The sequence below is a fragment of the Anolis sagrei genome, chromosome 2, assembly GCF_037176765.1.
Source record: "Anolis sagrei isolate rAnoSag1 chromosome 2, rAnoSag1.mat, whole genome shotgun sequence".
In the NCBI taxonomy this organism is placed as follows: Eukaryota; Metazoa; Chordata; class Lepidosauria; order Squamata; family Dactyloidae; genus Anolis; species Anolis sagrei.
The window spans coordinates 201271567-201415745 of record NC_090022.1 but is presented as its reverse complement, the minus strand read 5'-3'; positions in this window follow the sequence as shown (position 1 = coordinate 201415745).

Here is a 144179-nt window from a genome sequence, read left to right as displayed (position 1 = left end):
AAAGAGATTCCATCAAAATATTTGGAAGAGCTTTGTGTTGTTAAAAGGTATTTGACAGTGGAATACACTGCCTTGGTGTCTCCTTCCCTGGAGGTTTTTAAACAGAGGCTGGGCAGCCATTTGCCATGAGAGCTTTGATTGTTTATTCCTTCATGGTAGGAGGTTGGACTGGATGACCTTTGTGATCTCTTCCCACTTAAATGAATGACACTTTGCTGCAGCATGCTGGTAGCAATTTCCAGGCACAGTCAATTACACAAAGTCTATGGAAGAGGTACAGATACTGTAAATCAGACCCGTATCCAGAATAACTAGTGTAGAAAGTCAATTTTCTCATCCAGCACTGTAAGATTTGTCATGAATGTGTGTGTGTGGGGGGGGGGGGTATCACGAACTACCACACACATTAACAGACCAATGGATTTGCCTGAGGGAAGTTGGTTGACAGAATGACAACTCTGATTAGGCTAACCTTCTAAGAAATCTATGACTTCAGGCATGTAACCAACTTTATGGCTTGAGGCATGTGCTCCATTCTATTATGCCCAATTATTACATTCCTTTGAACTTCATGTAAATATTCCTACAGCATTTACTCTGCCTCAGGGTGCTAAGGGATCATGAACAAGAATAGCTAAGCTCTTTACTTTGTGCCACTATGAAAGTTAGAATACTGAATCCATAAGAAAAATAGTGGAGTTCTCAACCAGAACTTGAAATCAGCAAATTCATTTCTCGCAGCAGGTTACTTTTTAGTGAAGGCAATAAAACAGCACAGCAGTCCTGAATTAGACCAGAATATAATTCTTTCCAAACATAGAATAAGTATTGTTTTAAAAATTGACATGTAATTGAGAAAAGTAAGTCTAAAATGCTACCAACCTTTTATTTATTAACAACAAAAGACGACCCTAAGAGAAAGATATCAGGAAAAGATGGAGATCCAAATTAGAGCAATTTCCAAAGTAGAGCAAATGGATGAAGTGCAATACATTTACATGTTTACATCTAGCCTGAGATTGGCCATTTTTTGTTGATGAGATCTACCGGATTTACACACATTTCACATCCTATAGTTTTAAGAAGATGAGATCTATACCAGTTCCTGAGGTTGTTCCACAAACCAGCTCCTAGAGTCTGTGACTAAAGGGGGTTGCTGGAAGAATACTTCACCAAAATGCCCTTCAAAGGTCATCAGCAAGGAACAGATCCTTTCCACACCACTTTCTGAGTCATATGAACAAGTAGTTAAAACAAAGCCAAACTCTCTCATTTGCTTTTTATACATATATAAAAGGATGTCATGCTAGTTAGATTAATCTAGTGGCTTTGCCAACTCTTCAGAGAGAATATTTGTGTGGAGATGCAATGTTGTATCACCATGTAGCCAACACACGTAACCCAACAACAGCTTGCTGTTGAACTGTAGATGAAACCTGTGCTGCCACGCACTGGGCCTGTAATAATTGATTATTTAAACAGGATGTGCTCTTTGTGCCCAGCGGAGAGCCGTGGTGCCATGGGTGAGAGCCCTTCAAGGATTTTCCCATACACAGTCTTTGGAAGGCTTGAAATGTTTAACAAAGTTCTTTATTATTGCTTAAGTCTTCCATAAAACAACAAACACTTCTTGGATCTTCAACAGATTAAACAAATGCTTCTTAACTTGCCCCAAAATGGACAGGCACCTTGCTTGGAGAACTATTTCTTTCTTTAACAAGGAAAACCCTTTATTAACCCCTCCCAGGCAATCTACTGTCTAAGCTTTGCTGATGTGGGTTCTACTACCGATTCCAATCTGTGTCTTGGGTCCCAAGTAGACCTACCAGTCAAGGTTATGTAGATTCTCCAGCTGGAGTTCTTTGGGTCTGTAAAACTGTTTTCTTCTGAAACTTTAGGACTGTTTCCTTCAGATGCTGTAAAGCGGAGAGGTTGTAAGCTCCTAGCCAGAGCTTTGGTACTGTTTTTCCCTGGAATTTCTGCCCCGGATGCTGTAGGAAATGAAGCTTTTCTACAGATGGAGCTAATCCACATCCTGTAGCTTAGCTTTCCACTATAAGACTGAACTAAAAATGGCTCCCTCTCTTCCCATGGCCCTGGGGAAAGGGGCGAAACCAAAACTTAAGAATGATAGACAGGTGGCTAGCCCTATGATTACAAACCAAGGGAAGCCACCTTGTTGCAAATGCATGGAACCTTGGAATATATGCAAACACTTAATAGAAAGAAAATGAAGCTGAAGCTCCTGGTACAGCTGTACCAGCACAAAACCTCTGCCAGTTAGATAAGTGGATGCTCACCTGAAGACTGAGGTTTTTGTCCCCAGTCTTCAGATGAGCATCCACTTAAGCTTTGTAGGACACCTGGAGAAAATGAGAATGTGTGGCTGTATTTAAAACAATTAGTCATATGGATCAAATGTGGGTCATATACACACATTACTTTCCACATCCACCTGGTCACATTCTACTTTCTGCAAGACAGCATGCCAGATCTATAGCAAAATCAGTATATTATTTTCCAAGCACTCTGCAAGTAAGGAAGAAGATTGAGGAGAGAAAATGTATGTTTGTACAAGAAAGAGAGGAGGAGGAAGAGGTATCCTTGTCCACGTTTAGCCCTGTCCCCTAATAGTAAGATTCCCAACAGATTATTCCTGAGAAGCTGTGTCTCTACAAACAGAAACATGTTCCCCACAACTAACTTACAACTCATTAACTTAAATCAAATTGTGTCCTTCAAATTGTGTCCTTCAAATAATTAGAGGTGAGGAGCAAACAGGTTTTCTGAATACATGTGATGAATTTATGGCAAACTTCACAGTGCTCAGCTCATACCCTTAGCTGCCTTATAGTAATTGTATAGATCAATAACAGCAACTACAAACTAGCTTACAATGCTTGGTGGGTGTAAATCGATGTTTTTATGTCCAGAAGGTAAATTATAAAACTAACAGGAAAATGAAATAGTGCAAAGAGAGAGAGAAAGGAAGGAGAAATAAGTACAATTTATTTCTTAGTCAAATTCTGCTTCTTTACACATTGCTCATTAGGTTCTTAATTAACCATATCTCATAATGAAATAATTATAACAAATAATTATACCAACATACCAAATAGAAGAAATATTGTGGCCTTATTGAAACAATACAATTGTTCCCTCTCTATCTGCAGTTTCTGTTTTGTTTTTACAAGTCTATTTGTGTTCCTTCTACTAATGATACAAACATCATTCCCAAGTCAGTTACAAGCTTGTTAGTGTTGCCCTCCCTTTAGAAAGACAAATCTTTGATTGTTATAATAAGCATATTGCACTGGGAGCAATAACTTCATCTAAGTCTGTTAAATTCTTCATAAAGCTCAAATTCTCATAAAGCTTACTGAAAACACTGATTGAAGCAAGTCACACAGGAGCACGGTGAGAAATGTCACCTAATTATTTAGAGTCTCTTAAGTAACGACATAAGATGCACAAATGCCTTTGTTCCCTGAAGAAAACAAACCAGTTTTATTATTAGTTTCAGCTTTGTACATATAGTATCTGTCCAAGAACAGCCATTGTAAAGATTATTTTAGGATGTATTTGTATTGCCAGGCAGACCCAATATACTTTGAAGGCACCAGATCCTTTCTGTTCCTGGAAGTTAAGCAGAGTCAATCCTAGTTTATATATGAAGGGCATCACTAGGATTGGTGTACTCCTGTCCGTTGAGCAATTGTTTCAACCCCAGTCAGCCAACCTTCCAACAGTTCCAGTGAATGAGAACCACCACCGAAGGGAGGGATCCAGTCTTGGGGCCCTTCAATACAGCTGAATAAAATCCCCCATTATCTGCTTTGAACTGGAATATATGGCAGAATGGACTCAGAGAACCCAGTTCAATGCAGATATTGTGGGATTTACTACCTTGATATTCTGGGTTATATGGCTGTGTAGAAGGGCCCTTAGTTGCCTCCCAATCTGCCTCCAAAACAAAATCAATAGCAGGAGGAGGCCAAACCAGACCCTCCCAAGCAGGCCCATAGCCAGGATTTTGATTCGGGGGGGGGGGGGGTGAGTCTGAGTGAAAGAGGGTCTACCCTAGCAAAACATTTGTATCGTTACCCCAATACCCCCATGCATATGAGATACATTGAGCATGGTGATCAGATCACAGACCACCATGAGTGGTCTACATGCCTGCTCCCAAGGGATCTTTATGACCTGAAGAAGTAGGGAAAGGAAGAGCATTGAGGAGGAAGAGGAAGATGCTGTCAAATCCCTCCTCTCAAAACAGGTAGTGCCACATACTGAGTGTTCCCTACCTTCCATATTTATGATGTACATCCCGGAGTGAGAGCAAGAGTGTGAAGAGTGGCAGAAGGAGAAGCAGCATGTGGGGAGGAGCACTTGCCCTTCCCTTCCCACTCCTCCTCATTGGTATGGCACACCACTGTTTGCCTTCCTTTCTTTTGACTGTACTGGGATGCATTGTTTTTCTCCCCAGTGCCAAAGCCTTCCTTTCTTTGCTAGGCAATCAAACTTGGTAGATTTAGAATGGGCCTCCAGGAGATGATATCCTTCCAAGATCAGACATAGTGGATTGATGCCAGAGACAACCTGACTGACAGATGGGAGCAGCCAGGGATTCTTGAGATGTATGGTAAGCAACTGCCTAATCAGGTGTAAACCAGTTTACATTATACAAATACCTAGTGCTTGTATCTGTGGGACTCACTGCTTTGCCAGCTTGAATACGCTGCTTGAAAGATTCTCTACTGACACTCAAAATTCTAAATGGACACTAGTTCTTTTTCCCCTTTTATAGAAAAGGGACATAGAAGCAGCCAGCATATAAGCAGTAGCTGATTGATAAACAAAAATACAACGAATTATCTGATGCTTCTGATTTTTACAATGCCATATGACAAGGCAGAAGATATTCTGGTTTTGGAGAATGTATGCATCCTTGGTCTACTTTCTCACAGGTATATTCCAATGTATTCAGCACTGCTTATTCTCAATGATAGAATCACAGTATTTTTTGTTGCAAGAGATAGAAATGTTTATGGAATGTTATTTATTTTGATTTCATATTCATCTTAGTGTGACAACTTACAGAAGTCAAGCACCTGCTGCAGGGTGTCCCATCATCACATTTACCAGTCTGTTCTCTTTTAAGTCTTGCTGATTATGTTTTGATCCCTGATGTATATATTAATTTGCAGTGTTACACCTGTTGGTTTGAATTGCACCTGTTATTGTGTTTAATGTGACTAATACTTAATTACCATATTGCTGACTCAAACAAACCAAGGGGCATCTGGTAGGGTGCTTCCTCAGACTTATTCAGGCCTCTAGAAAACCTCTTTATAATTGCAAAAACCATTCAAGTCAATTTTAAGTCAAGCTTATTCCCACAAATGAACTCATTTGGTTGATGTTTTCATATTTAGATTTTTTTAAAATTTCCTATATTTATACCCCGCCCTTCTTACTCCCGGGGGGGACGGGACTCAGGGCACCCTCACAGACACACCATACGATGCCAGCATCATAAAATGTTCAACAATACATTAAAAATATTAAAACAATAATTAAAACAATAGATTAAAACACACCTATTAAAATCAGAATCCAAATTCCAAGTCCAGGTTAATTCATTGTCACAAGTTGCTTAAGTCTTCTTTCACTTGCTGCCATTCACTGGTCGAACGCTTGGTCCCAGAGCCAAGCCTTAAGTTTCCTTCTAAAGGACAGGATGTAGGTGGTCAGTCTGATGTCCCTGGGGAAAGCATTCCACAGACAAGGGGTCACTGCTGAGGAGGTCCTGTCCTTTCTCCCCACCAATCGTGTATGCGATGGCAGTGGAATCGAGAGCAGGGTCTCTCCAGATTATCTTAAATTTTGTGATGGTTTGTAACAGGACATATGTTCAGACAGGTAGTCTGGGCCAGAACTGTTTAGGGCTTTAAAGGTTACAGCCAGAACATCGAATTGTGCTCGGAAGCTGATTGGCAGCCAGTGGAGCTGGACTAACAGAGAGGTTGTGTGTAGGGCTGTCCAACCACGGAAAAATTTGTTTCTAAACTCGATTCGTTTTTAGGGGGTTTTTGCGTTTCGTTATTTAAAAGAATTCCGAAATTTTTCTTTAAAAAAATTCGATATTTACGAAATTTCGGAAATTACGAAACAATTTCGAAACAATAACGAATTGATTCATTAATGGCGGACGCGATTGCGCAATACGCTAAAAAACCCTCCAAATGGGACAGGGGGAACTTCTGAAGCTTCCCTCTCCCTCTGTTGTTGACTGTTGGTGTGATAATGTTTTTTATCACTAATAAAACAAACAACAACTATAAAACTTGCACCAGACATACGGAAATAATAACGAAATAATAACGAAACAATTTCGAAACAATTACAAAATGAATTGGAAAAAAATGTTTCGTTTTTTAGTTGCTCCTGAATGGTTCAATATCGCTTCGTTATAAAAAAAATAACGAATTAATAACGAATTACGAAATTAACGAATGAAACCACCCAGCCCTAGTTGTGTGCTCCCTGTACGCCACTCCGGTGAGCAACCTGGCTGCTGACCGTTGGACTAGTTCAGGGGTCCTCAAACTATGGCCCGAGGGCCGAATGTGGACCTCCAAGGTCATTTACCCGGCCCTTGCTCAGGGTCAACCTAAGTCTGAAATGACTTGAAAACACACAACAACAACAACAACAACAATCTTATCTCATCAGCCAAAAGCAGGCCCATGCTTCCCACTGAAATACTAATAAGTTTATATTTGTTAAAATTGTTCTTCATTTTAATTATTGTATTGTTTCAAGTGTTTTTTGCATTACAAATAAGATATGTGCAGTGTGCATAGGAATTCATTCTTTTCTTTTTTTTCAAATTATAATCCGGCCCTCTAACAGTTTGAGGGACTGTGACCTGGCCCTCTGTTTAAAAAGTTTGAGGACCCCTGGACTAGTTGAAGCTTCCGGGCAGTCTTCAAAGGCAGCCCCACATAGAGTGTGTTGCAGTAGTCTATTTGGGACCTGGGTTTCCAGGCTCAGCAATGAATCCAGGATCACTCCCAAGCTGCAAACCTGCGTCTTCAGGGGGAGTGTAACCCTGTCCAACACAGGCTGTAACCCTATGCCCTGTTCGGTATTTCGACTGACCAGGAGTACCTCTGTCTTGTCTAGATTCAGTTTCAGTTTGTTTACCCTAATCCAGACTGGCACAGCAGCCAAGCACCGGTTCAGGACCTGCACAGCCTCCTAAGTAACATGTGGAAAGGAGTGATAGAGCTGAACACCATCCGCGTACAGATTATATCTAATTTCAAAACTCCTGATGATCTCTCTCAGCAGCTTCATGTAAATGTTAAACAGCAATGGGGGACAGTACTGATCCCTACGGGGCCCCACAAGTCAATGGTTGTGAGGTTGTATTACAGGCTGTTAAGTCATATGACAGACTCACAAATGTAAATTTCAACTAAAGATTCAGCAACCCTGAACAAGCCCAATGGATGCATGGTGGCAGCATGAACAAGTAGAGGCAAGACCAGTTCACTGCTGCTTGCCTACCACCCAATTCTTGGTCCCCTCTAACGTACTTTATTGGTACCCAATGGGCACCAAAATTGCGCCAGACACTCCTCGATACATGGAATGGTAATATCCAGTGTTGGAGAGATGGGGGAGAGGAGGAATCACTCTTCCTCTTCTGAATCCCCCTGATCTTAATAAATCAAGAGATGTATTAGGAATAGAATAAACACAACACATAGTTCAATACTTTAGGCAAATCTGGAAAACGATACTGGAGTAGAAGGGAGGTTATGAGTGAGTACAAAGAAAAGAAAAAAATCATTAGCCCAACAGAAATTAAAGAATAAAAAGTGTGAGTTTTGAAATAGAACAATTCTGTGGAAGATTGATTTAATTTAATCTAACATCTCAATGCAACTAGGACCTTTTTAAGTCCCAGCTTGGGCTTGTATTAAAGAGAAGTGTTTAAAATTTCTGAGAGTAAGGGTGTCTATTGTGACTCTCTTCAGCAACTTCTCCATTAATCGTAATCAGAATGGGTTCCTCTTGTATATAATTGAGTAGAAATCTTATTGTTACTCATAAAGTGCTATGCCCTTGAATAATTCAGTGAAAAGTATTCATCAGCCTTCTTTCTCTCTTGTCCTTTCTTCTCTCTTTCTCCTCCTCCTTTTCATTGTTTGTTTTTGAGGTTTGTCTCTGTTGATCTTTATTCTTTTTTCACCCATTTCTCTGCACAACTTTTCACAGTGCCCTTGAAGATAAGAAATGTTGCATTTCTTACTTTAAGTAATCCCAGTCCATGGTAAAAATGTTGTCTTGTAAAACAAGCTGTTATTATTGGGTTACCCAGATGGAATAAAAAGAAGTATGATAGGATTGCTTCTGTCAAAGATATATATGGTGACCATTTTTAATCTTTTAAGGAATGCCATTCTGGGGAGGCATTACAAAATAAGACTATTCCATTGCTGGGTAAAAACAGGATTTGAATGAATTCTAGTTCCCTTCTGGGATAATAGTAATAATAATAAAACCTGCTTCATGGCTCACACCGCTATTGCTGTAAAGAGAAAGCAATAATTCATTTCCAGAAAAAGAAATGTTCAGTAAAATGGGAGGTGACAGTATCTGACCAAATATTAGAAAGTTGGTGAACAGACTAAATTACAAACCCCAGAAATTTGCAGGAGACAGAAACCAGATTTAAAGTTGATTCATTCTTTAATGTGATGAGGTCCTTAGAGCAGGAACCTTGTAGGTTCAAGTATACTGAATATTTCTTTACAAAACAGACAATAAATAGGAGGGTGGCATAAACACATGCAACATAGAAATGGGAGATAGTTATTTGGTTTTGATTTCTGTCATTCAAAGATGCATAATTTCAAAGGTTTTCTCCTTCTTAGGCTAGATCTACACTACAATTTCCCCCTGAATTATTTTAACTCAAGAGTACAGCTGCATTAAGCTGCTTTCCCTAGGTTCATAGGAATCAACCTGTGTGTGTTTTGTGACTACCCACAAATTTATCTGATCCCTCACTGGCATAAATGGTCACTGTAGATGGGATCCTGAGTCTACAGGTTCAAAGCCGAATCTAGGAGTACCTTTAAACTGCAAGCCTGCATTTTCAGGAGGTGTGTCACCTCCATCTAGCACAGATTGAATTACTTTACTTTGTCTTTTGACTAAATGCCATGATATTCTGGGTTATATGGCTGTATGGAAGGGCCCTAAAGCCCCTTCCAAACAGCTGAATAAAATCTGCTTTGAATATATGGCAGTGTGGACTCAGATAACCCAGTTCAAAGCAGATATTGAGGGATTTTCTGCCTTGATATTTTTGGTTATATGAGTGTGTGGAAGGACCCTAAGAAGGATAACATGACTAAGGTATTGAAAGCCACTGAAAGATCTAGCAAAACCAAAAGGAACATACTTTCCTGTCTAGTTCTCTGTGAAGGTCATCCACCAAGTTGATCAAAGTTGTTTCTGTCCTCTAGCCAGGTCTGAAAACAAACTGAAATGAATCTAGGTAACCCTGCCTCATTCAGGAACTCCTGAAGGTGAGAATACACCACACTTTCTAGGCCCTTACTCAGAACGGGTAGATTGGAGACTGGCCTATAGTACAGTAGGATCCAAGGGAAGTCTAATCACAGCCTCCTTCAGGCATCCTGGGATCTTTCAGTGATGCAAGGAGGCCTTATTCACTTGTTTGGATCCAATTCCTATCATCTCTCATATTTGGGAAGGCTACCAGAGGCAGTTTAGGGTGGTAGTAGTAAAGCAGAGAAAGAAAGATCTATGTTCTGCATTTACCCAGTCAAGAATGTTTATCCATTCAGCTATATGGGAAACACAGGTGGCTGAATCAATATATACAAAATACTATACGCATATTTTCCACTTTCAATTTAAAATAATGACTAGTAATAAAAGGTGACTGCTCACAGAAGAGAGCAGAAAGAATCATATGCCTCTGTTTTGAGAACCTTATAGTTGAGCTTTGAGTGTGAAAAAAGATAAAAAAAGGAATTAGAAATTGTCATGAGACATTCAAGGACTGTGTGGGAGAAGTAAGAGCATGGAATAGAATCAAGAAATCATTGAGTCATCTGAGACACCAGAGAAATTTATTAATAAGTTAAAAGAATGTGGAAAATATGAACAATTCAATGGGGTGCAAGCCCTGCATTAAATGGTGTCTAAAAATAATGACCTGTGATTAAAATCTCTGGTGTCTGAGAGGTTTTAAACACTGAAAAGGGCTTCACCTGATTCTCCCAACATCCTTTATTGTTTTGGCCAACTGGTCCTAGAGTAGATAAATAAAAATGAATGCCTACTGAGCTGATCGCAGTACCCAGATATAATTTGATCAGTAAAACTGGCTGGAGTTGTGATATTGTTCTCTGCCTTGTCCTTCTTGAACTTGTTTGCAAAGGAATGGAATTAGGTAGGTAGGTAACTAGGTGGTAGTAGTTTTCTGTGAATGAGACTTCTCTTTTTATTTGCTGGGATTACTATTAATAATTATGATATTTTAGAAGTATTTTCTGAAGGAGAGGAAGGGGAGGACAAAAAGAAGCTAAAAGAGTGACTCTCCAAGCCCCCAAACTTAAGCATGCACCCCGCCCACCCATCCTGCACATTCCTAACTCCCAGTCAGTCCAACTAAAAATTAAGAATCAAGAAAATAACGGAAAATAAAGGAAAAAGATTTAAGAGAGAGGCCAAGCCAAAAAATAAAGCTGAGAGTGAGTGAGCAGAAAGGCAATTGGACTGAAGCCAGGATGCAACTGTGATGCCAAATAGGAGAGGAGGATCCATGATCGGCTGCCATGTGATCACGTTATGGATGAAAAAATGGCAATCCAACCTAGCTGAACAAGCTGGATTGGCTGAAGGAAACAGACCACTCTGAATCTATGCACAAGCCTAGTAATTAGGAATTGTATTGGAAGCTTACATGAGCAGAACAGACTGTGAGATGAGGCTGCAGGAATAGTTTAATGTACAGGTAGAATTATCAAGCTAGTGGATTCCTGTTCTCCTCCTCAGCCAAAAGTATTGTATTTTCCAGCGTATAAGATGACTGGGCATATAAGATGACCCCAACTTTTCCAGTTAAAATATAAAGTTTGGGATATACCCACTGTATAAGACTACCCCTCTTCCAACGCACCCCAATTAAAAATTAAAAAAAAACATCTCTTTTCAATATGGTAATTTTCCTATTATTGTATCTCCTTCTCTGCCTCTCAGATCTCACACATGTGCACCTGCTCCGCTTCACTGCAGCCCTCAGGAGTGAGATCTGAGAGGCAGAGAAGGAGGTATGGTAATAGGATACAAGGGTGGGCCAGACAGGTGTAAGAGGCTGCTCTATTTCTTTTTTCCATACCCTGGGCATCCCAGACACCTGCAGCTATCTCTGCCCTTCACTTACACCTTCCTGGCGCCTCCTCACTTTGTCATTGGGACCGCATTAAGTCACTTATTTCCATGAATCCTGGTGAGTGGATTTTCTTCTACCGTACATGTACACTGCCACCCTTGCTGTTTTCATAGGATCAATGCATAAGGCAGGGACATGGATGTTTTTGAGCTCCCGCACCATATGTAGCTAGCTACCGTAGATTCTCCAGTCCTGCTTGGAAGTTTTAGCACCTGCCCTACAAGACGACACTCGGCATATAAGATGACCCGACTTTTGAGAAGATTTTCCTGAGTTAAAAAGTAGTCTCATACACAAGAAAATACAGTTATTATGTATGTGTGTGAAGCATAGAGGAAGGGGTGAATAACTGGAGAGAAGTCTAACTTTTAAAATAAATTCAGTTCTCCAATATGGTGCACAGATTCATACTTACAAAATCCATACAGTAATGTGAAATGCAAGACATAATTTTAAGTTAGCAAAATAGTCCTTGGTAGTGAAAGTTTCTGTATATTTAAAAGTTACCGTAGCTTCATTTCCTTAATTGCTTCACCCATGGGAGCTACAGTTATCCTGAAGGCTCCTGGGAATGGCACAGGATGGCTTATTTTAGAATTCTCCTCATCAAACATTTCTCAGGGGGAAACTAAGAAAAAGAAAAGAAAACAAGAAAGAAATGAAAAAAAGAAAATAAGGGGTGGGGAGAGGAGATACCAATACTTATGGCTCCCAGAGGCAAATGATTTAGTCAGTAAAAAATCCCATAAATTAGCTGAAAGGTTAGTGCCTTGAGTAAGGCTACATGCCAAAGCATAGAGATTATTAAATCTTTTGCATTTAATTTATGTTGGTATAACTGAATAAATGTGTGACTCTTGGGAATCATAAAACAGCATTTGACATTTTTCTCTTTCTCGCTAAAGAACTGAGTTGCCACAGGGCACTTGTCCTGGCTTAAAATAACTAAAATGAATAATTAAAATGAATTCAATTCTGCAAAAAATACATACTGTTATGTGTCCAAAGACTACTGGTCTGATGGTATAACATACAATATTTTCACCTTTTATTTTTCAATCATAAGTAAAATATTGTTAACTCAAGGTGGAGAACTAGTTTACAGTATACCCTTAGAGCATGCAAATAAACATGGCAGGTCAGTTATACAAGCCCATCCACATGGAGGAAAATACTAAGTAATAACAAATAAAATCTATTAAATTAAATTAAACAGTGATCCTGTTCCCAACCACTAATGTGATAAGAGTTTGTCCAATTCTCCCTTTTCTGTAGTTTTACGTATTCCCTAACCTATTTCAGGGTTTCCCCCCAGCTCTCTAGAGCAAGTTCTATCAATGCACAGAAGGGCCTTCAAAGGGTGGGATGATAGCCATCACTCCCCTCTAGAAGGAGCCTATGGTATCTCAACCATTGGAAGCAATTTTCCATGTGATTATGCCAATACAACCAAAACCACAATGACTTTCAGAATTGAATGTTGTGTAGCGGTTTGAGCTTAGACTATGGGCACTTCCAGACAGTGCCAGAATCTGTTCCAAAGCAGGTTTGAAAAAATCTGCTTTGGTGTGAATTCCTGTCTCCACTCCCTTCAAAAAACCCGGGCTTTCCTGGGGATGGCTACATGCTATCCTGATTAAAATTGGGATGGAATGTAGCCACCTAGAAGCCCCCCCCCCCCCAATTTACCCATAAAAATTAAGGAATACTTAACTGGCCACCATAACTTTCCTCTTCACACCTTCCTTGTGCGAGGAAATAATGTCCACTGGGCAGGGAGGAAAGCTATGGCGATCAGATACGTTTCCCTTAATTTTTAGGTGTAAATGGGGGGGGGGGGGTGAGGGGTGTGCTATCCTGGACCTTTGGCCTCAGGAGCCCAAAAGGTTAGGTATGACAATGGGAACTCACCACCGGGCAGTCCCAGAACTATCAGGAAGTGAGTCCCCACAGGCCCAATACCTCATTGGCCTTTCAGGAAGGCCCGGATCTAATGGGGTATCAAATTAATTCAGAATAACTTGGTTTATTATGAATTAATTCATTTTTACCAGAGGCATCATTTTTTTATTTTTAAAACCATTTTTTATAATAAAAAACCCCCCCAAAAGTGGTATTTTTAATTTTTCCCACAGTGACAGAGGCAGACTTTCTGATGCAGCACATATGGCTGTGTTTAGCCTCATCACCCCAATGGAGAGATAATATTAATCATCATCATCATTATTTATATGCCGCTTTTCTCCCTCATGGGATCCAAAGCAGTTACTATGGATAATGTTGCTTCAACTATGGAAAAAATGGTCAGAATATAAATAATTAACTTTTTTTTTTTTTTTTTGGAAATAGAGGGGAAGCAGAACCAAAACCAGAATGTTTTATTCTGTTTTGGTTCTGTTTTGGCCTTCCGGCATTTTGTTTAGTATCTACAAATTGCCAAATTTCACTGAATTTGGCAAAATTCTGAACTGACTGCAGGAATTTTGCACACCCTTCTGTCTGGTGCTCATCACAATTGTAGTGCAAAATAAGTGGAGGGCACTGTGTTGCTTAACCTACCTAATTGCTTTTATTTTATTTGCATGTTTTCTGCCTCTACTTGACTAGTTCTATAGTTTTTAATTATCTATTTTCTTTCTGCACACGCTATTTTGTTTGTCAAAGCCTTGAATTTCTCAGCTTGAAAGCCAAAATAGACCAGCAACCTGGTCTAGATAGACCACTCCTGCACTGCTCCTTTAATCACACTTTCAAAAGATATTTACTTGTGACTACCTATCTGCAAGTGGATGTGCATTAGAACACATCTGAGAAAAATGCAGTATGGAAAGACCACATCTTCCAGCTGTATGCATCACAGCATGGATTTGGATGCAGATATGTTCGTGCTTAGGGTAACTGATTAAACAAGTGATATGTGCATGTACCTTCTTCTCTGGATTTTGTGTGCACAGGGCTTTCTTGGTTCTATTATATGCATTTTTATGTTACACTTAATTCCTAATGCAACTCCCCAGGCAAGTATTCTTTAGCTGCCCCTGTTGACTACCATTTAGAAGATTGATTCTACTGACTGAACAGAAAACCAAGCCATTTATAGCCCCATTTGCTCCAGGAAGCTTTTTACACCACTATAAATGGTATTCGGCTCTCCCACCCATGGGAGCAAGCTTTAAAAACTCCTGCTGCACTTTACCTTCCTCTGTAGCCTTTCCAGATTTGGTTTATGCATTGGGCCATTTAATTAGCATTAATAAAGTGGAGCTTTCTCTGGATAAAACAAGTGCATTATATTTGGCATTTAAAAGCAGAATAAGTGCTTCAGATTCAGATATGCCCCTTCTGCATCTTATCTTGATTCACAGCCAAAAGCATCTAGGACATTCATTAATAATTAAGGCTGGGATAGGGGGAATGGAGAATAATGCATCTGTTTGAATATTGTACAACAATAGGTTTTGGATTAGTGCATAAAAGTTGATCAATCTTGCTCACCAAGCACTTCACAAATGGTTTAATCTACTGTTTGCTTACTCCTGGGAAGATCTTGTCCTGTGATGGTCTTATTCTAGTAGAAAAGGCCTTGATCCTCTTCTAGTCATTAACTATTATATGACTTTAATGGCTACATTAATTGTAAACTTCTTTCTTTCTTTTCTCCATCAGTGGTTGTATATACAATCAAATCAATTCCAGCTAATGGCAATGCTATTGTAGGGTTTTCTTGGCAAGAGTAATTTACAGGAGGTTTGCAAAACCCCTAATCCAACATTCAAATCATTATTCCACACTGATTGCCGATGCAAGGATGATCAGCTTCCCTCAAGAATACATAAAAAATGTTGACTTCTGAGGACTTCCTGTTGCATAAAAATCTTTACCTGGGACTAGAAAGGAGTTGTGATGTTGTAGGTATCTTTGCCCATCGAAAAAATGGCAACTAAAAATGGGGCGTTTCATGGTGGTTAAATTCTAGTATGTTCCCACAGACACTGGAAGTTGTCCACCCCTGACCGGGAGCATTAATGCTAATTTTCAGGAGACCAACAGCTGGCTATCTTATACCAACAATTCCTTTCTTTTTGACAAAGTTTGATAGTGAACCACAGATGAATGGGGAGCTTCTGAATTACTGCTAAGAAACAATCAATTATCAAGTGAGAGGGTTTACCATGGGACTAGACTAGACTTAATGTCGAGAGAAAACCTATACCTTTGCCTTTTATAGTAATTAATCTTGGCTTCCTGAGGACAGCTTTTATATTTTAGATTGGTCCTGACAAATGTTATCTAAACAATTGCCTGCACTCTTGTTTTGTGGGTGCAGAGAAGGATCAGATGTATTTCTTAGAAAAGAAGAAAAGAAGCTCATTATTTAGCAACTATCACAGTACTGACAGTCAACTCAACAATAACCCCCACAGAAGAGGTGACATATTTATGAAATGATACTGCATGATGTGTCCAGGTTTCATGAGTCACTTTTTCAGGCATAACAGAGTATAATCCTTTTCAGTCCTGACAGTAGAAGGATGTTTATCTCTTTTTCTTGCTGTCTCTCAGGTGTGACAGTCAAACCACTCGGTTCATCCTCCATTCACAAATCGTTTCATAGATCTTGTCTGAAGAAACCACCCATGAGTCAATGCTGCTTTAAGGTCGGAAAATATAGTATATTCTAAGTAAGATTCTGATGATGATGATGATGATGATGATGATAGCCTTAGCTCTAGTGTGATCAGTTCTGTGTAGCAGACTAACCAGCAATCTCACTAATAGATTGTTTTCTCTATGGATGCCCATTTGACCTTATTTCACATTCTGTCATTATATACACTAATCATGCCCTTAATTTTATTTAATCTCTGAGTGCACATTTCATAATGGTCTTCAAGACAAGCTCCTGCTGTTTGTGCTGGCTGTGAACTGGTATATTGCCCCAATTTAGCAGGTAAAGTTATTTTTCTGTGCATGCCTATGCTATTTTAAGTCACTTCGTGTTTTGCTTTTACACTGTATTTGTATTTAGTTCATGAGTTAATTCAAGGAGGATTATATAAATCAGTGCTGTGTCCAGGATCGGGGCAGAACATCTTTGAATATTGGTTACATAGTGGAAAGAGTAACAGAATAATGCATGTGGGTTTCATCTAGGCACTGGTTATTGTGGAAGTACTTCAAGGGGAGAGGAAGGGGAGGAGGGGGCTTTCCTCTTCTCACCTGTCCCTCCCCTCTTGGTGCACAGGAAAGAAGGTAAGCAGGCCCATAGCCAGGATTTCGATTCGGGGGGGGGGGGGGCTGAATTTGTTTCGGGGGGGGGCTGAGTCTTAGTGAAAGAGGGTCTACGCTAGCAAACATTTGTATCGTTACCCTAATACCCCCATGAATATGGGATATATTGAGCATGGTGATCAGATCATGATATGAATAAACATAACAGTTTAAATAATGCACCAGTAAGGCCTTTTTGTGAACCACCATGAGAATTTTTTGGAGGGGGGCTCAAGCCCCCTCCCCCTGGCTACATGCCTGAAGGTAAGTGTTGTATTATGGCTGGGGACTGCTGGGACACCTGGGGGTGGCTGACCAGTGGTGGTGAATCATGTTCAGCATGGCTGTGCAGTCGAACCCCCTCTCAAATTTGAGGTGGCTGGGGTAGTCTCTGTGTGGACTCCATTTGGGCCCAATCTGGATTGGATCTGCATTTTGTGTCTGTGTAGAAGGGTCCTTAGTTTGGCCTTGTAATAGCAATTAGTAAATGTTCTCAGCTTTACTGTGCTATAAGTAGAATAAAATGAAACACATGTACCAGCATAAGCTCTTTGAAAGACCAACAGATACATAAGGCATAATTAAGCTGTGCCACAGTTTGCCATCTACCCTGTAGTTGTCTCTACCAGCATATTAAAAAAAATGCCAAATCAATTTGAAATGACTTTGGAGATAAAAAACATAGAACTCTTTCCTCATTGTCAGAAAGATTATTCTGTCATTTTCATTACCCACACAAAATGTATGGATCCAACTGTTAGCCTTATTTATGTGTTGATTCCAATTTCATAGCAGTAGCCATACACCCCAGGGTTTCAGATATCCAAATAATTTTCATCACCCATCTTGGATGATTAATTCACGGCCTTCAGCCTTGTGTGCTTTTAATACCCCTCAAGTCTCTAGATAATCATCCAGCTTGGTTCAATTACCTCTAATTTCTTCAGACTTGTAGAGAGATTATGCATATCTTTCCAATGTAATAGCATTTTAGTTCATTTCCCTCAATCTGCTTGATAGACACATAAAAACCCTGCTATTCAATATAACCATCCTGAAATGATACTTGCCTATAAACAAATATGAAATGATTGTGAAGTAAAATTAAAACTTATTATACGTTCTATATGTAGTTCAGTGTAGTAAGCATTAGTGTAGTAAGAAATGTAACATTAATATCTGTCATTCAATGTCTGAGAATGAGTTCTGTTGAGCACAGTAAAATTATAGGTAACTAACTACTTTTAAGGCTTTTCTACACTAACCCAGAATCATCCCCAGTTTATTGCTGGCTCTCTCCATTGTGCATCAGGACCTCCAGTGAGCATCTCAAATGTTCTGGCTTCACTCTGGCTTTGCTCTGTATTAGACAAAGTCAGGAGGTACCCTGAAATATCCTGCAAACTCTGAAGTACCCTGGGGCTTCACAGTCATCTGGACACTTTTGTTTTGATATGATCCCCTTTCAAAAAAAGACACTACCATTTCTCTGTAGTTATCAACCCAGACAGCTTCACTAGAACCTAACCAAATGGTACAGGCTTCTATAGGATGCAATAACACCAGAGTGGATTATAGTGCTATAACTGTATTGTGTGAAAAGGAGCCAGAATTGAAGCAAATTATTCTTCTGAAAAGCTAATTTTATTCTGACCCTAACTCATCAGTGACTTGATGATGTTCAGCACAATAGACTCCAGTCTTTTTCAGTGTTTTCAGTGATTTCCCCGTTAATATATCCCTAAGGGTGGTTTTCTGAACCATGCAAAACTTTATCACGGACCCACTATTTCCAAAGCAGACTGGAAACATTTTTATTTTCCATTTGCTGGATCTTCAAATGTCAAGGAAACTAGCAAGGCTTGAAAAGTTTCTTTTACAAAGAAATTGTTCCAGCTGTATTTACAAACCCCACCAACACCAAAGTAACCAGCTGCCATTATTGTTACAATTGCAAAAGTGATTTTCCTTTTCCATTTTCAAAAGTGACAAAATAATTAGTAATGGTTGAGTTTTCTTAAAGCCACTTGTATGCTTTTTGTGACTGGTGTTACAAAACATGCTATCCTTTCTCCTCTGTATCACTGTCTCAGTGCAAAGACAGATCTTTTGTCATGAGTGCTGGACACAGCTTGAAGCCTCTCTTATTTCATAGAAAATTCTTCTCTCTCCATTTATTGAAGCTACAGCTCTATAACTAAAACCAATTTTGTAAGTGACTTTTACATCAGAAGATGAGTTTATAATCCTTGTTAGACTGTAGTTATAAAGTATCTTGTTCATATATTTCCTATTGCAAAAAGTAATTAATTATAAGAAATTTGTTGTTAACTATAGTCATGTCATCTTCAATTCATGGTGATTCCATGAATGAGACACCTCCAAAGTTGTATCTACATGAGCAAAATAATGTTCAACTTAGTTGCTGAAGTGAATTCATATGATGTCCTGGCTGAAATCTCAGTACAGTGTTCCCTTGCTATTTCACGGTTCACTTTATGTGGACTCACTGTTTCGCATTTTTAATAAATATTAATATAATATATTAACATACAACAATGGGCCTCGGAGGCTAGTGTGTAGGCCAGGACTCCCTCTGCCCTCCCTTGCCTCCACAGACCCCGGAAGTGTGGAGGCCAGATGCATGGCGGGAAAGGCCTGCCTCCCTGGCCTCCGAAGACCCTGTAAGTGAGGAGTCCAGAGGCTTGGCAGGGAAGACCCACCTTCCTGACCTCTGCGGACCCCGGAAGTGCGGAGGCCAGAGGCATGGTGGGGAAGGCCTGCCCCCCTGGCCTGCTGCTGCCTGCATGGCGAGTAAGGAAGTGCAGGTAAAAAAAGTCTACAAAGTAGGGATGCTATATTAATGTTAACATTTATACATTATGCTAAAATAAAGTATAAATATTAAAATTAATATAGCATCCTTACTTCATGGATTTTCACTTATCATGGGTAGTCCTGGAATGGAACACCTGCGATAAGTGAGGGAACATTGTACACCCATTACATGCAGCCATTATTCAGGATATACTTTGGAACTTCCACTGCTGTGTCACCACCAGGAAGTAGCTCTCTCCCAGAGGCTTCCTGGAAATGTCACATTTCTGATGATATCATGCCAGATGTTGATCCACTTGATCGGAAATGTAACATTGCCAGAAAGTATCTGGGAGAGGGATGCTTGTTGATAGTGATTCAGTGGCAGTGACAATGTCACACTTGGCCAACTAGTCATGTAAATAGTCCAAGGTCTACTGGGCTGCATTGGGTCCACTTCAGAATCATTTAAACTATTTTTCTGGTAAGTGTAGAGACACAGCCCATGTCTCTCTATCATCATAATCTTGCTAAAGTAAAGCAGATTCTGTTCCCGACTTCCTTGACTGAGCCAATCCATCTGCCTTCTACTATACTCTCGAGCAATGGTTCACTATCCATGGGTCATGACAGCAAATTGACTTGTGAATGGTTTTCTGTGGGGTCACCAGGCAGTGGTGAGCTATGAACAATTTAAAAAGGTAAAACAAAAAATCATGTCATCATATCCTGTACAGAGATTTGTTTGTGCAACATGTAATGATGTTTTGTTCGCCAGGTTAGCTTGTTGTGAGGTCCACGTTCATGTTCAGTTTGGTGATCATTACATGAAATCTATTGCAAGTTAGCATTATTTGAATTATATTATACTGAAAATGTATGTTCAATGTGTTTTCATTTACCCTATGAAAAAGCATATTTTAATGAATCAGGGTTGTGAGGTACTTTGCCTTTATAAAATGTGGTCACAACTTGAAAAAGATTGGGAACCACTGCTCTAGAGAGTCAAATCTTCTCATAATAGGGCCAAGGTAAAGCAGTCTCAGTTTAGTTATTTTGGAGAATTTTGTGAATCTATTTCCCCTGTGGGGTTTATGAAACATGATAGTCTCCCTTATCAAATTACCAAAAGATGAAATATGAATCACATAGGTGTCTAAGGCCCCATCAACACAGCCATATGAAATCTAGATTACCTGCTTTGAACTAGATTATAAGGCAGTGAACTCACATAATTTGGATTCTCTTATTTGAAAATCTGGATTATATGGCAGTGTAGATCAAGTCTAAATATGTTGATAAGCATGTTCTAAATCCACAGAAAGCCTGAAATCTGTTTGAATTCTGCCTTCCTGTAGATGATAAATACTGTATAAAACCTGATTTCAGGCAAAAAATATGAATTTTTGTATGACTATATCCCTTCAATCAAGGAAAACACATAACTTAGTTCGTATACCGTGGTGTGGACTGCTCCAGTGCATTTCTATGTTTTAAAATCTCGAAACAGCAAATCAAAGCTGTCAAAAATAAAGGAGCCATGGACACATTGGTTACTAAATAGAAGCAGAATAAGAAAGCAATTACAGAAACTCTCTGTAACCATTCCTTTGTTCTGATCCTCATGAAATTAAACACAGCTTGAATTTACAGTAGGATGAGGAGAGATAATAAGAAATCTGCTTGTGTGGGCATTTAGATATCCGCATGAGTGTATGTGAGGTTCAGCACATCTCAGAAAGTCAATTTTTTTTTAAAAAAAGGAAACTTCCACTAGATGTCCCCCATCCATCTTGTGGATTCCTAAAATCCACTGAAAACAAAGGTGTCAGGATGGTAGGGGACCATTTACCAGGCTTGACAAATATGTGTGGACTTGCTCTCAGGTCCGGTGATTTTTTTGCCTCACTTATTTGTCCCACATTTTGACACTGACTGGAAGCACTCCCAGAGAGTGGCTAACTGATTTATAGTACATGGTTTGTTTCTTATGATTTCTGAACAACCAATTCTTAAATGGGGATTTCTTGTTGGAAGCCAGAGAATAAAACCTTAGAACAAACTGTGGACTCCATTTTCGGCTTCAAAAGAAAGGAAGGGAGAGAGGGAGATGGTTTCTGTTGTGTTTGGTATAAAACTGTGTTCATTGAGTGTGACCAGTTGGGAACATGTGATCCAGGATTTTGATGTGCCCAAATTGTACAGAATGCCAGTCTGAATTGATATGTGAACCCAGCCATTGTTTGAATACCACCATGGGGTATTCAAGTAATCTCAGGAAACGTTTCCATCCAACATTATCATGTAAAATATCTAGGCCAATAAAATTTCTCTTGCTCAGCAACTATCTGGAGGATCGCCAGTAAGAACTTCACACTTCGCAGTCACATAGTGCTGAGTAATGTAACTGCCTGTCAGCATTATGTTCACACTCCTGTCGACTAATGTATTAACTAAACCTCAGTTCTGGCAAAAGCTACATCTTTCTTGGCCAGAACTCAAAAGTGAAGGTAAACCGATGAGGCTCAATTTGGAGACATTAAATTATCCCAGATCCAAAGAACTTTCTGTGAACTCAGGTCACTGCTATCTAAAGAAAATATCCTGTTAGACACTATTTGCACTGGTTTCTGTGAAACTAATTTTAATAGTTAGAGCAGTAGAGTGAAGCTACTGAAATTCTTACCTTGCCTTGCAGAGAAGTGACAGAAGTATTAAATGAAGCAGTGCTCTGCTGTTGGCAGAAAAAACGAAATGCAAAGATACAGAATGGGGGACAATGCCTGGCTCGAGAGCAGCACGTGTGAAAAAGATCTTGGAGTCCTCATGGACAACAAGTTAAACATGAGCCAACAATGTGATGTAGTGGCAAAAAAAGCCAATGGGATTTTGGCCTGCATCAATAGGAGCATAATGTCTAGATCTAGAGAAGTAATGCTACCCTTCTATTCTGCTTTGGTTAGACCACACCTGGAATACTGTGTCCAATTCTGGGCACCATAATTCAAGAGAGATATTGACAAGCTGGAATGTGTCCAGAGGAGGGCAACTAAAATGATCAAGGGTCTGGAGAACAAGCCCTATGAGGAGTGGCTTAAGGAGCTGGGCATGTTTAGCCTGAAGAAGAGAAGGCTGAGAGGAGAGATGTTAGCCATGTATAAATATGTGGGAGGAAGCCACATGGAGGAGGGAGCAAGCTTGTTTTCTGCTTCCCTGGAGACTAGGACGCGGAACAATGGCTTCAAACTACAAGAAAGGAGATTCCATCTGAACATGAGGAAGAACTTCCTGACTGTGAGAGCCGTTCAGCAGTGGAACTCTCTGCTCCAGAGTGTGGTGGAGGCTCCTTCTTTGGAAGCTTTTAAACAGAGGCTGGATGGCCATCTGTCAGGGGTGATTTGAATGCAATATTCCTGCTTCTTGGCAGGGGATTGGACTGGATGGCCCATGAGGTCTCTTCCAACTCTTTGATTCTATGATTCTATGTTGCTTCCACTGGATGTGAACGCTCTTTCTTTCTCCCTCTCTCTCAGACTTGCATAAGCAAATACCACTAAATATTGACTTGTCCAACATATTGTGTGAAGCCGTTCCTCTGCCTGCCATCAAAGAGACCCTTCACAACCCTTCCATCTTATCAAGGTTCACATGTTAACAACTAAAACTGCAACATTTGATTATTTGTCTATAACCCAACACCCATACCTGAAAGGAAAGACTATCTCTGTGTACACTAGCATTGGGAATAATATTTACCATTACTAGTTTCTTGAACAAAAAAAAAATGGGGTTCTAGACTCATTTCCTGGTGGTGAAGAGTAATACAGTGGGTATTATGTGCTGTTTTATTTTTTGCTATGAGAACTGTGAGGCATAGCACACAAAAATTGTGGCCAGCTAAATACTTAACTAAGAAACATCTTCTAGGCCAAATTGTCCCCAAATCTGATGGGAATGCCATTCTTCCATCACCAGCAGAGTGGTCCTTGTTCTCTCCATGCAGCTGAACCCCAGCACAGAAAGTTGGGGTGGGGGGGTGTGGAGTAGATTAATGATCATTATAATAGTACACCAGTTGTGACTAGAGAGTGATTATGAGTACAAAAGTTACCTAGACTCCTGTATCTGTCACAGGACAAAGTCAATATGATGTCTGAATGCTAAGAGAATATTTATACACAATGGGAAATTAAACTGATAAAATTTCATTCACATTTTTGGAACAACATTTAAAAATAAAGAGATATTATTTTAATCTGTGAGCAATGATAAAAACAATCATATGCCTTCTTATTTAGAAATTAGCTCTATTATGTTCAACAGACTGGTGTTTATTATCAGTGTAGAAAAGTAATTAGATATGATTGTGGATCTAAAAGCTCCCCCCACCCCCCTCACCTCTCAATGTTCCAACATAGTGAAAATAATTGTGTTTTGTTAACTTAAGTAAGATTTTAATTAGCACTATGAGGCAAAATACACTCTTGTTATTTGTAATTTGCACTTTTGAGGTTTGACACAGGAATACTTCCAACCTTTTTTTCCCCCATGATATGGCTATTCCAATTTCACATCTTAATGTTTAGATCTTCATTTTCTTTTACTTATTCATTGTATACTTTCCTTATTCTCTATTCACCTATCTTTAACTTAGTTCCTAGACTGCCTTCTATTTCTGATGCCTAGGGTCACTCAGAAACTTAGGCTGGACATGAAAAGAAGCAAAACTTTTAGGTAACTGAATTTAGTGAATTTAAGAGTGGCCCCAGGCTCTATGAGATGGACATATCCCAGATTGCCTGGGGCAAGGAAGCCCCTACAGCTATTGTCATTGTTTCAATGCAAGAGAATTCATGCTATACATTCTTAACAAAGCAAGGTCAGGATAATGCATGGGTAATGCTTTATCCATCTCCCACATCTTGGAGTTTGTAATATTCACAGTTCTTTTCCTGACCTTGAAAATCCATCCATTACTAAGTATAAAGAGAGTATTTTGCCACAGTTCCTGGATGTTTCTTGTTCTCTGCAAAAGGTTTAATGGAGAGTGAAAATTCTTCTATATCAGCCTCTGAGCTTCTTTCCTAAACTGGGTTGTTGACCAAGGGCGGCAACTATCACAGGTGGCAGATGTTGGAGATAGCACTGGTAGCTCCTCTGGGGTGGGAAGGGTGGGGACAAGTGTATGAAAGAAATTCCAGCCCACCTCAACCATCCATTTACCCACCTTCCTCTTAGCATGGGAACAAGCTCCTGGTCCATTTGACTATGTCTGCTTTTTCTAGGTCTCATGGCTTGGGGCAGTAATATCACATGAACCCATATTTGCACTTATATGATGGAATTCAACTGAGACACACATTAGTAATGGAGCTGCCAATTCATCCAGTGATGACCTACTGGAGATCTAACATTGTTCTGACAAAGGAGAAAGTAGTACCATTGGATGTAACTTCATTCTGCCCATCACCCTTTATACACAACTCCAGTTTCTGACGCCATGGTGTCCCTAACACCCATTTAGCTGTAGTCAAACAGTATCCATTTGTGTTTCTGAGGCGAAACTATGATGCCACCCTACTGGCATAACAGTAGCATATGTGCCAGGAAGGCCCCTCTCTCCTGGCATGCACACCATTAGCAGTCCCCTACTCGATCACCTTCTTGCTCGCTCACCCCTTACTAACCTGCACACTGCTTGCCTACTCCCTCTTGCTTGCTTGCCCGCTCCTCCACTTTCCCACTCCCTTGCTTGCCTGCTCGTTCACCCACTCACTCCTCACTCACCTGCTTGCCCTGCCCACTCCCCCTCACTACCTCCCACTGCCACCCCCAAGTGCCCAAGCCCCCAAAACCTTTCCCTCTGATTTGGGTACTCAGACAAAGAGTCATACTTTGCTATCTAACTTCAGAAACATTGCCTGCACCAAACTTTCCTAGACATTAAGTAGTCTTCAGGGACGTCCTGATTGAACAGTGCAGGTATTATTGTTCAAAGGAAGGAGCAGATGCACTCTTCCACAAAACACATTAAAGGACATAACATAAGCATATTGTGACATTATGTCTGATATGTCACTAACAGGATTTTGACTACAGAATATCAAAATCATTTGTGCATTCCTGCTGTTCCACAATATTTTTATATTTCAGAGCAATTTTAGAATTCTAGTTATGAAAATATGGCAAAAATATAGCAAGTGGGGAGTGGGGTGGACTTTAAATGTGATGGTCCAGCTTCAATGCCAGTTTTTCTGCTTTGTGGGATCAAGTCTTAAGAATTGCATTAACATTTCAGAAAGGTCCCATTGGAGTTGCCTAATGATGTTTCATTTTATATTACTGTTATTTATATTATATTATAAAAATACTGGATAAGATCAGTTTATTCACTGAAACCCACAATCAAACATGAAGAAAACCAAAAGATGTAAAAAAATGTGCATATACCAGTCTCATTTGTATTGATTTGGGGAGGTTTTAACGTTTAGTTATTGTTATGCTCATAAAAATGATTGCCACTCTATCAAAAAACCCTCAAAGGTTTCCTTAAGCATTCTGATCAATGGGGTGGGGGATGGTTCCTAACGATGTAATTCATGCTCCTGCCAATGTATTCATGGTATCATTGCTAGCAGAACAAAATAAATATTATTTCAAATTGCAAGGCTTTTTATTTGGATATAAAATATAATGAAAAGGAATATTTTACAATGAAAGAAAAGCAGATCCTAAAAAGCTGTCTTGGGAACAATCTTATCTTTGCTGAGTGCATACTTTGGAAAGCAGGACATTAAAAAAACTTTGCTAGAACTTTGCAATTATAACTGGTAGCTGTTCAAACTGACAGTTACCCATTATAGAGTGTAAAATATCCTTCCTTCTTCACAGTAATTTGACAAGAGGCAATATAATAATGAAAGTATGAGCAATATTCATATGCGATAGCAGTGAACAGTACTTGTCCAACCATCTTGCATTTCTTTGAGATGATTCTTCATTTTCAGTTCAATGAATGTTCCAGCCATGCTATTAAGCTCCATATGGCTGATTTCAATCTAAAAAATGTATCTCACCTATATTTCAGCACAATCGTTCTCTTATAATGTTAAAGTTAAAAATAATAATAAAAATGATGGATTTGCAGAACATAAAACACACAGTCCAAAAACTGTGGTTCTCCAGATTTTTTTTATCAGTCTTCGCCATTGTCTATGGGGGTTATCAGAGGCTATGGAAGCCTATAGCTGCCTCCTCCTGATGTAAAAGCTTTAAAATGCCATTGCATATTCGATATTAGGCTTGAGCCTGAATCAGTTTTAACAAAAAAGATTTGCAGTATTTGGTGGTCCATTCTATATAAAATCAGAAAACAGAATGGGGAGGAGGGAGTTGAAAAGCCTGGCAAAACAGATTGAGGGAGCAGGATTTTACCCAGTTCTTGCCTAGGAAGGAGTTAAGTCTGCAATATACTTGAGGCAGGGGATCTGCTGTGTCTTTTCTCCCTCCCTAGCAATTCCCTTGGCTTCTCCTCCAGAGAGGGCCATGCCGGGAACTCACAGAGTGGCATTGAAAAGTCTCCTCTTGGAGCATGATAGGAATTGAAGTTTTTTTTCCCTCTGTGTGTTTCTCAGCCAATTAAAACCTTGGTTGTGTCCATGCTCTGATTGGCTGAGAATGGACACAACCAGTGACCACAATTCACAGAAATCTCTCTTGCAGTTTGTCTTTTTTTTAAAAAAAATGTTATGGTTAAAATTTAAAATAATTCTAAAAAAATCAGGAGATTGGTGAATTATTTTGAAACTTGGCAAGCCTGCATTTTTAAATGGGTCTAAAACTGAAGTAAGTTTTATGCAGATAGGCTTTAAAATGACTGAAGATTGAGCCTTTAAAATTTCCCATTGTAGCCAATGGGCTGAATCTTTGCTAAATGAAAACAGCAACTTACTTACGTACTTACTTAGGCAATCCCTCGTTGTCCAAATAAGATTGTCCTCCAAGTGTGATGTCCAGGTGGTGGGTACGCAGGTGACTGTGAAGCCCTATTTTTGATCCGCATGTTCTCCCGCAGTAAGGGCATCGGTTTCCAGGTGGATGGCTTTGAGCCCATCTTTAAATCTCTTTTCCTGTCCCCCACCATTCCATTTTCCATTCTTGAGTTTGAAGTAGAGCAACTGCTTTGGGAAACGGTGATCGGGCATTCAGACAACGTGACCGGTCCAGCGGAGTTGATGGTGGAGGGCCATAGCTTCAATGCTGGTGGTCTTTGCCTCTTTCAGTCCACTGACATTGGTCCACCTGTCTTCCTAAGAGATTTGCAGGATTTTTTGGAGACAACGCTGATGGAATTGTTGCAGGAGTTGAGTGTGCCATCTGTAGACAGTCCACGCTTCACAGGCATATAACAGGGTTGCGAGGACAATAGCTTTATAAGCAAGCACCTTGGTCTTCCTACAGATGTCCAGATCCTCAAACACTCTCTGCTTCATTTGTAAAAATGCTGCACTTGCAGAGCCTAGGCAGTGTTGTATTTCAGTGTCTATGTTGATTTTGGTGGAGAGGTGGCTGCCAAGGTAGCGGAAATGGTTGACATTTTCTAATGTTGCACAATTAAGCTATTTTTTTGGCATTGCAGAGGGATTAGATGGTGACTGCTGGAAGAGCACTTTGGTTTTCTCAATGTTCAACATCTCTCCCCTTTCAAGTAACTTCCCGGTAAATTGAATGAGAGGTCAGCTGACAATGGGCCTCGAAATGGAATGCTTTTTAGTCAAACTGCACACCTCTATTCTATGCAAAGCTTCTGTTAATCCTGGGAAAACAGATGTTTTTTGCCAAGTTCAAAATATTAAGCCAAAATGTGCCAACTTAATGTAACTCTGTAATCTCTGAAATAGGAGTGAGACAACTGTGATTACCAAAAGTATGTGTTCATTGAGCATAGGAAACTGCCTTATACTGAGTCAAATCAATGTCAGACTCAGCAGCCTTCCTAGAGTGTATCCTGCATAGTTTGATACTACTTTTAACTGCCATGGCCCCACCTTTTGAAATACTAGGATGTGTTGGTGATTTATTTACTTACTCCATAAACTATATTTCTCCAAGCATGGGACCCTAGGTTTAACTTTAGTTAGGTAGGTAACTAGAATTCTACAGCACACACAACCCTGAATTACAGCAGCAGAACTCTTTATCAGAAAAGTCTAAGTACTCTACCAATCTACAAATCCCGGGCTTCCATAATATCACAGTTATGGTACTGAAAGAGGCATCAAAGGACTATATGTGTGTAGAAAGAGCAAATCCCTGAGATACACACAAGAATGCTTTCCAATCATACTTATAGATGTCAGAATGCAGAATTAGAAATGAATTAAACTGTCTATTTTAATTCATTTTCATTTTTGAATAACTGCAAGTTCTTAACAACTCATTTGAATAAAGAAAGGAGCAAATTTTAGAAAAATCTTATTGTAACAAATGAACCAAATTAAAATCTCATCCACCCACACCTGCCAAATCCAATAGGTATTACTATTTCCAGCTAGGGGAGAGCCATAATACCCCTGTCTGTCATATAACTACTAAAAATTGAGAAGCATGTCAGGGAAATAAATAGGGGTTGGCAACCCTAATTTATTTTCCAGAACTGTGGCTGAAGTATAGAACTAAACTCTGGATTGAAGTGTGATTGAAGACTACAACTAAACTCTGAAGAGCCAGGCACTCAAAACTTTCTACCTGGATGTGCAAATTGATCAGTTGCACTTTCTTTTATATTTACATTTTTCATATTTAAGCATCTTCTGTCCTGTTCATGATGAGATTGTGAATCCTGTTCCGTGGTTATAAGATGAACTGTATACACCACCCAGTGTCTTCCACATCATAATCTTGGTCTGCAAACGTTTCTAGCAGACATGAGCAAGGTACAATGATCACATATAAAACCTAAAACAATCCATTTTGTTTAACAAGCCTTTTCCTCCCCTTCAGAGAAGACAGGAAAAGATTTGGACGCCTTTCAAAACTTCTGAACTGATTAATGAGAATGTATTAATATGCTTTGAAAGGGCCAATAATTTCAAACAGCTGGCATAAACTGCAATCATGTTCTTGTTCCATCATGGAATGTCATCAAATTTTAATGGGAAGCATCAAATCTAGAGTCAGACAGACTGATTATGAAAGAATAACTTGAATGCAGGTTTTGTTCATTAAAATGAAGAAATATTATGGTTTGGATCTGGTAATTTGGCATATTTGTGGGGAGGGAAAGAGGAACGGTATATATGGACAGATGAAATGAGAATAGAAAATGAGATGTGCAATGCTGTGTTGATGAGGAGATGATGATAGAATAGCATTTAGGTGCTCAAATGCCTGTGCCAACTTTAAATCTTTTGTTGTCAGAATTATCTGTTAACCCATCTTGTCAATTAAATATTTTCCATGGTTCTGGAGAGTCTGCTTAAGTGAAGCTAGACTTATAATGGAAATTAGAAACTCATCAAATTACTTTTTACTATATGTGACTGACATATTGCAAAGCAAAACAATATTGGAGACTAAAACGAAATTTGCTACAAGAAATTTTTAAAATCAAAATACAGCTAGATCCAGCTAAAATCAGCAACCAAACATCAGAATATGAGGTGGGCAGGTGGGGCATCTGGAGATCAGCAGTAATGGGACATGTGGCGGCCGGTCTTCAGTTGTAATCGGCTGCTGTGAAAGAAGAGCAGCTGTGTGTGAGTTTTTCCTCTCCTCCTCTTTAGCTTTGCCAGTCAATCAGAAAAAGAAAGAACCAACATGTCTTTTTGCAAAGTTGGTGTTTGAGGGGGAAAGATGTACTAGCTCCATGTGTCTCAGTGCCGCTGATTAGTGTTTAGAGAATGGATTGCTTTTTGAGAATTCCTTTTTCTTCTCCATTAAATTTTCTTAGTTGACTATTTTTTCAGTCCTTTTATTTTACAAGTAAAATAAAAGTGGGTCACTCCTCCCTAGCAAAATTACTAGTAAAATAAAAGGACTGAAAGATATTTAACTAACCCCCCCCCCCTTCTCCTCTTTGACTCTCAGTCAAACCCTCCCTGGCCCTACCTTCTGGCTTGTGTGTGCCTGCACCAGTCCAGCAGCCTTCCCCTCTTCCATCAAGCCCTTCTTGTTGGTTCATTTCTTTAAATCTCTCTCTCCTTTTAATAAAGTGCTAAAATCAGTGGATGATCCAAATGTTCTGAAGCGTAGGGGGCTTGCAGTGGCAAATATGCCATCCAAGTTTGCCTATTTTCATCCTGATAGCTACAAATGAGGGAAAGACAAGCCTCACTATTGCCCCCATTGAAACCAATGGCCAGATCTTCCAAAGCAAAAATGAAGCTTCGGGATGTGAATCTGAGAAATGGCATTTGCCCCCTCCTGATTTTGGGAACTTCCCAAAAAACAGAACTGGAGCCCAGACAAAAAGGGACCAAAAACAAGACCGAAAATGGGACTGAAAACGAGATGTGTTTTCCACGAATTGCACCTCCTATTCAAAATGCTATCCATGTGATTAGAAATATCGAAATGTAAAGGGGAAATAAATTCCAGGCACTGTCAGGAATTATCCTGGAATTTGTTATGAGGTAGGCAAACTTGAATTTTTTGATACCCACCCAATCCTGGTTCTAAGCAGGGAGGGAGGGGATTATGTGCAATGGGCAAATTGGAGCTCTGTCATTCAACAGACATTATCTTCTCTTCCATCACTGGAATGGCTTCATTTTAATAAAACCCTAGAATTAAATAAATTCTTCATGTTTTCAGAAAAGAACATCTGAATCCTTACCAATTATAGTACATCGATGCAGTATTCTAGATGGTCATGTCCCAACTTTAAAAAATAAAAACAAAATGGTCATTTGGACTGAAGATTAGAGAAGGACACAAATGCACAGAAATTGGTGGATATTATCCCTTGTACACTAGAGCCTTATAAAGGTGGCATGAGCTTTGGATTTCTGCAGAATTTGTCTTTAGGCATGAAAGAAAAAGAAGATCCAAAACTCTTCCCTGGAGAATTGGGTAGTGTGTGTTTCTGCAGCTGCCAGCTTTCAGTTCCCTGATGTGCCAAAGTAATACTTTATTTCCATCCCTACAGACTGCAGAGGTGGTTGATATCTGAGAATTTCTCATTGCTTTTTTTGCAATTGGTTGAAAGCAGGAATATGGAATGCCATGGCAGCTTATTCATATACAAAGTCTGCTATTAAGCTGAGCAAGAAATCACTGATTTTTCTACCCATGCATTCTAAACAAAATAAAATTGCTGAGTGTTGCTATTACATTGTTTCTGATTTACCATGTATGCAAAAGCTGGAGTTAAAACAAATACTAATGTGCCATGGATTTAAAAATTGTTTCATTTGATCGTGTCATCAAATCACTTTGCTGCTTCATTCCTTCAGGGAACTTCAAGTCACCTGTTGATTTATAAGACCCATTATTTTTATCAGATTTTCTTATACAAGGAACACTCAAATGTGATTTTGCACATCCCTTCCTCTGAAATACAGGCTACTTTACCTGAATTTCATTGGTAGTCTCCCACGCAAGTACTAACCAGAGCAGAGCTGCTTAGTTTCCAAGATCAGATGGGATTTAGTTGGATATTTGTGCATAATTTATTTATCAGTTTGGTGCTGTAAAAATCTTACAAGCCTCCTCTGCCTTTCTGGTTTGTTTTGACTGCCATCAGACTAGCATATAGTCAGTTCAAAAATATTGCTCCAACTCTGCAATTGTCTATTTGGCTTGCCTATTTCTCTCTTTTTTGTTTACCTCTCTTTCATAATAACCACCCTCTAATCTACCCTGTTGGTAACATGCCAGGTTTGATACCACATATGGTTTCTGACTGTGACTGCAAAATGTATAGAAATAATCCATCTCTCTATTGCTGAATTAGGTTCCTTCATTATTTCCCCATGTTCTTTTTCTGTGTGAGTCCAGCATGCCGAAACAGCACCCTGCAGATCTTGAATAAACAGTCTGCTGGACCATGAAAACCCATAAGAACTAGGAGCCCTGCCTTATGAGCCTGAAATCCCTCTTGCATTCCATGTACTGAATAGCAAGTGTATGAGATTCATGTTCTTTTTTAAAAAGAAAAATATCTAGATAAATAGACCATCATATTACATGAAGTAAGACAGCAGAAAAATATACACTGCAGCTTTTCCCAATCCATTGCCTTCCAGCTGTTTCAGACTATAATTTCCACAATCCTTAGCCATATGGGCACTGTGGATTCATGCATGAAAAGGACTCTAGGTTGTGAAAAGATGAAACATGATTTTACAATTTTTGATCTTTTTTTTCAATTCAGCCCGTTTCTTTATAACCCAAACATCTCTAAAGATGGCCTAAAAATAAAATAGAATACATATCCCTATAGATTAAAAAAGCTGCCCTGTCTAGTCAACATGGAAAATGGAAATTCAGTATATATGTTATGTTTACTGCTCATCAGTATGTTCTGGGGAAAATCACAATACTGCCTCCTGCTGTAAAATTTCCTGAAGTACCATGTAAATCAGAATGATTTGGTTTCATGCTCTGATCTCTGCTATTGAAAACTCCTTTTAGGAATGCCAGTTGTGACGACAAACATGGCATGTGGGCAGAGGTTGAATAATTGTGTGAATATTCGATATCTTCCAGTTCAGGCTAAACTCTGAAAGAATAATTAAAAACCATTTCAAAAGAGATCCTGGCTATGAAACTGCCATGTACTTTTGAGGAAATCTGTGTGAAGTCAGAATGTAACTGTTCCACTTGCTGAGATATATATTGTAGAGGAGGTCAGAAATTTTCAAAGAGTATACGACTGCCACAGTGTTATCACTTTAGATTTCAACTCACAAAATTCATGACAACCAGGCTGGATATACACTACCATATAATACAGTATCTATTCCATATTATCTGCTTTGAACTGGATTATATGAGTCTACAGCAGGAGCAGGTGAAGTGAGTGTAATGGAGAAAAAGGTATAAAAGGCATGTCACAATACCATCTCCTTACCATGCATTTAACATAAATACAAATTGATACTTTGCCTGTGGCCCTGTCTCATACAATTGTCTCACATATTTCCACTTTAACAGCCAGGGCTGCATCCTACAACCTCATCTCATTTATTCAATCATGTGAGGTGATTCACCCCTGCCTCACCTGCAGCAACATTTCCCCATCACACATGGGGAAGCGTAACCACACGGCTTCCCCCTGCACTGGCCGCATTGTTCCTTATGGAACATGGGAAGCCTCCCGTGTTCTGAGCAGAGTGTTGAAGGATGCTTGTGCCCAAGTTGATCTATGGAGCCGTGCCAGATGTCTCTGTGCATCATGTGATGGGTGGCATGGGGCTTCGTGGATCAACTGGGGTGCAAGCATTCTATGACACTTGCAACCCCCTGAGTGATTAAGTCCTTGCAGAGTCCTGGGTTTGTAGTTTCCTCAGTCTCTAGAATTATCTGACCGAGACTCCTAAACACCTGCTCCTAAACTGCAAATCCCAGGATTCCATAGGATAGGGGTCATGGCAGTTAAAGTAGAATCACAGTATTATAACTGTGTGGTGTGAAAGGGCCCCAGGTTATGATACAATGCATTTTATTCTATTTATTGAATTTATATCATTCCTTTCTCCAAGTGAGATCCAAAGTGGCTGGCTGGATGAATGAAGTACTATTGCTAAAAATATCTCATTAACAGATAATATTCTAATTATATAAAACAACATTTAAGCCATACAGAAAAAGTGACAGAAGAAAAATAATATTAGATTGGGGAGAGGAGGAATGAGAAGGCTCTAAATCTGTTAGGTTGTTATAAAATTTAAGAATCGGCACATGTTGCACATGTTCTATATGTATGAACTGTAAATCTCTGCCTCCTTTCCTCTGTGGCAACAGGAGTGCAACACAATACACAGCTCAGACCAAAATACACTTATGTGTATGTATAAATTCCTGTAAGTCACTTGTTGACTTATGACAACAACACACCTTTGAGTTTTGTTAGTCAAGGGATATTTGGAGATGGTTTTGTCTGTTTTTTCCTCTATTTAGCCTACAACACTTGGTATTAATTGGCAACCTCCCATCCAACTATTAACCAGGGATGATGCTTCTTTGCTTCTCAAATCAGACATAATCTCATACCTTTAAGTTTTTAGGCTTAAGTAGGCATGTTGAACAGATGCAGGAAATGGGTAACTCTCTAGACCAGTGGTTCTCAACTTGGGGTCTCCAGATGTTTTTGGCCTACAACTCCCAGAAATCCCAGCCAGTTTACCAGCTGTTAGGATTTATGGGAGTTGAAGGCCAAAAACATCTGAGGACCCCAGGTTGAGAACCACTGCTCTAGACATTGCTGTACTGTTAATACTCGCCACCTCTATGGCCAGTATAGTAGCTGATGGCAATTGTAGTCTAGCAACATCCAGAGGGATACATGTTCCCATCCCTAATGTATAAATCCATTTGGTAGCTCTTGTTTCTGTTCCTCTACTTCTGGACAAAGGCAAATAAGGAATAAAGTTTTTGCTTCTCACAATACACACTTGACTGACGTAACTAATACTGTTATTATATTGTATTTCCCAGGTGCTTTCTACATTTGTTTGCTTTCCATATTTATTTATTTATTTTGAAAATACCAGATTTCTGACCTATATTTGCTACAATTGAGATTGCATTTTTTGTAACAATGACCAAAGCAAACAAACAAATCCAAACAAAACAAAAAAAGACTGTTTCCTATCTTCCTATATTGAGAATTCTTCCAGGACAAATGTGTGTTTACTAAATAAAAGAAAAGGACTCAGGATTTCATAAATGACATTTCAAAGTGTAAAATAGGAAGTACATTGAAAGTTGATTGTAAGCTAATTAGGCAATTAGCTCCCTTAATTGAATTACTGGATCAGCTTTCAAATTGAGAATTGAAATTAAAATGAAATTACTTATTTTACAGATTTCTGATTGAAAAAGGTTGAAACTATGGGGGAAAAGAAATTATTGAATAAATGGTAATGATTACACATGCAATGGATCAAAAATATGAGTGAGTGGTCCAACTCTGAGGGCCCGTGCTACTAATTGCTGCATGTGCGTAGATATTTTCAGTCATACAATTCAACAACTATGTTGAACTGCTTATCTGCTATGTCTTGAAGATCATTTGTGTGGAATGATACCATTTGGAAATGATGTTCTATCGTGCCATCATATGAATATCTGCAATGTGAGTCAGTAATCCATTGTAATCCAAGCTGTAGAAGTTTCACCTCCCTCCATTCCTTGCAAGTATCTCTTTTCTCTTATTCACCAACTCTTACTTCTACCTGTCTCAGATGTCTAGCAATATAAAAAAGAGGCTCAAAAGTAACTTTCTGTTTATCAGTCTTTCAGGGAGGCAGATTAAACAGATCTCATTACTTAGTTGGCAAGTGGAAATGCCGATGGAACAAATAAATCAGGAGTGGGCTAAGGGTAGTTGTTATGCCTCTCAGTACCTCATCACATGGGGCCAGGGCTTCACCCTATGATGCTTCCAGGTTGGAGCCAGGATGGAGCTTGATGGAGCCCATCACATGACACAGGGCTACTTCCTGTGGGGCTCTGTCCTGGCTCCACCCTGAAAGCTACCCATGTTCTCTCTGAGGAAGAGAAGAGGAGCCAGGAATAACTTTATTATGTCTTATCCCAACAGCTGGCGAGAACCCCGTTCCTTTGGTCTCTTCTTTTAGTTGCAAGCCTAAGGGCAGGAAACAAATTAAGAAAAAAATTATGCCCAAAGTTTAAAGGAAGAAAGGAAAGGAAAAATGAAGGAAGGAAAATGTAGTTGATTTGTGTGTTCTAGGTTTTTACGATGGAAAGTTTTAATCAGCCAGTTTGAGTGTATATTTGTTTTTTGCCCCACTTTCTTATGTCCTCCTTGCCCTCACACCTGTACCAATAGATTCTGTCTGCATTTTTGACAACCTATTTCTTAGAGGTGAGGTGACGCTCAGGGGTACAGCTAAAGATCCCACTACTGTCAACTTGTTCATCCTGATGCAGCCACAACGATCTGCCCATCACTGCAGATTTGTCACCTTATATTTTATTCAACTTGTCATTGCTTTGTCCTTGCCCTCTTCACTTCAAGAAACAATAGGCTTCAGTCTGAGAGAAAAGTTCTTTCTATATTAATAAACAGAAAATTGCAAAATCATGGTCCAGCATGGTCAATCTAGCTGTCAGGTTAAATACGTCAAACTTTCAAAGCTGTGACTATCTATCAAGAGTGCTTTGATTGTTTATTCCTACATGGCACAGGGCTTGGATGGGGTGATCTCTTCCAACTCAGAATCTATGATTCTATGAATTCTTCAAGGAATCCTGATGTTGTATTTGTGGGTTAATGAAGTGCATGCCATGAATGAAAACTTGCTCAAACATTTTCATAAAGAAATCAGATGCAACCATATGGTGGTTGTTAGAGTGATCCATCGTTTATGTGGACAAGTCTATATAGGGACCACCTATATAGCATTGCCCAAACATAAATCAAGGAACATGAAAGGTGCTGCAGATTATTTCAGCCTGAGAAGTCAGCCATAGCAGAGCACCTGATGAACCAACCTAGACACAGCACATTATTTGAGAACATAATAATGCTGGACCATTCTGACAACCATCATTTCAGACAACACAGAGAAGCCATTGAAATCCACAAGCATGTGGACAATTTTAACAAAAAAGAAGAAACCATAATAATGAGCAAAATCTGGCTACCAGTATTAAAAAAACTCTAAAACAGTAAATAAAGAGCAAAACTCAAAAGGCAGAGGTATTCCAGACAAGAATCAATCAGGGCCAGCTAACACCTCCCAACAAAGGATTCCCCTAGACAGAATCCAGCCAGGTTTTGAAGATGCAAGGCCATTAAATGCTAATCAGTTACAACAGTCACACCTGTCTCAAGTAAACAAGAGGTCTTTCTTCCACCCTGGACATTCCACAGATATATAAACCCCACTTGCCTAGTTTCCAACAGACCCCTCATCCTCTGAGGATGCCTGCCATAGATGTGGGTGAAACATCAGGAGAGAATGCTTCTGGAACATGGTCATACAGCCCAGAAAACTCACAGCAACCCAGTGATTCTGGCTATGAAAATCTTTGACAACACATAGAACCATAGAGTTGGAAGAGACCTTGTGGGCCATCCAATAACCCCCACCAAGAATCAGGAAAATCACAATTAGAATTCAAAGCACCCCCCAACAGATGGCCATCCAGCCTCTGCTTAAAAGCCTCCAAAAAAGGGAACCTCCACCACATTTACCTCATTTTTAAAACAAACTAGGACAGAACTGTCACCGTTGTGCAGCTGCAAGAGAAAAAAAGACTGGATTTTGAAAGCAGTTAATGTAGGGGAAGCATCATGATCTTTACTGGGAACAGATTTAAAGCTCCAGAACACCAAAATGCTTGGGGCCAGTGCCAAGAATGCCTTGCTAAAAGTAAATAATAATCTAAAGCAGACAAATGTGTTCTGAACCTTTTTTCTCTTTTGCACACCCTCTAGAATGTAGGCAGGTAGATAGATATATAGTTGGGTGAATGGATGGATTATACAAGATAGACAGGATTCAAATAAATATTCTAATCATTAAATATTTACTCACTGGATGATGGTGAGCATGGATTTTAATTACACATTGCATACTATTTCAAACTGATGGGTATTGCATTACACAAGTACATTTGGTTGTGCATTTCAGTTGGACATTTGGTGTCTTGGTTCAGTTGTACAACATTACCACTCAGCACCAATGGTTGCACAGTATAATTGAGATGTCATTTCCCATATGGAGATTTATGCTGTGCAAGTCCAATGCAAGTTCTAGCCATCCCACTAGGAATTCCAATGACAAACACCAAAGAACGGGTTAAGACTGGCTAAAATGTATTCAACAACAGTTCTGCAAAACCTAAGTACATTACAGGTTATTATGATGTGTATGGCTGACTTGTATTGTTTTAAAATGTTATGAGCCAGTTTGTGTCTCGTTTAGGGTGAAAAGTGGGATACAAATAAAGTTTTATTATTTTATTTATTACATGGGAAATGTAGGCACTAAATCCAGGATGCCCTGTCTGGTCAAGCCTTCCTGGGATAGCAACCTTCTGGCTTAGAACCTCAAAAGGAGTCTTCACGGTTTATCATTGTCTAGTTGTCTTGCAGTGGTTCTCAACCTGTGGGTCCCCAGATGTTTTGTCCTTCAATGCCCAGAAATCCTAACAGCTGGTCAAGTGGCTGGGATTTCTGGGAGTTGTAGGCCAAACCACCTGGGGATCTGCAGGTTGAGAACCACTGTAAAGAGACGGAAAGATAGTTTGGTGAGGAAAGTATGAACGAATGAAATTAAAATTCAGGGTGAACAGATTTCTCCTTTACCTCTATGTTTGAGTAGACATGAGATTGCATTCTCCTTGGTGTTTTTCCTTGCAATACATAAACAAGACTAATCCGCTGAAATTTGTTTTATAAATCCACTATTTGAAGAAGCACTTGGGAAAACCTCTGAACTTCAGAAGCTCTAATTTAGATGGGCTTTAGGGCGAGAAACACTTTTCTTTCAAAAGCATTGTGTTTCATAAGGAATGATGCAGGGGAAATTGTATTGTAGGCTTCAATCAAAAGCCACCTGAAATTTCAAATGTTGTAAATGTTGCTATAAAAAACTTCTCAGCCACCATGAATTAACACAGCTTTATAATTGTTTCTGCAACTGGAAGTTTAGTAAATCTATCACATTTTACGGTGCTGAGGAAAGGAAATATTTTCCCAATACTGTCTGTCTTTATCTACTTCCCTGCCTCCCATAGTATTGTTTTAGTACAGAAATGTTTCCAATTTCACATAATGGAAGAAAACAAATTTAGACTAAGAAATAAATAGCTGTTCAGAAGTAAAAACTAGATGTTATTTGCATTGCTGCTTGCATAATTTGCAACATTTAGTGCAGCTGCTATATTAAGCCATACATTTAATTGTTTTGGGTGACTAGGGCATGTGGAGTTTCTGGGCTAGTCCAGTGAAATGGTTGTTGTTGTGTGTTTGAGTAGTTTCCAATTTATGGTAACTCTTAATGCAAGCCTATCACTGGGTTTTCTGGGGCTGAGTTTGTGACTCACCCAAAGTTATCCTGTGTGTTTCTATGACTGAGCAGAGAACTCAAATCTAGTCTTCAGAGGTGTAGTTCAATGCTCAAACTCCTACATCACGCTAGTTCCTAGTGGAATATTATGCTTCCTTCTATTCACAAAACACACATACATGCTACATAGTATCCCAGCATGAAATATTCAATTAAAGGCTGGCATCCTGTTAGGGAAATATGCATACTTTGCTTTCTCTTATGCATATACAGGGTTAGTCAAAATGAATAGGCCAATTCGGCTACAATTAATTTTCTTATTGGCCTATTCATTTTGACTAACCCTGTATATTTACTTTTTTTGGGTGCTGCATGGCTGGTATTGCTTTCCTCCCTCTGCAATGTCAAAAGGGCCCACCCTCAGTTCACTGAATAACCTTTGCCATTCCATACATTCCATGTAGAATGTCCAAGATTGCAAACATGTTTCTTCACAGCCAGATAGCAAATGGTGACAACAGTACTGAAATCCTTTGGGGGATTGCAATCATCATTTCATATATGGCTATAAGGATGTTGCCTGTGATCCAGTTTTTGTCTCAAATATGTCAGAAACTAAACATCATTAGTGGCACTTATAATTTTGGTAACTGAATAAAAATCACATGCTTTAACTATGGTATAAGGCTTTTGATTTTTAAGGTTCCAAACACCAATCATGCAAATAGGCACTGATATATTCATCTTCTATGAATGAGTTCACTCCCAAGCAAGTCTTCATTTTCTTCCCATAATTGCTAACAAAAGTCAAGTTTATTTATTTGTTGGTTTAATTTATATTCCACCTTTTTTCCTGAATAAGATCCAGGCTGTTTTCCCCAAGCATACCATGCATCCTGCCCTTTAAATATCTATCAAATCTGTGATTAGTCTCTCCTAAGATCTCCATTTGCACAACTTCATTTGAAATTTGATGTGTAATCCTAATTGAAATAGCTGAAGAAATGCAAATAAAGCCAAATGAGTTTTGAGTAAGGCAGATTCTGCAATGCAGGCAGACCCCAAGTTACGAACAAGATGGGTTCTGTAGGTTTATTCTTAAGTTGAATTTGTTTGTAAGTGGAAACAGGTACATATACTTTGAATAGCATAGGAAATGATTAACACCCCTGTGCTGTTTATTTTGATGTTTGTTTCTCTGTTCAGAATATTTCACCATACTTTCTGTCCCTGTGATAATTGGATTGCTTCAGTGGAGACACCTTTTCCACATGATAACTCTTTCAGGAGTGAATTTCACTTATGAGTTGTTTGTAAGGTGGGGGCTTTACAGGTAGTCCCCATGTTTGCAACTTGGGGACTACCTGTATATGCCATTCTATAAAGCCCAGTCTGGAAAAATAAAATATTTTATACTGGAACAATTGGATTGACCACTGTGGAGCTTTTGGGGCATGAGGCTTCATTCCTCTAAGACCCTGCCCAAGTATATCTGGCCTCAGTACCCCTTGTCTGAATGACTCAGGGCCCTTCCAGACATGCCCAAACTGCAAGAATTTTCTTGCTGTTTTCTGAGGCATCCAAATGATACCTCAGGTAAAGGCAAATTTATCTGGAGAAAACTGGGACCTTAAGTTAATGCCTGGATCATTCCAGGTGAAGGCCTTGTGGGGATGCCAATCCCCTCCCCCCTCAACCCTCCATCCCCCCCCCCAAATAATTACCCAGAGACTTGCTGTCAGTGCAGGCCCCTCTGCAGAGTAGGCCTGATATGAGAAAATGACACCTCCTGAAATGTCATTTTCACGGGTCAGGAGTACTCTGTAGAGGGGCCTGTGTTGCCGGCAGGCCCCTTGGTTAAGTTTTTTTGGGGGGAATGGGGGACTGGGGGAATGGGGGGGCATCCAGCCATCCACAAGGGAAAGCCCAGGGTTTGGGCTGGGAGGGGCACAAACCCAGGAGGGTTAAAATAACCCACTTCTTCCAGGGTTTCTGTCCTGTTTAGGAAGGCCCTCAGGTCAGGCAGGATAGGGGGAATTCCTGTTTAGCTTTCTAATGGAAAAGTGAGCAGGGAAGAACAGGATCCCTTTGTTATGTCTAATGATGGACTGAGAGTAACACATAGATTTTCTACTCACATCCTCACTAGCTTTCCAAACTGGACATCTTTAAATGAATGAAGTAAATTTTTATAATTTTCCCAAATTAGACACCTTTCTTTTCTTCTAAATTGTAAAGGGATGGATGATGAGGGGGTTATTTGGACCATCTGTGGTCTGAAAGTGAGACAAATGTGCAAAATCCTATCAGGGAACTTAGTTTTTAAAACACATCTTTTAAAAAGTTAAAAATAACTGAACTAAGAGTAGCTGCACTTATTAGCTTGTTTTGCCCATCTTTACTTAAATCTTGGACCCACTGGGGATTTTCCTACATTTCAGTGCTCTCTAAATCCTTGCCCATTCCCAAAACAATCCTGCAACAATAATTTAAAAATAAAAAGGCTGCTTTCCTCCCTTTGTAACATTTATATGGAAATAGCCTGCTTAGATCATATTTTGCATACTCTTATTAGCTACCACAAAGTACACTAAGTGGCTGCTTAAATCAAATATAATCCTCCATGGACCACTAATAAAGTAGCAGGAAAAACACTGCTGGTGAAGATACACATGCTAATTACAATGTATAAATAGTCACTTTCATAAAGAAATCTTGTCATATAATTAAATGCTTGTAGGTGGGAATATACCCCAAGTGGCCATATAAGCAGGCACATCATAAATCTGGATTATTCTAAAAACATATATATTATAGCAAAAAATGCATTTTAAAGCAACTTGATTAGTGGAACACTGAAAACATCTGTCATTTCTTTTTTCTTGTGTGGTAAACTGGGTAATTCTGAATGAAATGTTTATGCAGATGCAGGGCAAAGGAATGCAGCAGAATATCAAGTGAAGGCCTATAACTGACTGCTGTAGTGTATGTGAGTGCTGTATGTGAGTGGTAGCAGATGACAATGGCTTACTTGGCACCTGAATGAATACAAAGAATCTACTCATCTACATGAGTCCAAACACCTGATATGACTTGACTAAGAAGTCACTCTTGCTGGTCTATACAACATCCAGGAACTTCCAGTCCTTTTCACATAGTGAGTCAGTTTAGCCTTGTGCTAAGGAAAATGAGGAATGCTTCAGAGTTTGGACAAAACTCTGGAGAAGCCCCACATTTTGGGAACAGTATGGACCACACAGTCAGATCCAATGCAGACTGGTCTGGTGTTCCATGGGCCACTTCCACCCCCCCCCCTTTTCCTCTGCACTCATCAGTGCATCGAAAAGGGGATCAATTGGTGCCCATGTCACTTCTCTTACCTCTGCTGAATGACTGCAGAGCTCCAGGAGAGACCCTGGCCACTACAGGCACCATGTGCAGAGACACGTATGGAATTAAAAATAGGAATGTGTGACTTGGCAAATATGTGCCATTTTTAGTGCCATTTTCAGCTGCCTCCCATTCCATTTACTAGGAAAATCCCAAAATTGGGAGGGGGTGCTATCTTTGGTACGGTAAGATTTGGTCCCATTGGCACCAATGGAGAAATCTTAGAGGCTTGTTTCTCCATCATTTTTTGGCCTGTCATGATGAAACTTGCTTCTCTTATAGGCCACATGTATGACTGTAAGTCTGCCAAATTTCAGAACATTTCACCAATCCACTGATTTTGGATATTTATTTATTTATTTATTTACTGTACTTCTACCCTGCCCTTCTCACCCCGAAGGGGGAATCAGAGTGGCTTACAAACTATGGCAACAATTCAATGCCAGATTCAGATAATGACAATATCAATAGAACACAATATTATAAAACTATGAAAAAAACATACATATCAATTAAAATATTTTTTCAAATGATTAAACTATATTAAAATTTTTCAAACATATCAAACTTACATTGGATTGAAGTATGATGACAGATCTTACAGTCCAGTGGCTTAAATGGCCAAAACCTTGATAAATAACAGCTCAACACCCTCAAAACATTGCCACATACCACCCACCCACCCAACCTAAAATTAGTCAAATCCATCCCACACACAAATGTCCTCAAGGAATCTTTTTACAATAACATTTTTTTAAAAAAAACTGCACAAGAAGGAGTTCTGGAGATTGAAGTCCCTACCAGCATGTGACATAAGATGGGAGGAAAATGCATATAGTCGACCAGGCCACTGATTGGCTGAGAATGAAACATGAGAAACACACAGAGAAACACTGCAAATCCCATCATGCCTCAGGAGGGGGTGCAGAGTTTCCTTAAATGCCCGTACCATCCAAAGGGCTGCTGGAAAGTGAGTTCTCGGCAAGGCACTCTCTGGAGGAAAGGCGTAGGGAAGCCTTTCCCATCTGATTTGCCTCAAGCAGGTGTTTTTCTTGGGGGTGGGGGGGGGGTGGGAAGGCATGGAGGAGATTGCTGGGGAAGAAAGAAGTGGAGGTACCTGCACTTGCCTAATTTGCAAGTCTGCTGACATGTCTCAGGTTGAGTGCCATTTCCTCCATTAGTTGAAAGATCTGGTTGCTCATAATCCATTAAGTCTGAGCCTTTGGCTGCCCCCCGCCCAGTCTGTTTTCGGCTATCTGGCAGCTGAATCACCAAATTTCCCCAAATCTGGTATTGCTAAACAAAATCATGCACACACACCCTAATTAAAAGTGCTTTGTTAAGGCTAACAGAATGTATCTGGGAAGTTACAAACATGATTAGAATGTATCACAAAGTACATTCAACATGAAGCTGAAAGTTCCTTTTGGAAACATAAGTCTGAGGATTTTGATGGAGGGAAAATTGTTCCAAGAAATGTAGCAAACTTTTCTAAGGGAACTTGTACATCTATTTTAGGTTTTGGAGCAGATTTTTCTACTTGAAACTTTGCAATTCTTCAAGTTAGAAATGTATGTGGAAACACAAATGAGAAAATCAGCAGATATGAGCACACAGGCAGTTACTCTGGATCAGAGTGTGGATTATAGAAATTTGGATCACTCCAAAATGCCTACACAAAAACTCGCTTCAAGTTGCAAGAGACCAGACAGATCCTCCAGATATCTATAATCCAAATTCTGATCTGCATTAATTGGCTCAATTAAAATGTAGGATTTTTTCTTAACTCTTGGCAGACACAAACAGCTTCCCCACCACTTGTTTCACAACAAGGCAAGGCTGTAAAATCTAGTATTTCCATGGGAAGCTGTGATTTAATTGCAGTGGGAGGCATATTTTTAACTTCTAGCTGGGCTGTGCAGCTGTTTTTTGTTTTTGTTTTTTGGTTTTTTTTACTCCAAATGCTCCAGTTTTATCCCTGTTTACATGATTGCTCTGTATTTGGCATTTGGCTCCTTCCTGTGCCTTGTTTATATGCAGGACAGATGCAGTGGATTGTATGGCTTGAATTGGATTTCTGATTAGGCTTTTTCACACTATTTCCGGCTGGATTCACTTTGTAGGCACATGAGGTGAGAACATTTTATGGACAAATTTTATTTCCTATGTATATGGGGGCCATTGTTTTTGAAACATCTGTAGTAAAATTATGTTTTCAGTATGTGCTATAGCTTGATTTGCGCGTCCCTGCTCCAAGGCAATTTGACTTTTTGTAGTCAATGTGCAGTATACTGGTAAAGTTCAGCAGGATGCTACTTTGAAGCCTCTTCTTAAATTAACTCTAGTATCTCAAATTTGATAAATATATTGTGGGAAAATACTTTGTCAGATAAGCAGTTTTATGTCGATTTCAGTATTTGAGCTAAGTTCTACAGCCAAGACACTGCAGTATCAGCAGCATCAACAAAACCAAGTACAACAAGGACAACAGTGACAACAACATACTATGGGGTCCACTTCTGATCTTGGCTGTGGATTTGTTTCCTACCTTACAAGAAACATCCTACTTTTGGAGATGAAGGTGAGAGTGAATGAGTGATGAAATTGTTGTAAAACATTATTTTATTTATGTAACAGATAGAAAAGCATCAGAAATTAATGTCCGTCTGTCATGTCTCAAAGGATGAGAACTTACATGGAAGCTTGTTATCCTGTGATGTAATATTTACAATATAATGTCCCATGTATTGTTGAAGGCTTTCATGGTTGGAATCACTGAGTTGTTGTAGGTTTTTCGGGCTATAAGGCCATGTTCTAGAAGCATTCTCTCCTGATGTTTTGCCTGCATCTATGGCAAGCATCCTCAGAGGTTGTGAAGTCTGACCTCACAACCTCTGAGGATGCTTGCCATAGATGCAGGTGAAATGTCAGGAGAGAATGCTTCTAGAACATGGCCATATAGCCAAAAAACTTACAACAACTCAATATAATGTCCAACTGTGCAATCTTACAGGTCAAAGAACACACACACACATATACACACACACACACACATGCTATGTCACTTGAGTAGCAACAGGAGGTGTCTAGAACGAGCACTGTATAGATGTGATAAAGGTAGCAATTAGAATTTTGTGGAGAAATATTTCTGTCTTACCGCAAACATTTCCCTTCGTGAAAGACATTTTCAAATATGAAGACATGAATACTTTAATTTAGAAATGCATATTCATTTATGAGGTATCATAACTTCTCTGTGATATATATATGTAAAACAGCCATCACAGACCATATACCATAGTCTGAGTTCACATCTTTCACCAGGCAAAATTCAGAATTGTTTCCACTGAGGTAGTTCACCCATTTAGTAAGAGATGGAGTAAAAGGCAATATTGGGAAATCCATAAAGACAGATTTCATAGGAGAATAAATGTGAAACAGTGTGCAAAGCAAGTGGGAGCATATGTCCCCATCTTTTAACTGCTAGCATGCTTGGAAAGTGCAGGTGCAGCAAGGCAAAGGAACATCCAAACAGATAACATCCAGAACCAAGCAGTAGGTTTGGCAGCTTTCAAAAAATGCTTAGACCTAACGCTGGTCCTGCCATAAGTCAGAATAGAACTTTGAAAGAATATGTTAGGTTAAAAATGCTAATTTGTAGTGTTTTGGGGATAGCGTGTTTTGGCTTGCCTTACTTTAACAACTTCCCAGCGACATTCATTTCTGATTTTAGTGGAACAAGGTCCAAAACCATTGGAAAAATAAACATCACGTTAATGTGTTTTGATTTAATTATTATTCCTGCTCAACACATGTACTGGATGAGTGGTGGAGGCTCCTTCTTTGGAAGCTTTTAAACAGAGGCTGGATGGCCATCTGTCAGGGGTGATTTGAATGCAATATTCCTGCTTCTTGGCAGGGGGTTGGACTGGATGGCCCATGAGGTCTCTTCCAACTCTTTGATTCTATGATTCTATGAAATACAGAAAACAATCAAGCAAAAGAGGGATGAATGCAAATTCAGATGTTAGCAGAACAGGATGGATGAACAGACAGATACAGAGATCAAAATATAGTTCTTTAGTAACTTTGTCCCCATCCATACTGCCATTTACTGCACTGCATTATATGGTCAGTGTAGACTCATATAATGCAGTTCAGTATAATTAAACTGCAGTATATGAGTCTACACTGCTATAGTGTAGACAGGGCCTTATAAAACATCTTTAAAGTTCAAGTTAAATTTCAGAGTTGGTTCACCAATCCCCACTAAATCGGAACCAATTGAATGCCATGAATTATTTGTTGCTTCTCAAAATGTTTAGCTTGTAGAAGAGAAAGCTCAGAAGTGACATGACCCCCATGTTTAAATATTTGAAAGCCTGTTATAAGGAAGAGGGAGCAGGCTTGTTTTCTGCTGCCCTGGAGATTAGGATTTTGAGCCATGGGTTCAAATTTGAGGAAAGTAGATTCCACCTGAACATTCAGAAGAACTTTCTGATTGTAAGAGGTGTTCAGCAGTGGAACTCTCTGCCTCAGAGTGTAGTGCAAACTCCTTCCTTGGAGGCTTTTAAACAGCGGTTGGGTGGCCGCCACCTTTTCTTGCATGGCAGGGGAATTGACTGGATGGCCCATGTGGTGTCTTCCAGTTCTATTATTCTATGAATCTATGAAAACTGTTTGAAATAGTCTACTTTTCTGAATATTTTAGCCTGTAAGATTCCTGCTTTTTATGATCCATTTATTTAGTCCAAAAGCAAGAATTTCAGCCTTCCATTTTCAATTCATTATTGTGGTAATAAATTTCAGATCATTAGCAGCATAGTGATCCATGTTTACTGGACATATGCTTCTTCACTTCTTTTTTACAAGGTGAACATCAGACAATACATAAATCTGAAGTGACTCCATATCATCGTGTCTTAAAGCTTGTAACCTTTTAAGTGAAATTGAGTTTCTTCTCTTGCTGTACTACTTGGGGTGTAAATAGTCTTTTTATTGCCAAGGACATTGTGAACATAAATCAGTGAGTGTTGGGAAATAAACCAAAGGGATGAAGTACTTCAGTGGCTTCACAGGACAAACCAAATGTGGCCCAAATACAGAAGTGGAATAGAGTTGAATTTGGGAGACTTGAGACCCCTATCTATTGGTGCATTCCAACTAAAGTAGACTGATTGACTTAGACCCTTTCCACACAGCTGTATAAAATCCACATTGAACTGTATTATATGGCAATGTGGACTCAGATAACTCAGTTCAAAGTAGATATTGTGGTTTGTCTGCCTTGATATTCTGGGTTATATGGCTGTGCGGAAAGACCCTTGGTTGTTTAATGGTAAGGCAGCACATTAGTAAATCTAATTAGTTCAATGGCTCAGGGCCCTTTGACATCTGCTTTGGACTGGATTATCTGAGTCCACACTTCCATATAATCCAATTCAATGTGGATTTTATACAGATAGAATGTGGAAGGGGCCTCAGTCCAATTCGGTTGAGACTAACAACAGGATTTATGTTTTACCATGCAGTGCTATATTAGCTAACCTAGAAGAAAGCTGTGATAACAGAATTTATTCTATAGAAGGCATTTCAGACATGTTCTATAGAGTGTATTTGTAAGACTTAATTATATTATTTCTGAAATATACACCCTAACTGTAATAAAAAATAATTTACCCTTTTTGAATACCTCCTCCCCCCATGGAAGATGTATTTTTGCTTGAAAATGTAAAGAATGGGTTCATAATGCATATGATTAACCATAACCACCTCATCACACAAGGGGTTTTGGTCCCTTACGACACAGTTCCTGATAGACCTCATCAGATGACGCTGGCCAAGGCCCCACCCCATCTGCGAGTGAAGTGGTGAGGAAGTGTTGCATTTTAGCTTCCTCGCCACCACGGTAAGAGAATCGAGTTTTCTGTAGCTCCAATGGAGCTACCCACAGTTTTCTGCCTCCCCCCCCCCATCTGATGGGGGAAACAACAATGTGGCAATGTGCGTTGCTACACTTTCCCTTGTCTGATGAGGGAAGGGACAGGGTGCCAATGCACCTTGCTCCAATTCCCTCATGTGATGGGGGAAGGAGGGAGGGTATGCGAGTCGCTGTGAGGCACTACGAGCAATGTCCATTTCAGTGTTGATTGTTAACAAAATAGAACAAAACAGAGGAGGGGCAGCCCATCGGTATGATGAGGTCCATAAAGTAGATAGTTATGTGCATTATATAGTGTGTGTGCGCGGTACCAAGAGCCAGGTGAGTTTCAGAATGCTATACGATGAAATGCAAGGACCCACATGAAAATAAGTCTGATAAATTCACTTATCCCATTCCCCTTAAATTTTTTTTAAAAAGGAGGACAAACGTGTCTTTCAGAAACTGTAATGACTCATTAAGGAATGACAAGATCTTGTTGAAGTTATTTTCTTCTTTTTATAAAATAGCAATGGGTAACATGATCTACAGACATCTTGTCAGTTTCTTCAGTCATTTTTCACATGGCTAAGAATATACATATGATTCTCAGAAAACATCCTTTCAATCATTATTTCTCACTGATGGAGTATTTTTTCTACTTCACTTGCTAAAACAATTTTGTTATTTTGACTCGATAAGTCGTAAATTGCAAAAATTATTCCCGTCCCTACAGAGTTTCATGAAAGTGCCAAGTATTCAACATTTCAGTAAATCATTGCCACCCACGGGTTTTCCTTTTTATTTCATCCCATACATGGGATGAGCAGCTGTATAATTGCTGTGCAGCTGTATTGTTTGTACAGTGAATTGATAATTTGTCCAGTGCCTTTGGGTCTGTGCTGAAGTCCACGTGAACATTGTGATTCTGGAGTAACCTATTAATGAAACAAATTACTTGCATACAAAACTTGTATCATGAAATGTGTAAGTGCGCATATGTTCGCTTTGTACAAGATATTCTTTTAAAATATAAATAGCACACTGTATTCTTTTATTTGCAGACTATTTAATCCTAGAGTACTCCAGTTAGTAATTGTAGAAATAGCATGTGTTATATTAATACTTGAACCACAGGTCATTTAGATACAAAATAAAAAATACACAATTTGAGTACAATTTATTTATTTATTTATTTATTTAGAGCATTTGTATCCTTTCCTTCTCAATCCCCGAAAGGGGACCCAGGACGGCTTACAACTGGCAGTCATTAGATGCTGACAAAAAAACAGAGCACAACAATTAACATGAACAAGTCAATAGCAATAAAAATACATTAAAAGGCAATAAAATACATTAAAATATTGGCCCTTAAAACAATACAATAGTACTATATAAAATATAAAATGATGAGCATATATATCTTGCATATTACAATCAATGCGCTTCGGGTCCAACCTATCTTTGAGACCACATCTCCTTCTACAAACTGGCATGGACATTAAGATGTGCCGGGGAGGCCCTTCTTTCAGTCCCACCACCATCTCAAGCACTGTTGGTGGGGACGAGAGAGAGGGCCTTCTAGGTGGTGGCTCCCTGGCTCTGGAATACCCTCCCTAAAGAAATTAGATTAGCCCCCTCTCTTCAAGCCTTCCGGGAGAGTATAAAAACATGGCTCTTCAACCAATGTGATGAATCATTGATAGTACTGATTCACACTTTAATTGTTATGATAGATAGCCAGCCTACGGGTTCCACTGCTTTTTAGGAATTTTATGGTTTTCAAATTTTTGTGATTTTATCAATGAGATTTTTATGTGCTGTTGATTGTATTTGTGCCATTGTGGTTGTGCTTATGTACTGTTGTCTGCGTGTGGTACTTGGAGTGCTTCTGTGAGCCGCTCCAAGTTACTTTGTGGAGATGGTGGTGGGGTACAAATACAGATTTATTATTTATTATAATATAATCAAAATACAATAAAAATAATACTAATATATAGATTTGATTAGATAAGAGAATCCCCAGAACAATCAACTGCAATATCAGTGATAAATTGTGCCTGAATTTTCATTGCTGCCAGGGCAAAAAGAAACACCTTGCAAGTAATTGTAAGAAAGGCTTCATGGGAATCCTAGTGCAGGCCATTATGAAAACAAGTTCCATTAGTGATTATGAAGCCATAGAATATGTACAATGTAGGAAGCAGTGTGTGTCTAAATACCTGTTGCTAGAGAACACAAGCTGGAAGGATTATGGGTTTCCCATTAGAATCTGATAGCTAGTTTTAGAAAAGAAAATGTAATAAGTTAGACCTTCTGTGTCATCCAGTTTATCTCTCCATTGACACTATCCTTATAATACTCACATTATTGCAGTGTTTTTGAGAAAGGGTATTTCTGTTTTGAGAATAAATGATGAATAGATTTTAAAATTACACTTTGGAGGTAATCACAGGCTTAAAAGTAGCACCATCTTCTTCCCTAAGAGCCATTCATTTTAAAGGAAAGAATGAATTCAAAGAGAGGCTAAAGGATTCTGTTGACCCTTTTGAAACAACACTATTATTTGTATGAATACATTTCAAAGTTCATGAATATGTAATAAATGTCCCCTCCCCATCAAATAAATAGACCAACAAAATAGGGAATCATAACAAAAGAGGCTAGAAATGCATGGAGAGCTAGGTCTTCACTACATAGCAACAGAACAAACCAATACCAGAAAACACAGAATGCTATAAAGCCACATTTATCTGTATACCTGTTCATTCATTTGCATTTCAGAAATTGGCACATTTTCAGGATTTAGTCAGTGGGGGCTCTGCTTTTCTATTAACCAAATCTATCCAACCTTAGAGAAAATGGCAAAGTTTGCTTGTCATACATTTAAAGAAGAGAAATAAAGTAGAAAACGCGGGACTTAATCATAAGTCAGTAGCTCTACATTTATTCTCCTTTTCTGAGGCATTGATCTCCCCTTTCTGAGCAGTGAAGGTGGAAAGGAAGCTATGGATGTGCCCAGCCACAAGCACCACTCATTTATCCCTCACTCCTCAGTTCTGAGTAGAGAAGTTTGAATGTAGAGAAGGAATTCTGTCGCCGTCTGCTGAATGAAAGTCAGCCTAGGTGATTTTGGACCAATGATATCAACACTGGCTGCTTAATCCATGGCAAATCTAGAGCATTATCCTGGATCAATGGTGACAGTGGCCAAACATACAGAGTTGGACCCTCTGTAGTGCTACATTGGCATTCAGATGGTCTGGCAGCATTGAAACCTTCTAAGCTGTCCATTTGGCTGTAGAACACTGTGGCATCTCCTAGCTGACCCTGGAGTTGCCTTCAAGTGGCTGGCTATTGTGGTTGCTTCTGTTGAGGTCATAACAGGGTGCCCACATATACAGCAAAGAGAAGGTAGAGATATCTCCTTCTTCTTAATGATTGTGCAGGTGTCTTATTCTGACCTCACTAGGTGGAAGCATCATAGCCAGATCATTGCAGAGAGGTCTACATGCATGGCCAATGAGGAGTAGCAATGAAGATACATGGTTGGCCTATCTCCTTCCTGAGCTGATCAGTAAAGGTAAGGGGTGAAGGTGGTGGGTGTGCATGTGGACAATGGACTGGCCTGAAAAAGATGAGATCCAACCATCCAGCTATCTGCAAAATCTACACATACTCCAGAGATATTTTTGCCAATTCTGGATTATTGCCTGATTTTGATTAATGTGATGATGTGATTTTGATTAATGGCTAAAAACTCTGGATATTTACTGCATCATGAAGACTGCATTCAGCATATTTCATGGTGTATGTGTGTAGACACTAAAACAGATGTGAATGGAAGCTTCCTACAGATCTTCTTTCCCACTCCAATGATAATTGATAATTTTGTTTCGATGTCTTAAATAAGGAAACATCAACACAAGTAACTTATTTTTTTCTTTAAAAAAGCAAATGTTGACAAAAGTTAGACTGGCAGATTTGCCCATACAAGCAACTGACTTTGAGTGGTTGGAACACAAAGGTTTGGCTTTGAAGCCTTGCTTGTTCAGCCATGGTTGTCATACTGGATTGGATTGTTGTACTATCTCTCCCCAGCTCACTGCACCTTGAGTTACCTCATCTTTTCAACCTATACAGAAGGAGGCTATCACACAATAATATGGGAATAGCTGCACCTAGAGGAATTGAACACAGTGTATAGCTGAGAATTTTATTTAGTTTGCTTTTTTTTTTACTAAGGATTTACAAAATATGCACATTTCTTCACTACCTGTATTGGTTCTCCACTTGTACCCTAATTAAGTGTACTGGTATATAGAATCATAGAATCATAGAATCAAAGAGTTGGAAGAGACCTCATGGGCCATCCAGTTCAACCCCCTGCCAAGAAGCAGGAATATTGCATTCAAATCACCCCTGGCAAATGGCCATCCAGCCTCTGCTTAAAAGCTTCCAAAGAAGGAGCCTCCACCACACTCAGGGGCAGAGAGTTCCACTGCTGAACAGCTCTCACAGTCAGGAAGTTCTTCCTAATGTTCAAATGGAATCTCCTCTCTTGTAGTTTGAAGCCATTGTTCCGCGTCCTAGTCTCCAAGGAAGCAGAAAACAAGCTTGCTCCCTCCTCCCTGTGGCTTCCTCTCACATATTTATACATGGCTATCATATCTCCTCTCAGCCTCTCAGCCTTATGTATGGGTACATAAGGCCAAATCTAACACCGGAATCCAGCTATTTATGTATGCTTTCCTTTTGCAAGTTTGTAGGCGTGTTTTTTTATTTAGATTCATAGTCTGCTCTCAGTATCCTCAGAATCTGCAGCCATGGATTCAACCATCCACATCTTGAAAAAAAAATCCAAAAGACAAACCTTGATTTTCTATTTTATATAAGGGGTGTCATTTTACTATGCTTTTTATGCAATGGTATTTGAACATCTGTAGATTTTTGTATCCACAGGGACTCCTAGAACCAAACTTCAGTAGGTACCAAGGAGCCACTGTTTAAAGTTCAATCACTCTAATGAACTTAACTTAAAGGCCCATGGATTCCACCCATATTGGAATGTGGAGAAGCTGCTGCTCCATGCTCCATATCGCCCGCCTTACCTCCTTCTTCATCCCGCGGAGAGAAAATGTCACTTGCCTGGCTTCCTCCCATTGAAGGCAAGGCAACACAGGAAGGCTTCCGTGTTAACGTGTCGACAATGGATGCTGGTTTACCTCCCTTTTCAGTACAGAGCCCAGCCAGAAGTCCTTTCACATCGTTTGAAGGGCTCTGTGATGAAAAGGAGGGTGAACCAAGTGTTCAACATGGGAAAACCCCAATTTGATGAGATGATGTGCTAAGGGATTCCACCATTCTGCAAAAAGAACAGGTTAAAATTAATTAATGCACCGAAACATTAATCAAATAGTCTCAAGCTTTATTTTAACAAGTGTCTAATGGGGCTTTTTTTTTGTTTAGCTTTCAAATTAGGGCAATTAATATCAGCTATCTCAGCCAGACAAGAATATTGTGCATAGTAAAACTATGTCTTGAAATCTTTCCTCTTGAGAGATGTTAATGCCAAAGGGCATGAATATTAAAACTGATTGTGGGATATCAAGTTTCGACCCGACAGCAAGAGCATATTTCAGCAATGTTTATTTATTTAAAATTCAGCTAAGATCATCCTTAATGGAAAAGAGAATAATTTTAGCATCTCATTAAGTGGCTTATGAGTTAATGGATAGCACTTGTGTGCTTAAACTCTACTAAAGTCATTGAACCTTAAAGCAGAAACATAGTTAATACTATAGAGGTATGCTATATTATATTTTGAAAATGAATTAACACATTAATAACCAATGTGTAGTTTTAAAAAGAAACATTACTGTGATGTTTAATGAAGGTAGATTTAGAAGGGTTTTTTTTGTTTGTTTGGGTTTTTTTTGCCAAAAACATGGATCTGTAAATTTGGCATTTTCTGATCTTTATGGACATAATTTTCTTCTGGATGGTGACAGAGTTTGCAAAATATGTTAGAGAACTCTTTCTGTCCTGCAATTCAATTTCAATTTTAGGAGGATCTTGGCAAATCTGTTCTGGCAGAAAGCACGGCTAATAGCACTGGGAGGGGGATGAATCATGAGTGGAGCCTGTTGTAATTCTTATCAACTGGGGCCCCATTTCACCTGAGCATTTAGGTTAGTTTGGGAGTGGATCAGTCCACAGGTCAAAGGTGGCCACAAAAAGCAGATGAACTGGGGAAAGCAGCTTAATGTGGCTGGACCCCAGGTTAATATAAATTAAAGGAAGCCTATATCCTTCAGCAGAATTTGAATCCATGACAATTTCAGCGGCAAACGTGATGAGGTCCTTAGATTAAACCACTGCACTACACTGGCTCTTTGTGTGTACTGCAAGTGTAGAAAAAAGTTATCAGTTTGCAATAATTGGACTTCCCCTGAAAACAATGGAGCTTGGTGCAATTATAGCATTGTTAGGCATCCCAATTAGACCGGAATCACTGTACTAAAATACCTGTTCTAACTCTCTCGAGACAGTGATTTGCAATATATTTAGGATTTTATTGCTTTCATTTCAGTACCATCATTGAAACATAATTCTACTTGTCTGTTAAATACGTGGTGCACACACACAGTAGAAATTTTAGCATTTATCATTTGTCTTGCATAATGACTTCCCCTGAAAAAATATATGCAAAAATGCACAAGGAAAAAATATTCAGATTCTTAAACAAGGATGTCTGCTGATGACAGAACAAAGAAATCAATGATGATTAATTTAGGAGTAGATAGTGAAAAGCTATTGACAGAATGACTACCTGCATTGAATTACAATTATCTTATTGGTCTATATCCACAGATATTAATTATCAACACTCTGACCTGCAGGAGCTTTTAAAGTGATGACCCGAGGCATTTCAAAAATAGGATTTGGTCTGTGAAATATTACCATGTTCTGAGCATAGTAAAACTAGTTACATCAAAAGGTCACACCAATACTATCTGGGTAACCTGCCCATGGGAACTTAATTTCTATTCCTGCACTGTATTAGATCCAATACTATGTTTCTGTGTGCACAGTTCCTTAAGCTGTTGCACTGGAAAAACACTTTGATAATCCATGAAGGCTCATACTTAAATAAACTGGATAGTTTCTAAGGTGCTGCTTGATTCTTTCACACATAGCTTTCTTCCATTTTTGTTGAAAGAAACTAACATCACAGTCTTTCTGAAAATCTTGTATTTAAAACAACAAAGAGACTGATTTATTTACTACAGGCCACCTTTGTTACAGACTACATGTGTTGACAACTGCATATTCATAAAATCTTTACCTATCATCCACAGAAATTCATGCCAAATTAAAATGGAAATGATGACTTATCTACCACAATAGTTGGCAAATTGTTTTATTGTACAAAAAAAATATTAACTAAGGGTGTGCAGGTATTCATATTGCCTTGGGAAGTTCGGGAAGTTCAGCTAATTTGGCATTCAGAACAGCCAAATTGGATTGAGGAGGGCCATCTGAAGCCCTACCCAAAATAGGTCATGAATAGCCAAATCTTTTGGATAATGGGGGCTGAGCAGCACTAGTAGCACTCTACCTCCTTTCTCTGCCTTTTCCTTCTTCGATTAATGGTTTTTTTGGCTCCTTTCTGTCCTTTTTTCTTCATTTCTTGAGAAGACAGAGCTGAGTGCTTCCCAGCCTCCTTCCCAAAAACCCCTCCCTGGCAGTGTGCAAGATAGTTGAAGTTTTTCTCTCTGTTTCTCAAATTCTTTTCTCAGCCAATCAATGCTGGTTTATTTATTTATTTATTTACTGCACTTGTAGACTGCCGTTCTCAGCCCTAGGGCGACTCACGGCGCCCTAATCAGAGAATGGTTGTGCCCATTCTCTGATTAGCTGAGAATGGATACAACCAGCAGTGACTACAATTGAACCCTATTGTGGTTATTAGGCCTGGGTAACAACGCAAAAATTTGTTTCTAAAATCGATTTGTAATTGGGGTGTTTTTTTGTTTCGATATTTAAAATAATTACAAAATTTTCCCAAAAAAAAGTTCGGTATTTACGAAATTTCGTAAATATTTACGAATCAATTCGTTAAGATGGCGGACCCCCCGCGCGTGCGCAAACCACTTCCGAAGCTTCGTTATTGGTGCGGGGGTCGATTCGTTAAGGTTATAACGAATCGATTCGTTAAGATGGCGGACGCGATATGCGCATGCGCAAAAACGACTTCCGAAATCTCGTTATTAAATACGAATCGATTCGCTATTAAAATAATAACGAATCGATTCGTTAAAATGGCGGATGCAATTGCGCAATGCTAAATGCTCTATAAACAAAATCATTTCATAAAATCAATCAAATAAAATAATCAAATAGAACAAGATATTAAGATATTAAATAAAAAAGTAATAAGATAAAGTAGCCAAAACTGAGTCAATTTAATAATATAATGAAATAAACAATAATATAATAATAAAATTTAAATAAATAAAATATAAATAATAATAATAATAATAATAAATAATATAAAATTATATAATATATACAATACAATATAAAATAAAATAATATAATATAATAATATATTATTATATAAATGAAATAAATAATAATATAAATATTTAAATAAAATATAATTAAATTTATAAAATATTTATAAAATATAATTATAAATAATAATAAAAATAATATATAAAATTAAATTATAAATTATTAATATATAAAAATAATATAAAAACTTAGAAAGTAAATATAAGAAATAAATAAAGAAAAAGTAACAAAAAGTAACAGAAATTGCACTTTGAAAAAACTCTGAAAATTATCTGGGAAGTATTGCATATACATACTAATTTCTGTAGCAGTATTGCAAGTTAAGTAAGAAGGACCAACTTCACATTTGGGTGGTGTATCTTAATGTGCATCCTTAGCCCTGTTGTGGCAAGATGCCTCATATCTTTTCCTCTGCTGACGCTCACACCGCAATGCCTGCAAGCTGCCAAAGTGGCCCTCTCATTATGGACGTCGTAATGATCCCATAGGAGCGATCTCGGCCTACCCCTACTAGGCACTTCAGATGTACTCATGCTCGTGTTTGGACTGTCGGTGTTTGTGGAAGGGAGCATAATTGTTGGTTGTTTCTGTAGCTCGCCCTCCATCAGCATGCAGTCCTCGTCTTGATCACTAATTCCTGTGGTGGAAGCACATTCCATCTTGTCTTCCTCCCATTCCTCTGACACGTCCGCCTCCTCGCCCTCCTCTTCATAACAAGTAGTATCAGAGGTAGTTGGAAGGACATCAGGATCTGAACGTAGAGTCTTTTGAACTGATGAAGAAGAAGGTTCTGCCATCTCACAGCTGGTTGAAGCATCTGTGGGTGTTTCAATAACCATCTCGTTGGATGAATGTTCCCTTCTTGTCAATGTGTTCATCTTCAGTCCCCTGCCTTTCTTCGGTATTCGCGATAGCACTTGGCCCTTGCGACTAGCAAAGCCGGGAAGGAAGCGTTTCATCACACTACACAAATAATGAGCAAAAGGACCGCACTGGTTGGAACTACACAAATGAGCGAGCACTGTATTATAGCACTTTCTGTTGGCAAAAGGAGCGCACTGGTTGGAACTACACAAATGAGTGAGCACTGTATTATAGCACTTTGTGTTGGCAAAAAGAGCGCACTGGTTGGAACTACACAAATGACAAACACACACACAGCCACCGAAGACTCTTTTATTTTTTTAGAATATTTTTTGTATTTTTTTAAGAATAAAACACAGGTATTTTTAGATAATGTTCAGAAATGGAAAATTGACCAAAAACTGGCCCTGATGTAGAGCTAACACAGGCAGGAGACAAGGCAATCGAGAGCACACACCAACAGGAGGCTCTTTTCTTTTTTTGGAATATTTTTTGTATTTTTTTATGAATAAAACACAGGTATTTTTAGATAATGTTCAGAAATGGAAAATTGACCAAAAACTGGCCCTGATGTAGAGCTAACACAGGCAGGAGACAAGGCAATCGAGAGCACACACCAACAGGAGGCTCTTTTCTTTTTTTGGAATATTTTTTGTATTTTTTTATGAATAAAATACAGGTATTTTTAGATAATGTTCAGAAATGGAAAATTGACCAAAAACTGGCCCTGATGTAGAGCTAACACAGGCAGGAGACAAGGCAATCGAGAGCACAAACCAACAGAAGGCTCTTTTTTTTTTTTTTTGGAATATTTTTGTATTTTTTTATGAATAAAACACAGGTATTTTTTAAAAAAATATTCAAAAATGGAAAATTAGCCAAAAACTGGCCCTGATGTAGAGATAACACAGGCAGGAGACAAGGCAATCGAGAGCACAAACCAACAGAAGGCTCTTTTTTTTGGAATATTTTTTGTATTTTTTTATGAATAAAACAAAGGTATTTTTTAAAAAAATATTCAAAAATGGAAAATTAGCCAAAAACTGGCCCTGATGTAGAGCTAACACAGGCAGGAGACAAGGCAATCGAGAGCACAAACCAACAGAAGGCTCTTTTTTTTAAGAATATTTTTTTGTATTTTTTTATGAATAAAACACGGGTATTTTTAAAAAATATTCAAAAATGGAAAATTAGCCAAAAACTGGCCCTGATGTAGAGCTAACACAGGCAGGAGACAAGGCAATCGAGAGCACAAACCAACAGAAGGCTCTTTTTTTAAAGAATATTTTTTGTATTTTTTAATGAATAAAACACAGGTATTTTTAAAAAATATCCAAAAATGGAAAATTAGCCAAAAACTGGCCCTGATGTAGAGCTAACACAGGCAGGAGACAAGGCAATCAAGAGCACAAACCAACAGAAGGCTCTTTTTTTAAAGAATATTTTTTGTATTTTTTTATGAATAAAACACAGGTATTTTTTAAAAATATCCAAAAATGGAAAATTAGCCAAAAACTGGCCATGATGTAGAGCTAACACAGGCAGGAGACAAGGCAATCGAGAGCACAAACCAACAGAAGGCTCTTTTTTTTTTAGAATATTGTTTGTATTTTTTTATGAATAAAACACAGGTATTTTTAAAAAAATATCCAAAAATGGAAAATTAGCCAAAAACTGGCCCTGATGTAGAGCTAACACAGGCAGGAGACAAGGCAATCGAGAGCACAAACCAACAGAAGGCTCTCTTTTTTTTAGAATATTTTTTGTATTTTTTTTATGAATAAAACACAGGTATTTTTAAAAAATATTCAAAAATGGAAAATTAGCCAAAAACTGGCCCTGATGTAGAGCTAACACAGCCAACAGACAGGGCAATCGAGAGCACACACAGAAGAGTCTTTTCCAACGAAGAATGGAATATTTTCCAACCCAATGCAAGTCTTTTTCCTACCCTACCCAAGCCAAGCCAACCCAAGCACAAGCAGCCCTCCCGGACCTCTCTCCTCCCTCGCCTCCGCGCAACAAATGAGCTCCGCGGCCACGCGGAACCGCTTTTAAAGGCCTTGCCGGCCAATCAGACACTGCCACGGTGCACTGCTTGCTTGCTGATTGGCTCCAGCCTCCCAGGGCACCAGCAGCAACCTCCATCCCATTTCCGAAATGGGCGGAAGCTCGTTAAAAGTATGGGGGATGCGGTTTCGTTATTTTTAAACCCTTCCAGGTTTGAAAATGTGTTTTGATATCGTTTCGTTATTATTAAAAATAACGAATAATTAACGAATTACAAAATTAACGAATGAAACCGCCCAGGCCTAGTGGTTATGGTAAAAACCTTTTTAAAAAAATCCTCAAATTAGTGGATTGGTGAAAAGTTCTGAAAGTTGACAGGTACTTTGCAGTCATACATGTGGCCTATGAGAGATGAAAGTTTCCTCCTGATAGGCCTAAAACAGATGTAAAAGAAGCCTCTAAAGTTTCCCAAATGTCACCAATGGGCTGAATCTTTCTTGAATAAAAACGGCACATCCCTCCCTATTTTGGTAACAGCTCAGAAAACAGAATGGGAAGCCAGCCGAAAACAGATCTGAAAACAGTAAGGTTTTAGGGCATTATGCACACCCCTACTATTAACTCAGTTATTTTCTTCTTTTTGTTTCATTTGTTCATGGTGTGTTAATAATAACAGAACACTAAACACTCCTAAGAATTTTTTAACTTAAAAATAGGGAACATTACTATTTTGTTCATTTCCATAAGGAATCTACACTGCCAATTGAATTCATTTATATAATGACTTTCTCATTAAATGAGTTTGTACTCCGTGATTGCCTTTAAATGTCTTCAGCTGTAAAGAAATTGCCATACTCATTACAACAGAAAATAAAAATAAACATGTGTAAATAGTATTTAGAAAAAGCACAGACATGGATCAATGATTTATCAAATGGTGGGATGGATGTATATAGATGAGATTTGTTGTTTATTAAAAATGCCATAAAGACCATCTACATTGTTTCCCATTTTCACTACAAGTATTCAAATTTTTATGCATTTTGTAGTGAGGAGACTCCAAGGTGGGGTTGGAACATATTTTGATACAAAAAAATGTTGCCTAGTAAAGACAAGAATCCCAGTACTGTGTTCAATTGTTAATGTGGAATGAAGAAGTGAGATTGGGACAGCAGAAAGGGTTCTAAGGGCCTTCTTTTCCTTTGCATCACTCCCCGCCCTACTCAGGATGGGATTTCTGGACACGTTACTTGATCAACTGGAGAAAAGCAACTGCAGAGTGTTAAAAAGTCGCAAAGAAAGAGTAATTTATCTACCTCTGATTTTCTCACCATTGGGCTTCTTTGGATAGAGCTGGTCTCTATACATTTCCTCCATGAGATGCATAATTAATACATAATTATACATATCCAATATGACTTTCTTTCTTCTAAATTAAAAGGCTCTGAATGTTGTGACCTTTCTCAATATGGGAATTGTTCCAGTCTGCTGTTCTGTGGAGCTAAGAAAGTTTAAGAAAGTGCAACTGAATGTTACAGTTGCCCTTCCTTAATGTTTCCCAGAGCCACAGAAGCCCATTTGAGTTACAACTACCAGAATAGTGCACAATATGAAAATGTTGTCACAGTATGGATTCACATGAAGACATTACAATACCGATAGCTATATTTTATATCTCCTAAATATAGGGTGGAACCATCCATCATAGTTATTCACCATGATCCTAATATCTTTATATTGTCATTCATACTACTTCATACAAAGTCCATATATATGGTCTTTCAGCATCCCTACCTCTCACTCAGAAAAGCTAGAAAAGTCTGATAGGATCAATCAATAACAGCTCTTGGAATGCCTGGAGAATACAATGAGGATATGACTTAGAGCATAGTTCCCAATCTGTGGTCTGGGGACCTCTGTGATTTTTTTATAGTTAAATTTTAATGAATGAATAAGTGAATGAAAAATGAAACAAGGCCAAAACCGAAATGGAACAAAATCTTACATTTCCCATGCTCCTTTTGGAAAACATGGCTTTTTAAACCTATCTCCTCAATTAAAAGCAGCCAAAGGTAGAACTCGGCTGTGAGAGTAGCTGGGTGGGAAACAGGTAAGTGAATAATGTTGAATGGTAGAGCAGAAACACATGACATTTCTTGTTATTGGCAGATCAGAGGCCACAGGGCAGAGAAGCCAAGTCAGTCATTGTCAGTGTGAGTGAGCATTTGGACCAATTTTGTAATTGTCATTGATTTCTGTCAACTGTTTGGTTGTTGATAACTAGGGTTTTTTTTATATTGCTGGAGTGAATTTCATAATGGCATATTTCAGTTTAGCCTCAGGATGGATCGCTGGCTGAATTTGAAATGTAAAGGGACTGATGGTGTTGAGGAAGTTGCATCTGGTTCAATGCAAAGTGATGTTTCCAGTCATTTTAAAAAGTATCACCATTATACCAAGAAATGTCTGCCAACTGGCTTCACACATGCAGGTGTTGAAGACAGGGAATTACCACAATGCATGCTGTGCAATGGGGCTATGAAATCATCAAAATTGCGAAAACATCTCAATTCAAAACTTAAGGAACATGTCACAAAGAACATCAATTTTTCAAAAGTGAGAAACGTGAGCTCTGGAAAAGTAAGAAGATGATAAAAAAGACTGCAACTGGTTATAACAATGAAAATGCAGTGAGAGCCCCATTTGAGGTTTCCAAACTAATAGCAAAAACTAGGAAACCACACACTATAGCTGAAGAAATTGTATGATCTGCTGCAATATACCATGCCAACTGTTCTATATCATAGTAATTGGGAGCAATTGTTCTCAATATGTGTCCCTCCAATTGTTTTGAGTTTCAACTCCCAGAATGTCCGAATACTGGCTATGCTGGTAGGAACTTTGGCTTGGTTTGATGTGTGCACTCTTTAGTTTAATGATTCACATATGAAGTGTTATGCTTCAAGCATATCTGCTTAGTCTATTGGCTATCATGCTCTACAGAATGCCATGTGGACCATTCATTTTTTTGTCCCCATTTGAATGATCAGTAATATTTACACACTGATCTGGATGCTGTCTTTCCTATGAGTGTCATTTCAAGCATCAGCTGATGGCCTTTCCACACAAGACTAAAACTACCCCCAAAGCCCCTGAATTACTGTCCTTATCACCCCAGTCTCCTCATGTATCATTTTCTCGCACCAGGCGAGGGGAGGTTTTATGGTGGCCAGGTACATTTTTAGTAAGTTTTAGGGGAAAATTGGGGGCTGGGTGTCTCCAGCACTTTTGGGCTCCAGGAGCCCAAAAGGTGCAGGATGACTATGGGGATTGACCCCCAGTATTTCAGAATGTCAGTCCCCACTGACCCAATACCTTATTAGACCCAGGCCTTTTAGGAAGGCACAGACCTAATGTGGAATTTAATTTTTTCCAAATTAATTCATCTTTACTAGAGTCATCATTTGAATTACTCTGGTAAAAACCAAAACAAGTCCCACATTTTGGGTATGTCTAGGTGTGCCCAGAGAAGCTTTGAAGAAATGACAGCTAAAAGAAAGAAACAAAGATTTGTAGGAAACCTATTCTACTCCCTCCTGATTCCACTTGTGCTTCTGCTCTTTCAGTCAGCACAATAAAATCAAATACATTTTTCATTATTGACAAATCTGTATGGAGACATATTGAGCCCTTACCTCAAACAGCCATACCACATAAATTCAAGCTTTAAGCCAGACTGCTAACAAACATTTGTATGTGCTCCTTGTAAAACCACAAATATTTTATTTTGAGACTCTACACAGCAGTGTTAATCTTTTCCACTATTCAAACACTGTAATGTGATTTCCTTCCTCAAATGCATTCAGAGCAAGAATTATCCTGAATCACACAAAACATATTTTCCAAGTGCCACACATCTGCCATTATTTCCATGCTTAATGTTTTGGGCTCCTCTAAAAAAGATGAATTAGATATACAGTATGGATGGGAAACAGATTACAGAGTTGTCTGAAAGATGTCATTATTCAATATTAGCCTGAAATATCTCTCTCTTAAATGTTAGATCTGTTACGTGTTGAAGGTTACAAATAAATCTTTGTTAGATAAGTCTGATTTCTATGAGTCATAGGCACCCCTAAAATTGTTTCAAGTCATTTGCTTATGGGCATGGTCTGCAAAAGCTTTAAATAAGAACAAAAAAGACAAATAGACAAATCAACAACTGAGATTAGCTATTCCAAAGAGTCCTGCATATTGTTCACACCTCTATGTTTTTCTTCACATATATGTGTTCTTCAGGAAGATAGGAACCCTCCAATCCATCAGGTGTTGCTAGACCATCATTCATCTCTGCTAGTGGCTAAAGAGTCTGAAGCTACTGGGACCTGAAGACCATGAACATTTTTCCAGCTGCAGTATTTTCAGCCAAATGCAACTCTTACGAGTCCCTTATTCAAAGTAGCCTACTCAGCAAGACACATCAATAATGCCCTAGATATCAAAATAATAACAAATATCAACAGGACAAAAGTTAGTTCTGTAGAAACACAGACTTGAGACCAATACATTTAAGGCCTGTTTGAAAGCCCACACAGTTTATATTCACTTTAGCTGGAAGAAAACTCCATGCATTTCATATTATAATCAATAAAACACAGCAACATAAATTAAACTGTTAGTCCCAACTAGAGGATAACTCTTCATGAATCAATTGTGACTAAATATGTCAGCACATATTTGAGTTTCATTTATTCAGTGAGTCTATTCTAGTTTTGGAATAACAATGGATTTAGGTCAACACTACTATTAGCTATTTAGATCAACTACCCTTTGTTTGAGTGAAACTGATGTGACCAGAGGTGAAACATCCCTCTAGCTTAACAGAAATCACCTTCTTTACTCTTTTGATATGGATTTAACATTTTTCTCAAATTTCCTGACTGCTCATAATTGTCTCTCATTATCTAATAGTTGACATTTAGTTGGAATACTATGAATATTTTCTGCTGTATCAAATGGGAGTAACTTTAAAAAAACAGGATAAACAAAGCTGGTGACATTTAAATCCAAGTCAAAATGAAATTCTGCATACACATCGTCAGGCCAATAGAATTTCCAAATATGACCTAATCATTCCAGTAATCAAAACCAGTGATTTGTTATGTTTGTATTCAAAAATAAGAGTATAGGAAGAGTTTGTTTTTCTTCATTCCTTTCTGACATATATTTTCGTAAATTGTAGGTTTCCATTTATTTAAAGGACATTACGATATGATCAGCATGGACAAACATTATTAATATTGTTTAACTTTGCCCTTCTGTTTTATTCCCATTTTTATATAAGTCGTATTTTCAGTTTATGAATCACAATATGTCAAACCAATAAAGTTCAGTTCTTTTCATTTTAAAACAATTTCTCTGTAGCGGCATGATCTTTTCCCAGGATCAATTTAGAGCACAATCAAGCAGGAAATGAAGAAACGGAGACCACAATTTGATTCCAGGCATATTTACTATCAAGTTGATAGGACACAAGTTGATAGGATGCTCAGAAGCAAGCTTCTGAAAGCGTGCTTGACAGTCAGTTTTGGTTCAATATTTATAGCAGAATCCACTGGTCTGGACATGCGTACAACTATCCTTGACATTTACACAAACATAATCATTTACAGAGGCATCACGCATGACCTTTTCCCATACATCACAATGACGCATTACAATGACGTTTACAATGACGTATTCCCAATTGTTTCCAACCTTAATTATTCCCATATTCGAAATACCTTTTAGAATATATCTGAAGTTGCCTGCTATTTACCTCACTGACCCACCAGAGGCCGCTAACTGACCTTTTCCTAGTTTGGATCAATTACGCATGTTCTTGACTGGCTGTCAAAAAACACTTGTCTTCCTGCCAACAAGACTTGTCTTTGATGATGCTTATAACGTCAAACCCCATTGTTTCCCAAATGTCATGTTCCAGTTAATATTTAACTTTTCTTGAGCCTAACCTGTGAAGCTTGTTTAAGTCAATCATTTACTTTCGTCCATGGAACGCTTTGCTCTCTCTACCACCTCCCTGCTTCAGAGCTCTTTCTCAAGGTATGCCTTTCCTATATTCATTTTTTAAAATATATTTTTCTTTTCTTCTGCTCGCTGCCACATTCCCCCCTTTTTGCGAACGGATGTTTACAGTAGTCTCGCAAACTCACGCAATTACTTTTTTAGCAAAAATAACATTTTAACACAATCATTTATCACAGTTATTGAAAAATGTTCCACACACGTTGGCATCTTCACAGTGCTCCTCAATCTTCTGTCTGATGTATTTAATCCGCTTTCGGATATGTGGTCATAACCAGAGCCGTAGTCCTCGTTCTGGATCTCATGGCACTGCTGGTTTGATGATATAAAGTCTCAAAGAATCCTTTTGGATTAAGAGTCGCAGTCCACTCAGGTGATGCTTTCTTCATTCCAGTACAATGTATCCAGTCTCTTATCTGCAAAGGGGCTATGACCAGCTCTTTTCCTCGTCCCTTTCGGGTCGCGGCCTTTGCTGTGGTGTCAGCATACCAGTTTCCATAGGTCACATGTTCCTCGTCACATTGATGTATTCCGCAGTGCATTATTGCTACTGATGCAGGAACCCAAACAGCATCTAACAATTTCAAAATGGTCTCACTATGTTATATTTATCTCCCAGCAGAATGTAGTAGTCCCTTTACCTTATATAATGCTCCATATGCATATTTAGAATCTGTATACATGTTGACTATATTTTCCCTCTGATAACTCCAGAGCTCTAATTAGTGCTATCAGTTCTGCCTTCTGAGCTAAGGTGTTTAAAAGAAGTGGTTCTGCTTCCCACACAGTAGTTGTACTTATTATTACATATCCAACATATCTTTTTCCCAATTTCCATCAAACTGCTTCCATCTGTAAAAAGAGTAGCATCTACCTCAGGCCATGGTTAATCTTTTATATCAAGTCTATTGGAATATATCTCATTCACAATTTCTAAACAATCATGTTGAAGCATTTCCCTTTCAACAGGTAGGAGTGAACCAGGATTTAACGCACTGCAACTCCTTAACTTGATTTAAGAGTTTTCACATAACAAAATCTGATATATTTTTGCATACGGCTATTTATGAACCATTGATATCCTTTATAGTCCATGATAGCCACTACTGAATAAGGGGTTTTTAACTATCAACTCTTGTCCCAAAGTCAATTAATCAGCTTCCTAAGTCAGCAGGCCCCTAGTAGCTACAGCACATAGACAAGTTGGTCATCCTTTTGCTACAGGGTCAATTTTGCTTAGACAAGTAGGCTACTGGTCTCGGCCATGTTCCTACTAGCTGGGTAATTAGCTGGGTAAGCACCCCCACTGCTAATCCATCTCGTTCACCAACATAAAGTGTGAATGGCATCTTCAATTCAAACAAGCCCCAGGCTGATGCTTGCATCAAAGCTTGCTTTCTAACTATGCAAATGTTTGGGCACATTTGGAGTCCAACTAAATGGTTCCCTTTCACCCCCCTTTGTAACTTCATAAAGAGGTCTTATCCTTATAGTTGCAAAGCCCTTATTCCAGCCACAATTTTTCCCAATCTTTCATCTTGAACTGAGAGTTTTTCTCCAAATCTGTCTTATATTCAAAGCTAAACCCATAGCAGGGAACAAAATGGCTCCCAACCTTTCTCCTTCACTTAAACAAGTTCTTTCTAGACCATATCCAACCTCTTCATCATAAACTCTTTCTAAACGCTGTTCTTTTTCCAAGTCATCTAGGATGGTTGTTCCATACATATATTGTCACATCTGCTAACATGAGGGTACCTATCATACGTATTTCAACCCAAAAAAGACGGCAAAATCTTCCCTGCCCACTGCCCACAAATCCGTTACAGCCCGGGGTGGGTAACCTTCCCTTTGTTACCAGAGACTTGTGGCACAGCCTGATGGGTTTCCACCTCCTTTACCATTCTGGCCGGATTTGGTTCCCCTCGACTCTGCTGTGATCTTTCATTTGGTGGTCTCTCAAAGGGGGTTCCCCTTGACCCTGCGGTACCTCCCTGCTGGGGGTCCTTTGGCTGGTCACGGTTTTACTGGCAGCTTTTGCTTGGGCCTGTTTAATGTGTGTACCCAATTCCAATGAAACAACATCATCAAATCCCTTTTCATCCTTTTTAGAATGTTCCAACCGGGCTAGGAGACTGATGTCCTCAGTAACCTCTGTTCTAAATACATGGAGGAGATTGCAATTTTGATAATGACCAAGTTCTATTTGGTGCGTATTGAGAGGGTTTCCCTGATCTTCGTGTCCCTCTTATTTCTTTCCTGGGTGATACATGCTGGAGCCTCTGGTGAGATCCCTTCATGTGTCACTATAGCTTGTCCTGGATCAAGTAAGATTACAATCACTTCATAATTTTTAGGTTGTAAGATGCTCCATCCTTTTTTTAACTTAATAACGTTCCCACCATTTTTGGCCATCCCTCACGCTGGGAAGTAGGCTCATGACTACAAATCCAACATTCAATAACTTCTGTCTCTTTCGCTCTATCCTGACTCATCTGATGGAATATGTTTTGCTCCCATCCCCCTTGTATTACCTTCAGGATGAGTACACTCAACTTAATCAGGTAACAGACAGACCACATGCCTACGAGAATACGCTTTCCCCCAAAAAACATGTCTATAATTGTAACACAACTATACCAATCCTAAAACAATAAGTAATCTCACAATAGCCCACTCCCAACTTTGAAAGGTCCATCCAATCTTCTTTTCTTCTTTCTTCTTACAGCTTCCAGATGTTGGCTCTCTCTTATTCAGAGTAACTTTTATCCTCTTATATTTTTAAGTCTTTGAAATATCTTCTTATTGATGTACGATGTAATTAGTTCTTTATACCCTCGATCAACTCCTAAATTGTAAGTCAGGGTCAGTCACTGTATGATTTCCTTTTTAAGCAGGCTTAACTCATCCGCAATTTGGCACTTCCTCATAGCATTAGGACATTCATCAAGCAGTAGACCCTTTCCACCTTTTTCCACAAGAATCACATTTCCAAAAATTTTCCAAAATTTTTCCAGCCACTCTGGGTCTTCTAACAAAACAGAGGGTTCTATAACAGGCCAATGTAAAATCATTTAACATTTCCAAAATTTGTACTTCTTAATGCTTAATTCTCCTTTTTACTTCCACATCATATCGCCCTCATTTATCTTCATTCACTTATCAATTCAATTGCCAATATTTTTGGACTTTTCAAGAAGGGGTGTACACATCAATTAATAAAATATATTAAACAAATATCTTTATAACATCCAATTTTTCCTTTTTACCGCTCTTCCCACAAAATCTTCTAAATGTAAATGTATCTCAAATTGTCACCACTTTTCTCCTGTATGGTACAGTTTCCATTTTTCTCTTTCAAAAAGTTTCCAATTTTTCCTTCCCTTTTCCCAGTGAGGACATTCAAGTTGGCCATTCTTGAATATTCTCACCATATAATAATTCCAATTTTTCTCTCTTTTAACCCATCAAATGTTTAAACGTATAATAATTTAACATACATTTACTTATTCCAAACTGCAATATTTCCACACATTTATCTGAACTTTCAAAAAGGGAATCTATTCTTTCACATCTCAACATTTCAGGTTTCTATTATTAAGCAAATGCTAGATCTTTGCATTTCTCTTTCTATCATTTCATCACCACTTCCTCTATATTCTCTCTCTGCATTTCTCACTTCAATTCTACCCTGTTCTAAGCAATCACATATATTGGTTTTTCCCCTGTGATTGGCCCTATACTTTTACTTTTTCCTTTACTTCCCTACACATACTTTCTTCACATACCTTTTCTTCTTCTCAATTTTGCTTACCCACATGAAAACATATAAACTTGGCATTTCCCATCGTCATGTGTATTTTTTCCAGGTTTTCTCTGAATTATCCTCTTTTTCCTCTTATTGGAAACCTGTAAAGATTATTTCTTCTTTCCCAACACAAACAAGTTTCCACACATTCTTTTTCTTTTTCTAGTCATCCACATACATTTATGTTATCCAGAAAATGTAAACGATCATTTTCTCCTTGTCCCAACAGACAGGCACCATTTCATCATTTTGCACATAGCATTTCCTTTTTCTCTCATTTTTCTCATTTTTCATTTTTCTTTTTCTTTTCCATTTTGGCTTTTTCCCGGAAGCCTGAAACCATTTGTCTCTTTTCATTATACACATTTCCACACAAAAACAGGCATTGATACACAAATGTGTGCATAGGGTTGCAAAGCAGCAAGAAAGGGTAGAACATATGGACACAAACCAAGACAATCACATATGGACACATTAACCAAGACAATCACAAAAACACAAAACAAACTTATTACTTTCCCCCTGAAAGGGTATTCTTCTAACCTGTGAGTGTGATTTCTGTGGCGAAAACAATCACTCAAGGGGTTTTTCACTTGATTTCTGCAGTAATCCCACAGTGAAATATTCCCCAATGTACTTCCAAAGTACCCCTTTTTCTTTTTAAGCCTTTTCCCTTTACCTGTGCCATGGAATCAAAGCTCTCAATGTACTCCATGTCTGGAGGCAGGGAAGGCGAGGACCAGCCGGGTCATTTCTTTCAATGGGTACCCGCATTGCCCCTTCTGATCATCGTCTTACCCAACCCGCTGAGTGGGGGGCCATCAAGCCCTCAAATGAGGCTTCATCTCCATTCCTCTTGTTGGCTCAAGTCCCGAACGAGACCCCATATGTAGCGGCATGATCTTTTCCCAGGATCAATTTAGAGCACAATCAAGCAGGAAATGAAGAAACGGAGACCACAATTTGATTCCAGGCATATTTACTATCAAGTTGATAGGACGCTCAGAAGCAAGCTTCTGAAAGCGTGCTTGACAGTCAGTTTTGGTTCAATATTTATAGCAGAATCCACTGGTCTGGACATGCGTACAACTATCCTTGACATTTACACAAACATAATCATTTACAGAGGCATCACGCATGACCTTTTCCCATACATCACAATGACGCATTACAATGACGTTTACAATGACGTATTCCCAATTGTTTCCAACCTTAATTATTCCCATATTCGAAATACCTTTTAGAATATATCTGAAGTTGCCTGCTATTTACCTCACTGACCCACCAGAGGCCGCTAACTGACCTTTTCCTAGTTTGGATCAATTACGCATGTTCTTGACTGGCTGTCAAAAAACACTTGTCTTCCTGCCAACAAGACTTGTCTTTGATGATGCTTATAACGTCAAACCCCATTGTTTCCCAAATGTCATGTTCCAGTTAATATTTAACTTTTCTTGAGCCTAACCTGTGAAGCTTGTTTAAGTCAATCATTTACTTTCGTCCATGGAACGCTTTGCTCTCTCTACCACCTCCCTGCTTCAGAGCTCTTTCTCAAGGTATGCCTTTCCTATATTCATTTTTTAAAATATATTTTTCTTTTCTTCTGCTCGCTGCCACATGTATGTTTGTTTAAAACATTAATTATGTATGTTTAAAACATTAATGTATGTTTAAAACATTAATTTTCTTAGAAAACATAAAAAGGCCACTCTGCGGAATTTGTCTGGATGTCTCATAATTTATGTAGCGTCAAGCAAAGCCATGAAAAAACCCCACAAAGTTCAAGTCATTGTAGAAAATACAGGAAAGCCTCCAGGATGACAACATATCTGTACTGTTAGATTTTGATGAAAATTATATTTTATCTTCCACTTGTTCAATATTTAGAATAGGATTTTCTGCAATAGGATAGGTATTTTACAGATTATTGTGATTTGCTATCAAGTTGACTTTGACTTATGATGATGATCCCTGAACATCAACTACCCTTTTATATCTTGCAAATTTGGGATTGTGGGTTTCTAGATTTAAAACAACCTATTTGTAATATCCCCCCTCCCACCTTTTCTACTGTTTTACATTTCAAGTTATTTTTCAAGATGTATCATCTTTTCCACTGTGATATGTCATTTCATGATATGCCCAAAATCTGACAGCTTTTGTTTAGACTTCACTTCTAGTGAAAGTTCAACCTTGATTTGCTCTAAGACTGTCCATATTATCTATATAACTCTCCCCCAGCATGGCATTTCAAATGAGCTGGTTTTCTTTCTGCCAGCTTTCTTCACTATCCAGCTTTCAGATTCACATATACAAATGGCTTGGATGGGACCTTGGCATTGATAATACTATAAATCAAAACAAACTACCTTGTGGTGGTTATAGCTAATTGACTACAAATCATAGAAGGATGGATATAAGATTCAAAAGCAGAAGACAGTTGTAAGATTCATACTGCCACATGAAAATACATCGATTTGATATCTCTGGCAAAACATATCCAGTAAAGCTGACTCCATTTCTCATTTACCTCTGCATCCTTGGAGTTCTTGGTGAAACTAAATTGAAGCTTAAAAGTAACTCTGTCCCTCTTACCATCTCTTTCTTGCTTTTCTAAAGCTCAAATTGTTTCCTAATGCATACTTTCTCTAAGCTCCCACCTCATTTTACAAAGACAGGTACTTTGTTTTATGATTAGTAATTAGAATGTAAACAAGGTCTTAATTTGAAATGTTATTGCTAAACTATTAATCTGTGAGAATAGCTCATTTTTAGAGGGAAAGATGTGACAAAATCAGTGAACATGCATTCCCCTTAACCTTTACTTTGGTCAATCACAAAATGAAACATTCTAATTAAAGATCCTCCGAGGAGGCCCTGCTTTCCATCTCGCCATTGTCACAGGCACGATTGGTGGGGACGAGAGACAGGGCCTTCTCGGTGATTGATCCCCTGCTATGGAACTCCCTTCCTGGTGAGATCAGGTCGGCCCCCTCCCTCCTGTCCTTTAGAAGAATGGTAAAACTTGGCTGTGGGATCAAGCTTTTGGGACAGGGCAATGAAGCGGCAATGGGAAAGATGACAGGGCCAATTAGATTTGATGCAGATGGCTAGGGCGGTTTTAAATGGTGTTATTTTAAATCGTGTATTTTAATATTTCGATCAATGTTTTTTAATGTTTATGTATTGTATCCAGGCATTGAATGTTTGCCGTGTTTATGCTGTGCTCAGGGTGAGAAGGGCGGAATATAAATGTTTTAAATAAATAAATAAATAAATAAATAAAATTGTGTGCTATGAAAAAATATATAGTACAATTTTTTATTCATGGATTTGATATTCATGGTTTCATTTACCCCAGAAGTGTTTGTAGGCCTCTCTAACGGTGCATCCAGACAGCTCAAAAATGCACAACCTCCTGGATTTTTACCTGGGCATCCAGACAATACTTCAGATAAAATTAAATTCTTTTAGGACAGAGCAGGAAAACTCTGCTTTGTCCCAAAGTAACTTGACACCTGGAAAGACCTGGGTCTTTCAGAAGACCCGAGTCTTCCCAGCTGTGAGTGCTCTTTGAATTGGGCCTGGGGATTGGGTTGTGTGACTTCTGGTCCCAAAAACACAGCTGTCTTGGGATTTGGGGACTCCTGGAGCCCAAAAACCCCAAGACAACACTCATGCCCTCCCAAGACCCCCCAGAAAAGCCTTTAAAAAAGAAAATCAGTTACCCGGGTGCATTTTCCCCTTCTCCAAAGCTCTCCAGCACATAGAAATGACATGCTGGAAGAAGGGTGGGGGGAGAAGAAAATTGCTTCTTGACTGCCTCTGCCCCCCTTTCTCCTGGCATATCATTTCTACATGCCAGGAGAGGGTTGGCAGCAGAAAAATGGCAGCCGGATAACTTATTTTCTTTTTTAAACACTTTTCTGGGGGATTTTGTTTTGTGCTCTGGTGCCCTGCTGGAAGGTCCGCCAGGGCATCTGGACACTCCCCCCCCCCCCTAGAAAGTGCAGGTGTTGGACTGGTGTGCAGACTGTAATGCAGGCCCAATTGAGTTTCTTAAACCTGATTGGGCACACGCTAAAGTCCTGTCTGCAACCACCCAAAAGTCCTCCAGCGCAATTCTAAGGTATCTTCTCACCAAAGTATAATCAAAATATAGAATTTGCTATTATCCTTCACTTCAAACATCCATGTGGTGCCTTGGAACATATCATCCATAGATACAAGAGTTGTACTGTATATTTTTCACTACTTGGGGAACCATCTCTGTGAAAAACCTTGTAAAACATATACCTCTCCATTGCATAGGGAATGGATAATCTCATGATAAATCACTTCTCAATCTCTGGATAATCCATAGTAGATTAGCAAAGATTTCTGATTCCTAATTGTTTAGCTAAAGCAGCAATAAAATATCTCCTACACCTTACCCTAAATGTACAGTTGAAATGAAAAAAGGATGGGTTGATGAGCATTATTTACCACTGCATAACGTCATTGATTACAAAGCTACTCCTGCGGCCATAATGCACAAGCTCCTGTTTGTTTTCAACATTCCAACTAGATTGCTATAGTGATATTATTGGTAACCTTCAGCTGCTACTTTCAGTTATCTACAGGGAATAGGCACTAAGCAACAGGTAAGTTTGTATTGCTAACCACAAACCATTGCCATCTAAGAACTAACCAGCTATGCCTTAGCACTATGTTTTTTTCCATGAATATTTTTGTGAACCAAAATGAAATGCAATTTATATTTTACAAAATATGATTTGAACATGAAATCAGTTTATTACAGAAATGTGTGTGCTCAGGCATCCTTATAAAATAATAATAATAATATAAAAAGGATACAGCAAAAAATTCTCCTGGGTGCAAAACTCTGTTTTGGACTGGTAAATCATTGCAACTTTAATTAAGATACAGGTATTTTCTGCTACTGCAGTCTATCATGCTCAATTGTTTTATGCATAATAACATCCCAGGGCTATAACAATTTATTGTATTTTCATGGTGCGGGTGAACCTTGATATAGGATTGCTTTCTGCATTACATTTTTCCTCCTGCTCATTAATTTTCCTTCTGTTCGCTGTATTAAGCCACAATATCATGCATTACGCTTAGATCAATTTAATGCAAATGTATCACTGTTTATTTGTTTTTTGTGATTGTTTTTCTAATGTTCCTAAAATTATTGCTCATTTCCTCATAGCTACCATTTGAACCAGCTTCGATTTCTTCATTTCAATTTGCTTTAATTTCTTCATTTTAATATATAGCTCATATTGGAGTTAGAATTTATAATTTGTACTTGGTAAGAAAAATACCTCTATCATATTCATCTCCCAGTCTCAAGTTTCAGAAGGGAGACAGAATTATATTATGAGAAATAAACTAGCCTCCTCTGTTTTCTTTTATGCTTTCATCATGCACCAAACAGTGATGCTCAGATTATGCACCACAATGAGGCAATATATTTGCACTGAACGTCTGTTGTGTCAGGTTTGTCTTTGCTGCATGTTCATGAGTGATACACCTCCCAACAGCCAATCCAAGAAGACACTCACACAAGTTTTTGGGATCAACAATGCCCACAAATCATTTATTGATTACAGGAACAAAGATTGTCAGCCATGTGTGGGTCCTGGATCAGGATCGGGCAACCCACTGCGGTCCGATACTGCTTAACATGCCAGGATGCAGCCGGCACAATACCGGGCCAATATTAACTCGGCATCCCTGGGAACCATCAGACGTCCTCCCCGCCTTCCACTGGGGGGGGGGGGATAAACAAGCCAGATCCAGGGCCCATGCCACCCACCAAACATGGAGTTGTGCCAAGTTAAGACAAATAAGCTAAAAAGAACAAGCTAACAAGAAAAAGCCAACAAGAATCCAAAACCAAACCAGCATGTAGGGTGGGTGGGATGGCTCAGGTGAAGTAGACAGGGTGTTTGCCAGGGGGCCTAGGGCAGCTTTAAATAGGCTGCCTGGGCAGAGGGAGAGGCCAGCCTTGGCCAATCCAGTGGCGGCACAGGGCCAGCTTCCTATTGGCCGGCCGGCTGGGTGATGGGAAACTTTCCCGCCACCCAGGGGGCTTCTGGAAGGAAGAGCCCCCCCCCTGCGGTCCCGCGCTGCAACGTTTTTTGCCAGTGCCTTTTATTGTTGTTACCACTATGTCTTTCTTTCAATGGCCTCAAGATTCTCTGGTACTCCCTACTTTACTTTCACGACAATTCTGTAAGCAATGGAGCGTGGCAGCATTCAAGTCAATGAGATGGTGATGTTGCTCTCAACTTCATTTGAAACTTGAAAAAAAGTACCCAAGGCACCTGAACCCCAAATTGATTCAGCATCTTGGATAGTTCCTTCAAAGTTTGAAACTAAAATCCAGAGTGGGTTCACTATTCCACTGATATGGGTGGGATGCATTTAAGATAGGTAAACCGCCTTGAGTCGCTGATAGGCTGAGAAAGGGGTATACAAATACAGTAAATAAATAAATAAATAAGCCTTTTAAAAAGAATGGCTAGGTTCAGAATAGAACATGTCTCTCCCTAATTCAATACTCTAGCCAATATACATTTATTTATTTATTTATTTACAGTTCTTATATTCTGCCCTTCTCACCCCGCAGGGGACTCAGGGCGGATTACAGTAACACATATATGGCAAACATTCAATGCCAGTTTGACAAACAACGTTTAACAGACAAATACACCGAGGCTATTTAACTTCTTTTTTTTTTCTGGCCGCCAGGGGAGCTGCTGCTTTTCATCGTCCATCAACGACACCGATGAAGTTCTTCCGCATTCCACATTCCCCGGAGTCTTTTTTCTTTATGGCCTCATAAATTAGTTAAATTTAGCCTCCCACACAAGGTGGTACCTTATTTTCCTATTTGACAGATGCAACTGTCTTTCGGGTTGCAAAGGTCGACAATGGGCTACACAATGGCTGGACACCCACTCCAGCCCGGTCTGGCTTCGAACTCATGACCTTTTGGTCAGAGTGATCTTAATGCAGCTGACACTCAGCCAGCTGCGCCACAATCCCGGTGTACATCATAGACTTTTATTTATTTATTTATTTATTAGATGCACTTATTGACCGCCATTCTCAGCCCTTACGGGCGACTCATGGCGGTGTACAGTACACATAAAAAGACAGTTACAGAGGCCAGTATCAACAACATATGACTATACAACAAATACAAACTACATAAAAATCCGCTTCGTCTCTTAGTAGAATCATAGCCAGTCTCATTTTCCTTATACCATTCCAGTTCTCATTACCGTAATGTTGTTGCTTAGCACTTAATTAAATGCCCTCTCGAACAGCCAGGTCTTAAGGCTTTTTCGAAAGGACATGAGGGAGGGCGCCTGTCTGATGTGTGCCGGGAGAGTGTTCCACAGCCGGGGGGCCACCACCGAGAAGGCCCTCTCCCTCGTCCCCGCCAGCCGTGCCTGTGATGCAGGCGGGATCGAGAGAAGGGCCTCCCCAGACGATCTCAAGGTCCTCGTGGGCTCGTAGGCCAAGATGCGGTCAGAAAGGTATTTTGGGCCGGAACCGTTTAGGGCTTTGTAGGCCAAGACCAGCACCTTGAATTGGGTCCGGTAGCAAATCGGCAGCCAGTGGAGCTGGGACAACAAGGGCGTTGTGTGCTCCCTGCTACCCGCTCCAGTTAGTAACATGGCTGCCGCACGCTGGACCAGCTGAAGCTTCCGGGCCGTCTTCAAGGGCAGCCCCACGTAGAGAGTGTTGCAGTAATCCAGGCGGGATGTGACAAGAGCGTGTACCACCGTGGCCAAGTCAGACTTCCCGAGATACGGGCGCAGCTGGCGCACGAGCCTAAGCTGTGCAAATGCTCCCCTGGTCACCGCTGAAACCTGGGGATCCAGGCTTAACGATGAGTCCAGGGTCACACCCAAGCTGCGAACCTGCGCCTTCAAGGGGAGTGCGACCCCGTCCAGCACAGGCTGTAACCCTATATCCCGTTCGGCCTTGCGACTGACCAGGAGTACCTCTGTCTTGTGTGGATTTAGTTTCAGTTTGTTCGCCCTCATCCAGACCGTTACAGCGGCCAGGCACCGGTTCAGGACCTCGACAGCCTCCTTAGTAGCAGGTGGGAAGGAGTGACAGAGTTGGACATCATCTGCGTACAGATGACACCGCACCCCGAAACTCCGGATGATCTCACCCAGCGGCTTCATGTAGATGTTAAACAGCATGGGGGACAGTATGGAACCCTGTGGCACCCCACAAGTCAAAGGTTGTGGTGCGGAACAGGAGTCCCCCAATGACACCTTCTGGGTGCGACCCTCCAGAAATGACCGGAGCCACCGCAAAGCAATGCCTCCAAGACCCATTTCCGCAAGGCGCCCCAGAAGGATACCGTGGTCGACGGTATCGAAGGCCGCTGAGAGGTCCAGGAGCACCAACAGGGACACACTCCCCCTGTCTAGCTCCCGGCGCAGATCACCCACTAAGGCGACCAAGACCGTCTCGGTACCATGCCCCGGACTGAAACCAGACTGTGCCGGATCCAGATAATCCGTGTCTCTCAAGAATACCTGGAGTTGTGAGGCCACCACGCTTTCCATGACTTTGCCCAAAAAGGGGAGATTGGAAACAGGCCGAAAGTTGTCCAATTTAGTGGGGTCCAGTGATGGCTTCTTCAACAGCGGCTTTATAATAGCCTGTTTTAGGCTCGCTGGAATCTTGCCTTCCCGAAGGGAGGCATTCACCACCACTGTTACCCACTCGGCCAATCCCCCTCTGGCCTCTCTCAGAAGCCAGGATGGGCAGGGGTCTAGAATGGACGTGGTGGGCCTCATTCCTCCAAGTATCTTGTCCACATCCTCGGGTTTCACAAACTGAAAAGAATCCAACAAAATAGGACAAGCAGGTGCTCTCGTTACATCCACAGAGTCTGCATCTAACGCGGCGTCCAGCCCAGAACGGATCAAGGCGACTTTGTCTGCGAAGAACCGAGCAAATGCTTCACAGCGCGCGACCGAATTGTCAGGGCTCCCACCTGCAGAGGCGGGAGTTAAAAGACCTCTGACAATCCGAAACAGCTCCGCCGGACGGTTCTTTGCAGATGCAATAGTGGCCGCAAAGAAAGTTTTCTTTGCGGTCTTTATTGCCGCGGCATATGCCCTAAGAAAGGACACAAACCGTGCTCGGTTTGACTCGCTCGGTTCCGAACGCCACACGCTCTCTAGTTCCCTCTTCCTTCGCTTCATAGCTGCCAGCTCCTCAGTAAACCAAGGGGCTGGTTTAGCTCGGCTACTTGAGAGGGGACGTTCCGGAGCAATCATGTCAATAGCCCTGGTCATCTCCCCATTCCAGAGAGCCACCAAGGCTTCGACATGGTCACCTACCGAGGTGGCGGGAAAATCCCCAAGAGCCGTCAGGAAGCCATTCGGATCCATCAGTCTCCTGGGGCGGACCATCTTAATGGGTCCTCCACCTTTGCAGAGGTTAGGGGGCGCAGTGAGCCTAAATCTGATCAGGAAGTGGTCAGTCATTGGCAACGGAGAGATGGACAGCTCCTCCACACCGCCACCCTGTTCCCATCCCTGACAGAAAACCAAATCCAATGTGTGTCCAGCACAGTGGGTGGGGCCAGATATTTGTTGGGACAGCCCCATGGTTGCCATGGCAGACATGAAGTCCTGAGCCGCGCCTGTGAGGGTCGTCTCGGCATGGACGTTGAAGTCTCCCAGCACAAGAAGCCGTTGAGACTTCAATGCCAGGCTTGAGACCACCCCCGCTAGCTCAGGTAGGGAGACTGTAGTGCAGCGAGGTGGACGGTACACTACTAGAATCCCTATACTGTCCCGGTCACCCACCCTCAGGTAGACGCTTTCGAAATTTGTGGTCTGCGGGATGGGGCACCTGGTCAGATGGATGGAGTCCCTATAGACCACTGCGACCCCGCCTCCCCGCCCTCCGGATCTAGGTTGGTGCTGCACGGAGAAACCCGGAGGACAAAGCTGGGTCAGATTTACTCCTCCAGCTTCATCCAACCAGGTCTCCGTGATGCACGCCAGATCTGCCCGTTCGTCCAGGATTAAGTCCTGGATCCAGGTCGTTTTTCCGTTGACAGATCTGGCGTTCAACAGCACCACCTTCAGACCGGAGGGTCCGCTCACCTGGTTACACCAATTTACCTTAGGAGACCGATTTGGAATTTTGATTATAGATAAGTGGTCCGAATTTGGCCGAATTTGAGGTCTCCTTTTCCCGCATCTCCTCCTTCCCACCACGACCTCTATGGGGGCCCCTCGGCTAGTGGAACACCTCCCCTCCTCCATGCCGCTATTTCTGGCTAGGGTCTTAATCACACTTTCACCAGCTGTTTGGGATGTTGGCGTTTTATCTTGCCAATTGTGCTGGCCTTCTTCATCCCCCCTCCTCCCCTCATTGTTTCCCACAGGTTCCAGCCCACTACCTCCCCTGCCCCTTCCACCAGATAATAGTGACAGAGACAGTAAGCATAGGAGGGTGGGGGACCACATGGATGGAAATGGACACTTCGGTAGATGAAGGGTACCGGAGGCAAGCGTTAGCCGCGAATAGGATGGTCCTTGAATACTAGAGTCTTAAAGTGCAAAGTGCAAGGTAAATTCTGCGGCTACCAAGTAATTCTTAAGGTGCAAGGTTTTTAAAGTGCAACAAGATATTAAAGTGCAACAGCCTCCACAGAAAATATTTGGCCCTCTATACTACTAAAGTGCGGCAGGAGGAGTTGGGAGGGGTAAAGTGCCACAGTTGGTAAAGTGCAAACAGTTGGCTACGGAACAGGCGCCACTAAGCGCTATATTATGGTCTTATTACCACATTAGCAGCAGAGGTAGGACGGATTATACCGTGCAATGTTCGCAAAATGTACACAGTGGTCAGGAGACTGGCAGTTAGTAAAGTGCTATGATTCAGATGTAAATAGCTGACGTTTGATGTAAATTAGCGGATGGACCTCCGGAGGTGGTCGACACGGTGGCGGTCAGCTCAGATGGGGGGGGCGCCGCTTGGCCGGTGGTGAGGGCCAGATGGAAAGGCAGTAGGGCCCGGGCAGAATAGGCAAAGGTGGAAAGCCTAGTTGGCCCAGCGGCCGAGGGAGACAAACAAGTCCAGATGGTTAGGCCGCAGGCCGAAGCCACCCGGCAAGGGACCGTCTCTCTTCGGCTCGATTTGGCCAGTTGGCCCGCGGCCCAGCAGCTTGCTCCGGCCCCTGGAGGAATCCTCGCCGGCAACTGGTGGTATCTTCGCTGGGGAAGGATGACAATAAAGATGATATCTCGAGGAGGTGGCTGATGGAAACTCAGTAACAGCAGCTATGTCCGAAAACGATTCGAGCCAACCAGCGATGGACTTACAGTCTCAATATGGTGGTATCCTTTAGCTATGAATCGCTCAGCCGATGGAAAAGCTTCTCTTCCTCCCCCAGGGAGGGAGGAGGGAGGGGGCAGCACGGAGGAGCCTTGCAAGCTTGGTGGACGCCGCTGCTGGGTCTCGTTCCCTTCTCTTCCTCCCCCAGAGAGGCAAGAGGGAGGGGGCAGCACGGAGGAGCCTTGCAAGCTTGGTGGACGCCGCTGCTGGGTCTCGTTCCCTTCTCTTCCTCCCCCAGAGAGGCGGAGGGAGGGGGCAGCACGGAGGAGCCTTGCAAGCTTGGTGGACGCCGCTGCTGGGTCTCGTTCCCTTCTCTTCCTCCCCCAGAGAGGCAAGAGGGAGGGGGCAGCACGGAGGAGCCTTGCAAGCTTGGTGGACGCCGCTGCTGGGTCTCGTTCCCTTCTCTTCCTCCCCCAGAGAGGCAAGAGGGAGGGGGCAGCACGGAGGAGCCTTGCAAGCTTGGTGGACGCCGCTGCTGGGTCTCGTTCCCTTCTCTTCCTCCCCCAGAGAGGCAAGAGGGAGGGGGCAGCACGGAGGAGCCTTGCAAGCTAATAAATAAATAAATAAATAAATAAATTAAATATCAAAATCTAGTTCATCCTTGCCATAGTATTTCTGATTTCTATGTTTGGTGATGAAAGTTGGAAGTGAAAAAAACAATCAAGAAGAAAATATACTCATTTGAGCTCTAGTGCTGGGGGAGAGTTTGGCAAACAACCATGAACTGGTAAAAAAGAGTTATTGAGCAAATGAAGGCTGAACTTTCACTAGAAGCCTAATCTGAGGTAGTTGTGCTTTGGATATACCATGAAATGATGTGACGCATCAGAAAAGATAATTCTCAGTAAAGTGAAAAATAACAGGAAAAAAAGGAAAACTACTAACAACATTACAGATGGATAGATTTGACCAAGGAAACCACAACCCCAAGTTTGCAAGAACTGAACTGGGTAACTGATAACTCTATACTATGCTTTGCCCACCCAACCTGTTGAAGCAAACCTAGAAGTGATCTGGGTTTGTAAGGAATCATAATGTCAGGCAGGAGCGATATTGGATAGGTGTGGCTTCCAAACCATCCAAATCTATGCTTCTCTGATCAAAATGGATACATTGTAAGTTCATTCATTATCCTTTTAAACTCATCATTTTAACTTATTAATTTATTTTAAGCTGTCACTCTTTAAAGTAATATGGATATTAAAAAACACCTCTCTCACATTAGTTTACTTTTTTATTTTTCCAGGGAATATTCTTGTTGAGGAGCTGCAAGAATATCTCGCTACAGTAGTATAATAATTTGGAACCATACTATCTGGATATTTCAGCTGTTGTCATAAAATTAGAAGTGTTGAGTTTGTTTTTGCTGTTCATGAATAGCAGTGACTGAAGAAAATAGGGCAGGTTGATGCTGATAGTTGTAGGAACTTGTAAATGGTTCCAAGCTCATTCCCCAATGTCTCCAAGTAGGGCGGGGAACTTTGACCGAAACACCTGCAGAGAAACATAGAAAATATTCAGATACACTACATGTCTGATTAGATGAAGTACAGCTTCCTATGTTTTCCTGTGGAACCATGGCAGCACCATAAATATGAAGATTGAACAGCCAATATTACTGTCTTGTGGACCTGTTCTCAAGAGCTAAATAATAGAAGAATGCCAACTATACTTTGGCATACACTAATATCATCTACCAGCTGGGGCACTGAGTGTTTGAAAGAAGTAGATAACAGTCTCTTCATAAGCTACAAGATAGATGGAATAGGTCAAGAAGAGGCACTTGACACAGGAGCTCTGACTGCCCTACAGATTAATATTTGCAAGTTTCATGTAGGCTCAAATTGCAGCTCCTGTTCATTAATACAACATAGGCACAAATTCTCTTGCGATGTTGGAATATTCCTGTTCTCCAGATGGTTGCCATTAAGAAAAAAGGTCATCAGTACTTTCACAGCATTTATTTAGCCACTGCCCAGTTAACCATCTGCTGTTGGCCAATGATTCATGTTTATGTACTCCAGCTTACTTATTGCAATGCCCAAAAGTTATATGCAAAGCCTGTCGCTCCATATGCCCCAATTGTACTGCATTGCATTGATATTATGATACTCTGAGGCTGTGCAAACACAAGGTTTCTAAAAGGAAAAACATACTTGGGTAACTCTTTTACAAACAGCATTATTAAATTATTATCTGTGTCACTGCCATCCTCCAAAAGGTGAACTGGAGTACAGAAAGGTTCTCTGGAGAATATTGTAGCTACAGGGCCTTCTTAATAGTTTTAGCCCTTAGAACAAGCAATGGTTTTGACAGTAAGCATTACTGACACCGTGCCCTCAAGGGGGGCTGGCTAAGGATCACTAGCATTTGCTTGGTGCTAAGTTCATGCATCACACCCTCGCAATGTTCCCTTGAGCTATGCTTACTTTTAATGTCACTGCCCTGTCTAGTGGTGAGATGTAACATGGCTCTGAATAAGCTCTCTTACTTGAAGAAACCTTTGGGTGTGACCTTTAGTTCTACTGAGATTGCAAACTTCCAGTTGGTTGTAACTTATCTGTTCTCCCTCAACAGATGAAATTAAGGAAAAAAGGTCGGCAGGTTTTACGTGACCATTGTTATTTGAATGTTGAAAGGGAAATATTTCCTGACTATAGTGGATGTAAAAAAACTTTATCTCTCTTGCTACTATTGTTGGGAATGGTTTCTATGTATTTTTGTCCATGGATTGTCCCAGCCAATCAGGAATAATTTAGAGCAGGGCTTCTTTTCCACTTGTGACCCTTTTCTGCCTTATAATATTTTTCGTGACCCCTTTTCACCTGATGCATTTTTACACACATAGAGATATAAAATAGGTATAAAAATCAAACATTTACTGATAATAAATCAGCATTTGCATGGCTTGCTAAACAGGTTGATTTTTCTTTTGATGAAGTACTACTGAATCATTTTCTGCAGAGTCCATTGTAAATACTCCATGTTGTTGCTAACTGATTAATGTAATTGTCTAGATGGCATTCAGAAGCCTTTTACTGTTGCCAATTTTTGCAACCTCAACAATGAGCTAAGGGTGTCCCATTTGAGGTCAGGATTCATAGTTTAAGAAGTAATGATTTAGAATGCAAGTTGAAATCATGATTTTTTTTGTAGTGAAACAAATTGGCTTGGAGCACTAATACCAAACAAAGCAATTCAGAGTAAAAGCATGCATTTGACTCTTATACTTTAAATATTATTTTTCTTGGAGCTAATTCAAAGCTCCAGTGCAGTTCTCAAAGTATGCTCTGCAGAGCCTTTGGGGCTCTGCAAGAGGCACTCAGGGGCTCAGGGGTGCCCCACCACATTTCAGCCCATTGCTCACATTCCTTCCTTTTCCCATATACTCCTTTACAGTATGCCAGCCATGTGGTAATTGCACACCACCAAACCTGCCACCACCACTGAAGAGGAGGAAGAGGTGGGAGAGGAGGAAGAACCCACGCTGCCATAGGTAACTTGTGACTTTACTAGTGCTTCTTCTTATTATAATTATGGCTGGATGGTCATCTATTGGAATGCTTTGAATGTGTTTTTACTGCACAGCAGAAGGGGGTTGGAATGGATTGCCCCTGGAGTGTTGTTGTTACAAAGACATTCTTGTTTCCTTCTATAGGCTTAGCTTCATGAAAGAGCAAAGTGTTACATGTAATAATTTTGAAGCTTACATGGCTTTTAAAACAATTTGTGGTTTACTATGAGTGACTGCTGTGAAGAATAACACATTATCCTAGGCATGACTGGTGTTTTAGGCACATTGAAATACTTTTTGGTTAGGAAATAACAGGGGGGAAAGACACCCCCAAAATTGACTTTCCTCGTTTTTAACAAAATAAAGATTCCTGGAACTTTCTAAAAGGGATGTTTAAGGAAGCCAGACAAAATGGTAAGGGCTGATAGCAGCCTTCTGAAATACTATAAGGCTGTAATATTCAATTTACTAGTACTTATACTCAGCCTTCAATATTCACATATTCTGCATTCATGGATTCAAGAATTAACACATTGAAAAGCTTTTTTAAAAAAGGATGTCCTTTCACTACACCTTATATATAGCGAGACTTGAGGATTCATATATTTTGGTATACACCAGACATCCTAGAACAGGCATGGGGAAACTTTTTTTTGCCTTGGAGCCACCTTGCGGTCCTGGCCACAAGGGCTGGGCTGGAAGAAAGTGTTACATGTACCTTGATGACAGATGGACTTAAGTGAAGCACAAAAGAGGAGAGCTCTCACCAGCACCATGTTTCTATCCCAGTTTTCCTCTGAGCCTGGGGATGTCAGGCCACCTTCTCCAGGCTCAGAAGAGGATTAGATACATGCCACTAGTGGGGTGCTCTTCAGTAAGTGCCCAACAGCAGTGTGTCTCTCTCGGCCCTCCTCTCAGCCTGGGGACATGGTGAGCCGTTGTGACCATATTCCAATAACAGCAATAGGTCCACATTATTCTCACTGTTGGAATATAATACAAGTTTTGTCAAATGTAATAGAACTTACATCTAAGTAATCATGCATATCTTTGTGATATAAATGTGTTCCGTAAATGGTGGCTAGTATATACTTTCTTGGGATAGAACTGTGTGTGGGAAAGGCATTGGGGGTGGGAAAAAAACCTAGTTTTATATAAACCAGTATTTATGGGATGCTTTGCCTTTGTTTTCCTCTATTACAGATTTATTGCCTCAGAATCATCGATTTCTTGAGTTTAAATGGTATCAATAACATAAATAATTGGGAAACTTACAAAACTGAATGTGTTTTCTGGGAAAAACAAATATTAACTGTTATTGCTATGTTTATATTCAGCTTTTGGCTAGAACACAACATCTGCAATATTTCATTGGCTATGTAGTGAGTAACACAAACCTTTCAAATTGTGAAATCTTGTACTCCTTTCAAGCTGTTTTTGGAGTGCAACTTTAATAGGGGGAGAGTTTCTCAGGCATAGTACAAAAAGAATAAAGTTAATTATTTTCTGGTTAATTGGAAAGTTGATGAAGACTTTTATTTCACTAATTATGCACTTTATGGAATGTAATAAAGAGTTTCCTCTAAGGCCCTTAAGGTAAATTCCATCATTCATCTTTTACTGTTCATACAAAGAAAATTGGAATAAATGGAAAACTTGCACAGGGCTAGTAAAGTAAGTTGAAAAGGTCTTTCTCCTTTTACTAGGGCGACAATCAAAAATCAATACATTCTAGTTTATTATCAAAACTAACATCAGAAGAAAAAAAATCTTGCCTAAATCAAGAAGGGATTTCCAAAATTGTTATTATGTATGTGTATGTTTCCCTATCTCTATATTTTTCAGAGATAGGGAAAGTCAAACAATCACATTATTACATTCACTTGGCCAGACCCATTTGCCACAGGTAGCTTGTCATTTTAGGACTTTATCACACAGAAGAGGCAAAGTGATATAGAAGCCGAACCCCAATTACATGGCACTATAAGCAACTTATTTCTCCTACTTACTAGGCATGGACAATAAAAATGGTTCTATACTGTATTCAAAAGTAGGGGACACTGGTGATTTGATTCTAAAGTCACTTCTGATTTTTTTTAAAAAAAATCAAAACTTTCTGAAACTTCTGAATTGATTAGTTAATGGCAGACACGCATGCACAATAGAGGAAAACAGTACTGACACTGGGGAAACTTCAGAGGCTTCTCTCCCCCTTCAAACAGAAGGGAGGCAGTTGAATCCCCCCAAAAACAACGTTGGTGACTTTCCCCCGACTTAGAGAAGAAACATCAGTGTTGGGGACTAGGAGATTTAGGAAATATTACATGCAATAGTGTTATAATGTTGAAAACACAACCCAAAACAGAAAGGAGGCAGTTGAACCCCAAGAAAAAATAACTGGTGCTTTTCCCCTAACTTAGAGAAGGCACCTGTGGGTTGAGGTTCAGGACAGGAGTTTTTGGAGAGAATAAATAAAAGTGACCAAAAAAAAAACAAAACCCAGCACTGAAAGGCTCTCAGGTTTCACACAGTCACTTTATTAATTTCTCTCTCTCCCTCCCAAATGTTACCTTCTTTCTTCTTATTTTCTCTTTCTCTTCTCTCTCTCTCCCTCCCTCTTCCAAAATATTTTCTTCCTTCTCCCTTTTTCCCTTCCTCCCTTCGCCAAACCTCCTTTGGCTCCAATCCCTTTGCTTGCCTACCCTTCCTCCCACCCAGCAGCAGAAACAAAAAAAGATCCCAACCACCCTCATCCCTTCCCTGGCTGGAATGAGCCTTGCTTAGGTTTATAAGCAGCAATGTCTGCCGGACACTGGATAACTCCTCCCCTTTACAAAACGTAAGCCCTGATTGTCTGGGAGGCAAGCACTTCAGGCTGCGACCCAGCAGGCTTATTTTCATCAAAAAGGCTTTCTCATATTTCCAAATTGACTTCCGAGCCATTGAAATCATTAAGTTGCCAGAATCAGTGATTGTATGAATGTCATGATATGGTTGCATCATGCAATAAAGTCCTGAGTCATGCATAGAAAACCCATGTACTATATGCACAAAACCTGTGTACTATATGCACACTGCGGAGGTTTCCTCAATAACTGAGAAGACTGACCACAAGAGATATCTTGACAGCACTATAAAGAATTTATGGGAAGGATAACTTTTTGATGAACTTCATGGTCAGAGACCATGGTGTCGTGCCAAAATGTTACACATGATGAGGGGAAAGTCTGCAGCCAATTTAAGGCCTGACACTCCCCACCCCATATGCTTCTTTAACTTTGAAATGAGACCCATGCATTGTCATGCTATTGTCAAGGTGGATTTACATACAAAGGTATTCTTATCATTTTGAAGATGAGAAGCACATTCTGGCACTGGGTAACATTTTTCCACCCAGATCCATATATGGCAGTAGTAGATCTTGGGATAGCAATATGTTTATAGTGGACAATTTGAATGGGAAGAGGTTTCATAGAATCATAGAATCAAAGAGTTGGAAGAGACCTCATGGGCCATCCAGTCCAACCCCCTGCCAAGAAGCAGGAATATTGCATTCAAATCACCCCTGACAGATGGCCATCCAGCCTCTGTTTAAAAGCTTCCAAAGAAGGAGCCTCCACCACACTCTGGGGCAGAGAGTTCCACTGCTGGACGGCTCTCACAGTCAAGAAGTTCTTCCTCATGTTCAGATGGAATCTCCTTTCTTGTAGCTTGAAGCCATTGTTCCGTGTCCTAGTCTCCAGAGAAGCAGAAAACAAACTTGCTCCCTCCTCCCTGTGGCTTCCTCTCACATATTTATACATGGCTATCATATCTCCTCCCAGCCTTCTCTTCTTCAGGCTAAACATGCCCAGCTCCTTAAGCCGCTCCTCATAGGGCTTGTTCTCCAGACCCTTGATCATTTTAGTTGCCCTCCTCTGGACACATTCCAGGTTTCCTCGGGTTTGCTTTCCAGCACTGGGTTGGCCAGGCAGCAAGATATGAGATCAGGTTGGCCCTGAAGATCTTTCACAATGCGGAAACTGAGGAAGAGGTCACAGAGGCTGACCCCAAGCTTTAGTGATCCCATGCTAGGTTTCTTTCTCCCCACTTAAGTTCAGAGGTTCAAAATGGTTCTAGTTTAAATAGGTCAATAACATGGCCCTATTTGATCCAGATATCTAAGTCTGGTTTCATTATTCCCATGATAGGTCAGTAATATTTTAAACTTAATGTAATCTGCCCCAGACATCCCTGTATCTGCATAACTATATACCCAGAGAAAGCTGATATTTTCTTTCATTTTTCTCTCTCATACACTTGCTGATTCTTCTTTAAAATAATAATCATTTTAAAATTCAAATAACATTCATGATTTCTATTATGGGAGTTAATAGCAATGTTCAATAGCACTCTAGGAGAAAACATTTATTAAAGAACTTGCATCTTAACAATCCTCCATCACTGATGCAAGGCAAGTAAGGCTATGCAAAAGGATACACAAACTTGCAATTTTAATTTGCAAAAATATTCAAGTATTAAATTAGCTACAGGAATGTTCCCTCATTGTTGCCCAAGCTCATTGAATTCACCCTGCTGCACTTAAGGGAAAAACATCAAAGAGATTCATTTGCATACTGTGGGAAGGTAAAAAAATAAAACAGAAGCATAACATTAATTCACATACAAAATTGGCATTAATTCCAGCTGAGAGGCATTATCAAACAATCTTGCAGAAGAAAACAAAAATAAAACCCACCTTTTTGAAGTTCATAGTCTTTTGAAGAGAAATCTCTTATAACTATGTGACAAAGCAAACTGTGGTCCAAATTCTGTTGTTTGTCCCTATTATAGTAGCCCCACTGAAACAATTGGATTTACCTAGATGTTGATTTACTGTTCAACATTTGATTCAATAAGACCATTCTTGTTGGAACTAACAGATAGGATTCTGGGCATTAGCTACTGTTGACCAAATGGGTTGTAAGTTTCATTTAAACCACTTCAAAGAGAGCCCATTTGGTCCAGGATAAAGTTTGGTTGTTGATAATGAATGGTGGTCAAAAATCCAGTCTAAAGCAGATAGCTCCAAATCTTCTGTATATCAATGGAAGGGAAATGATGAGGTAGCCAGTTCTCCCAGTGAACCTTATAGGAATTTTAAGGTCTGATCAGGGATTCAAAACATCCTGTATCTTTATTCCTCATTCTGACAGATTTTGTATGAGGCCAAGAGAAACAATATATTTGGTCTGATTATTTCAGTAAACCTATCTGTCCACATCTCTCAGTCTAAACTTTGGATCTGATTATAGTTAACCAGTAATTACAGAGACCACAAAGACTATCCAGTCCAGGCTCCTGCTATGCAAGAATATGCCATATCATTAAATGTGATCTGAAGAATCTCTTTCATGTAGTTTTTTCTTGAACAAGCTAACTATCAAGCACAACGCATGCTATACAAGTTGAAAACCAAAGCTGTAGATTTCTTGGGGTAGGATGAGGGATGGTGGGAAAAAATAAATTTTGTGGCTGACATGAACTCATGGGACAGCTTTTTTTCTTCTTAAATATATACCATCTTTATCTCAGAGTTGGAGCCAAGACAGATCCATCCATCTAATAGGAAAGAATTAAGCTACACATTGAAACAAATCTTTAAAAGCCTATTCTAGTTCTTAAGTTTAAAAGTCTTATGTCAAAAACTTTTGACGAAGTTTGCCGCTTTGAATCCCACTCATGGGAGAAAAGTGGGATAACAATAAATAAATAAATAAATAAATAAAAAGTTATACTGACTGTCCCACTTTGAGTCTCCTTGTGGAAAGAAAAAGCAAGGTATAAATAAACACAATAATAATAATAATAATAATAATAATAATAATAATAATAATTGTGTGTGGTTTCTAGTATATTTTCCTGACACCTCTATGTTCAACATGCAATACAGGAAAAATATCTTCCATGGGGAGTGAAAGTTGGAGGGTAGTAGTAAAAATGTGCAATATTAATCTCAATGTGACTCGGGAACAATGGCCAGCTTTATGGAGTCTTTTGGGTACCACAAAGTTTTTTTTTAATGGAGATTCATTAAAAGAGTTGGGTTTTTTTTGTTGTGTCAGGAAAACTTGAGAATCTGCAAGTCACTTCTGGTGTGAGAGAATTGGCCGTCTGCAAGGACGTTGCCCAGGGGACGCCCGGATGATTTGATGTTTTATCATCCTTGTGGGAGGCTTCTCTCATGTCCCCACACGAGGAGCTGGAGCTGGTAGAGGGAGCTCATCCACCTCTCCCCAAATTCGAACCTGCGACCTGTCGGTCTTCAGTCCAGCCGGCACAGGGGTTTAACCCACTGTGCCACCGGGGGCTCATTAAAAGAGTGAATTGCCTCTTTATTACTTTTTCACCCAGGGTTTCCAGCCAGTTTTCATGTAAATTTCCTCCTTGGTGACATACTGCTTATATTCGTTTTGCCTCACATTGTTGATATCTGTTTTAGATATTTGGATAACAAGATTATTTTAGGTAGCCTGGGAAAACCTGGAGAACAAAAACCTGGGACAAAAAAAAAATAAAACCTTAAGGGAGCACATGTCCAGATTGTATGACTCCCGACTTCCCAATCTCATGTAAATGATAAAGAGGTTGGATTTTTTTGTTTCATCCAGAAACCTAACAAGGCTAGAGAGACTACAGTAAACCAATTCCTGAGAGGATATATAGCAAAATCCTGGACTGAACTGTGGCATTCGCTGGATCTCATTGTCAGTTGGTTTGTAAGAAATATGCCATTGTTTATCTATTGCTTTTGGTATGGGGAGAAATCTGAATGATGTCTGGCAAAGAGATGAAAGAAATTGCCCAGGAGGAATTATGGAGCTGTGCTAACACATCTGTTAAGTGCTACATCAATAAATGTGCCTTTGTATTTTTATATATCCTGGCACGTCTCAAAGGTATAATGTTGGTAGCAAAAGAAAAACTGTAAAATTTAATCAAATGCACCTCCTATAGTCTGTATTGATTTGATTCTGAACAAGAAACATCACTCTTAAAATGTACTGCAGTTTGTTTCTCTCATCCCCACCCATCTTACTTATCAATTTAGCCATTTTGGGAATTTGTAATCATGCAATGTATTAATGACTGACATTAGAAATGCTTGGAAAAAATTTCTAAGGTTGATATTTCTGTAACATCCCTTTGCTTGAGATTATAGGGCCAAAGCACAAGCACATTATCACATGGAAGCTCATATGCAGCATTTTCATGGTATGGGATAGTGGTTGCTTACCAGCATTATGACAAATCCTATGACACAGACAGCCACTGGCCTTACATAACTACAACACCTGGTCATAGGTCACACTTTTGCTTGGGCATTGTAGTCTGTCCTCCCACTGTACCACTCCTTTGGTTTTTTTATCACTTTTAAAAGACATTTCGCAATTATAAACAATCTAATATACACCCTAACTTAGGGAAGGTAATTTGGCCCTCTGGTAGCACAGCAAGTTAAACCGCTGAGCTGCTGAACTTGCTAACCAAAAGGTTGGTGGTTCAAATCAGGGGAGTGGGGTGAGCTCCGGCTATTAGGCCCAGCTTCTGCCAACCTAGCAGTGAGCAGTTCAAAACCGGTCACATGACCTTGGAGGTATCTATCTACAGACAACGCCAGCTCTTCGGCTTAGAAATGGAGATGAGCACCACCCCCCAGAGTCAGACATGACTAGATTTAATATCCGGGAAAACATTTTGCTTTACCTTAATTTAGCCAAAACAAGTGAATATTAGATTCGAGTTAATATGGTATATTTTTCCAGTCAGGGGAATAGACAGCATGCCACCACACAAGTACCTAGTGGGGAGGTGGCAGACCAGCAATGGATATTACAAAACTGTCCTGCTTCTATGTCAATTTTCATCTCCATGCAACAGAGTCTATATGATCAAACGGTGTTAGATCCTTGTGATTTCATAGAGCAATAGCATACAAAAGCCGGAAGATGGGTTGAATGATGCTGATGATGGTTGTGGTGGTGGTGATGATGATGTTATTACATTACATCCCTTGGCTAATATATAAGCAAATCAAAACAATTTAAATTTGGAGATAAGGTTCTTTCCTACTTCTTCCCACATTGTCATGTGCTCCATTGTGTGTGACACAGAGGAAAGTCTCTTAAAAGATCAGTCCATGGTCTTATATATATTTAGAAAAGTCATTTGCACATTACCCAATTCCCAAATCGAAGAACCACCAATCCACAGAGCTTTCATATTAATAGAAAGTGCAATTAGTTTATTGGTCATAGACTAGTCCATTAAAGCACTGGATTAGCACCTTTTCTGCCCCAGCTGATTCCCATGAGAAAATAGATACTCGTAGCATTCACCTCTCAGCTATCTAATGGCCTCATCTTGCAACTTCCTATAGATGTTGAACAGCACTGGTGATAAGGGGGAACCACGTGGCACTCTGCAAATGTAGATAAGAGTGGAATTACTGTAATATAGTCGGTTGTTGTGGGTTTTTCAGGCTGTTCCAGATACATTCTCTTTCAGCATTTTGCCTGCATCTGTAGCAAGCATCTTCAGAGGTTTGTTCAGAGGTCTGTTGAAAATGAAGCAAGTGTATCTATCTGTCTGTCTGTCTATCTATCAATCAATCAATCTATCATTGATATATCTCTATCTATCTATCTATCTATCTATCTATCTATCTATCTATCTATCTATCTATCTGTGGAATGTCCAGGGTGGAAGAAAGAACTCTTGTCTGTTTGAAGCAAGTGTGAATATTGCAGTGAGCAAACTTGAGTAGCATTGAGTACCCTACACTGTAGTAGAGGTAGGAGGGTGGACCAATGATGAAACCAAAGAGAGTTTGGCAGACAGGTGAATCACCTTAAGTAAGGTAGATGATGCTCCCTGCTGCTCCTGCTTTTTGTTGTGCCTGACAGGAAAACTCACTGGCTTCCAACCATTGGAGATTAGTAAATGGATTTCCCCACTTAACTCTTGTGTTTGCAGCTTGTTCCCCTCATCTCTGATCATCATAACTTTAGATGAATTCTCCTAACCAGAGTTCATGCATGCACACACACATTCACACACAATGACAAAGCATATCAAAATCACCAAACAGTTCTGCCACTGTAATTGTCTTTGCTAATTCCCTATTTCATTATAGTCATTTTATCAAATGCCTTATGTTATACATGCTCTTTAGTGCAGGACAGCAGAGAGAAAGAGATGGAGAGACAGAGGCATAAAATGGCCTACATTTTTGAGCTGTCCTTGGTGGTATAGCTGTGGGCTTTATTAACATGAACTCCTGCCACTCAAAACCTTTACTCCAGCATGTTGCAGACATTGTCATGCATTTAATTGTTTGTATTTTATAGTTTTAATGGATTTTGCTCTGCCCAGAGAAGTCTGTTTATTGGATGATCTAAAAGTCCAATCAATCTACCCATCAATCAAAATAAAGCAATAAAAAAATCCACATCCAGAGGGCAAACAAGCTATTCCATGTTGTGAGCTATGCTTTTTAACAGTTCTTTTCACCGCACTGGTGTTATAGCTTTATGTTGCAAAATAGTTTTTGCCTTCTAATGATGTGAACTATTCTTAGCATCAGCACTTCTGACATCAATGTATTAGTTTTACAAAGTGAAGGGAAGTTTTTTCCCTTTTAGTTGTCTAATACACGGTTTCTTTTTTCTGTCTTTCTGTCTGTCTGTCTGTTTTTCTTTCTTTCTTTCTTTCTTTCTTTCTTTCTTTTATTTTTTTCTAAATTAGTGCTTCTCAACCTTTTTTGACCAGGGAACACTTTGACCAGGGACCACTTTCCAAGATTAGCACCAAAAGAGTTTCTGGTCAATTTTACACTCAATTTGGTTATTTTGGGTGCTGATTCAGAAAATTGCATTGGATAGACCACATCAGCTCTAGTTTCTGATACAGAACATATCCCATGGTCAGCAACAGGGTAAAAGTGGCAGATGGAGTGAAATAAAATAAATAAAATAAATAAAATAAATAAAATAAATAAAGAGAAAGGAGGCTCGTGGACCAGATTTTTGTCCTCACGGCCCACTGGTGGTCCACATCCCACATGTTAAGAACCACTGTGCTAAATGCTTCTTTTATTCAACAGATGCTGTGATCAAACCAAAAAGCTCACTTCAGATTGATGCCAGCTGAAGATAATATTATTTCTCTCCCTGTTTCCCATGTTTGGGCTGTCCATTTGCATATTCATTGTATACTAATAAAGGAGCTAGGGCCCCCTGGTAGCGCAGTGGGTTAAATCGATGAGCTGCTAAACATGTTGACTGAAAGGTCACAGGTTTAAATCTGGAAGCGGTGTGAGTTTCCGCTGTCAGCCCCACCTTTTGCCAACCTAGCAGTTCAAATATATGCAAATGTAAATAGATAAATGGGTACCACTCCAGTGGGAAGGTAATGGTGCTCCATGCAGTGATGACCTTGGAGGTGTCTACGGAGAACGCCGGCTCTTCGCCTTAGAAATGGAGATGAGCACTAACCCCCAGAGTCAGACATGACTGGTCTTAATGTCAGGGGAAAACCTTTACCTTTACCTAAAGGGGCTGGTGTTGAGCTGTGGGCATTTGTGTTAAAATATGAAAATAGCTGCAGAAAGTATTAACAAGACACAATGCCCTCCTTTGTAACAGTGGCAACTGGGATCATCTATGTTGATGAAATGGTAAATTGGCTATGTGTCTGAGTCCATACTTTAAAAGTACCATCCAAGATGGCAAGCCCAATTATCAGAACATGTCCAGCATTATTGATAATATACAATGCAGACATGTCAAACTTCATTGAAATGGGAGGCACCAGCCATCATGGCTTCATAATGAGAAAAAATCGCTCACTCTGAGAACCATTAATATTACTATTCTTAGTTTGGGAAGAATATCACAATCTTAATTTGAGGTGAAAATGCAATGAAAGTGTTTCAGAGCAAAAAAAAATCTTTGAGGTGATTAACTTGACATTCATATGAGTGATAAAAGTTATATGAAGACAAAGACAAGAACAATAGAGGTGGGAAGAGAAAGCTATAGGTTCCATGGTGACTCTTTCTCAAATGCCTTATGTCTTAGGAATCAATGGAACTAAATCAGCATGGAAATATTAGCTTGGCCAAACACCTGTGCCATGGGGAATATGATTGTCCAAGAAATCTTTCCCATCCTGCTTTGGTTTCGTTCATCTCCCAAACATCAAGGATACAGGAAAAAGATGGCACAAATAATTCTCTTCCTACTATCAGTGCCTACGGGAAACACAGATACATAGAAAATGCAACTGTTTGAATTACGCATTATTAGCACGAGACCTTTTTAGCATAGGAACCTGGTTTTAAACTTCATGCTTCCTACTAACTATAACTGGAAGTTTTCCATCTTTTTGTTCATGTTGTCAAGATTTTTTTTTCTAATTTCATAAGCTGTTAAAGGGGGATTGTACTTGTAAAAGGTCAGGGAGATATACTCAAATGTATTTTGCTTTGTCTTTTTAGAGACTGATTATTTTTTTTTAAAAAAAAAAAAAGTAGAAATGTCAGTAACTTAAAAATAATAATTAGAAGATACAATATTTGCCAGCACAGTTTCATATCCTGAGGGAATCAAAATCTCAATTCAGTTGCTAGCTTCAAGAATAATACATGAACTGAATTCATAGAATTATAAGGATTGATTTTCCAACTTCACATTGATTGAGGTGGTCTACTGGAACTGACAAATGGATTTAAGGCTAATTCTGACACATTTTAGATTCATAGGTGCAAAAATGCTTATGCCAAACCAGCCTGTCTGTTTGGAAGACCTCTATACACGAAGATTGTTATATCTCTAAGTCGCCCACTGTACATAGAACAGAGATAATCCTAGGTAATAATAATAATAATAATAATAATAATAATAATAATAATAATAATAATTGATGAAACCATGGATCATATCCTCAGCTGTTGCAAGAAAATCGCACAGATGGACTACAAACAAAGACACAACTCTGTGGCCCAGATGGCCCAGATGATTCACTGGAACTTATGTCACAAGTACCACTTGCAAGCAGTAAAGAATTGGTGGGATCATAAACCTGCAAAGGTCATGGAAAATGAACATGCAAAAATACTGTGGGACTTTTGAATCCAGACTGATACAATTTTGGAACACAATACACCAGACATCACGATTGCAGAAAAGAAAAAAGTCTGGATTACTGATGTCGCCATACAGGGTGACAGTCTCATTAAGGAAAAACAACAGGAAAAACTCAGTCGCTATCAAGACCTCAAAATCAAACTGCAAAGGCTCTGGCATAAACCAGTACAGGTGGTCCCAGTGGTCATTGGCGCACTGGGTGCTGTGCCAAAAGATCTCAGCCGGCATTTGAAAACAATAAACATTGACAAAATCACGATCTGTCAGTTGCAAAAGGCCACCTTACTTGGATCTCCACGTATCATTCAAAAATACATCACACGGTCCTAGACGCTTGGGAAGTGTTCGACTTGTGATTTTGTAATACGAAATCCAGCATATAGATCTTGTTTGTTGTGACATACTGTGCTTTAGTATCAATAATAATAATAATAATAATAATAATAATAATGTTTTATTTATATTCCGCCCCCTGTCCCCAAGGGGACTTGCGGAGGCTTACAACAAGAGGAAGCAATTTATATAATATCAGCCACACTTTCAATCCCAAAAAGGTTAAATTAATATGTTTAAGAATAATAGATCTGGATAGTTTATTTCACATGGTGTTCTCAAATATTTTACTGGAGTGGAGCATAGTGTATTACTTCTCTTCCTTTCTCATTTATGTGTATGTTCCGGTTCCGGTGATGGCGGCCAGCAGCGGCAACGCTGAGCCGCGCAATTCGAAAACACAGAATCCTAGGGAATCCTAGGAATCCCCCCCCCCCCCAGACCACCAAGATTGGGGAGAGTGAGACCGGCACCAGAAGCGAGGCTTGAGCCCGAAAGAGCCCGAAAAACAAGGCACCAAGAGGAGGAGGCCGAGAGGTGGAGGTAGGAAGCGGAGAAAGGGAGCGCCGCCATTACAATCACGGCTGGCTCTCCCTAAGAAGAAACCTACCACCGCTGCTGGCCCTCTGGTGAGTGGATTCCCCGCCGAGCCTGAGAACTTGCCGAGCCTGAGAACTTGAGAACTGCCCGGTGCTGGGTCCCGCCGTTGCCGCCGCCGCCTGGGCCTGGCCGCGGCCGCCGGCTGGCTGGCTCAGCGTGGGCCCCTTCGCAGCCGCCATCTTGCCTACTGCTGGGGCTGCTACGGGGCTGCCGGGGCTGCTGCGGCCGTGGGAAGACGCCGAGAGGGACATGCTGCGGCTGCCCTCCCCCCCCCCCCCCGGTGAAAGGGCCGAGGCCCCATCGACGAGGACGAGGCCGGCCTGGGGCTTGGATTGAGCCAGGCCGTGCCGAGTGGAATCTGCTGCGGCTGCCAGGCAGCCTGCCTGGGCCCGCCGCTGTTGCTGCAGCCGCTGCTGCAGCGGAGGAGGAGCGCGCTGAGAGGGAGACGCACAATCGGGACGCTCCACAGCCGGCTTTCCCCCCGGTAGGAGGGGTAGGAGATCCAGCGTTGTGAACCCCCCGGAAAGGAGATCCAGCGTTGTGAACCCCCTGGAGAGGGTTTTATCAGCTGCCGGTAAGGACTTGGAGCGAGCTACTGTGCTGCTCCTGTTGTTTGTGCCGCTCGACCTGGGCCTTGTCACCATCTAGGGCACCATCTGGCCCGAAGGAAAAACTGCTGCGGCTGCCATCCCTACAGCGCTGCTTGGAGGAAGAGAAGACGGAGGAGACGCCATCTGGCTGCGCTGTTGATTTCTTACTGCGTGGCTCGGCCCTGCGGCCTTCCACCTGGGCTTGCTCGCCCCCCCCTCCCCTGCCGCTGGGCCAACTAAGCTTTTCCATCTTTGCCTATTCCATCCATCCAGGCCCACCGTTCCTCCATTTGGCCTTCGCCATCGGGCAAACAGCAGATACATCTCTCTTCTCAACCTCACTGGGTTGCTGTGTAGTCCATTGTGTAGACCATTATAGATCTCTGTGTTGTTCGATTGTGTGCTGACCGATTGGTATAGACCTAGTGGTGTAAACCGCTTTTTGTGTAGACCGACGGTGTGCTGTCTGCGCAAATTAATCGGATAGAGACCAACTGGCCGACCGTCACCGTGTCGACCACCTCCGGAGACCCATCCGCTATTTTACATCAATCGTCGGTTGTTTACATCTGAATCATAGCATTGGTACCAACTGTCAATCACTTATTCACTGTGTTTACATACTGCCAACATCGAATGTTATAGTTCCATCCTACCTCGCTGCTAATTGTGTAAGAGCATAACATAGCACTTTAAAGGCGCCTACCTCTGTGCCAACTGTTTTGCACTTTGTCCCTTCCCCGATTCCTCCTGCCGCACTTTAATAACATTGAGGGCTAGTTTTGAGCTTATTGCACTTTAATATCTTACTGCACTTTAAGTTATTGTACTTAAGGACTACCCTTGTAGCCGGGGACCTTGCTATTGTTACTACTGCTGCACTTAAGACTCCAGCACTCTAGGGTCTACCCTACTTCGCGGTTGAACGCTTACCACCTGTATTTACCATCTACTGAAGTGTATTGTCTCCACCCATGTGGCCCCCCACCCTCCTATGTATATCGTCTTTGATACTATTGACTGGTGGAAGAAGCAGGGGAGGAAACGGGCTGGAGCCTATGAAGAACAATGAGGAGGGGAGGGGGGATAAAGAAGGCCAAAGTAAGTGGCAAGAAAGAACACCAACATTTAAATCATCTGATGAAATAGAGGTTAAGACCCTGGTTAGGCATGGAGGAGGGGAGATGTTCCACTAGCCGAGGGGCCCCCATAGAGGTCGTGGTGGGAAGGAGGAGATGCGGGAAAAGGAGACCTCAAATTCGGCCTAATTCGGACCACTTATCTAAAACATTAAAAATTCCAACTCGGTCTCCCAAGGTAAATTGGTGTAACCAGGTGAGCGGACCCTCTGGACTGAAGGTTGTGCTGTTGAACGCCAGATCTGTCAACGGAAAAACGACCTGGATCCAGGATTTAATCCTGGACGAGCGGGCAGATCTGGCGTGCATTACGGAGACCTGGTTGGAGGAAGCTGGAGGAGTAAATCTGACCCAGCTTTGTCCCCCGGGTTTCTCCGTGCAGCACCAACCAAGATCCGGAGGGCGGGGAGGCGGGGTCGCAGTGGTCTATAGAGATTCCATCCATCTGATCAGGTGCCCCATCCCGCAGACCGCAAATTTCGAAAGCGTCTACCTGAGGGTGGGTGACCGGGACAGTATAGGGATTCTGTTAGTGTACCGTCCACCTCGCTGCACTACAGTCTCCCTACCTGAGCTAGCGGGGGTGGTCTCGAGCCTGGCGTTGAAGTCTCAACAGCTCCTTGTGCTGGGAGACTTCAACGTCCATGCCGAGGCAACCCTCACAGGTGCGGCTCAGGACTTCATGTCTGCCATGGCAACCATGGGGCTGTCCCAACAAATATCTGGCCCCACCCACTGTGCTGGACACACATTGGACTTGGTTTTCTGCCAGGGATGGGAACAGGGTGGCGGTGTTGAGGAGTTGTCCACCTCTCCGTTGCCATGGACCGACCACTTCCTGATCAGATTTAGGCTCACTGCGCCCCCTAACCTCTGCAAAGGTGGAGGACCTATTAAGATGGTCCGCCCCAGGAGGCTGATGGATCCGAAGGGATTCCTGACGGCTCTTGGGGATTTTCCCGCCACCTCGGTAGGTGACCATGTCGAAGCCTTGGTGGCTCTCTGGAATGGGGAGATGGCCAGGGCTATTGACATGATTGCTCCGGAACGTCCCCTCTCAAGTAGCCGAGCTAAACCAGCCCCTTGGTTTACTGAGGAGCTGGCAGTGATGAAACGAAGGAAGAGGGAACTAGAGAGCGTGTGGCGTTCGGATCCGAGCGAGTCAAACCGAGCACGGTTTGTGTCCTTTCTTAGGGCATATGCCGCGGCAATAAAGGCCGCAAAGAAAACTTTCTTTGCGGCCACTATTGCGTCCGCAAAGAACCGTCCGGCGGAGTTGTTTCGGATTGTCAGAGGTCTCTTAACTCCCACCACTGCAGGTGGGAGCCCTGACAGTTCGGGCGCGCTGTGAAGCATTTGCTCGGTTCTTTGCAGACAAAGTCGCCTTGATCCGTTCCGGGCTGGACGCCGCGTTAGATGCAGACTCCGAGAATGTAACGAGAGCACCTGCTTGTCCTATTTTGATGGATTCTTTTCAGTTTGTGAAACCCGAGGATGTGGACAAGATACTTGGAGGTATGAGGCCCACCACATCCATCCTAGACCCCTGCCCATCCTGGCTTCTGAGGGAGGCCAGAGGGGGATTGGCCGAGTGGGTAACAGTGGTGGTGAATGCCTCCCTTCGGGAAGGCAAGATTCCAGCGAGCCTAAAACAGGCTATTATAAAGCCGCTGTTGAAGAAGCCATCACTCGACCCCACTAAATTGGACAACTTTCGGCCTGTTTCCAATCTCCCCTTCTTGGGCAAAGTCATGGAAAGCGTGGTGGCCTCACAACTCCAGGTATTCTTGAGAGACACGGATTATCTGGATCCGGAACAGTCTGGTTTCAGACCGGGGCATGGTACCGAGACGGTTTTGGTCGCCTTAGTGGATGATCTGCGCCGGGAGCTAGACAGGGGGAGTGTGTCCCTGTTGGTGCTCCTGGACCTCTCAGCGGCCTTCGATACCGTCGACCACGGTATCCTTCTGGGGCGCCTTGCGGAAATGGGTCTTGGGGGCATTGCTTTGCAGTGGCTCCAGTCATTTCTGGAGGGCCGCACCCAGAAGGTGTTATTGGGGGACTCCTGTTCCGCACCACAACCTTTGTCTTGTGGTGTGCCACAGGGTTCCATACTGTCCCCCATGCTGTTTAATATCTACATGAAGCCGCTGGGTGAGATCATCCGGAGTTTCGGGGTGCGGTGTCATCTGTACGCAGATGATGTCCAACTCTGTCACTCCTTCCCACCTGCTACTAAGGAGGCTGTCGAGGTCCTGAACCGGTGCCTGGCCGCTGTAACGGTCTGGATGAGGGCGAACAAACTGAAATTAAATCCAGACAAGACAGAGGTACTCCTGGTCAGTCGCAGGGCCGAACGGGATATAGGGTTACAGCCTGTGCTGGACGGGGTCGCACTCCCCTTGAAGGTGCAGGTTCGCAGCTTGGGTGTGACCCTGGACTCATCGTTGAGCCTGGACCCCCAGGTTTCAGCGGTGACCAGGGGAGCATTTGCACAGCTCAGGCTCGTGCGCCAGCTGCGCCCGTATCTCGGGAAGTCTGACTTGGCCACGGTGGTACACGCTCTTGTCACATCCCGCCTGGATTACTGCAACGCTCTCTACGTGGGGCTGCCCTTGAAGACGGCCCGGAAGCTTCAGCTGGTTCAGCGCGCGGCAGCCATGTTACTAACTGGAGCGGGTGGCAGGGAGCACACAACGCCCTTGTTGTCCCAGCTCCACTGGCTGCCGATTTGCTACCGGACCCAATTCAAGGTGCTGGTCTTGGCCTACAAAGCCCTAAACGGTCCCGGCCCAAAATACCTTTCCGACCGCATCTTGGCCTACGAGCCCACGAGGACCTTGAGATCGTCTGGGGAGGCCCTTCTCTCGGTCCCGCCGGTGTCACAGGCGCGGCTGGCGGGGACGAGGGAGAGGGCCTTCTCGGTGGTGGCCCCCCGGCTGTGGAACACTCTCCCTGCTCATATCAGACAGGCGCCCTCCCTCATGTCCTTTCGGAGAAGCCTCAAGACATGGCTGTTCGAGAGGGCATTTAATTAAGTGCTAACAACAAGACAATATGGTAATGAGAACTGGAATGGAACAAGGAATATGAGATTGGCTATGATTCCACTAAGAGACGAAGCGGATTTTTAGTGTAGTTTGTAATTTGTTGTATTGTTTATATGTTGTCGAAATGGATTTTGTAAGTGTCTTCTATGTGTACTGTACACCGCCATGAGTCGCCCTTATGGGCTGAGAATGGCGGTTAATAAGTGCATCAAATAAATAAATAAATCTAAAAGTTTGCATAGAAATTGCACACCTTAAGAAGAAATCTGTACAATTGAGAAGGATAGGTAAGGATCTTGGAGTTCCAGTTCTTGATTACTAGTTTCAAGCTTTTCAAATAGTAGGTATGACAACACTAAAACACATGGCCCTATATCCACTCACTCAAGATACAGTATATGACAAACCCCTTGAAAATTAAGAAACTGGACCTACCTGTTTCTGAATTTCAGTCAATTCTTCATCCTCTCTCCTTTCTGGCCATTTCCATATGTGTATATTCAAGCAACCTTTTTGTTTGTTTATGCTTTTCTTCTCTGATTGCACTTAACATTTCATCTTGGTCCAGATTTTATTCTGGTCACCTTGAGAAAGCACTTTTTAAAAATTCAAATGGTCCAAATTTAGCTCTGGATTTGGGGTTCATCAAAATCCAATATACATTCCTACTAGTTTATACACATATTTCAATTATTGAAGGTAAGTGAGCCAAGAAATTAGGAGGTTTTTCCCTGGGTGGTTCAAAAGTTAATGGAGGACAAGGCCTTCTCTCTCTCTCTCTCTCTCTCTCTCTCTCTCTCTCTCTTGAAATGTTGGACTTGGTGCCATTCAACTAAATATATACAAAATTTATTCTAAAAAGAAATCACAGATATCAAACCCCAAAACTGAAATGCATACATACTGTTAAATTCTCCTTTGCTTTCTCTCTCAGATCACTTTGCAGAACTTTTGTCATGGAAATCAAAGTGACTATAAATATACAGTAAGACCCATTAGTCATAGCTGCACACTGAGTTGTGAGGGATTGTTAGAGTTGTAGAACAGCAAAACATCATTCATTTCCTGATTTGAATCATGTCTAAGATCTGTTTAATGACTCATCAGATGGAGGAAGAATCAGCGGGATGCTCCACTTCGCCACAACTTTAAGTACAGAGCCCACTAGCTCCCATTACACAACATATTACTACTTCCAGCAGGGCTCCATGTTTAAAAGGGAAACAACGTGGTGCATGCTGCCATGCGTGGCAACACAGGAGTCTTCCTGTGTTGCCTTGGAATAATGGGGGGAAGCCAGATGGTTGACACTCCTCCCCACCCCCGGTGGGATTGCTCTGTGGGTAAGTCGGGTGATAAGGGGCATGGTGATTCTGGTAGTGTGTAGAGGTAATAAAAAAGAGTGAATTTCAGGTTAATCCCAATTAAAAATTAGGGTTAACCTAAATAGTGGTTAAAAATTGTTGGATAGCACTTTCTCATCTTTTACAGAGGGAAGTTTTATAATAATAAAACTTTATTTATATTCTACTCTGTGTCCCCAAAGGGATTCAGGGTGGATTCCAAACATAAAAGGCAAACATTCAATGTCCAAATACAACAATAATATATCCATACTAAAAAAAATTATACAACCCAACATATAAATACGAATTATAACTTAACAAACTAAAATGAAATAAAAAGCACAGCCTGTTATAACAGACATAAGACAAAACATCAAACATCGAATGGAAACAATAATTTTCCATTTCTTTGGGGCAAACAGATTAATCATTGCTCAAGGTATCGATTGAGCTGGTGGGGTGAGCAGGGCACGGATACGGATGGCAACTATTAACCAGAGGTATAATGGTAGTATTACCAACTACTATTCCTCCTCCTCAGAAGCCAGTGAGCAAAGATAAGATGTTTTTTGAAAGGGGGGAGGAAGGGGCCATCTTTAACTCCTTAGAAAGGGAGTTCCAGAAGTGGGGGGCAGCCATGGAGAAGGCCCTTTCTCTCGTTCCCACCAGCCGTGCTTGGGATGGGGGTGGAACTGAGAGGAGGACCTCCTCCGATGACTGCAATGTCTGAGTTGGTCTGTAGAGGGAGATACTGTTTGTCAAATAGTCTGGACCTAAGCCATTTAGGGCTTTAAAGGTAAGAACCAGCACTTTGTATTTAGCTCGGAAACAGACCGGCAGCCAGTGGAGCTGCCGCAACATGGGAGTGGTTCTCTCCAGGAACGGCACTCCAGTTAGTAACCTGGCTGCTAATCTCTGGACCATTTGAAGCTTCCAAACTAACTTCAAAGGCAGCCCCACATAGCGAGCATTGCAGTAGTCCAAACAGGATGTGACTAAGGCGTGGACTACCATGGCTAAGTCAGGCGTCTCAAGGTATGGGCGCAGTTGGTGCACAAGTTTTAACTGTGTGAATGCGCTCCTGGCCACCGCTGACTGCTGGGGTTCCAGGGTCAGTGATGAGTCCAGGATCACCCCCAGACTGCAGACCTGTGTCTTCAGGGGGAGTGTGACCCCATCCAACATGGGCTGTAATCTCACACCCTGATTTGCCTTATGACTGACCAGGAGTACCTCTGACTTGTCTGGATTTAGTTTTAGCTTGTTGGCCCTCATCCAGTCCATTACTGATGACGGACACCAGTTCAGGACCAGAACACCATCCTTGGCATTAGGTGGAAAGGAGTAATAGAGTTAGGTGCTGTCTGCATAAATTTGACACCAAACTCTAAAACTCTAGATGATCTCTCCCAGCCGTTTCATGTACATGTTAAACAGCATGACAGACAGAACTGAACCCTGAAGGACCCCACAGGCCACTGACCAGGGAGTCGAACAGGAGTCCTCCAGCTCCACCATCTGGGTCCGCCCTTCCAGGAAGGAACGGAGCCACTGGAGAGCAGTGCCTCCAAGCCCCATCCCAGAGAGACAGCCCAAAAGGATACCATGGTTGATGGTATCAAAAGCCGCTGAGAGGTCCAGGAGAACCTGCAGGGACACACTCCCCCTGTCTAGCTCTCATTGTAGATCATTCAGCAAGGTGACCAATGCCATTTAAGTTCCATAACCAGGCCTGAAACTAGTTTGAAATGGATCCAAAAAAAATCAGTGTCTTCCAAAAAACTCTGGAATTGTGAGGCCACCACCTTCTCTAGAACCTTGCTCAGAAAGGGAAGATTTGATACTGATCTGTACTTATTCAATTGAGTGGAATCCAGTGCTGGTTTCTTTAAGAGAGGTCTCACTACTGCCTCCTTGAATCTAATTGGCATTATGCCTTGGGTCAAGGAGACATTCACCAGCACCTTCACCCACTCGGCCAGTTCCCCCCCCCCCCCCGGCTGATTTTATAAGCAGGACGGGCAAGTGTCCAGAGAACAAGTGGTTGGCTTCATTTCTCCCAAGATCTTGTCCATGTCCATGGTCCGAACAAGCTGAAAAGAATCCATTAAACAAGGACAAGCAGATGCATCATTCACATTCATGGAGACTGCATTAACACTGTCATTAAACCTCAAGAGTATTATAGGTGGCAACTGTTTTCAAGACAACCTTGGTCTCAGAACACAGCAAAAATGTTCTGCAACCTTATGGGAGCTGTGTTCTTGACCTCAGAAAAACCATGCTGGTAAGAGTGTGTCAGGCACTGTAGCCCAGAAAAGGAAATTTTCAAGCTCTGCTTGATTTCTGGGAAAGTGTGACTGACACCAGCACACCCAACTGAAGGTTGAGAAAAAAATATAGAACAATTGAAAAACTTCGTATTTGAGCTTTGCATCCCCATTACTTCCTACATGGATTTACTTAGTCTATATAATAGTGAAAACATATAATGTATGCACATGCATACCACAAGTCCTAACCCTTCTTTAATTCCCCATTGAACTGTTGATGATAGCATAATAACTTCAATTTACGGCATTCATATTCACATTGGAGTACAGTAGATCAGGGAGAACGTGTTCCCATTATCTTTTTCAGCTTTACAGCAACTTCTCATTTCCACTGAATCAATAAGAATCAGATTCCTCTAGATGCCCAGTCAATGTACTTTCCTTCACTAAAATATTCAGCATAGGTGAACTGCGAAGTTTTCATTTTTAAAAAGCTTTTAAAGAGAAGGCAAAATGAATGCATGAATCAGAATGTTAAATGCTTCTCACACAGTCTATTAACAGAATACTAATTCTTCCAAACCCATCAACCAATAAATAAAGACATAAGACAAATTAATCAAACAGATATTTCCACTATATATTTATATTAATTAGAATATATTTCTCTCATCTTTTCATTCTAGGAAAAATTTTTTTGAAGAGGTCAGCAGTCCTGGCTAATTCTTATCATTGACAATCATACATATTAAAGAAGGAATCTGAAATGTTCTATCTTCAGACACATATTTTTTAATCTATTTGTCTTGCAATTAAGGACTATATTGTGCTATGTAGAAAGAGTAAAAAAAAATAAGGATCAGTGGCTACATTAATAGGAATTTACAATTGCAACAGAATCCTAGAACACCAATAAAGGCACCTCCCATGCCTTTGCTGTTGCGCCAAATACTTTCATAAACAGTGTGCATCATCCATGCATACTCGGATATTTTCTCATTAGCCAGAATTCTCTCTAGTGCTCTGAAGGATCTGGCAAAAATCAAGACTTTTGATTTTGAAAGGGGAAATTGCTCTTTAAAAATGAAGTCTAACTACTCAACTTGACAGTGAAAGTATTTTCAGTAGTGAAATTGCAAAAAAAGTTTTGGAGAAGAATAATGTATGCATATCTGATGCTCTGGCATACAATTTCTTATGAAATCTAGACATTTGATGCCCAAATCAGTATAATATTGTTACAGAGTAATTTGTCAGACTGTGACATGTCTGAGGTTTGATTAAGGATTGTGTTAGCTGGCTTGAAAGTCTGCCAGACTTTATTATTAGAAAAATATATTTCTGCTACTGAACTTTTCAAGAGACACATGTTGCCCCGAGAGGGTCAAGAAAAGGGAAGGGATCATAATCAGCAGACTCTTTTATTTCTCAGTTTTTCCAATATACAGGGTATGAACTCCTATTTTCTCCTTTAGAAAGGACATTGAAATAATGTTGAAAAGAACCAAGATTTACTATTGATATGCCTCATAACACAGGCTTGATGTGTCATTCCTGGTTGGCAGTAAGATGAAACAACTAGCCCTTAATCACAGAGTTCTTTTCACTTCAGATTTATAGACACACTAGATGATGCTACTACCTTGGTAAATCTTTTAGGCAAACACATAAAATGCTAGAATTTTTTCCTGTGGAAGAAAAAAAATTATTATCTTGCACTCTCATCTCCAGGTATAAATGATTAAAATTCACGTTTCAAGTCATACTTAATGAAGATGGCATTGGCCTAATCCCATTAAAAATAAAGTAAAATGAGAAGTTTTGGTTGAAGGTAGAGATTTCAATATTTTTAGCATTCCAGAAACACCTTTAACCTTGATCCTTTGTTGAGAATGTGTCCTGCAAATTGAAGCAACCTCAATACGTGTAGTCCAACGGGAGGGATACAGCTATGAAGAGTGTCCACGATCCTTTTGTGGATCTAGGCTATCAGGGACAAAACAATTGCCATGTTAAAATATATATATTTGTTTGTATATGTGTGTGGATATCTAATTTCCTCCCAACAGATACCTAGCGATGTTGTTGTCAAACATGGAACCCCTACCCCAATGATTTATGGTTCGCCAAGGACACTAAAGCCAAAAGAGAAGAAATTATTTATTTCCCTTTCTGCGAGGCCCCCCACAATCCTCATGACAGACCAGCAACAACCAGTCCCCCTCAGAGAGTTATCCCTCATTTCTATAATATTATATTTTTTAATCAAAAGCCAGAATGAACTGAGACATGGACTTTCTGGGGCTTGCCTCCTCTCAGGATAGCCACCCCTCAACAGCTGATTTTGCCCACCAAAGGCCAATCCCTTCCATCCCCTCTTCTCCATCAGGGAGTCTCCCCATGGAGGGGGCAATGTCACCAGAATGCCAGACAATTGGGGTACAGATCCAAACTGCCCCCCTTTTGGCCAATCAGGGAAGGGAACAAGCTGAGCATGAAGGTATGCCAGAATTCTGCCTCCTGAAGAACTCTGGGATTTGTAGTTTAGGGAGGGCCAGGACCTCTGTGTCTGAGCAGTTTAAAGGCTACAAACTACAAACCCCAAAATTCTGCAGGAGGCAGTCAAAAGATTGAAACTGTGTAAACGTTTTCCTACTCTTTTCTGAGGTGAGATTGTGGTATTCACATACAAGGGTGTGTACACACATAATAAATTGATCTATAATGTTAAAAAGCACATGTCTCAGCATTAAAAACAACTGGTGACCCTTTTCACCCCAAAAACCTGTCCCACCCTCTCTCCAAGCCAATCTGAATTTTAAAAAAGCAGCACGTTGGATTTTTCTAGAAACTGTAAAACACGAAGTTAGTTTTGATACATCGTTTTAATGTCTAAAAGAAGTCTTTCCACTGATAAAGAGGTCACACATTTAGGAAGCTATGAAATGAGTAGAATGATTTTTTTTATCAGTGTAGACAAGCCCATGGAAGGATGAGATCAACCAGGGATCAACTGTTGGGTTAATTCTGGGCTCCAATTGTCTTTTAAGATGTCCAGGCAAATCACTCCTTGGCTGTTAATGTTACAGTGATAGATTCGTGTTCGAAATGCAACCTTTGGAGGCTTGAAGGGATATTCGGGTGTAAATATGATGTCAAGGAAAAAAACACCACCCTCATATTCTGAATCAGGAGGTCCTAAAATAGTTAATCTCCATTTGTAGATGTTATCCCCTTTGCTATCATTTTCTATTGAAGAAAAGGTCTCTCCTTGATCTCAAACATCCTCATATATAAAAATATGGGGGAAATAACTTCCATATTCCCTAAGGGAATATGAAATATTCAGGAGCTTTTTTTAAAAAAAATGGTCCTACTGACAATAATTTCTTCACCTCTTATCTAAAATAATTCTTTGAGTGGTCATCTATATTGAGAAAGTTTATAAGTTTCACTCTTGACGTTGTTGGAAAATGAGGCAAGGCTTGGAGAGTATTCAACTTCTGTTATTAAAAATTTACTGTATTCCCCTTCTGATATTTGCAGAAAGAAAGAATTTATTGCTTAGGGTTGCTTTTTTCAAAAGGCTCCATGACTTTGTTAAATATCTCAGTGAAAAGTTTCTACAGCATGACAGAACATTGTGTTCTTCTGGGTCCCATTTCCTTGCCTCTGGAGGCCTTCTCTTTTTTCCTGCTTCAACCCACAATATTATTTGAAGGTTATGTTATGCACTTCATAGAAGAGCATGCCGTTAAGCACCCATGCGGGGAATAAAAATCACATTTGAAAGGAAAAAAATTGTGGCCCATGTCTTTGGATTAATCTAAGCCACAGTTCTGAAGCTTTGTGTTTTTGAGAAGTTATACTTTTTTTTCCCTGACGTCTGTATAGGTTGAGAAAAGTATTCACTGTGGGAGATAATATCAGCTATATGGTATTCCTGGACATAATCTCTGAAAGAATGAAAATATTTATTTAGCTGCCAAATATGTGTCATGTCTGATTATATCTATTTTTATTTGAAAATACTCAGATTCTATTCAGTAGTTTCAATATTTTTACAACACATAAAATACAGCCTTCCCTTTTGAGGTTTAAGCTTCTTATCCAACCATTTACCACACAGAATATCTGACCAATACATTCTGGAAAGGGTTTGAAAATGTACACACCACACTACTCTGTCTGTATTTATTACCAGTTTATATTTCTACCCTCCTTTGCAATCCCATAAAGAAGGTTTGAATATTCTTTAAAAAGCCTGTTAAATGATTGTAAAATCAACTTCAAGGAAAGATTGCAAAATTATTTATTATTTATTTATTTAAAAGTTTTGTATACCGACCTTCTCACTTCTCTTGAGGGACTCAGACCGGTTTCCAACCATAATATCACATACAGTCAATAAAACATCATAATTCATATTACAGTAAAACATTAAAACAGCAGTCACCTTCAATAACTTCAATGGTCAGTCGTCACACTAAAATCGTTGTTCATCATCCTCCATCCATATCACAGGGTGTTGGCTCACTCGTCGAATGCCTGTCTCCATAACCACGTCTTCACCTGTTTCCCAAATGTCAGGATAGAAGGGGCGGTTCTGATCTCCAGTAGGAGAGAGTTCCAGAGTCGAGGGGCCACCACCGAGAAGGCCCTGTCCCTCGTCCCCACCAGACCTGCTTGCGAGGCCGATGGGACTGAGAGCAGGGCCTCTCCAGACGATCTTAATAATCTTGATGGTTCATAGGGGAGAATACGTTCGGAGAGGTAAACATCGTTGGAGTTGTTTAGGGATTTATAGGTTAACACCAGAACTTTGAATTGTGCTCGGAAGCTAATTGGCAGCCAGTGGAGCTGGTGTAACAGCGAAGTGGTGTGCTCCCTGTATCCCACACCCGTTAGTAGTCTGGCTGCCAAGCGTTGGACTAGCTGCAGCTTCCGGGCAGTCTTCAGAGGCAACCCCACGTAGAGAGCATTGCAGTAGTCTAAACGGGATGTAACCAAAGAAGTCTGGTAAATAATGTATTTCTATACAACAGATAGAATGGAGATATTATGAAAGTAATATGGAATCCTTTACCCTCAAATTGTCCAGAATGCATAATTCATCTTGAGAAACCTTTTCAGCTTTTTTAAAATGTCCCAGCTTTTCCTTCCTTCTTTCTCCATTTGTCTTCATTTTTCTTCAAGTACTGCAAACTGATTCTTGTCAATCCAGGATACTTCTCACCAGAGTATTTAGATACTCAAAACACATTTTTCAACAGTTTTCCAGGTATTGTGAGTACGTTTTCCATCACTAATTCCATCTCATGTGAATCTATGATCCCATCTCTACAGTATATCTGTAGCATTAGCCTGGGACTAATTCATTTTTATCCAAGGTAAATATTTTACTTCGCTTGACCCCAGGTTTAAAAAAATATGTAAAAATCTGGATGTACTAGGAGCATCCCCCCTCCCCAGGCTCAGGCAGCACAGGAAAGTGGTAACAGTGCTTCCCATGCCTCTCTGCCCCTCAAGCCTCCCCAAATAATCAGGGAATCATCCTTACCATTGCATCAGATGTCCTCTTCCTAGCTTGCTTCCTAGCTTGATGCAACAAACCTTTGGAAAGGGGGTACAGGGATCCAAAGTTGGTAAATATGAATACAAAATAAGAGCCTTTGCGGACGATGTACTTGGGATAATGGAAGAACCAAGTAAAAATATATTAAGATAGATGCAGAAGATAAAAGAGTTTGGGTCAGTTGCAGGATTTAAAATCAATATGTCAAAAACAAAGTTATTAACAAAAAATGTAGAAAAGAAAAAACAAGATATGATTAAAGAGCAAACAGGTCTGGAAATAGTCAAGAAATTTAAATATTTAGGCGTATGGATCACGACAAAAAATGGACAATTATTAAAGAATAACTATGAAGAAGTCTGGAAAAAAATACAAAAGGACTTACAAAAGTGGATACATCTGAAGTTGTCACTTTTAGGCCGTATATCTTTGATTAAGATGAATGTACTACCAAAATTGATGTTTCTTTTTCAAAACCTCCCGATAATTAGAAGCCAAACACTTTTTATAAATTGGAAAAAAAGAAATATTGAAATTTATATGGGCCGGAGGAAGACCAAGAATAAAGTATGATAATTTGATTGATAAGAAGAATAGAGGAGGTCTGGGCCTCCCAGATTTTAAAGCATATCATGACGCATGTGCGTTGATATGGATAAAGGATTGGATATTGTTGAACAAAGAAGACTTTTTAAATATAGAAGGAAATGACTTAAGAGTAGGATAGCATGCTTATTTATGGTACGAAAGGGAAAAGAAAGAAAAGAGTTTTGGTAACCACTTTGTCATTAAGAGTATGGCAAAAATATAAAAGACATTTTTATTCTAAAACACCTTTATGGGTCTCTCCTATGGAGGCAAATCAGCGAAGTCTTATAGGATGGAGAAAATGGCCAACCTACAAAGATTTGTTAAATAAAGATACAAACAATGTTAAGACTTATGAGGAATTAAAACAAAAATTTTCTAATATTACTTGGTTACATTATATGCAAATTAAAGAATATTACAATCAAGATAAAAAAAAACTTGGCTTCTCTTGGGAGGAAACAGCATGGGATAAAATTTTAAAATTAGAAAAGAAAGTAATATCGAATATTTATAACATATTACTTACCTTGCTGACTGAAAAAGAACAGGTTAAAAACTGTATGATAAAGTGGGCTCAAAATTTAAGAAGACCAATTCAAATGAGGGAGTGGGAACAGATGTGGAACAAAAAATTAAAATATACATACGCAATGGATTTAAAAGAAAATTGGATAAAAATGTTCCACAGATGGTATACCACACCGAAACAATTGGCTAAAATGTATAAAACAGTTTCTGATAAGTGTTGGAAATGCCTGGAACAGGTTGGCTCCTTCTACCATATGTGGTAGACTTGCAAAGAAGCAGTAAAGTTTTGGAGGGTAATTCATGAAGAGACACAAAAGATTTTAAAAAGAACATTTATAAGAAAACCGGAGTATTATTTGTTAGGTTTTACAGATTTAGATCTACAATTGACGGAACAAGAGGATAAACTTTTTACATATATGACGACTGCCGCTAGAATTGTTTTTGCTAGAGAATGGAAGAAAGACTCAGTACCACCCGTACAGGAATGGGTGGAAAAAATCAGAGAAATAAAAGACATGGATGAATTGACTTTTTTGTTGAAGAAAAATACAGGTATGATACTAAGAAGAACGAATTGGGATAATCTCCATGAATATCTGGACAATTTGGGAAAATAAGAAACAAGAGAGACAATTTCTTTTTGAACTTATTTTATATTTTTGAATAATAAGAAGATATGATCCAAGAAGATGGAATGGAAGTCATTTTTTTTCTTTTTTCTTTTTTTTGTGTATTTTGTGTATTTTTGTAGAATTTCTTTTTTAGGAGTTATTTGGGATTTTAGTAAATTTTTGTGTTTCTTCTTTTTTTCTCTTTTTTTCTTTATTTCCTCACTTTCCTATACTTTATTGTTCTCACTCTTTTGTTGTAATCTCTATAAAAATTAATAAAATTCTAATTATAAAAAAAAGGAAAGTGGGGGGGGGGTCCCTCTCTACAGCTCTATTGCATTCTCAGTGGCACAGAACCAGGAAGAAGACAACACTAAGAAGGCTTTACTTCATTTGAGGTGGGGGGAATTGGGTGAAAGAAGACTTGGGAGGTTGTGCCCACCCCCAGCTGTGCTAAACCGTTGCTGTCACAGCTGAGCTGGACAACCCTATACCCCCTTGATGCCATGGAGTATAGCAGTCCCATACAGTGCCAAACTATTTTGAATGCCAGTTAATTCTGCCTTTTGTAATTGTGTAGAAGTACACTATATTTCCTGGGTCATAATGTTTGGCATGCCTACTTGTGGTATGAGAAAACTAAAGTGGCAAAAAATCAGAAATCATTTTATCAGGTCTTCTCTTATTAAAGTTTGTAATAAATATAAAGGTCCCTTTTATACTAAAACTCCTTTGTGACTTTCACCACTAGAGGCTAATCAGAGAAGACTTTTAGGCTGGATCAAATGGCTGGTTTATAGGGAAATTCTAAGAAAAGACAAAGACGAAAAAACAGAGTTGAAAATCCAAGGAGAGATATCCCGGGAATTTAAAAATGTGTCCTGGTTTCAGTATAGGCAGATTAAGAAGTCTTATAATGAAGATAAAATAGCAGGCTTTGCCCTCAAAGAAGATTTTTGGGACCAATTGCCATTAACAGATTAAAAAAATATACCAAAACTCTACAATAAGCTAATTGATTGGACGACTGAAACAGAAGTAATCAAGAATTCTATAATTAAGTGGACGAGAAACATTGGGAAATCTATAAAACTAAAAGAATGGGAGCAAATTTGGACAAAGAAATTAAAATATGCCTATGCTACTGACCTCAAAGAAAATTGGATGAAAATGATCCACAGATGGTATATTACTCCAAAAAAGCTGGGTATTATGTACTAAAACATGGATAATAAATGGAAGTGCAGAGTGCGTCTGGGCTCTTTCTACCATATGTGGTGGAGTTGTAGTAGAGCCACCACTTATTGGAAAATAATTCATGAGGAAAGCCAAAAAATTCTAAAAACAAAATTGGTTATGAAACCTGAATATTACTTGCTGGGAATGGACAATACAGAGACAATTCCAGACGCCAACCTTGATAAACTGTTTACTTTCTTTTCCACAATGGCTAGAATAATATATGCAAGGTACTGGAAAACAGAATCTACTCCAACCAAAGAACAGTGGCTTGATAAGATATTGGAAATTAAAGATATGGACAAATTAACATTTTTGATGAAGAAAAACACCAGCAAAATAATAAAATCGACAGATTGGTCATATTTACATAAAAATAGAAATCATGTAAACTACTCTTTGTAAAATAGATGTGGAATTACTTAGGGAAAGAGCTGTTTTGCGATTGCTATAGGCTTTAAGATATGATGAAGAATAGAGAATACAAAAGGAAGAGGAATGGAAGTCAATAGTATACCTCACCCCCCTCTCATCTTACCTTTCTTATTTTAAACCTCCTCTTTCCCTCTCCCCCTTCCTTCTTCCCTTTTCTAATCTCACCTCCTATTCTTTTCCCTCGCTCCCCCCTCCTTTGTGTTTAATTTAGTTCTATGTTTAGTTATTTGCTGTTTTTGTTTTGTATATACTGGAAAATCTCAATATTTTTTTTAAAAAAAGAATGTTTGGGTATTGCAGAACCCTTTGTTTCACACTCACAAAGATTTTGTGAACATGAGACATTTTTAATCACCTATGGGGTAAAAAAATCCCCACAAGTCACTCAGGGTAAGCTTTCTAAATCCATCCAGATGTAGCCTAAACGTTTTCTACTTTGCAAACACAGAATAACTATTCTAGATTTTAACATAAACTCATTGTTTAGCTCTTCTGTTTTATAAGTAACATATTTCAATTTAGGCAAAACTCATGGCATATTCTTTTTTGGAAACTGTTTATTTGCATACTACAACCATTCTAGCAAATAGCAATGTTAGTTTGTCTAAAATGATAATTTACCATTCAGTGATCATAATAAAACATGAAAGTGTTTATTGCGTACAGAATTGACAATGTTAGTGCTGTATCTTTATGTTTAATGTTCCCGTATTTTATTTTTAAATCCTAAGATATACTAAATTGCTTTCAGGTAATATCTGATTTCTTAAATTTCTTTGACATTGATTCTAAATTACCACCATTTATTCACCTATATAGGCATATTACTCATAATATAAATATAGGTTTTGCTGGATCAAAGAAACAACCTAGAGGTGGAGCAGATAGCTAGTTGAAACACTTTTGATTTATTCTAACTGAGGAAGGGGGGCGTTTACATTACTTCATAGGTAACATCTTTATTCATGATAGTAATGCATGTTGGAATGAAAGAAGAAAATCATAGATGAGAGCTATAATTTAAAAGATGATCAACATAAACATTTATATGGCTTATGTAGTCAAACTGCGTATTCTGGAACATATTAACATGAAATAACTCCTAGTGAAGTCTGTGCAGAGAGGTTTAAGGCGGTTGACTTATGATTTAAGATACTGCACTGTAAAACAGGAGGTATTCATCTTCTCTTTATTTTTATGTTTGTCATACATCAACTTTGATATTTGAAGAACTATGTACAGAAAAATTCATTTCTAGAATCAACAAATTATAAATTTAATTAAGCATCCCCCTTCCATTAACAGGAATAAAAGGGGGCACTTAAATAAATAATATATGTGATATATTAATATATTTATAAGTATATTTACTTAGTGGGTAGGACTGATTGGACAAATACAATCAATTTTATGCCTTCAAGTCATTTTGAACTTATGGTAACTTTAAGAGGAATCTATCATGATGTTTTCTTAGCAAGATCAGTTCAGAAGAGGTTTGTCTTTGTCTTCCTTTTGAGGCTGAGACAATATGACTTCCCTGGTAGTTTCCCATGGTTCAATAGGTATTCAAAATCTAATCTATAGTATCATAGAACTTTATCCCATGGCTTTAGGACTCCATTTCAATGTGCTTTGGAAATGGAGCCCCATCAAATGGTGTAAGGGCACTTCAGGTGGGGTTCCATGGGACTCCATTTTCATGGTGCATGGAAATGGAGCCCATCTTCCGTCATCAGATAATACTCTAATCCAAATGGGAGAAATCAGTAGAAAGGACAGTTGTAACTCAACTAGGGAGGGACATAGAATGGCTGGCCATCCCAGAAGATGGGGAAAGATGGGAGGGAATGGGGTAGGACAGTTCTCTTCTCTTTCCCCTTGTGGATGGGATGAAGTCTTATAGTTCAATGCTCAAGCCACTACACCATTGTGGCTCTCTTAGGTCATAGTGCTGTCCTATTATCGCCTGCATGAGAATTCAAACAGTGGTAGCTGTCCATAGTAATTATTATGATTCTTCCAGACATAGAGGTTGGATTTAGTATCTTTTTTGCCATCTTCCAGGCCAGTGGTTCCCAACCTTTGGTTCTCCAGGTGTTTTGGATCTCAGCTCCAACAATTCATCACAACTGGTGAAATGGCTGGTATCTTTGGGAGTTGGAGTCCAAAACACCTGGAGAACCAAAGGTTGGGACCTCAGCTCCAACAATTCATCACAACTGGTGAAATGGCTGGTATCTTTGGGAGTTGGAGTCCAAAACACCTGGAGGACCAAAGGTTGGGAACCACTACTCTAGACTCAGGGCAAGATTTAGGATTTTGTCACACAAAGAAATAAAACCAGCAACTCTTGTGTAGTGCTATATGCACATTCCTTTACCAGTCTGCTTGCTCCCCATGATAAACTAGCTCATCCCCCACTGTTGACAGAAAAAAAAACCCTACCAACAGTTGCCAATCTTGCCAAGTTCCTGCCACCAACCTTATGCACTAGAGATGCATGTGTTGCCGTGCTGGAAATGAACTGATGCTAGCAGATAGATAGATAAAATTTATTTAGGTCCAGAGACCCTTATTACACTGTAGCATACAAGTTATACAGGTAATGAGATTAAGAACATCCAGTGGATAAAATTGCAGATAGTAAAAGCTGCTTAAAATACATGTTGGCTAAAAACAAGGATAAAAAGCTATAAGTGCCGGCATGTTTCAGCCTCAGTGTATACATTCAATGAGAATTAAGAACAACCAGTTGCTTGGGCACACAGATGGGTAAAATTAACAACAGTTAAAAATTGCTTAAAACAAAAGTTGGCTAAAAGCATAGGTAAAAGACTATCAGCCTGTGTCTAAAATTAGGAATTGTCTAATCCTGGCTGCCTTAGAAATAAACTTGGCAACTGCAAAGACCACATGGGAAGGTTGTCACTAAGTAGAAACTTCACATAAAGTTTCAATGAACTTGCTGGCACATTCCTTTACCAGTCTGCTTGCTCCCCATGATAAGCTAGCTCATCCCCCACTGTTGATAGAAAACAAAACCCTACCAATAGTTGCCAATCCCACCAAGTTCTTGCCACCAACCAACCTTACTCACTAGAGATGCCTGTGCCTGTGCTGCCATGCTGGAAATGAACTAATGCTAGTAGATGGATTCTCCTCCTATCCCATCCATGTGCCCTTCTCTTTATTATTCTCACTACATCTCATCTTGTGATCTGAAATATTGTTTTCTGCATGGAAAATGTGTTTCCTGTTCAAAGACCAACTATATGAGAAATTTGTGCAGAATAAACCATGAATTCTGAAGCTTCTAACCAGTCAGGTTTCTTGTCTTTCTTTCTTTCTTTCTTTCTTTCTTTCTTTCTTTCTTTCTTTCTTTCTTTTTGAATTTTCAAATGGTTTTTATTTTCTTTGAGAGGTTATTCTTTCTTTTAGAATACACATATAATATCTTGATTATTCTGCCAGGATCTTTCATACACTAAGATCCACTTGCTCAAAGGAAATGAACTGTTAGGTTTTCTGTAATGCAATGTAGGGAGTAAGCCTTTCCTTACCTAAGGTAACTATCAGCCAGAACAGTTGTTAGTCTTTGGATGGATGGATTGGATAAACACTTGTAGTGTGCCAGAACAGTGAAAAACAGGATGTCACTATTAACACTTCTACAAAATGTCAACTATTTTAAAAGGCAAGATTATCTTTTCTCCTCTACTATAAAAGTTCACATTTTATGTTAAGGAAATAGAGCAGAAAGAGAGCAATGGTTCTTCATTTTGAGTCCCCCCAGGGGTGAGAAAGGCAGTATATAAATACTGTAAATAAATTCATTTTCTCTTGTCAGCATTTCTTGATACTTGGAAAAGGTTTTTCAGTCACCTCCCTTCCCAAAGCATTTTCATATATTAATTTCATTTCTTATTGCTATTGTTTGCTCTTGAACCACAGGACCCTGTTAGATCCCTGAAGAGATGGAAAGAGAAAAAGAGAAAAGGGTGAAGGAAGAATATACCTGGGAAATTTTGTTTTGATCGTCAAAGACAAACCTGTGATTAGGAATCATTGTACTTGCTTTGGGCTTGCTGGAAAAAATAATAATTGAATTTTAATTATTAGGCCCCTTCTATGAGGCAGTATATGACCCTTGATGCCCCTGACAGATCTTCAGAGCCCCCATAACCTACAGTTTTTATTTTATGGTTGACAGTGGGAAATTCTGTTCCAATTAACACCAATCATACTTAAACTTCCTCCAATAACTCCTTCCTTCAACCCTCCAAAAGCAGCTGCAAAATCGACAGAATCAGAAATGATAAAACATAACTTCCAGTGTGTTGCAAATTCCTTCATGCAGGAAGTAATGAAGCAGTATCTCTTAACTGACAATTGATGTGTGCTTCAGGAAAATAAAGTACATTTCTAGAACTGTAAAGATGAAAAAGTCTTTTTGTTATTGTTTCCATATGAGATAATATCTTCATTTGAAAAAGTGAAACTTTCCTGTCAACCAACAAGTCAGAATTACTACTTTCTGAGCTCTGCTTCCTAGTCATCCATTTATATGAATGCTGATGAGTATAATTTCCCCTTGTGAAAACAGCATTGCTTTTGATTAATTGAATTTTTAGCAGCTATGGGGCTCAATGATATTCTGAACAAATAGTACTCTGACCTAATGCTTATTGAAAATGCAAATTGATGAATGATTGTAATAACCTTGTTCAAGGCCCAATATCACTTGGCCTTCCCAAAGCTTTCATTAAAAAAGAAATATACACATTCAGCCAAGGGCAGGAAGGGAAGGCCCTTTAAATCCAAGGTGCAATGTGAAATTTCTAAGAATTAAGCAAATACATCCTTTTGATTTTATGCCGTCTCACTTATTTGACCTGGAGACTTTGCATTTAGGTTTGCTGATTAAATCCAATCCTAGAGCTGACTAAGGGATTTTGGAAGCTGTCACCTAAAACACGATAGATTTTCCTGAGAGCAGGTGGAAGTCCACCTGCACATTCACATCCAATAGGAAGACAAGAGAGTAATCTTCTCCAAAGGCCTGGGGATGTCTTCTTCAAGAGGTTTTATCACTAGGGAGATCTTTCCCAGTTTTACTCTGGAGATGCTGGTATTGGATAATGGGAACTTCTGTATGCAAAGCATGCAGATTTATCTCTGAATCCATATGTTCTGACAAGTATGACATGGGAGTAGTATCTGTAAACTCATTTCTGGCAATACGTTATTAATCTCTACTCTTATGTTTACTGTCTCCCTTTCCCACTCTTAAAAATCCTCTACATTAAACTGGATTTATATTATTCTAGTGCTGCTACCAAGAGGATAATATAAACAATTAATTTCTTCTTGCATTAATCCCTAAAGAATTACAACAGCAATTACTCTGAAAAGAATTAATTAAATGAGTACCTGGTTAATTAGATCTGTATTTTGCAGCAGTCATATGAGAGTCATCAGAGAAGTGTTCTGTCTTTGGGGCTTGTTCCTCTTGTCTCTTGAAAAAGCTTGTCAAAAAGGATGACTGCCTCTCTCATTAATTATCATATCTCAAAGTCCAAATCAATTAAATAAGAAATTGGTGATCTGGTAAAGACTACAGCATCTGGCTTGTGAAGGGCTTGTTTGTTTTTGAATTCACCTTCAGAATAATACCAATGTTACTGAATCTTACACAACTGCAAGGGGTATAACAAAGCTCAAAATTAATGTTATTTGTTAACACACGATTACTAAATCTGACTCAATGTAGTCAACATTACAGAAATATGTGCTTATCAGAAACTGAAGGGCACATAGGTGGTTTATAGGTTAGTAATAGAATCACTGTGCTGTATTGGAGCTTGGGATATAGATTTTTAGTCTGCAATTAGATATGAAAATCATCAATAATAATATAATAAACTTTATTTATATCCCACCACCATCTCCCCCAACGGGGACTCAGGGCAGCTCATATGGGGCCAAACCCAAACAACAAATTACAATAAAATAAAATACAGCAAAATAACAACCAAAACGCAAACAATATCAAAATAAAATAAAATACAAACATATGAATACAATAAACAATATACACAGAACAGAAGAGAGCAATAACAAACATAATGACGGTGAATGGGCCGCATGTACAATAAAATGATTTAAAAACTCAGGGTGAGATAAAAGGAGCAGATTATTTGCTTGGGAGAACTCATAGAGCAACAGGGTAGTAGACATACCTTCATACAAGGTGCAGGGGTACTCCTAGGACAAAACATTGAGGGGAGCAATAACTTAAGATTGTGTGGCTACTCTCCAAAAGTGCAGCAGCAGAACCAGGTCTTGAGATTCTTTTTAAAGGTTTCTAAGGTAGGGGCTTTCCTAATCTCTCCGGGCACCTAAAAAACTTAAAACAACCCAGTGATTCCAGCCATGAAAGCCTTTGACAATACAGTTTTATTGATTTTTTTTATATCAATGGCTAATAGTTAAAACTGATTTTTTTCCATAGTGATTTTTAAAAACTTTTTTTTACTTGAATGAATGCTTTTTTTATATAACGCTATTGATAGCATTATGATACAATAGGATGCTGAGGACCATTCCAAATCATAGAACCCCATTGACTGGAAGGGCAGAACATCCCCTGCCCTTTTTGGGAAGGAAAGCAAAATGAAACCTTTCTTTTTGCAGCACAATTAAATTGCTCATCTCTATCCCACCTGAAACACAGCTTGTTCCTTGTGAAACAACTCTGCTGGGAAATGTGCATTGGACGCATGAGAGCTTGTGAAACATTCTATTTTTGATATCACTAGTGGATAATAAGCTCTAAAAACCACTTTAGTTTATTTCTAATAACATTTTGGCTAAGTTTTCCACCATTTAAAGTCTGGATATCTTGGTCAGCTGTTTTGTTGTCCCCAGGACTGTAGTAAACTTACAATATCTTACTAAGGAGAAGAAGATAAATTTTATGGCAGGGATGAGCATCATAGTACCATTGAATGCCTGGTCCATCCCAAGGCCATGTTCATAAATCCTGGGCTTTTCATTCCTTCAGACTTTCTTACATTGAGTTATGAGATGCTCAGGGCTTATGAAAATAGCCTTGGGATGGACCATGCCATTTTCATAAAGAATGTCCACCTTTAGAAGTTTCTACAAGGTGGTTTTGATTTTAATTACAATATCATCCCCACCTTCTAATATATAAAGAAGAAGGAGGAGAAGGAGGAGGAGGAGGAGGAGACTATAAAAATATATTTTTTGTTTGTTTTGGAGTTTGGTTTGTTTGTTTTATATTAGAATGTGGGGACTATAATGTGATTAAAGTTATTCTGCCATGTTCGGGGAATCTAAGGAAAACTGGGATTTGTATGGAGATGGAGACCGGACAGTGGCTCCCAGATCACTGGTTTGCAACGAATGTCTATACTTTAGATTATCTCCTTATACCACAGATCTTAAGTCCCACACACCTATGAAATGGTCAATTCAGCAGCGAGGTGGTAGGTCTTTCAAAAATGTACAACTTAAAAAAACTAAAAAGGAATTAATTGTACATCACCCATTTGGACCTATAAGCGATTGTGACTTGATTTACAGTGACACACAAAAGAATATCCCCTCACCATTGAATTAGAAACAAATAAATTTGATGATTTGATAATAGATTTCTGCATTAGTTCTTTCATCTTTTATTGATTATTCTGATTCTATATAAGAAGGAAGGAAAGTTGATGTTATCTATAAGACAGATGAGGCCTAATTGACAAGTTAGTGTTATTTATAAGAAGCTAATTCCAGCTGTTTCTTTCCATATAGCGTCCTTGTTCACCAAAACACACACAAACACACACACAAAACTATTGAGACAACCATTCTGGAGAATGTTATTTGTAGTTCTTAATTGATGAGACCTGAAGTGTGCAGAAGAGGATAATTTAAATGCAAAGGTTTGGGTCTTTGTATCAAACATAATGAGAGACATAAATCACCCTATACCTTTCAGAGGAGAAGCACCGATTTTCCTCATTAGCTCTTTCAAGTATTTCTCATGTAATTAATGCCCAAGCAGAAATGGAGGAGGGGATATTTAGCACAGGGTGATTTTCTCAAAGATAGAGCTAAATGAGACTCTGAACAAATTAGTGGAGACAGGGACCCGCACTATACTTAGCATCAACCAGTGCAAATTATACTGCAATGCCAAAATGGAAGAGGTGAGAGCTGCTGTCATTTAAAATCTCATCAGAGTTGTGGCTAGGATCAAATGGGTTCACATTTTATCATGAGGTTGTCAGGTTTAGAATTTTCAGCCTAAATTAATGCCAGAGTATTGGATCCAACTGTGGTCATTTGTAGAAGAAACTTGTTGAAATAATTGTGACCACAGCTGATGTCAATACTGTGAGTTTTATTTGGTCTCCTGTTAGTAATCGAAGGTTGGATTCCATCCATGGTTTATATGTGCTTGTTAGTTGTGGCTCGTTGTTTCCCCACACTCACATTGATTTGCCTCAAAGACAACGAGAAAACATTGAAATGGTGAGCTTGTTATTTGTGCGATCCATGAAAAAAAAGTTTCAAAAATTATTATGAAATTAGGAGGTGGGAGGAAAATAGTTTATAAAGTGTTTCTGAAATTGGACTGGGTGTACATTGTAACTATAATGAGTTAGCACTTTTCCATTACTTTTTGTTAGTTAATTAAAATGCAGAAACTTCAGGCATCCCTTTCTCCCTCATAGTTAGAGCTATTGGCATCAACCTTGCTAGGATTATAGAATGCTGTTAACCCACAAAGTTTCAGAACGTTTTGCCCTTTCACAAATTTTGGGGAATTTTCAAAGTTTTTACAAACAACATTTTTTTAAAAAAAACAACAACCTATAAGTGCTATCGTTTTGAATTTTGTATACTATGAGACAAGATAACAGGGGGTCATTCCCCCCAAGTTTCAGAAATGTTCATACATCTATGGATTTTTGGAAACTTTTAAAAGTTTTGACAAAAACATTTTTAAAAGCCATAACAATTTAGGGATTTCTTCCCAGCCCAGTACAGATTTACTAACTAGTATTGAATTATCAGTCAGTCCTCTTTGCAAAATTGCAAAATACATGGCTGACTGGCTGCTGCTACAGAGGGACAAATCTTTCCTCTATCCTAATCAGAGCTTTCTATAGGGGTTCAGCCTGTGATTGTCTCTATGCCACAGGACTCAAAGGAGAATGATCATGACTCTTCAGAGGTTCCCATGTCTGACTTATATCAGGTTTCTGTTGTTTCCCAGGGGTGTGTGAATACAGATGATGGCCAAGAAAATACAGATAGGCAGAGTGAAATTGAGGGTTCTGGGATCTTTGGTTCACCAGGCAAAGATGCCCGAGGCAGCCTGAGAAAGAGGCTGAGGATGAGCAGTCAAGTTTAGATAGAGATGGTGAAAGGAATTTACTAATGAGCAAACCGGAGGAGGCACTCTTTGATCGCAAAGGCCATATTTACCAGGATCGCCACCAGGATTTAGGGAGGAGGCGCTCAGCAAGATTGTGAAAAAAAGGGGTCAGGGACAGGTTTCCCAAGGGATTTTGGTCTTTTCAACCTTTTGGAAGTGAAAGACTTTTTTTCCCTGTGGACTTGGTCTTTTAGATTTTGGGATTATTCCGTTTCTTTGACTTGGATTTCACCTGGATATCATTAAATTGTTCTAGGGATTGTTTTATGGATATGTCCTTATTTCCTATTTGAATGCTTTTTACCTTTTTTTACTTTGGGTATATTAATCTTCAATAAACCGCTTTGCTTATTAAAGAACACTGATGTGTTTGTGGGTTCAAAGGTGCCTACTGCAGTCTTGGTGTGCAACACTTTCTGACGCTGAGCAGATTCCAGGAAAATGTAGTTTTAGGGCCGAGCCTTTTCAATTCTCTGGCATAGGTCTCCTCACCTTCCCAAATACATTTCCCAGAATTCTATGCTCTTTCAGCCTCTTTCACAGCTCACTCAACTTGTCCCACCCTGCTACTTTCTTTTCCTCATGGTGAGAGGCAGCCTACATCCTTAATTTAATGAGGAATGTCAGCCTTTTTGGCTTCACCTCACTTGCACTGAAAATGAAACTGACGTCCACACATTACAGAATTCAAAGAGAAAAATCTTGGTTGAGTTTTGATTCTTAAATTTTTGTGTGGGTCCCTCCCCCCATGTTTGTTAATATCTGTTTGTATATACAAAACTTACAAATGAGATTCAACTTATTATTTAAAAACAAAGATTTGCACATCCCTAGTAATTTCTATACAAATAATAGAATGTACAAATGGTTGCACAATTTTATGTGATCTAAGCACTGGCCAACAAACATTTTGCTGCCATTATACCCTGAGTATATTTGATTTGCTGATTCCAAAAATGACACCAGTTTTCTTCCATCACTTCTAGGTTTTTAAAAATAGGTAACATACACCATCTACCAGTTTTCATATGTTTGTCCATTATAACCATATCTAAGAAACTTGAGCTGATGTGGTCAGTACAATTTTCTGAATCAGCACCCCAAATAACTCCAAGAACAGGCTTAAAAACCAAGAAACCAATAATTTTTTTTGTTTGAGCTGTGTAATCAATAATCTTAGAGAGAAAAAGGGGAGAAAGGAAGGAAGGAATTATTCAATGTACTATAGGACTTCATTGGATTAGGATTTTGGATATTCAGCTACAAGTCCCTGCTGGCCATGAACTCATTGCGTGATCTTGGGTTTGTCATTCGTACAGCCAGACTTATCTCATAAACTGATTATGAAGGTAAAGACCGGTGTGTTTATGCTGCTCTAGGATGGCATAACTATACCAAATGACAGCAGCAGAAAAACAAGAGGCTGTGAGTGTAATAATCCAGGAAGGAAGGGATAGGCTAGTCAGAGTTTACAAGTATTCTCTGCCTTCACAGCCATTCTACAACTCTGGAAAAGTGCAACTGCTGCCCTAATACACCATCATTGTTTCTAGATAGAGACTTCAGGACGAAAAGAATTTTCAATGTCTCAAGCTCATTAGAGAAAAAAAAAAGACAAATGGGGGAGTTATTTTATTTGGAATAGAACTCTGTATAGAAGCAGAAACCTTGAAAAAGCAGGATCTGAAGACAATAGGAAAAGAATATCACATACTCACCTTCTATGAAGCATTTAATTTGTTGTTAGGAAAACTGCTGTATGATATGAGTATTACTGGGAGCACTCCTGCGTTTCTCTTTCATTTGTATTTCAAACTCATAAAACATTTTAAAAGAAAAAAGAATGATGAAAAAATCCCCACTCTGTGCCATGCATTATTAACACAATACAGCTGACATGATAGAAAGCCAAGGAAAATGTCTAGAGAGTAAATGCGATACTTATTTTATTGCTACTATAATTGCTTATCTGACATGAAGATGGGGAAAGACTTCACTAGAAATGTGTTTAATTCTCATTAACGTTCTGGCTTTGGCTGCGTGGCTGTTCATCACATAGAATAGTTTGATGCTATACTTGTGGAATTCCACAAACTTTATATCAAAACTACAGTCTTGTCTGCTGGAGAATAAAGGCTAGCCGTATTCTGTATGAGAATCACATACATGGTTATTTTCAAGGAGGCAAACTAAAATATCTTATAGCATCTGTATGTGTCCTTGTTTCATGTTATAGTGGGTGCTTGGTATCTGGTGAGGTTGGTTCCATGGTCTCTTGTGGATACCAAAATCCATGTATACCCAAGTCCCATTATATGCAATGGAATAGTAAAATGGCATCCCTTTATAATATAGAAAAAATCAAGGGATGTTTTGAGAGTTTTAAAAATTCAAGCCATGGATGCTGCACTCCATGGATATGGAGGACAGATTGTAGTTAATGTGATGAAATTTACACAAGATGATTTAAGGCTAAATCTGAACAAGACATGGTTATCCAAATTCCAACTGCAAATTTTCAGGTCAAACATTATCTAGATAGGTAGGTAGTATATATTGCCCAAATATTTTACAATTGGTGTCTGTATGTGTTGAGAATATTTCATGCACTTGCATGTGATGTTATCTACAGCATCCTGTTTCAGGTAATGAAAAAGACATTTATAATGCAGAGTTATATTTCTGTCCATTTAGAATGCCAGAGCTTGAAAATTTTATCACATACAGAATGGAAAGAACTTTAGCTTAAAATATTGAAATATATGAGAGATTGGGAATCACAGGCTTACATGCTGGTGGGAGTGTGGAGGTAGAAAAAATACAATTTTTCATTTATTCAGATGAGAAGTTAAATGGACCTCCTTGGTCCAACCTGATAAATGGCTCTCAAAGTGGATTGGGGTGGAATTTGTATAGATTAGCAATAATACTACACAGATGTACTGAATAAAGAAAACTTATGGATTCATAAGAGAGCTCACCTGCACTCTCCCCAGATTCGAACCTCTGACCTGTTGGTCCTCAGTCCTACTGGCGCAAGAGTTTAACTCATTGCATCACCAGGGGCTCCTCTCTTGATGAACTAATCATTTCAAACTTCCAGATATATTAAGTCAACAATTCCAACAAATAAATGCAAATCAGGGAACAACTACTTCATAGCATGACTGATTATATACTATATATAGTCCAAATGCTGGCATTCTTGTAGTAAAGTTTCACATGTTGGAAATGGAGCAAAGCTACCACCTGATTTAGTGTTTTCTGGATAGCTCTCCACGGCAGCTGCTTTGACATGGAATAATTCCAGGTTATTACTAGAAACTATAATTTAGGCAAATACTTGTTTCTGATATATTGAAAAACATGTATAACTGTAGATTAGAATAAGCTAGGGAAGATGTTCATCCTATAAATGTATGCAGAAAATAATACAACAGCTTTCCCCACAATGTCAGTTTAATTCCTAGTGTCAACTAATTCAAGAAAATTGTGCGTCATAATCAATTATTTACAACAATGAACATTGGGAGGTATGCCAACCAAGGCTTCTTCTTTTTTTTTTAAAAAAAAAAGTTTTCTATCAATTGTTGGGGGCAGAATTACTGCACAATCATGCATAATAAGTGCTTTTTAAAAATGCTGTCCTTTAGCTATTATTTTCCTCTTATTTTCTTCCACCAAATGTGTGTATAAAATGGATTTTGGGAGACACAAACTGCATGACAATGATCTCAACGAAAGGATATATATATATATATATCTCACAGTCAATGCCAAGCATAAACTTTGCTAACCAGTAATGCTGTTAATTGAAGAAAGAAAAAGGGAAAGAAAGATGGTAGCTCCCAGTAGACTCTGTGATTGTTTTTCAAGGTTATGCTGGTTTTTATGGTAAAAGAATTAGAGGACAAATGTAGAGGGATAATGTTTTAATGCTTGCTCTTTTTTCTGAATAATAGGTCTACCACCCAAACTATACATCCAGTGTCTACATTTCCCACATAGCATTAAATAGGTACAATAGCGATGTGGCATGTGTAACTCTAAATATTCCTCATCATTAGTTGTTTTCCTATATACTTTTCTAAAAGGAATTAGCATTACAATGCAAAAGGAAAAAAGAAAGAAAAGAAATCTGGAGGACCACATATTGTGTTGTTTATCTCTATGATTCAGATCGCCTTTGCCTAAAACAGTGGTTCTCAACCTGTGTGTCCCCAGGTATTTTGGCCTACAACTCCCAGATATCCCAGCCAGTTTACCAGTTGTTAGAATGTCTGGGAGATAAAGGCCAAAACATCTGGGGACCCACAGGTTGACAACAACTGGTCTAAAAGGTTTTGTGCGTGGTCAGTCTTATTCTTCAAGTTCCCCAGGCCAGCAAGGTGAGATAGGTATTAAATACATTTCTCTCCTTCCTCTATAAAGGTATATGACCCTGTCATTGGCATATATTCCTCTGTCCTGTAGGACCAGTATCCACCCAATGTTCTGTTTTTATAATAAACAATACACAATATATATTAAAATAAAATAAAAAGTTCTACAAGGTCTGGTGGACTCAGATTTATAGTTGCTCCCTCCTTGGTGATTGTTGAGTCACACCCACATGGAATGCACTTGGGTTGGGACTGCAATCTACTCAAGACCACACAGTAGGAGAAGACCTGTTGGGCAGCAGAAGAGCTGGATGGAAGTACTGTAGTTTCTGTTCTTCCCCTCCACAGCAGATTCAAGTTCTCCCAGGCATGGTGGACTCAGCCTTATCCTGTTCCCAATGTTCTTGGTATTGTCAACAGGCAATACTGGATCACAAATATTCAAACTATTAAAATGCTTGAATGAAATACCAAAAGCACATTTTTGCATTAAAAAAATGAAGAGCAAGTTCATCCAATCTACAGTTATTAAGATGTACAAAAAATAGCTACAGTGAAGTTGCTTTTATAGCCACCATTTTAATATGAAATTTATGTGCGAGTCTATGCATATTTACATGGAAGAAGATCCCATTGTGTTTCAAAGTACTCAGTGTCAAGTATCCCTATGTGCACATACATCTTTGAATACAATGAAGACCTAAATATTGACACATCCTTACACTATAGCCTTACAATGGTAACCCAGAAAGATAAGATCCAGTATGGAGTATTGATTGGAATGTCAGACTAGAATCAGAAGGACCTTAATTAAATCTATACTTATGTTGCTTATTGGCTAGCTGCTGACCATTACTGTTTGACTGAGGCAATTACTGTCTCTTAGCTTATTCTAGCAAAAGGGAGTTTTTAGACATGGCTAAATCAATCTGCTCTACGTCCAATTCCCAATCCCATTAAGGTCCACTGAATCAATGGGATTTTCAGAAGTATTGACAACCTATTCAACAAGTGCTTCAATGAGCTCATTGTAGAGCTCATTACATCTAGGCTTGTTTTTCATATGTGCGGAGATTCTATATTTCTTCATGCAAAAGATGATAGAATTTTCAGTTATGTGGATTTCATTCTCAATGTGTAAATAAAAAGAATGAAAATCCTTCTTTAAATATGAATTCATTTTTCATAAATGTGCATCAACTGTACATTTAACTTATACAATGTATCTTTCAATTCAGTTGATATAAAATGCATTTCAGCTTTGGAGAAGTACAAAAAAAAAAGGATGCCTGTGTCCTATATTTATACAGGAACTGTGAAACTGGTTAATTCACTTTACAATCTTGACTGAACCAAATCCTTGACCATCTATTGTTTTCATTAGGGGGGATATGATAGAAGAAGGACCTTATTTACTGTACTGAGGTTCTTGAGTAGGGACTGGGAACCAACTCCATATTTAAGCCTGAACTTTAAAAGAGCTCTTCAAAATCCTGAACATTGTTCCCCAAAAGCTTCAGTTCAGTACCTTCAAAAGCTATCTCTGTTTAGCGATTTTCGCTTTCAGAGAGTATTCTATTTGGTTTGCTTTTGTTCAATGTATGGCAACCCTAAGGTGAACCTATCACGGGTTTGTCTTGACAAGATTTGTTCAGGGGGCATTTGCCTTTGTTTACTCTGATGCTGAAAAACTGTTTTTTCTGTAGTTGACTCATCGGGGATTTAAACCCTGGTCCCCGGGATCTTAGACCAATGTTCAAACCACAAAACCACGGTGGTGCTTTTGCTCCAGGACTCGATTTTTTTTTTAGATGCCCATGGTATCTGTAGAACTTGTTTACAGCATGACATTTAAATGAGTTGAGTCTCTTATCAACTTTCTTAATTGTCAAGCTTTCACAATCATATGTAGCATATGAAAAAAAATGCTGATATGAATATTCTGGTATTTAATAACAGATTTTTATACTTGAGAAACTTAAACAATCGCTTAAATAAGAGAATAAAATATGGAACAAAGGAGCAGTTCAACTACTTTGAAAGTTACAACAGTTTAAAGCCATGTACATGTACACTTTGAAATAAATGAAAGCTCGAAAACATGATTTTTTGGCACATGAAGCAACATTTCTATGCCTTCTTTTGTTTTGTTCAAAAATGTTGTTTTGTGCTCAACCCCACTGCCAAATGTAGTATTTGTATAAATTTAGTCATGAACTGTGGATTCCTTTTGAAAAACTGCACAGTTCTGGAGGACTTTCTCACAGCAGGGAGAAAAAATGGTAATATTATTCATCCTTGTGAATGAGAATGAAATTTGCAGTGATTTACATCCCTATTTTCAACTCATGCTACCATATATTTCAGGACTAAACAGAATAAATATATAGTTACTTGCATACTGAGCAGGCTCAGAGTTAATCCATTTCTGTTTTGGCCTTTTGGTAAGATAATAACCTCAGGTGATGAAGAACTTTGAGTTAATCTCATTAAATTTAATATCAATAAATGCTAGTTACCTCACACTACATCAGATACACACATACACCACACAGACACACACCTCACATACTCCACAAAAATCAATGGGAAATGTAAAAATCATTTCTGTCCCATGAGGCTTTTACATTCAACTTTGTTTCCAGATTACTCTGCAATTTAATATTCACATTTCAGATCTTCCTTCCTTCTTTCCTTTTAAAATATATATGTATTTGGAAGATGAAAATTGAACCAAGCATGAGTAATTAAATGCCAATCCTCAGAGTATCATAAAGTCCCAATTCTGAATATATGGATATTGACAAGTTATTGTCAGAAAGGATGTAGATGAAAAAAAAGTCTTAACATGCAACATTTGGCATTCTCAACAAGCAGAGGACCATGTTATACCTGCCTTCTGAGCAGTTATTCAATATTAAAGACATTACTAAAGGGAGGGAGGGAATAACAATTCACAGAGCTTCAAGAACTAAGCAGTCTCAAAACCTTCTGAATTAGTGGGTGAACCTGGAAAGATAGCAATAAGGAAGATAGAAAAGACCCTTGACTACAGATACTTATCTTTAAATACCAAAATCAGGATCAACTGTGGCAAACTATTTTGGATTTATGTGTATGGTTATGAAAGCTGGGTAGTGAAAAAAATGATGAGAAGGGAACTCATTTGGAATGTAATTCCTGACGAGAGTTCTGTGGAAGCCATAAACTAATAAAAATGATCAATACATGGGTACTAGAGCTTGAGACATATTATGAGATGCCCATAATATTATGAAAGTCCCAAACTCAATGACAATGTTCAACAAAGTTGAAGGCAGTAGAAAAAATGATGGTGGTGGTTTGAAGATCTATCATTAATAGATTTACCATAAATAGAATTTATGCCAACATTTGGAGAGGCAGATCCAGGAGCACTCTCAAGATGCGAATACAGTCTGTCAGGGGGAGTGCAACCCCATCCAGAACTCGTTGACCCACCTCCACCCCCAAATTAGGACCCTTGTTGGCAAGCACCTCTGTTTTGTCTGGATTTAGTTTCAATTTGTTTTTCCTCATCCAGCCCATTACTTTCTCCAGGCATTAATGCATAGGAGACACACTATCCTTAGCTGAGTCTGTTTTTGAAAGCATGTAGAAATATATTTGGGTGTCATCAACATGCTGATAACACCCTGCTGCATGTCTACAGATGATTTCTCCCAGGGAATAGATTATTTAAGTTAGTTCTTATATAAATTACATGAATATGATGTGTCTACTCTAGTTGATATTAACAATTGGATTTATCCTGATATTTTTTACAATAAAATATCAGAATAAATCCAACTGTTAGTGAAAATGTTCACATAAATAAACCACATGCTCCTCTACATATGGTTTATGTGAACATTTTCCACCCCCAATAAAAGAAATAAGGGAAAAAGGGATATTTAAGTAAGCCATCTTCATTAAATTTTGTTCATCAGAAAGTATAGTTTGTATGAAAAATGTTTCATCATTTGATAATCCTACCTGTAGTTTAAAACAGCATACTTTGTGCCATGATTTATTACCTCAGTGCAAATGAATGAGTTGATAATACCAAGGAGCCTAGGAAATCAGCCTCCAGTGCTTTAACACAAACTTTCCTAATGTCTGGATAGTTCTTTTCTGCTCATTAAACATCTAATCAATCCTTGGATTTGCATGACTTCATAGAGGATGGGTTGTTAATGTTTCCTAAGATGCTTAGATGACAGAAAAAAGACTTTTTTTTTCCTTTTTTCCTTTGAAACACAAACACACAAAACTAGACTTCTTTGATAGAGTTAGAAATCAATGTGTCTCCATTTTTAACTGCTGATGGGAAATGCAACGAGAAATGGGTCTGACAGATTTTCATGTCCCTATCCCTTTGTCTTGCATCCAACACTTCAGGATTTTCCAAGATGATTATATAGATTTCTAAACAATAATTTGATCCTCTCCCCCTAATATTGAGGCATATCATCTGACGAGATCAAAGGCGGAAGATCTTTGGCCTCTCAGCACTATGGACTTCAGTTCTCATGATGAGACAGGTACCAAAATGCTCTTCATTTGTCAAGCTATTATTTTGCAGACAACCTTCAGTAATGACTGATTACATTGAGCCATATGAAAAAGAGTTTAACAACAAGAAGAACAATGATCCAAAAATGCAAAATGCCTTCTTTTCAATAAACAGCTTCTTCCTCTTCTTCATTCAGAGAATATCATCTGCCCATCATTTCTGTCCTAATGATGCACAGACTGAGCGTATTCAAAATATTATGTTAAGGGTTTTTTTTACCTGTAATGAAAAACCTACTATTCCAAAAAGTTTTTTTATTACATATAGCCACACAGGTTTTTTTAATATACCATATACCATATTTGGAGGTTTTGTTTGTTTGGGGTTTTTTTTTTTTTGCCTTTCTTTGGTATGAAAAACTAAAAGTAAACCAGATTTTAACAATCTCTTCATAGGGAGATCACTACTGTGAGTTTATAAAAATATAAGAATATATTTTATTAAAAAATTACAATGCAGTGTTCTCAGCTTTGTTTAGAAGGAAACTGGTTGACTTGACTTACAAAGTTTTGTTAAAATTATAACATGACCAACATAGGTTAAAGACAAGAGGTGAATTAAGGATGAAGAGTTAGCCAATACAACATTTTGGCTATAGAAAAATTACTGAGTGATTTAAGTTGGATATAAACTTATTTAGATTTGGAAGGACAGCAATAAAAGCAAGGCCTTGAAGTTTAAACGTATACCATTAAATGATAAAGTCAGAACTGTCAATGCAATTTTATTTCCAATTTCTAGGTGTAGTAGTGAAATGCGGACAGCTAAAAAAAATAGGAATAAACTCATTTGAAATGTGGTTTACATGAGACCTCTGTGGTTACCATGGGATGCTATAAGAACAAATAAATCATTCTTAGACCAAATCAGTCCTGAGATATGATGGGAGCTAAAATACTAAACTGAGATTGCCATACTGTGGACACATCTGTCTTAAACATTCCACTTATCAGAAGTGTTGTAGAAAGGAATAAGCCATTCAAAGTCAACAAGCCAGAATCAAATTATGAAGTCTAAAAAAAGGTCAATAAGAGTAAGCCAGTGCTGAAGTCTAAAGTTCAATTACCAAAGTTAAGGTGGGGAATTAGTCTGATCAGGAACAAAAAATACCCAAACTCACAGTCCAAGGTCCAAAATGAGTAGCAACAATCTCTCAGTGAGGGCGATGGGGCTGAGTGCAGCCACATTTACTGCATCACATGCTCTTCCTCAGCCAATCACAGGGTTGGTTTTCCTCCCGATTCTCCCTCCCTATTATGAAAATGTTTTGGACTTCAAGTCCCAGAAATCCTTCCTGCCAGCTGCTGAATGGCAGCTGCATCTTTTTTTCTGCAAGCTGTCTCCTCCTCTCAGTAGGAGAGAGAGAAAAATTTAAAATTTTCTGAAAAAAATCAGTGCATGACTGAAACATGCTGAAACTTGGGAGAGATGATGCTCTGCATATGTTTTCTCATTGTCCAGAAATGCAAGGAGATACCTGTTGTAGTTTTTTTTTTTAAAAAAATGTTATTTGTAAAAAGAAATTGAAAAATTCCAAAAAAAAAAAAATCATTGGATGAGTGAAAAATTCTGAAACTTGGGAGGCTTACAGTCATAAATGCATCCTACAAGTGTCCCTAGTTTCATCCTGATAGCCATAAAAATGACAGAGAAATGAGCCTCTAAACTTCCCCCATTGCTGCCAATTGAACAAAACTAACAAAATGATAACAAAACTTTGAAAATTCAGATTTGAAATGAACCTTACTTTTTTTCAAAATATTTTCAAAATGAAACAGAGGCCATCCAAATTTCAAAATAGGCTTCTGCCATTTCACACACCCCTAGACATTAATAACAATAAACCTCAGACCCACTAATTGCAATATATGTTTTGGATAGCCCTAGCTAATAATTTAGCTTTAAAGTTTTACAAAACTCTATATAGGAGCTGATCTTTGGAATCACTTCACAGGAGAATATTTTGGTACACCATTAAAACTGCCAGCAGATGGTGATTGTGAACACCCAATTGGTATTAGCAATCTGCTTTGTTAAATTATTCAAATGGCAGAAATTTGATCATAATATTTGATGAAGGATCAAAAAATTGAATACAGCACATCCCTAATACAATTTGCTTTTCAAAACTATCTTGTGGGGAGGGGAAGTTTCTGCTTCAAAGGAAGGGGCTCCCCACCTCTATGCAACATCAATCCAGAGGATTCTTTCTAGCTTGCCCTTCCCCAGTCTCCTGATATTGTATAGTGGATGGTCAGGAGGAGCCAAGAGAGGATCATGACAGGCTATAGCCTCTTGGGTCTTTGCTCATCCCTCTCCATGCCATTCTGATGTCATTGGGAGAAGAGGACAAAACAGAATAATCAGGAGAAAGCTGGGGAAGGATTGGGAATGCTTTAGCCATGCTATTTGTGGTCCGATAGCAGATATCATAATTATATGTTAGCTATCAGAGTACATCCCACAACAATCATCCTCTCTGGGATATCGCCTGCCACTCTTCTGGCTTGGTGAGACACAGGCATGTAGCCGGGGGGGGGGGGGGGGGCTTGGGGGGCTTCAGCCCCCTCCCCCGAAATTCTCATGGTGGTCCGCAAGAAGGCCTTACTGGGACATTATTTAAACTGTTATGTTTATTCATATCATCATCTGATCACCATGCTCAATATATCCCATATGCATGGGGGTATTGGGGTAACAATACAAAAGGTTTGCTAGGCTAGACCCTCTTTCACTCAGACTCAGTCCCCCCTCCCCCCTGAATCAAATTCAGCTCCCCCCAAAACAAAATCCTGGCTACGGGCCTGGTGAGACAGGAAATATGTAAACCTGGAATGTGGATTGAGATTGGTGGGAAAGCAGGAAAAACATGATGAGGATTCCCTTTGTCTGGCTTTTTGGGTATTCACAAGACAATTTTATAATTTCTTCTCAAGTACGGGGATATTATTGCCATTCTTATCTGGTACTCCTGCAAGCTATCAGATATGTCTGTGAGGCCTTTCGTTTCTAATTCCCTAAAATTAAAATACTGTATATCTAGATAGATACATGTTAGTGTGATCAAAAACATAAAGAAGCAGCATTAAGGAAAATATTGTGAAATCTTTTGCATTAAGAGGCAAAAGGTTTCACAATTTCCATGTTTTTGAAAGCTCAAGAAGATTTTTGTAGCTTCCCAGACTTTCTTAATGCACTGCTCTTTATATATTCAGCATAATATTATACTATTTTCAGCATTAACATTTATTCTGAATTTTTATCAGGCTTTTTTTTCTTTAAGCCTCCCCTAGCTTCTCTGCTCCCAGCCCAGTTACTGTTCCCATCATGTTCATTTATATTCAACAGTTTCTAAAAAATAGGATTCTAAGTGAGAAGACGAGAGGGAGAAAAATTTAGAACTACAGTCACACATACCAAAGCAACGATGTACATGACAAAGTCTCCTGAAATATAATTTTTTTCAATTTCTGAAGTTCAGTCCTGGATAACTGTTTATTACACATCTAAAACAACAATATTCATACACAAGGCAATATAAACAACCTTGTTAGAAAACCCAGGTTTATCAGCAGTAGAAATAATGTGTTGGGAAAAGCCAGAAAGAGGGAATGAAAATAGTGACCATGGAATTACTCTTTGATTGACTGACCCTTTGTTGAGATAGGAAGAGTGGAATGAAAATGCTTTTAACATTCATTTTCTGAACAATGAATCCTAAAAGCAGAACTCCTACACTACCATAAAAATCTAACCTATTTATTATTTACTACATTTCTATACCACCTCTCTCAGCCCACAGGTGAGTCAGGGTGGTCAACAAGGCAACAACAGCATGAAACCTCTAAAAAAACCCCATTAATATAAAATATAACATCGTAGCAACATCCGTAAATCATATGCATCTCATGACTATCTGCGTAGAACTGGATTATATTAGTCTACACTGCCATATAATTCAATTCAAAGTAGACAATCTGAATTTTATACGGTAGATAGGGCCTATATCACAGGTTATACTTTTGCAATTGAAAGCTCTGTTCAAAGAGAATTTGTGGAATCTCTCCCAGGTGCAGTCTTTCCGAAATTTCAGGGGGAGCATAAACATCATTAAATTTTGATCATAACATGGTTAATTATGTGGGGTTTGCAAAACTTTGTTTTTATTCAGTGTTGAGCCAAAACCAAAAGGGAAGCTACTTCAGGAGCTTCACTTGAAGCTCCTATTTGAGGGTTGTCATCTCTCATTTAATTGGCATCATTCAATGCTGTACAATCCTGCAATTTGTAGTTTGCTGAGGCATTGGCAATCTTTGACAGAGAAGGCTCAAGGCTGTGGCAAACTACTTCCCCCATGATTCCATAGCACTGAACCAAGCAGTTAAAGTACATTCATTCTACAGCACAGATGGATCCCAAGCTCTTTTATTGCTGGAAGCTTTGGTGCTCTAACACTTGTTCTTAAATAAGGAATCCTAAGCAAGCAGAAACTGCAATGTACATCTTTTTTTGGCCAAATAACAAAGAGTGAACTTTTTGCTACTGTGCATTACATTTGCCAGCAAATACTTTTTTTTCTTTTTGGTTTCAGGGTTTTGAAAATTGAGGTGTGCATTATATTTGATGGTGTATTAGACTTGAGTTACATGCAGGTAACAATTTTTTTAAAAAAGGAACAGCAGTAGTGTGTGAAAGTGGGTTCATGAGGGTGTACAAAACTAAGATTTTATGATTATGGATTGTTGAATAAGCACAATTACACTAATAAAGAGAGGTGTAATATTGAGGCTGTTCAATGCGATATATATTCACTATCAATGATAATGTGACTGTAGTGAAATAGGAGGTTTGTGTAATAAAGTCCTTGATCTCAAAATCCTTTTGCATGCTGATGCACATTAACACAACTACTTATATCTATGCTGTTTTGTTCTTCTCTAGAAGATGGTGCATGCAATGAAGAGCATTACAAAATGAAAAGTGATAGATTAAATCTGTACTTACCAGAAACCAAGGCAACAAACAAACTAAATCCCACCAGTAGAAGTTATTGTACATTCCATATGATTGATTGTGACCATTTAAATTTACATAATATTTGTATAAATTCAGCCTCAATGTTTTCAGTAACCACACCATGAGAGCTCATGAATTTCCAAAAGCAACTCTAAAAGAGAACGCCCTTTGAAAAGCTCTGGCAGACATAGGATAACGGTAACAACTTTCAAATACGGCTGAATCTTAGAATGATAAAATCACAAAGCTGGACAAGACAACAACAACAAAACTTTATTTATATACTGCTCTATCTCCCTGAGGGGACTCAGAGCGTCTTCCAAGTAACATCATCAATACATACAGAGTAAACAACATAAACATAAAATTAATAAAACAATATAAGCATAAAATTGTCACAATAGCACATATATATTAAAAGTAATCCTGCCTGATCAAGGCAATTTAAAAGGGAGGTAGTCCAAGCTCAAAATTTCTAGAGAGTTCGGGAAATTAGCAGGCAACAACAATAACAGGTGTGGTCTATGGCTGTTCATTTCTGGGGCTTATTAGAGGAAGTGACCTGGGTAATTGGTAGGAAAAAATAAGCTGAGCTAGAACTAGTCCTTCTCAAAGGCTTGATGAAACCACCAGGTCTTCAAGCTCTTACGAAAGGAGGGGAGGGATGGGGCCTGTCTTATTTCCCTAGGAAGAGCATTTCAGAGGCAAGGGGCCACCACCGAGAAGGCCCTCTCTCTCGTCCCCACCAACCGTGCTTGTGACGGTGGTGGGAGTGAAAGGAGGGCTTCCCTGAAAGATCTTAAAGTTCATGCTGGTTCATAGAAGGAGATGTGATCGCAAAGATAGGCGGGGCCCGAACAAGAGCAATCCCGTACAATCCCCAATAGGAACACATGCACAATCAAAGGAGGTCAGAATTTTGGGGCAATAAAAAGAAGATTGTGGAAAGGTAAAAAACAAGTAGAAACTATTTGGAAGTTATGAATTTTGGCCTCTGCTTGCATGTACATGATGGGAATTTCTTCGACTATATTGCTGAATTTTCTTGAACCAAAACCAAAGTACATTAAAACTCTTGACACAAAACTTTAATTAAATGTGGTATAGCTCATTAGCTTGGCATTATATATTATAAACAGCATAAGGTGAAATGATGTTTGGAGCATAACTTTTTTCATTCACTGGGGACAGTTACTTCTGCTGATTCATCAGTCCTTCACTCTTCAGAAAGCACAGTCCAAACAAGTTAAGTGCTTTCACAATACACTGGTTTCACATGGGACATCTTTACAATTAGCATGTGTTTAATTTTCCTATAAAAATCAAGAATATTGATGCTTTTTCAAATAGCATCTTATGATCCTTCTACGGCCATTATCTAATATAGAACATGCAAATGTAGTCTTCTATGCTTCTTTTTTGCCCATGTTATCCACAAGAGGATTTTAGTAATCCAGTTCACCATGGAAAAAGAAAATGAAGGAAGACTGCCTTTTCTAGATGTCCTAGTCATCCACAAACCAGATCAACAATTGGGTCACACCGTTTACAGAAAACCCACACACACAGATAGATATCTACATAAAAACTCCAACCATCACCCAAGTCAAAAAAGAAGCACAATTAAAGCCTTGGCAGACCGTGCAAAAAGAATCTGCGAACCCCACCTCCTCCAAGATGAACTGAACCACCTCAACTGGGCTCTCCAGGCCAATGGATACTCCACCTCAGACATCAGAAGAGCTGCAAGACCAAGAACAAGCCATGAGAGTAAAGACGAAGATCCACCCAGATGAAAAGTGTTCCTGCCATACATCAAGGGAACCACTGACTGCATAGGGAAGCTGATGAGGAAACACAACATACAAACAATCTACAAACCCACCAAGAAAATCCAACAAATGCTACGTTCAGCAAAGGACAAGAGGGATCCTCTCACCTCTGCAGGAGTCTACCGTATACCATGCAGCTGTGGACAAGTCTACATAGGGACCACCAAACGCAGCGCCCAGACACGCATCAAGGAACATGAAAGGCACTGCAGACTCCTTCAACCAGAGAAGTCAGCCATAGCAGAGCACCTGATGAACCAGCCTGGACACAGCATATTATTTGAGAACACAGAAATGCTGGACCACACCAACAACCACCACGTCAGACTACACAGAGAAGCCATTGAAATCCACAAGCATGTGGACAATTTCAACAGAAAGGAAGAGACCATGAAAATGAACAAAATCTGGCTACCAGTATTAAAAAACTCTAAAATTATAACAGCTAAACAACAGAGAGGAAAAAACCAGGCACAGATTAACACCTCCCAGCAACAGATTTTCCCAGGCGCAGGCAGGCCTTCAAATGCTAATGAAGGTGATCAGCTGAACATTCACACCTAACTGCAGCAGGGAAGAGCTCCTTGCCCCACCCCAGCCATTCCACAGATATATATAAACCCATTGTCCTAATTCCAACAGACCTCTACCTCTGAGGATGCTTGCCATAGATGCAGGCGAAACGTCAGGAGAAATGCCTCTAGAACATGGCTCTATAGCCCGAAAAAACCCACAAGAACCTAGTGATTCCAGCCATGAAAGCCTTCGACAATACATTGATTTTAGTAATGTTTGTAAAATTATGGTCAATGGCTTAATGCAGCCACAGTTCACAGGACTGAAGTGTGAGGACTTTTTGATTAGTGGACGTTGAGATTTTTTGTGGTCCGGACAGCAGCTGGGAGGAAATTAATTGTTTCATCAATTATTTCTCATATTTATGATTTCAACAGATTTAGTGTTTTCATTAACAGTGTAACTGAAAATGCTAAACCTGTTTCAATCCAAAATATGTGGAAATAGCTTGATCTTGAATCATCAATTAAGACCTTTTAGCTTCATAAGAGCTAATGATATTGAGCTAATGATTTAGCTTCAATGATATTGTTTTTATTATTCAATAATGTTATACCAGGAGACCAAACTATACCGTTTAAGGACAGATTGCTGAATAGTAAAGGTGATTTTAATGCATACATTTGGAACGCTGAAAAATCCACTTATCTAATAAATTTTATTAGCCAGCTTTTTAAATAGCACTTCATAGCAATCAATATACTTTGGTTTCACCTACACTTCTCATTCCTACACTAAATAGATCTCCTCATCCCAAAGAGTAAATAATGAACTTTTTGTTGTTTTTGGGAACATAATGTTTTAAAGAAATGGCTTTTAAGAGGGTGTTCTACTGTTTCAGTTCTGGTATTGTAAAAGCATTTTTCTCTTTTTGAATTGTACATTTTAAGTAGTGTTTGCAAGGTCGAAATACTAGAAACATGCTTTTTCTACATATTTCTAATCTGCAGTTTTGATGGAGAAGAGATCCTTGCAGTTCAGGCTAAGTATGTTAATAGTGCTTACTGATATTTGCATCTTTTTGAAGGAAAGGAAAAGAATGCCTTCAGAACTTTGTTTGTGAAAAGTCATTCAAATTCCAGTCTTGTGGTTTCTATTTCTGGAGAAAAAATGCTCTTGAAACAAGTGCAGGCAGTCCCAGAGTTGCAAACATTCAACTTATAAATGACTCATAGTTAGGAATGGGGGTGAGACAACAGGAAGTGAGAGAAATATGCACCTAGGCAGGGAAACTCACTCTTGAAAGAATTATCATAAGGAAAAGGGGTCTCCACTGAAGCTTTCTTGCCAATCCTTGTTTCTACAACAAGCCACATTTCCAATTATCACAGGAACAGAAAGTGAGGTGAAATCTTCTGAACATAGCACACAGACAGCAAAACAAACACCACAGAGGTGTTAACCTTTCCCTATGCTACCCAAAGTGTGTGTGTGTGTGTGTGTGTAAGAGAGAGAGAGAGAGAGAGAGAGAGAGAGAGAGAGAGGAATTACACTTTAAAATGTACCTATATTTTTTCCTCTTTTTTATTCTTTATTTTTTATCTTTAATATATTTTATTAAAATTATTATTACTATTTTTTGATATTTTTGATATATTTTTACTTCTTCTTCTTCTTCTTCTTCTTCTTCTTCTTCTTCTTCTTCTATTTTTTCATATATCACCTCCACATAGATCATATAACTTCCCATAGCTCCTATAAATTTTTCATTCATTTTTTCTTCTTTTTTTCTCTTTTCTCTCCTTAGTTATAGCTTATACTTAGTTCTATTCTTTCCTTTCCTGCTTTCCTATAATTATAATGTTCTCCTACTTTCCATGTAAAGAAAACTCTAATAAAGATTATATTTTAAAAAAATGTACCTGTTCTGGCTTACAAAACAATTCAACATAAGAGCAAACCTACAGATCCTAATACTACTAATAATAATAAACTTTATTTATACCCCACCACCATCTCCCCAATGGGGACTCGGAGCGGTTTACATGGGGCCAAGCCCGGACAACATATTACAGCAATAAAATAAAAAAAATAAACAACAAATAACAACAACATCATCAAAATTACATTTTAAAAATACTGGCATTAAAGAACATTCTAATAAACACAATCATGGCGACGGTAACAATGGGCGGGCCGCATATACAGGACAAAAACAGTCAAAAGACTGAAATGAGATTAAATAGGAGCAGAACATTTATGGGAACTCATAAAATACATAGAATTGTGAGGCTAAACTTCCCATTTGGGGGTGCGAGCTCCAGTAGCAAAAACGTTGAGAGGTGCAAAATGTCATGGTATGCACCTACTCACCAAAGGCGCAGCAGAAGAGCCAGGTTTTAAGGTTCTTTTTAAACATTTCTAATGAAGGGGCTTTCCTGATCTCTCCAGGTAAAGAGTTCAAAAGTCGAGGAGCCACCGAGGAGAAGGCTCTCTCCCTTGTTCCCACA